General features: G+C 41.0%; 1 protein-coding gene across 1 annotated transcript; it reads left to right on the top strand.

Moving 5' to 3' along the window:
• Window positions 1-8,825: 8,825 nt before the first annotated feature.
• Window positions 8,826-114,845, top strand: galnt9 (polypeptide N-acetylgalactosaminyltransferase 9). The gene is made up of 11 exons (XM_080498914.1): window positions 8,826-9,274; window positions 26,346-26,526; window positions 42,894-43,060; window positions 53,537-53,711; window positions 66,789-66,986; window positions 74,749-74,866; window positions 97,959-98,144; window positions 99,855-99,992; window positions 101,989-102,084; window positions 113,288-113,455; window positions 114,316-114,845. Exons 1-11 carry the CDS (start codon window positions 9,034-9,036, stop codon window positions 114,460-114,462), a joined length of 1,815 nt encoding a protein of 604 aa, XP_080355040.1. The 5' UTR covers window positions 8,826-9,033; the 3' UTR covers window positions 114,463-114,845.
• Window positions 114,846-126,185: the final 11,340 nt, after the last annotated feature.

Raw genomic sequence — 126,185 nt, 5'->3', positions numbered from 1 at the left:
TTCCTGGCGAATGGCAGGAGAATGATAAAATGGCAACCCTGTTCTGACTGCACAGCATCATATTCTCAGGCGGTAGCAGAGTATAAAGCATAGTATCTTTTGTCCAGAGCAGATTGCGAATGCTTGGATCCGATGCAAGTTTTCAGGCAGTGACGTGAGCTCAACAAAGGCCAGCGTGTTGTTCTGCTCCGACTGTGAATTCTAGCCTGGCCATCTGCACGCTTTGATCCCCGCTACCGACGAGGACTTTGTTCTTTTGGAGGAAATTCTGGCAGCAGGGGTTTGTATGTGTATGAGGAGGGCATTGCGTAGCTTGGACTGTAGGTTTTGATGAAAGTATCCATCCATGCTGAACTTACATTGCTGTGCCACACAGAAGATGGTCCAATGCAATTGTGTTTTCAGTTTGTATTAAAAGAGAAAAAAGATATTATTTCAGAATATAACTACAATCATGCAATACCCTTAATGTGAGCCAAATCCGGACAAATGTGTCCCTCTCTGTATGAAACATGCAGCAATTAGACAAAGAAGTGATAAAAGTCTAAAGCCCGGATAAGCCTCCACACATAATTGATTTGTGTGTTTGCTGCAGGTATAAATGTGCACACACTTCACATGGGAGTCCATGTTTGTGTGTGCAGGTTGGTGCAGACTGATTAGCGACTGGATCAGTGATTGCTGCTGTTAGCCTGTGATTAGAGATGGCTGAGCGAGATGCTGGCTGCTGTTGCTCTTTGGCCACTGACAGAAAAGTAGCTTTACTGAAGCAGCGGCTGCCTCGGTGCCACCCTCCAGACACCAAGAGGTTTCTGTCCATGATACACTGAACTCAGCCCAGCATACTCTTGTTGTGGAAATAAAGGATCAGAAATGAAAGCTGAAATGATTCATCTTTTCATCTCGGCTTGTTATATGAGCCATTTCTTGTAAATTGGATCTTGTAAACTATGACTGGAAATATAACATTCTGGTTCAATACAGATACAGTATGTATGCTGAATAAAGTTTTCCTATTTCTAACATGGAACAGCAAAGAACACAAAATAATCATTTTTACTATGGAAAAAAAAACAACAACTGAAAAATCCCCTTTCATCTGTATATCATCAATATGGTGCTTTAATTCTACAACACGAATGACTTCATGTGTTTTAGTTCAAATATTTGCTTTTCAGTGTTTTTTAATGATAATTCAGTTTCCTTTGTGAACCCATCAGTGGGTTTTTTTTCATTATTAATTTCTATATCTCAGCATGACGTCCTCTTTTTCCACTGCCTTACCCACAGACTGAAAACATAAACTGGAGAAATCCTCACCAGCCAAGGAATATCAATCAGTGTGCAAACAAGTCAGAGGAGTCAGCAGTAATGGGTTTTGTTTGAGAAAGAGTCCACAGCTCCTGCACACAGGGATTTAAAACAATAATCTTTCTGGCATAATGACTGGGTAATATGGATAGTCCATTTATCTTTGATTAGTTTTTTTGATGCAGGGATTCGTTCCCTTGACTCTCTGTTTCATTATTCTTTCTAATTACCTGCACCGATTCGCCCATCAAGCTTCGGTACACTGGCAAGATGTAATTGCTTCTGCCATAAATCAAGAAACATTTGGGGGTGTCTCGGAAGCTCCTGCTCCATTAATACAAACATTGAGAAGCCGGGCTTATGTTCATATTTAGAAATCCAATCATTCATTTTGACATTTCGATATTTGACGTGTTTTGTCCCCAGCTGAATGTCTGTAATCGTGTTCGTCTCTGCAACATGTGCCAGCTGGTTTTTCTTCACTCGCTGAAAAAAGGAAGCACTCTCCGTTTGTGATTGACTCAGCGGTGTCGCCACAGTTGTCTCCCAAGGTCAAGGAGCACATTGTGTGTCTTAATGAGGGCCGTGCTTCCGAGAAACATTCGGCTGCAGGCCCCTCCAGAGTCGCCTCATCTCAGTCTAACAAAAACCAAAAACATGTAAAAAAAACAAAAACTTGCTGGGAGCCAAGTGCCACATATTCCAGTCCGCAGGGTTATCACCCTAACTTAGTTAAGGCATTAGGCAAATCAACAGCTCCCTCGGCAGCCCAGGAGACGTGGCTGGAGGTGGAATGTGAATGAGCTAAGTTAAGGCAGACAGAACTGGGGCTTAGCCATTAGCCTCAGGGTCAAAGTGATAATGTATGAACTTAGCTCAGGCAGGGAAGCAGACAGCACTACATTAGTGACCAACCAGTGTCTTGGAGTGTGCGCCTTTTTTATTGTCCTTTCTCTGATAGCGACAAGTCTGCATGTCAGCTGAACAGGAACAAACAGGCATTACTTGCTCTCCCACATCAGCGCTCCTGTTCCCGCCGCATCAGATTTTTCAGTCTTGTTTCCCCTGTTTGTGATGGTCGCGCTGACCTTGATGTAGCTTGCGGCGAATTACATTGTGTTTATGCCAAAAATGTTTTGCATATTAAGCACTGTGAATACAAATGGAGGACACTATTGTTTCTCTTATGGGAAAACCTTTTGGACTGGTAGTTGATGTTTTGATTAAAATGAGAAATTGATTAACCTTATTTTGCAATGTGGATTTATTTTATTCGGCTTTGTACTAATTTCAACTACCATGTGTAGTTTGCATTTAAATAGATTCAGAGCCATTTTTATCTCCAGGCTCAAATATGCTGGTCTGCTTTTGATACGTGTGTGTAATTTGGTACATTTCCAAGAAGCTGATAGACACACATCAAATGGAGCAATACCACTGTAATACCACTGGTGACCAACAGGGGCCGTGCTGTGCTGCTGACCAAGGTAACAAAGAAGACAACAGTCATTATGTTCCATTCGAGGAAAGACTGGATACAAGACTTTTTTTTTCTGCTTTCTCGACGAGTGTGCTCTCGATTCCATTAAATTAGATACAGGCTTAAATATGCTCAATGTGAAATATGCATACGGTTACAGACTGAGCCTTTTGTCTGTTCTCTAAGTTCATTATGTGTGTAAGGAAGCTTACAGAGGCTTGGCAAATAGGAGAATACCAGTATTGACCTAAGGGGGGCAGTGTTATGCAGGATAGCTCATATGTGACCAACGGAAGGAACAAAGAAGAACACAGAGTTCTGAAGACCACAGAATTAATGACCTCTTCAAGAAGAACCTATGTAAGTGTGTATTGACATAAGGACAAGGGGAGAAAAATGCGTCACATTATTGTGGGAACAGTTGAGAATCATTTTCATGAGCAAAGTTGAAAAGAACAAAAATGATATCACCCCAGATCAAATTTTAAATGCTACTAGTAACATAAATGCTTTCGTAGTACTACCACTTACATAATTAATGCAAAAAGAAAGCCTACTTAGGTTTTAAAGTGTATTATGCAATAGTTTTCAACAAAAAAAAACCAACATTGCAAAGTGGTGGAGAAACAAGCTATCAGCTCGTCACAACCCAACTTCACTGTTGTACTACTTTTTACCACAAAATGGTGCAGTGAGTAACTAACCTACTATAAAATTCAAACAGGTTAGAATGAGCACTCTGACTTGTGCAGATGCACTTGTCCTAAGAGTTTCAACACTTTGCTTCAGCAATCTCGAGTACACAACTTAGCTTGAGAACAATTATAAATGTTTTCTTTAATATACACAGCCTTAATAGTATTCTCTGATCTAATACAAAGACGGAGACTGAAGATTTGACATCTGGTTTGATAAATTCTGGATGAAAATTTAAATGAACACACACAGTAGCAAAGATTTAAAAAAAAAAAGAAGTAATTTTGATGTTTCACTCTGGTGTTAAATTGTGAACGTTGGGACGTTGGTTTCCAGATGCCCCCGTGTTGCAGCCTCTCGTCTGAAAGCATCCACTCCACTCAGATGGGTCGGCCTCTCGTGAACCGAACGGTGAAGAGCAGCTTCAACTGACGAGCGCTCCCAGTGTACTAAAACCACTGGAGCGCAGCAAACTAAATGCTCCCCAACAAAGCACTTACTGCCTTGTGTTACAGTAGAAACTTTACCCCCAAGCAAACATTTGCTGGGCTCCTACCTACTTGTTGCATTTATTGCATGTATACTATTTAGAATGTATAATACACTAACCTGCAGTAACTAACTTTTCATAACTTTAATGTTTCATAACTGCATCGTTAGATTCCCTCCTACCTCATCTCCAGATGCATGAATATTTCTCTCTCGCTTTTTTCTTTTCTTTTTTTTTTAACAGGGAAGCTGTCATAAACTAAAAGTGACAAACGGTGCACAAAGTTAGCAAAGCTGCCAGATGGGCAATACGGAGCATTTAAATACTGAAGAGTCAGATGTTTTCCCCGGCAACATCACCAAACCAGACAAGAAACAAACTTCCATTAGTAATATCAGTCAAAAAGCAACATTAAAAGTAAACTGAGGCTGAAACATATGGTGGAAAAATATACAACTTGAAAATAAGATCCACATTAGCCATTTGTTAGCTGTTGTTGTTGTTTTATTTTCTGTAATTCCATAGTGCTTTCCCTCATTGTTGGAAATGAATATGGATAAAGGCAAATTAAGAAAGTAGCATATATTTTATTTACTGTCAAAGTACTTTTTTGGGGGTTGGGGGGGGGTTGTTTTCCTATGTGAGGCCTTTCAACTTGAAAAGGCTGAAATCTGTCTAATCTGTAGACAACTCAATTATTTATGGTACCCTGAGCATCTCCTGCAATATTCATAATTAAAGTAAGCATAGAAAATGAATGGATGACTGAGTATATGGATGTGTGAATGGATTAACGGGCAAAAGAATGGATGAACAGATTGGAATATAGATGGATGAACAGGTAGACAGACGTACAGAACGGTGGACCAGGGGTTGAATGTGTGTTGAATGATGATAAAGGGCAGTCACTTGACATAGAGCATCTCTTTTTTTTAAGATGTCCTATAAATATAAACACAAAAATGAACAAACAACGCATGCGCACAATAACAGCCCCACAGAGGAAACACCCTATTGAGAGAATTACATCGACACAAGTTTCAGGTAAAAAAAAGTAAGACGGTTCAAAAGAAAACATAACAAAACCTAAAGCAATGAAAGAATGGTTAACAAATATCAAGAAAGACCATTATTCTACTCATATAGAGCTTTGTGTTGGAATTACCTTTGTCCAATTGCTTTTATATTTCTTCCAACAAAGAAAAATGGGGGCGACACACGCCTGAGTGAATAAGAGATGTATGGAATCTAAAGGTTTTTCAAATAAAATGGACCATCAAAGTAAATACATTTAAAGTTTTAGGCTGGAGCCGAAATAACAATGTTGAGTTATGTGTGGACATTTCTTATATATATATATAAGAAAATGTCCATATATATATATATATTAGAAAGTATATAAATATATATGTTTAAATATGTTAAATATGTTCTGATCATGGAGCTGCTGTGTGATTCTTTTTCTGTCTGGAAATAATGAAGACAACAGCCTTGAGTCCAACATATTTAGAGGTGTGAACCATCATTACCGTGAATTTGAGGATGACAAGTTGTTCTGTCTTCAAGAAAACATGCTTTGTGACATCTTATCTTACAGATAAATAAATGACTAATTCATCAACGCACTAATTTTCTATGGATTTGGAGTTTAATTACACATGATGTGCGCATGACCGTTACTGTGGAAGCTATTACTTCATGTTTCCTGTGAACACAGGACCAGATTAACATAGAACTGTGGGTGTTTTCTGGCTGCCTTACCGCAGCACTCGATGCACACATTTTTTATCCCGCGAGTGTCCTCCCACTGAATGTGTTGAAGTGGCTTATGCAGAAACACTGAGTGGGATGGACTAAGGTGCAGCTGGCAGTGACCCAGGTTAATATGGTTGAAAACACTTGAGTGCCAGTGTCTGCAGTCCACAGGGGCATGCAGGGTGCTGAATGCAGAAAACAGGACAGAAGTCCTCAGGGAGTCTCACTGGTGTGGGTGTTTTGGGGGGGGGGGGGGGGGGGGGGGGGGGGGGGGGGGGGGTGTGGAGTGAGCAGGGGGTGCCGTGATACTGTAGCTGCTGCTGTATAAGCATCTGTGCTGAGGGCCTGTGTGGTGGCTGGGGTGGGCTGTGACGATGATTTCCCCACAGTCCGTTTCTGCAGATCCGGAATCAAATCAGCACCTTTTGTAATGGGAATAATGTGCAGGGTGAAAAATCTAAGTGTGCGCTATCCATGAAGAAAATTATTTTAAAATGTGCTTGTCACACCGAGCGGGGGAAATGACCTGCATGGTTGCCAGAGAGTTGTACTTTGCAGTCATTAAAAACACAATCAGGTGGGAACAGGAAAAGTATCACAGCTTCACAGAAAACAGCATGATCCTTGCAGATAATTTTCCTCTTTTTACACCCATAAAAAAAACACATTTTCAAGTTCAAGGAATATGTTGAATATATCATTCACCAAAATCTCCTGGTGCTCTTTAGTAAGGCTGCATTTTTGACAGGACTGAGGAGGTTATGCACTTTTGAAAACTGGGCTCAGATACGATTAAAAATGAAAGATCCTAAATCTGCTCTGGTAAAAGCAGAACTGATTTCCATCTCTGAGAAATATACCAAGAAGGACATTCAGAGATGTTGGAGGGAATTTTTCAAAATCACTTTTGTTCAAAGACAAAGAATCTTTCTCTGGTTTCTCACAGCCACACAGTCACAATCTGATTATAGTGAAGCAGCAAATAACCTGAAGAGCATGAGATCTTCTGGTGGGCGTGAAGTGGGATCAAAGTGCTCCGGGCAGCCAGAGCCATGTCTGGGTTTGCCTAATCAGGCAAAAAGTACACAGTGAGACAGAATCTCTTTGTACATGATTTACTTGGGCCATAACTCATTTGGAATTGGAGATGAAGAGATTGCACAGGCAGGAGGTTTGACAGCATGGAGTAGAGAGGATCTTGAAAATGGCCAATGGTTTAAAACCCCAGCAAGGATCTATATATAGATGCCTACAAAATGTCAGGTATTTGTGTGGGGGTTTGTGGTTTGCAGGTTACAGATATTGATGTGGTGTACAGTGTGAGATTTTCTCTTGTTTTTTTTCAAACTCTGGTATTTTTTATGAACCCCAAGTCTAGTTTTGAGAGTCTGAGTCTTGTGTAACATAAACGTGTCTGCTTTATTAAGAACTCAGTTCTTTAAATACTGTATTTATAAAAGATCCAGATGCTGTTTTTTAGAGTCAAAGTCCTCGAAAAAGTTCTTTTTAGTCCAGGTAGACTAAAGAGACATTTTCATCACGTACAGCCCTACTCTGCACAACAACAAAAGAAAGATGGTAAAGTTTACATTTAAATGATTTTATGGCTTTTATGCTTTTATTGGTCTGGCCTATTCATATATTAAGGGTTTAGGTTTAATTTAAAGTATCCCAGTCTGTTAAGGAGCTTTGGTTCAAATCATAATTCTTCTATTGCTTGTCATTTTGAGACAATGTCGAAGAGTTACTTAAGAAAATGGAATGACTGTGTCCTGCACTCAAAATATGTATTCAAGGTTAATTGGTGTCTCTAATTTAATGTCTCTGTGTGTGTGTGTGTGTCTATCTGACTTCGTTTTCCTTGTGATGGACTGTAACAAAGTACCCAGGCAGCTGCAATTGGCCCCAACACCCTCCAACCCTGAGATCTATAGAAGGCGAATGGATGAATAAATGAATACTATCTGTCTTCCCAATGGGTTTGACTGAAAAGGGCCATGCACTTTAAAGGCTTAGAGCATGTTTATTCTATGACATGGAGCTTCAAGTCCAGTCAAGCATGTGATTAATGAAATGATCATTGTACTTGTGAAGTTGATCATGCATGCAGATGCAAATAAAAAAAAAACACTAACTCAAAAACAAAAACAAAACATGGACGATAAACTTCGAGGCTGCCTGTGGCAAAGGCATCAGAGGTGAGGTGGAAACTGTTAACCTGCGCATTACGGATCAAATCGGACAAATCTGTCACCACGTTTTCACAGTTCACCAGCCGGATACACGCGTTCGAGGCTGCGCTAACCAAGTGGAAGTATATGCGCCGCTATCACGGATGCACGCTGTTTATTTTCCTCTCCGGCTCGTGAATATTCATGGTTGTGCCTGTGAACGTCAGGACGCAGAGAGAGAGAGAGACAGAGAGAGAGAGAGAGAGAGAGAGAGAGAGAGAGAGAGAGAGAGAGAGAGAGAGAGAGAGAGAGAGAGAGAGGGAGGAGGGAGGGGAGAGACAACATGCCAGAGCCCGGCTACATCTCTCCTACCGACACCGAGCGACTGCACCGCTTCTCCGCATCTCAGGGCGAATCCAACTCATCCCACAACAGACGGCCAGCAATGGACTGACGGAACGAATATACAGAGAGAGAGGGAGAGGGAGAGAGAGAGAGAGAGAGAGAGAGAGAGAGAGAGAGAGAGAGAGAGAGCGAGAGAGAGAGAGAGAGAGAAACGCCGCCTTGTTTTTGAGCGTGCACATATTTGGTGGACTCGAGCTCCTCCGGTTTATTTTTCACCGGATCCAGCGGGCACAGCGTCTTCTTTTTAATTATTTTTGTTTCATAAGAGGAGATGTCATCGGCTCGTCCGGAGATGCGTCTTTACGAGCGGCTGTTGCAGCGCGTCCCCGGGAAGATGGACGAGACGCGTCGCGGCTGAGGAGCTGGCGGACTCACCACGTTGCGGGAGGAGGATGAACGCCTTCCCGGGCGTCGTTTCTCGCTGGTAGCGCACAAACCCTCCCTCCCTCCCTCCCTCCCTCCCTCGCCGTCCTGCGCTGCCCGGATCCCCGGAGGAGCGCACCGCGGACCACAGCAACCTTTCGCCCGCCACCTTGAAGTTGCGGCGCGCCGCCGGGAGTGAGCGCAGCCTCCTCGGAGCTGTCCGCGGTGCTGAAAGCTGCCACTCCACCGGTTGACCTTCTCTCCTGGAAACACGCGCAGGAGCGAGGCGACAACCGCGCAGGCCACCGGCACATGAACCGCTGCTGGGCTTGACTGAGTCAGCCAGACAATCCCCCTCTTTCATGGCTGTGGCACGCAAAATCAAAACTTTGCTGACCGTCAACATCCTGGTGTTCGTGGGGATTATCCTGTTCTCGGTGTACTGCAGGATTCAGGACCGATCCGAGGAGCTCATTCAGATTGGGCGCATTTCGGACCAGAGGCTGCGAGCCAGGAATGGCAAAGTTTCCAACTTGGTGGACAGGCAGTCCATTCTCCAGAGGCTGGAGAGGCTGGAGGATGTTGTCTACAACCAGCTAAACGGTGAGTGACGCCTTTAGGTGGCGGACAGACAGCCAGCCTATTACCAAAGATAGCTGTGGTTGAGTGTAGATTACTTTTTCAGATTGTTCCCAGGTGAGTTTGTCCTCGGGACCATGACTCCCGTATATTCTTCTCTCAGTCTGTAGCCTCATTCATCTTCACGCTTTAAAACCTGTTGGAGAGCAAAGGTCTGCTGCTTGGGGCAGTGCTTATTGAGAGGCTAATGAAGCAGGGTGATGCATTATGTTGCAATAGTTTCTATATGTCCCCTCTTGGCAGGCTTCACTGGACTGTATTGTCAACAGCCTATCAGGCTCTAACAGGCTCGTCCTATAATTGACTTAACTGCATCCAAACTTCTGCTTTAAGCACTGAGGTCTGTTCTTTTGTGTTTACAATCCAAGTCAGAGGAAGTCTGAGTGTCAGCAGCGGCTCCTGTCATCCAACTGGAGGCAGCAGAGCTGGTGAAACGTATCAGATTTAACAGGCAGTCTGACTTTTTGAAGGAGAGTCTAATGTAATGGCTCTATAAAGGAATGACAGACTTGTATTTCATTACATGGCCATTAGTCTGTGGGGCAGATTCGGTCTCCTCAGCACGACAGCGAGCTTTAAAATCAGGTTACATCTCACTCTGCCTCACTCGTGGATTTAATTCCCTTCAGGGAAATCCTGACTATCCACAACCACAACAAAGACAGTTGGGTAATTATATCCTCGTCATCCTTGAAAAGTAATTGGCTAAATCAGTCTATAACGTTGATAATGCTGGGAAAGATTGTATAGATTCTGAATGAATTTTCGAAAGCCAAACTTTATTAAATCCATCTGCATATTTTACCATTTAGGTTCCTGGTTATGTTACTTATCATAGTATTTGTAAATATTTCCATTTGTGTAAAAGAGAATACATTAAATTACATTTCCACTATATTACTGATTGTTAGTAATTTTACAGATCTTCCATTTTCTTTCCCCCAGCAGTATATATATATTTTTTCAGCAATTTTCTTTCTGTTCTAATGAGGAGTTTAGTCTGAACCTATACTCTTTCTCTAACTCCGAGCCATAATATTTCTTGGTGTAATGAACAGCAACACTGGGAAAACATTGGTTCACTGATGATGTTCCCTTGTGCTCCTTCACTGACTATTGTGCAGGTCACCGTTCCAATAACAAACCTTTCTCCAAATTAAAGGAGCACTTTTCTGTGTCTTCCTGTCTCCCTTGACGATATTGAGAATAAGTGTAAGCACACATAACACAAACAAGGTTTGAACATATTCAAATGCATAGAATTTATATGATATGTTGTACGAAGCAGAGACATCAAGCCTCACTGTCAGTGGTTAATGATCGGTTTCACTCAGGAATATCAGTGTATTTACTAGCTTACTGTGCTTATTTGCCAAAATGGAGCATCTATCTGTGTAAATAGTTGATTTTGTGGAGAGAAGCAATTTATTCTTGTGTTGTTGTATTTCATGCTGGTCACCAGTAGAGGTCAGAGATTTGATCATATCCCATTATGATGCAGGCTGCTGAGAGCTCTTAAACCCTGGATTCAGACAGGCTAAGTCATAGAAAGTCTCATGGGAAAGTAAACTTCTTTTTTATATATAAATGAAAATACAATGTCTTGCTCTGAGTTAAACAAAAAAAAATGGCGGAAAAGATGACAAAGCTTGACAGTCCATTTGACTGTTGTCTGCATTTAAGGACGTTTCACAGCTTCAGTGCAGCTGCGGACTGTTTCTGCATGATCTTGTTATTATGCCGGAGCGTCTGCGGCTATTTTGAGGGTCACTCCGTCAGTTCCAGTTATGCTTGGCATCTGGCATCCAGCCAGCAATCACTGCCTCTCAAAAAGTACAATGCATCCTCTCAGTAACTGCAGCCAGACCCACACAGTGGCTCGTTACAGCTGTGGGACAGAGACACACTGCCTCTGCAAAAATTCTTCACATTCACGCATGTGTTTAGAGTGCGGGGCAGCAGCTGAATTCTATCTGAAAAGCTGCTTTTCCACATACTTCAAGTCAAACGCATTTGTCAATTTACCCCGAGTGTAGGCCCGGTGACATTCACTTCTTTCATGGCTTGACATACACAGTCAAAAGAGTTATATCAGCTTTGCAAATGATTGTCAAAACTGACTCCTCTGTGCTGTGCGGTTGTGTTCAAGTAGCTGGGACACCATTTATACAGAGAGGGTAATAGCTACGGAGAGGTGAGAGAAAGGCAAGCCACAAACTCAGTGCAGGAATATGCAATAAAACAAAAACATTTCAGATCCCAGTCATGAGTACCTGCAGCAGCTCAGAAATATGTTCGATGCGTTTGATAAATTAGATTTGTTCAGTGTTAGCAGGCTGCAGAATTTATTTACTCAAATAATATAAATGATCAATATGAGCGACAATTTGAAATTTACAATTTGCAAACAATTTCTTCAAGCCGTCCAAGTTGGACACAGAAAAGAAAACAAAGACAGCATTTGAAATTGTGTAATTTTTCTTGACAGAGTCTGGAGTACAACGCAGGCTGGACACATTTGCTGGCTGTCACAATCCCGCCGCGATTTGTCTGAAGCTCTTTAATAGCATACTTAATCATACCCTCATATACCCAGGTCAACGGCCTTCTTTTCTCAATCGTGCACAGACCACAAATTGTACTCTGTGGCTATTGGGAATAACTATGGTGAGAGGAGGACTCAGTACGCCAATAACTATTACCATGTCCAGCAGCGATATGAAGTAATTGCCCATTCCCTCTGTTGTTTATTGCCTACCAATGGCACGGTACGGGAACTGCAGCGGGGGCCAATTAGATTTGAAGGACATAAACAAGTCAGGGAATTCCTCTTTTATTGTTGTCTGATGGACGGTCACCAGACTCCCAACAAGAAAACAACGGTCAAGCTCTGTTTGCAGCCCATTCTGTGCAGAAATGAGCAACTCAAGGGTTGCCAGCAACGCAAGGGTTTTCAGCAATGCCGCTCGGCCCTGCCGATGAGGCCACCAGCTTTTGGTAATCAGATGACGGAGGTTTAAGCTTGTTAACAAGCTTATGAAGCGGCATTCTGACCTTAAGTACTCTATCAGAACCTGCAAATGCATCCTTTCTAGTACTTACCTGCTTGAGTCCTGTGAGCCTGAATGATACACAAATAAGATTAGGTACCGCAACTTTGGAAGAGGCAAAAATAATCTGACTTTGCGACAGTGATGAGGGTTTTTAAGGGTCAGTGAGCTTAAATGCAGGTTCATTGGAAACATGAGTATATGATCAATTTAAGGTTTACTAACCACAAACCACTAGGAATATCATTTTTATAAAATTGACCAAAATCCCAAATATTTCACCAATTATTGGTTTTATAAATCTCAAAATGGGAAAAATGTATATACATGTACACTATTGAGGATTATAGCATAAAAAGTGGTAGTATGAATAGAGCATATTAGATTTATTGAATGTATGTGTGAGAATAGGACATACTTTCTATTGAACTAATCTAAAGTGTACACTACATAGAAAAACAATGTGTTTTTGATTTGTAGTTAAATGCATTATTCAAGTGGTGAAAGGAAAACATGAAAGGAAAACAAATTGTATGTGCATGATACTTATCTATAACACCAATCCTACATCCCTAATCCTTCCTTTTTTGACTTTTATATAATTCCAAATGTTAGTTAGTAATAATTGTGAAGAAAAATACATGAAAACTACCGATCATGCTCCTCTACCTCATAGTCAACAATGACAAAAGCGAGGTGACTACTACAATTGTCCCATATATATCAAGGGCTCAAAAGAAAGTACTAATAATTAATTGCAGAAGCCAGGTACAGTAGCATCTAAAATCCAAAACACCGGATCATTTGGCTTCTGATAGTTTTATCGGCAAACTGGATTCGACTCCTGACTTTCATTTTTTTTGGCTGAATTTTCTTCTCTCCCACTGTTCTGTCACTTGAAGCTTGAAAGCTCTAAAAATACTCCTGAAAAACATATTGCTGTCAGCGAGTGAATGTGCTACTGTTCATTTTTGGTTGCCTGACCAACTCTGGGTGCGTCACTGGTTGAGCCGGGCTGTTGTCCCACAGCTTACGGTCACACTGAGGCTCCTTGTCATCAGCCATGCATGTCACTCCCGGCCTCCTCCTGCTGTGTAGGTGCTGATGGGATGGCAGCCTCACAGGCCCAGCTGCAGCGCCAGATATGCTTCTTATCTATAACGCCCAATTATGGCAAAGAAACTAACGCTGTTTATATGCTAAGCCTGCCGGGGCAACGACTTGATGAGAAAGGAGAAATGTCACACTCACTCCCCTCCGCGTACAGACTGTACCTTAATGATACGTATCGCGACGCGCTCGCGTGTTTTCTGTAATGGCGGCGGCTTGCAGGGGCGCCACACCTCGACGTGGTGGGGACTTGTGAAATTAAATATATTCCAATAATGGTATGTAGATGAGGCGTTGGTGGATAACACAGTTTCAGAAACGGATAAGTATAAATTCAGCTCAGCCTTGAGGAATCATGATAATGAATTCAGCGACTCACCTGACAATCAGGCGGCAGCCGTGGAAAAATAATGTCAATTTCAAATGGAGCGAGGGTTCCTCTGATTTATACCGCTGGCTTAAAGTCATGCAGTGATTACATTACCAACATTTATTGGTGGGATCAAGTCACAGCGGGGGGATTTGAATTTTCAATAAATCTAACATTTTGATTGTTTCGGCAGTGTTTTTTGGATGACTCAAACAAACTCATGCACAATTGTTTCAGTGCCCATTCACAATACTTGCTAATGATTGTCAGATTTGGTAAAAGTACTCGTTGTACTCATATTAAAGGCATTTGTGTAAAAATCGTATTGTTTCATGTAAAATTTTGGATTAAAATTCATGATTTGAGGGGAATTATAAGAGTTGAGGTCCTGAAATGAGTAGAGTACAAAAAAAAGGTAAAAAAGTCCAGAGAGAAATAAAGAACAGAATTTAAATAAAATGACTAAAGGCCACCTCTGAGTGCGACCAGAGGGGAGTTTTTGCAGTGGGCATTTTGCAGAATATATATTTTCCTTGTGACACGTCACCAGACTGACACATTTCATCCCAAAAGAACAAGAGAACAGGAACTCGTTGAAAACTGACAGTTGCCACTGATCTGCACATGCAAAAAGCCTCAGAGGTGTAAGATCTGTGTGTGAATGATCGAACAGCATCTTCAAGCTCTTAGAGCGACAACATTTCCATACTACAAATCTGTTCAAATGTACACAAATACAGGCAAATAAGTTTGCTATTTACTCACCGTGGGTCGATTGAAGCACGGCACCTTTACGTGACTTGATAGTAGATGAAAACCCAACAAGCTGCAGTTGGGGACCGCGGATCATTTGAGTGCACACAGCCTGTTTTTTATGAAAACTGAGCCCAATGCATGTGTAAACAGTAACTTCTATATGCAGGGCTTAAACCACCCGTAATAACAACTCGTGAAAAAGATGCCGCGTGTAATCTGATCAACGACTGGTGACAGTTAGTCTGCAAATATTTTTGTGTCACAGAAACAGCTGTTGAGGCCTTAGATTTTATAAATATTTAACGTATTCAGCGTTAACAACATACACAACATACATGCTGATGTGTATTTGCTCGTTTCATATGCAGTATAATGAACAAGCATGAAGTTGAAGACAAATATTAGCAGGAAAAGTCAGACTGTAACTATGAATGGATCCTTTAATACATTTGTATTAAAGTTTATACTTACAAACAATTGTAAGCTCACGCGAACTGTTGTGAAAAATGAAAAATAAATGCCTAATGGAAGCTCCAGTTGAGGGTTTTCTGTCTGGGATTGGCATGTTTTCATTGTTTGTGTGTGCATGTGGGGTTTGTTCCAAGTACTCCAGTTTCCTCTCACAGTGCAGAAACCGGCGATTCAAGTTGGTGCATCTACATTATATGTGTCAAACACATTTTGTTTCAGGGGCAACATGCAGCCTGATTTGATCTTGAGTGGGCCGGACTGGGAAAATAGAGCCATAATAGCCATTAAATGTAAACTTTTATGTTTTTATTTGTTGTGGTGCAGAGTATACGTGATGCAAATGTCTACATTTTCTCCAAGCCAAATAAATATGATGGAAAATGACTAGAATCTGAACATAAAGCCAATTTTATTGAAATTATTTGGTGCAAAATACAGTTAAGTGTCCAAAAATATTTTGCTATAGCTGTTGCTTTGTGCGTGTTTTTTAAAAACTCACACTGGCAGCATAACCTTTGAGGCTAGTTTGATTGAAACAAGGTCGTCAGCTTTCATGGCAGCAGCACTGATATCTCGGGGGGCTCATTGTTGTTTCTTAAGGAATTTGTTAAAACATCTATGTTTTTGTAAGTCTTTGAGATGTTTATAATTGGCTGGATTGAAGCCTCATTAGGGCTGGTTTTGACCCACGTGTCTTATGTTTGACATCTCCGCTCAAAATAGACTGTAATTCTGCACAGTGTTGACATGTGAAGAGTTAACTGGGCTCGGCTCCAGTACCCTGCAACCCTGGCTTGGATAAAGCAGTATAAAAGATGGATGGATGATAAAAAGGAAAGGAACCTAATGGCCTGTTTGGGCTCCATATTTGGTGAACTTGCACTCACGGAGGCTCTTGGGTGCCTTAAATGTTTCAAGAGGACAACATAGTATTGTTCGGTGGGAATCTGGAGATGCGGTGCTTCTAATTTCAAAATCAAAGTTCCTCTTCCTACTGTTTTGAGGAGCAGAGCTAAGTTTACTGCAGCTTCACTCCCACATTTTTTTTTGTTTTTTGTTTTTTTGTTTTTTGTTTTTTTGTTTTTTTGGGGGAGTTGAAGGCTTTGAACCTCTCTCGAACAAATTATTTCCCCCGTCTTGACGATATTGCTGAATCGCCTTCATCTCCACAGCATCAATATTTAGAGCTCTGCAGCATCACTTTGGACACACTCTTGCTCTTAAATCATTCATTAAAATTGAGGTCGTCTTTGAATTTAAGACTCTGTCTTATAAAGGGCAAATCAGACAGACCCTGAAGGTTACTGTATTATTCATCCCTGTTATGGATTTACTGTATTATGTCAGAGAAATTTGGACAAATGGATTGTGAAGAGCAAGTGCGGAGACAGACGCGCGCCCGGACACAATGAGATTGAAATTGGTGCCTGACGTTGCAGAGGAAACATCGAGCTGACACTCTGGATATGAATGAAGTCAGAGAGGAAGAAGCAGATGTTGAACTGTAATTGGTGCGTAGTGAAACGATAAAAGTGCAACTGCACTGTGAATGAAAGTAAATGAAAGAGCAAAAGCACAGGAAGTAAGGTTTTTTTCAATTATATTTGAATGTTTAGGTCAAATGCTTTGGATATAATCGAAGGCAGGAGGAGACAATAACACCAAGAAAAACTCTTTTCCTTTACATTTACAATGGAGTCGCTGTTAACAACAGTCTCCGTCCAGGACGTTGTCCCTCAGTGCGCCAACGTTATCCAACTTCCTCCACTTTAGTCCTCCTCCTGTTTTTTCCTCCGCCGGTAGCTCCTTGCCCCAGTTTTAGCTTTCTCTTCTTTTAACGTCATCAAACCACCTCAGTCTCACTTTCCTTCATCCTAATCCCACATATGTACAGAGGGTTTGAAGCCATTGCACTATTCCCTCTCCAGAATCCTTGAGTCGTCTCTGATAAACAACACTCGGGAATACATTTTGTTCTCGCACCGTGGAGATGGTTGCTGAATCTTATCTTGATATTGATCAGCGTCGGGAGCTGCCAATCACACAGCCGGTTGATTGAACTCTTGGATCCTTGTCACACAAAGTCATGTTCCTCACAGGTGCAGTAATCTTTACAAGAGACGTAAACTGGCTTTTACATTGGTTTAACATTTATTGCTCCGGGGTAATCCAATAAACACCATTTTCCTCACATTTTCTGTGTAATTGTTTTGTTCGTTAGGACCTGTTTGGAAGCCAGAAAGCTCGGAAGGTCACATAAAATGAAAAACAATCAGATAAATGAACAATGCGTTAAAGTGATTTAATTATAAAAAGCAAATGTAACCGATGTAACCTTGTTTCACAGGTTACAGCATGTCTATAAATGTTGCAGATACAACAACTGCAAAGACTCACTGTAGCTTCAAACTGTTCCACATGGATGAACGTCATTTACTGCTTGTGGGTCAACTGTTGAAAATATATATCCAGCATTCGATTAAAGATCACATCTTGTGAGGAATTGATATGTGATGTGAGTGAATTCAGTTGGCAGTTGGGTGAGTTTCACTCCGTATTTGTACATAGACTTTAAAGATCATTGTGTGCTGTTTTTGATCTGATGTGCTGATGAGGTAGCTTCATTGGCAATGTAGGGGTGGAGGGTGTTTATCCCTCCCTGTGAATTACACTTTGTACATCACACATCTTCATCTCCGTCACCTTGAACTGTCTCTGGTGTCTGGCTGAAGGGCAAACAGTCTTCACTGCATCGTCAAAGTGTCAACGTGTCCCTCAGTTCTGCTTGACCGGCCCTCAGGACCATGGCACTCTTATTATTGGATGTATTACATCTATATTGGTCACATTTTTTTAATGTTATGGCCAGGAAATTGCCGTTTAAAAAACCCAAAAAGGTGGTCATTTTCATTTACTTTTTGGTCTAACTCAAAATGTTTGAAAAATGTGGTTATGATTACCAGACAGAGAACAGGAAAGCAACGCCACAATAGTTCACGTAAACTGTGTCAAAAACAAACAACAACAACAAAAACAATTCTTTGAGAGCAAAATTCAAGCCTACTTGAATCTCGGTCCTCAATATTAGTGGTCATTTTTCAAGTGGCGCCCTGGGAGAATTGGTTGTCCGCCTCTGCCGTAGATACCCTCCTTTTCTCGTTTGCAGTTTTTTTGGGTGTGTAGTCCACCAGCGGCTCCATACGAAGTACAAACACATCATAGTTGATGTTTCTTCCTATATAGTGGGAGTGGACAATTACGGGGTTTTCCAAGTGAATTTTGCATTTGCATGTGCATTGTGTGTTTGCAAGTGTCTTTTTCCGCATTGAGTTGGTTATAATACTACCGTTTGCTGTGTCAGCCTCCAGTCATTGCCATCCTTTATTTTTTTTGGGGTCCAAATCAAAACAGCTTACTGGCTGCTTTTATACAAAGTGCCTCACTGGATCATGTGTAAAGTCATTTTCATCTAGTCAGAGAGATTTTAATCCTCATTGTTGTCTTAGTATGACACTCTGCCCACAGACGTACACAATCCAATTCTGTCTTTCAAGATCTTGGTTTATACGAGTCTATTTTTGTTTGTTAGTCATCCATTTTAGAAAATAAATGTTAGGGTGTTAAAAGAAGCCCAGCTTTGAATCATTTATGAATATTCATGTTTTTTTTTTTTCTTTTGTTATTTGGTACTTTGGTGCAAAATGAAGAAAACATGAAAGCACAAATCAAAGCGAGGAAGAGCGATTTTTTTTCACCTGAAGATACTTGCAGAGCTTTTTTTTCCTAATTAAAAAATACATCAAAACAAGGACAATTAAAAGTAAATCCTCTCTGTAGCGTCGGTTCATTGCACTTGTGTTTACATGTAGACAAGACAAAAAAAAACAACCCACCTCGTTATGATAATATAGTCTCTCTGAAATAATTACACTTTTGTTGACAGATCAGACATACAGGTTCCATCCCATAATGAAATTCCCCATCAGTCAACCCGAGGCACTCGAAGACAGGGAGAGGCAAAAATAACGCAGTGATTAGAAAACAAAGTTGGCAGCCGTTGTCCCGCTTCCAAGACTCACACAGAGACGGAGAGACCCTCCAGACTGGAGTCCCCGGCTCCAGAGGATATCTGTATTATTGTGTGACACGGGCGCCGATGCCAGATGGCTGGTCCGTGACGTGAACCCCACCCATGCTTGTCAAAATGCCACCGCATTGGCTGGTGCAGGGCATGCTAAATCCCTCTCACGGGAGAAGCCAGTTTGCAACCATTCAGCTCCAATTACAAATCTTCAGTAGCACCCGAGGATTTGAGGCCATCCAAATATGGTGATTACCCCGCGGTTCCTGAAGGGGTGAAGCTGAGAGCTGAGCTCTTCATTGGTATGCGCTGTTTACTTACTGTCTGTGTGTCCATCTGTTGATATGGAGAACAGACGCGGCGCGATTATTCTGCGGAGGCCACGCTGGAGGCTTGGCTCGCATAGCAATTCTCTGACATTATCCCACAGTTTCTGGGAATTTTAAATAGTCAAATAGCATTGAAGGCTGACGCGTGACATCACGCTCCCATAACAACGAACTCGGCAAAGTTTATCTCCTGTGCAAAGTTACTGCTGAGTGAGAGTTCGTAATCTTTCTATGGCCCAGATTTATAGTCTTTTTTAATGTCTTTTTTTTTTCTCTGAGATTTCCTACAAAAAAAGAAAACTGACTCTAGAGGTATGATGGTATTTATCTTCCTTCATTTGTGTGGGAAGTCAATGACAAGTCTGCCAAGAATCTCAATCACACAAGCTTTGACTGGGAAGCTCGCTGAACAAATAAACGTCTTCATTCAGTTTATTGCAGTGCATTCTATGTAGAACATAAAGGTTTTGTTTACAGCGTCTCAAGACAACAATTATGCCCCTGCATCACTTTCTTAATGGCTTACAGGACCCAGATGACAAGTTTGTCCATGCCACACCCCCAATGTTAAGTGTTTTGCTTTGTTTCCCTCGTTTAGGATTTCTATTTTCTATGATTGTATTCCCAACTCATCAGAGTGTTTCCCGGCTGTTCCAAGAGTCCCTGGTGTCTCAGTGATATTGTTCTTTATCGTGTCATTTCTTCAATGTTTCTCCAAAACCTTCTGTTCAGTTTTCACACACATTTATATCCAGAACTACAATTTAGCATCACAAATGTCTTTGCAGTTGTGGGAGGAGAGGAGTGCTTTCACGACCCTATCATTGAGTCAACAGACTTTTACTCTTTGAAGCATCTATATAGTTCGATTAAACCTTGATTATATACACAAAATGATTCATTAATACGTCTGTATGGATCACATCTCTGGGAACCAAAACAGTGGTCTATTGGTGGACTTTTGGGAAATCTGTCTGTTTATTGTTTTCTCTTAAAATGCTGCCACTTCTATCCAGTCACTCGGAGCAGTATACCATGATTTAAACCTTCACAATCAGAAGTAGAAATTTTCCAAACATAATAGAAAAATGCAGCGTCTTTTCCATGTTTGACTGTTTGTTTGTGTGTCTAAGATAGATGTGACTCACAGCGACAGTATTCCCAGTTTCAGTCTTTGGCTCAAGCTTGGCCTGTGTTGAGTTTGCATGTCATCTGGGATTTACTCCAGCATCCTGAGTTAAATCAATATATAAAAGAATCAATATATTAGTTCATAAGTACATTATTTCACAGAAATGAATTTTCTGCACAAACAAACCCATTCTAGTGATGCTGAAACTGTCAAGACTGGCACAGTGCTGCTGATTGTTTCCCCAAGAGGATTTGAACTTACAAAATATCAAAAGTCAAACAGCCTCCCCGCCTCAGCCGGATCATATTCTTACAGTCCCTCAGAGATCTGAATGTGCTTTTTTCATCATGGAAGATTTCAGATTTGACACAGCACCCCATTTTCCTCCTTCCCTTTTTGAAAATGCCACTGTCACGGCATCAAAGTGGCAGCTTGTTAAAAATCAGTCATGAGTCATTTTAATGAGAGCGCAGGGTTTTTTCTAAGTCCATCACATTAAATCCTGTGCTGAATTTAGTTGTGTCAGACGAAAGAAGTGGAATGTGATCGGAGGAGACAAAGGACCCGCTCTCATTCGTCACTGAAGCACACAGGCCGACAATCTGGCCTCACTTCAGGCGATCTTTGTGAGATAAAAGGACCTGCATCGGACCAGCGCTGTTTCAACAACCCCTTCATGGTCCTGGCGGTGTTACATGCTGCTTCCATAATGATGCTATAATTAGCAATCAGTGGCTCAGTGTAACATCTGGTGGTTCAATGTCAGACTAAAGTTCACAAAAGAAATCCGCGAGACCAACCGACTCCAACTACAAGACAAACAAAAATGTTGGGAAAGCATGGTGCTGTTGTGTGTTTGTCTGTAAAAAGGTGCACCCTGTCTGAGTCAGCAGGGATTGGCTGAAGCCCTCCAACAAGCCTGTAGGGGACGAAGCTGATATTAGTAGATGGCTGGATCCCAAAACTACAGGATGAAATTAACTTTAATGAGAAGGTAATATAGTTCTGCATAGGGTGCAAATTGTAAAGACCCAGAGAAGGGATGGAAAAGGGCACTGCCTTCTCTTAGTGTGCCTTCTTACTTTTGAGCTTTCTTTGGGAAAAACAAATGATGAAAATGGAATGAGTGGAGGATGAAAATGATATTCATTCTATAAGCTCCAATTATAGAACTGATTGCAATGCAAATGTAGTGAAGATGAAACACCCGTGTAACAGATGCACTGGTTTCATGCTATATGATATGTGAGACTTCCCGAAAGCCAATGATTTGCACAGACTATCATTTGCTTCCCCATCGTCTTTGGATCCAAATAGTTTTTATCTTTTAAACTGACTGCAGCCAATCCAATTAAACGCTGATTTGATTGCATCACGCAAACGTCACATCTTATTAGATTGGCCCCATCAAAGTGAATTAAAATCAGATCGAAGGATTCGGTGTAACTCTGTTTGTGATCCAATCAGAGTCCAAAATAACAGCACGTCAGATTACTTTCCACTGCTGGAGCTATGTGTGCATCAGGATGTCACCAAGTGACATTTCACGCACATTCATTTGAGAAAAATGGAAATGACAAATCAGAACTGGTCCTTAAATTTGTCACTCAACAGGAAAAAATATTTTGCGCTTGTTTCTTCCAGATCAGACTCAGAACAGGAAGAACACATCTTCGGTCTTGCAGTATCTAAAGAAACAGAAAACAGAAAAAGAAAACAAATCCATCTTCAATACCAGTGACCTTCTGGGTAAAGCTGCACGCAGTATCATGTGCACGTGTAACAAATGGCCAGTGTCGTGCTGCAAAAGCATTATGGGATTCATCCATTTGTTGTGCATATAAACGCACACATCAATCTGAGTACTTGTGTATGTGATCTCATTCCCACTCGTCGGTTCTAATCTCTCCATAAGAAATAATTCAATCAGATTTACAAAAAAAAGTGGCCACATAATCACAGCTACTGAAACAAAAAGTCACATGAGATAACCTAAACTAGTTTACTAAAATACCTAAACAAGGTGGACAAACAGTCATTCAACTGGACAGGATTCAGGAAGTTGACGGAACAGGAAGGAAAATGTTGAGTCTTATTTCCAGACACACAATGAGAGAGTGAAGAAGACACAGCTGGGTAGGATTCATTCTGGTTGTCTTCTATACAGCTTTATCCAGAGTTTGAGCCAATCCCAGCTCACTGAGGCCCTGTTTACACAACAGCCACTGGAAACGCAACTTTTCAAAAACGCTCTGTCTCTGTGTAAATAGGGACAATTTATTTGGCACGATGCTGCTGTTCGTGTGCACCACGGCCGGAGTTAATAGTTCTTCTGCACATATGCAAGTGGGCAGACAATAACAAACATGGCGGCCTCCAGAGTGTCATGACTTTCATGTTCTCCTTGGACTTGGTAGTTTTATAGTTGAGAGTCACCCGTAGTAACAATGCATCTTAGTCAAATGTCTCTGTGCTCTCCATTGTGTAATGCTTTTAGCATATTGCTCTCTGCTTGTAAGTGTGTGTGGGTTCATTATAATAAAACAAACAACAGCACTGACTAGTGGTACTACATGAAAACCACGTTTTTAATGTTTCTGCTGTTTCCATGGAATTGGATATTGTTTATAAATGTAGCTGTGTAGATGCAAAACGTTTCTGAACACAAAAAGTATTCATTTTTGTGTGAACAAGGACTATGGGCAAAGGAGGTGAGAGTGGAAAAGGGTTTAAAAGTCTTTTTTGAAAAATTGGTCAAATTCTGGTCAGAATGGAAAAATGAAACCAAATGGATTTCACTTATAGAGCACATGTTCACTGTTTCAGCAACCCTTAAAGTACTACATACACACACACACACACACACACACACACACACACACACACACACACACACACACACACACGCACTGGAGGTAATTCGGAGTTCACTGTCTTCCCCAAGGAGACTTCAACTCCTGATCTCACTTTGGTGAGACGGGAGATCGAACAGTCAACCTTGGATGCAACCCGCTGCACCAGCCACTACAGCCGCCAGAGACAAATGAGTTTTTCTTGACGAAGTTTCAATGCTTCCTGAGCATTTGCAAAGCAACTTGGGAAAGGAAATCAATCCTGCATTTAAATCATCAGCTACATCACAAATGAGACAAATCGAGCTGAGATCTCATACAATTCTCATCAGTGTGACAGATTTATTGGCAAACTGTCATATTTTATTGCAACAATTATGCAGTTTTATATTCATTTACCAGACAAACCAGGAAGATCTCAGGAGAAACCAGTAAAAAAAAATAAAACAAAATACAGATTCTGTCTTGTTTTGCATATCTTTTCATACTTGTGGTATCACTCTGAGAGAGAGCAGTTAATTAGTTTGCCATCTTTGTGATCTCAACTTAAAGGGAAATCCACTTAAAGAAGTTGCTCCATATGAAGCGAGTCAGAGTTCTCGTGCAATACGGGGAAGAAGAAAGATCCTTCTGAAGATTAGAAACCGAGGGGTCATGCAATGTTTTGCAAGAGGCATGAAAATCACAGAAATTGAGAGAAGAGGGGAGAAATTAAAGAAGCTGTGAAGAGATTTGTGAGGGATTCAATATACAGACAAATTTGGTCAAATTAATACTATTAAAAGGGCAGGTCTGAGAGAGGCTTACTGAAAGGCTTTTGAAGCTGCTGCCACATTTTCCAATAACCCCTCAATGCCAGTGGTGCGAAACAAAAGTCAACAATAATTTTGCAGCCGGCCGAGACTTGCATGAAGACTCATGTGGATCGTAGGTTCCTTCAAGTTCTCAAAAGCTCTAAAAGGAACTAAGCAGAGATTGAAATGCACAATTTAGCATGATTTAATGTGGGAAATGTTGAAAAATTATATTAATGCAGAACATGTGCCACCGCATGCTGCACAGACGGCGTCCAGTTCTTTGTTGCAAACAGGATTAAAGTAGAAAAAAACATCCCCTCATATCAACCAAAGTGGGGTTTAGTGTTGACTGACTGTCAGCGCAGGAGCCCAGTAATAAAGTACTTTGTTATGGTACTCAAGCCGATATCTGTACTAGAACGTTAGTCTTTACTTTTAAGGCTGCTTCACTTTCGTTCCCCACATTTGTTCTCAACCTCGTTTTAACCTCCATGAGAACAATTCAAAGCAGCTGACAGTAACGATTAAATCAATAACTGACTTCCTGTTACCATTCCAAAACAAAATTATTATTTTTTTTTATTTACTTATAAAGAGGATTCATATTGTCCAACCAGGTCTTTTAACTGTTTTTATTTTTTCTTTTTCTTAATTTTAATAATTTAGTTTCTGACAACACTATGACACAAGCTGAATCGTGATTTGAATCATTGCTTGTGAATGAGCTGGTGTGTCCAGACTGACAAACACATTATTACAATAATAGTGGTTTTAATGTGTGTGTGTGTGTGTGTGTAGGAGTATGGACATATGACAATTCCCCGCCAGTAATAACACCAGACAAGGGTTCAAAAGGCATTGTGAATTTGTTAATGGTTTTAAACTGCACTAATTACTGTAAGTACATATTAGAATGCATACTTCTACTTGAGTAAAGATTATGACCACTTTTGCAACTGTGGCTCAAAATAGACACGACATCACACCAATGAACTAACTTCCTATCGAGTGAATATCCAAAGATTCAAAAGATTTATTGTATTATTCAACATTATTTCACCAGTGTCTGTTTTTCTACCTGAATAAACAATACTTTCGATACTTCTGTGTGCTTGTGACATTTTCAGTTTGCGTGGAATCAGCACAATCATTATAACCACTGATTTTGGGTTGTTTTAAAAGGAAGAATTAGCTTTCATTGTCTTTAGATTCTATTCGCTTTGTTGTATCTGCTTTATAGTGGAAATGCTGATGGGAAAATTAAATTTAATTACTCAGACTGCTGCTGAAAAACAGTAGCATCTGCACATTAAATCAAAACAAGGCAAATCATAAAAAACAGGTCTTCTGAATAAGTTCACTCATCACGATTCTAATCTTTTGCCAATTACATTTGTTGTTGTTTCTTGGTTATGTGACAGTAAATCAGGTGTATACTTTCCTTTTTAATGTCTCTTTTCCCCCCAATAAGACACCACGTTTAGCTTTTTTTCCCTCAATGTATGAGCGGAAAGTGATTAACATCTTAATAACCATTATGTGGTCATAAAATGGTGTCGCATGCAGAATGTGTTCAAAACCCAGGTATGCTTAGAACCTCAATCCCTCACTGTGTGGATTTCACACAGTTTTCCTCTCCCAGACTCCATCCCCTGCAGGCAGTTTCAGGCCTGCGTCTCTGTATGTGACTTACAGCTGTGCACTGTCATTTCTCTCTGGTCTCTATTGTGGCGTCGGCTCTTCCACCGCTGTGTCTCCCGGCCTCTGCTATGCTCTGCTCATCTCTGTGACGTCTGTGTCCGTGTGGGTGTTTTGCAGCTTTTTCATTGACTGACAGTATAATAATGCCCTGTGGATGAGACCCGTTGAGCCTCAGGGCTGCCGTACACCGGTCTTATCACACTGCCAGGGAATGTCAATCAGAAGCACCTCCGCATGGCCCCGCTTCTCACCTCTGTCTGTGTGTGTGTGTGTGTGTGTGTGTGTGTGTGTGTGTGTGTGTGTGTGTGTGTGTGTGTGTGTGTGTGTGTGTGTGTCTCCGTTTACATCTATATAATCATCTTCCCTGTGTCTCCTTCTCTCGGCAGGCTTGGCGAAGCCCATGGGGCTGGTGGAGGGACCCGGGGGCCTCGGCCAGGGGGGAGCTGCTGCCACTCTGGGAGAGGACAGCCGCGATGCCGAGGGGAAGTATGAAGAGTACGGCTACAACGCTCAGCTCAGTGACCGCATCTCCCTGGACAGGACCATCCCTGACTACAGGCCCAAAAAGTATGTCCGCATCCTGGTTCTTTTCCATTCCTGTCAGGTGCTTTCTCACTGCAGCTACAACTCTACTCCTGTTCCCCCCCCCCACTGTCATTTCTTTCTGTATTGTTGGGAAGACTTGTAACTTAAAGGTTTGCCAGTTTAATCCCTGTTGTGGTTGATGGGTTCTATTTTTTTGAAGGCACACAATGTACTGCAGCTTTTTTTTCTTTTGTCTGCTTCATCAAGCGTACTGTACACCCCCCCCCCCCCCCCCCCCCCCCCCCCCCCTTTTCCTCTCGGTGAATCCTCGGGACATGCATTGTTCCCAGACAGAAGCAGAGTTAAGTGCACAGTGTGTCAAAACTATTGACCTGGTTGGCTATATTGTGCTGTTTAAGATGGCTGGCATTTAAAAAAAAAGCTTGTGAGTGCAGCTCAGGGCAAAAGTGCATGGCACAGCGTAGCTTTTAATGTCGTTAGTTAAGCCAGAAAAATGTGAAAGTCGTTGCTCTGCTTGTCAGTGTAAGGTCTACGTATGGATTGGTCTTTTGGGATGGAAGTGGCACAGATGCGCTTTTCATTTGAATTCTAATTCAAGTTGCTGCATATCAACAGGAATTCTGACTCACATATGCGACTGGCATGTGAACTGTATGGAATGTCACATGGATCAGAAGCCGCCTCATACTGGTTCCCATATTGAGGGGAAAAAGGAATGCTAATGTCACCCTTGTAAAATTAATGGCTGCCAGTGGGTGAAATTCTTCCACATGTGGAGGTTTATGACATTAATTTTGCACTGGCTGGCGCTCGGTGTCCCATCGGCGCGTGGCGTGTAGTAAACTCGCTTCAAATTTACATTTCATGACTCACAGGGCCGTGGGCTCCGGTAGTGTGGCTGCATTTGTTCTGTGATGAAAAATAATTGGAATAAGTATACATTTCTGTCATGTGTAGCGCTTCACAGTGATTTCCATTATCATTACCAGCAGGTACAGTTTCAGGGTTATCACTGGATGATGATTGTTTGTGACACCTTTGATGTTCAATAGGGCGTCGGCGGTTCCTATAGAGGGTCACAAATTGTGCTGATGTGTAAGATATTCTAATGTGTCCACTTTCCCCCGAAACTGTTGCTCCTCTACTCTTCCTCATCAGGAAAACATCCCAAAGGGTTGTCTTCATCCAGCAGGGAGTGGAGTGATGATGAAGAGAGTGAGCCAGCGGTGTTGCTACCGTGCTTTGGCCACTGGTTGGTCTCAGCTGACCGTGAAAAGAAATACTACAATAATTATCTGGGCTCAGTTGAGGTTTATATGGCTTTACACAACATTATTAGAAGAGGAATAATCCATATCTGCACTTTATGTTTGCCCTTTTTTGCTAATAGTGACTGTGTTCTCTGTGGATTTTTTCATATACTAGTACAACTTCTCTTCACAACATAAAACCGATTTATTCAGTCATTTGCAGTACTCTAGATCACAGGAAAGATTACTGCATATCAGCGAATTTTAAACTAAATGAAACATGGAAAGCATGTTTTTTGGACTGTGGGAAAGAAACTGAAGTCGCCAGATAAATCCACAGGGAGAAAATGCATGCTCCACATAGAATGTCCCTCATGCCTGGACTTTAGCCAGAAAAAAACCTTTTTATATGTATTTGATGGCTCACGCCACTGCGTGACCCTGATTTGCAGTCGTTCCATATGATTTAAGAAATAATTTCCTGATATTCATAAATGATTAGGGACAGTCTCGCTCTGTAGATGTTTTTTTTCTTTCTTTCTATTTTTCAATGTGGCTTTCCAGCCTATATTTCTTCCCCTGTTGTTTTATATGATTACATTTTGAATTAACTCCATCTGAATCACACTGACACGGCCATGACTTGTCAAAGTGAATTAAATCCGAGGGAGTAGAGAAATGTTAAGAATTTGACGATGTCCTCACAGCAATCCTCTGAACGGACCTGACAAGTTAGCAGATGTAACAAAGACTGACGTCTGCTGACGCTTTCACTTGTCTCCGTTTGGCATGCGACTTAAATGCTATAATGGTCCCCAGAGATTCTCACTCCTCTCCTGACGTTTGGCATTTCTCATCTTTCTCATTTGTCTTATTGTCTAACCCCACTTAATCCTTCCTCCTCTCCCTCTGTTAGCACAGTCGAGGCAGTTTGGCCACAAGGTATCTCGAGGCTTCTTCCATTGGGAGTTGCACAAAAGCCAATTGCTTCAGACACGCTTAATCCAAGCATGAAAGGACACGGACAAGATGATGACGATATTTGAACTGCTTCAATGGTACAATAAAAGGAATCTGGAATAAGTCTATTTCTTCATTTTTTTTTTTTTACTGAAAGACACCCAGTGGATGCCCAGCAAGCATGCTTAATGATTCTTTTTGTACTAAATTGTATATTTAGAAACTCAACTTACAATTGTGGCACAAAGAGAGCTGCAGGAGACGGGTTGGGTGGTGGAGGGGAAATCAGGGCTGCCACTGGCATTTATATCACACAGTGTCAGAGAACAATGAGGACAGACAGAGCCACGAAGAAGAAATCTGACGGCCGAAAGAGGTTTCTGGGGGGCTTTCGCAGGGATAACAATTCATTTTATCCATGCCGCTTTGTTCCCAGCTTTTCTTCATGACCAGAAAGAAAAAGGAGAGAGAGAGAGATGAGAGTGGAAATGGGGAGGCGGAGGGAGAGTAAAATGGAGCTTGGTAATTAATAAGTCAGCTACGAGTGTTTTTGAAATGGGAGGGTTTCAGGACATTTCGTTTTTTTAATCAACTAATTCAACAAAAGGAGCACTTGATTAAAAAAAAGGAAGACAATGTTCTTTAAAATGGTTTTCTGCAGATCTGATGGGTTTTTCATGCATCCTGACTTGGCTTGTCTTCATTCACTTTGTATTTCTACAAAACATCAACTCATTCTTGATCCTATGGATCTGGACAATAATTCATAATTTTTCTATTTTTGAGATACGGAAAGGATATTTATATATTTTTCCATGTAAACTTATATCTATTCCCGCGGCATTCGCAAAATACAAGATAAATCCTCAGTCTGTGACAGCTATTCAATACGTACTATAAGATAAGGACTGAACACATTTCTGGTAAAGCTCAGTGGAAATCAATACAGGGGAAGAGGGAACTTTTTTTTTCATGTTTATGTCACTGAAACAGCACTTTGAAGAACAAGAGAAACATGAAAGCATTGCTCCTAATAATCCCAAATGTTCAGAGAAAAAAAACCCACCACACTAATATGTTTACAACCAACACAATGAGGTAACTACCGCCTTTGTTGTGATACTGAGGATGCTTTCAGTCCCATCTAGGTTTATAATTTCCACTCAGTTTCAGAGGTTTGGATGTTTTAAGACATGCAGTCTTGATAAAACCTGGCATCGTGCAAGCTGACATGACCAGACATGACATGATGAAGCAGACACAGAATGATGAGATCACATAATCAAATGTAATATGACATGGACCAACATGAAAGTACAAAGTCCAAATAATACCTGACTGGTTATGACATGACAGAAACAAGTGACACATGGCATGATGAGATATGATACAACATGATGAGATGCTATGTGACATGACAAGAGGACACGTGACAATGAAACGAACTCGCATAACATCACATGACAGGTTGTAACGACATACCGCATGACATGACCAGACGACACACACGACATGATCATATGCTATAATGACACAACAAGATGCCGCATGACATGATTATATAACACATGGCATGAACAGACATTAACTGGATGCCACATAACATGACATGACATGACATGACAAAATCCAACACATGACATTAAATTACCATATTTTGCAAGATATGTAGTTTTTCCTTGCAATTTCTCTCTTCTTCAGGGCATCACTGCCCCCATGTAGTTCCTTTCTTCATTTCAATCAAAATAGTTCAAAATACTTTCAGCACTTTATTGACATCCATCCGAGGGAAATGTCTTGCAATCCTGTTTCGATAATGTTATACAAAACACCTGAATTCTGTCCAATTTATTCTTTGGCGTTGCTATTCCTAACAGAGAGTCTGAGGTGCAGTTTAATAATTCTCACTCACAATCTGTCAGTTCTTGAGGTTTTAAGCTCTGAGTGAAACCAGAGGAGATGAATTAACACATTAAGCTGTGAAATCTGGCATGATTTGCACTTAGTGACGATATTTCGATTTGCCGTGGCAATTCAACACGAGAGTAAGCAAAATCTTTCAAATGGTGACTCCACATGACTGCGTTAACAAGTCACGCTGTCTGAACAGCAACTTAAGCATTTAACCAAACCGGAAAGAAGGAGTTTTATCTTTCCAAACAAGATCAAGATCTCACATCTGTGAATATAAATTGTGAAGACACATTTGAGCAATGATCATTCATTCATGATAATAATTAAGAGGTTTTAATAATCTGGATCCTGTTAATGTCATTATAGTCCACTACTTGACCAATCCATCCACCCCACCCTGACCTTTCTTTCAACCCCCAGGCTATTCAGGATAACAGTCCTACTGAATGTAAGCGGTTCATAGGAAGGGAATTTTTATACATAACAACATGCATTTCTACAAATTGTAAATTGCTGATGAAGATTAAAACGTGTGAACAGAAACATGATCACAACTGAAGGACAACAAAGTGTTGTTTTGAGTCAGGAATAAACAAGCTGAGCTGCAAGTGTGAAATAATTCACTGTGCCTCATGCAAACTACTCATGGAGGCAGATTTTTCTTCTTTACAAGGCCCTTTCACACAACAATGTTTCACGTGACAACACTTAATCTGTTTAAAAAAAAAAAAAAGGAGTGTGTTTACACTGCAGCAGCGGACAGAGACAACGATGTAGTTAGTCTGCCAGGCCACAGGATGGCGCTGTGGTTTGATTTTGTAATGAAACTACACAGACGTGGTGCAAAGAACAATACGCTACAAACGTGAAGAAAATGGAGAGCACTTGACATCTGCATGGACTGATGACGCATCAGATGCTATCAGAGGTGAGTCTCAACTATAAAACTACTGATATGGACAATAAAACAAGAATACAGACCGAGAGTCATACTACTACTGGGCCGCCGTGTTTGTTTACAACTGGATGAGCAGGCGGGAGGTGGAGAGATGCGCATGCGCAGTAACAGGCTCGATAGGCGATTAAAGACAATTTGCAGACTCTATTCTTCATAGGCCCTGTTCACACTACAACGTGTGCAGAGAAGAATACGCTATAAACGTGAAGAAAATTGACAGCACTCGACATCTGCATGGACTGATAACGCATCGGATGCTATCAGGGGTGATAAAACAACTGATATGGACAATAAAACTAGAATACTGACCGTGAGTCATACCACTGCGGGTTGCCATGTTTGTTTACAAGGGATGGAAGGAGAAGGGAGGGAGAGAGTTGCGCATGCGCAGTAACAGGCTAAATAGCCTCCAGCAGTCTGTGCAGTAGGGATGAGCAGCCGTGAAAGAAACTTTCCACCTTGGGAGCCGGATTAAAAACTTTGCAGATACAGTGCATCTGCACGCGGGTGCCGTTTAAACGAACCCCCCAACAGTGAAGAAAGTTTTGCGGATAGACTCGTAACTGCCGTGTAAACGCGGGGCCTAAATGGCATCCTTCTGGATTTTTAAATGCTTGTCATATGTTGTTTTTTTGTAAATCCACATGGCATTGATGCAATTTTGTTTAAAACGGCCTGACTTGCAAGTGGCACTGTACAAGCGCTTCTTTTGAAAGATTCTCTCATATGATGAAGAAAAATACAAAACGCGAGTGTGTGTGTGCTTTTGGTTTGAAGTCAGTCTTCATTCTTCAGCTGAATTTGTCTGAGCGTTTCATCCTGCCACCTGGTTAAAGCAGCCGACAGAGCAGCTCATGAGTCAACAGGCAGCCAAAAGTGGCTTCCTTTTTATAATCTGGGTGAGGCGAGACGAGGTTTGATGGCTGAATTAACCTTCAGAGTTAACATTTGAGTGTTTTTCACACTTAATTATCATAGCTTGGATAAAAAGCTGAGATGATTGTAGATGAGTCATACTTTCAGTGTGAACCATGTATTCTTTATTAATTAAGTATTGAATACATTTCTGTGTTGCTCCGTGCAAAACCATAATTGATAATGACAGTTTCCAGACTCCTGCTTATGGAGAAACTAGTTGTTTGCATTGCTCAGGTGTCAACTTGGCTTGTTCTTCCACACAGTCTACAAATCAAAGGCTTGGAAGACCGCTTCCTTAAACTGTGATCTCTTGTTCTCTCCATAGATTTTCAGTTGGATTCAAGTCATGACCATTGTAGCAGGTTTAGTTTTTTGTCTGAAACCAACTGAGAGTTTCCTCAGCTGCGGTAATTGTCCTGCTGAAACGCCCAGCTTCATTTCACCATCATCGTTCTGATGACAACAGATAATTTTTTCATCAGGAATGTCTCAATACATATTTTTCCATTCATTCTTCCTCCAATAATACCAGACTTGATAAGGCCTTATGTTGAAAACAGGTCCACACCATGACATTCAAACTTCTAAACTGCAGAGTTTAATTCTGGTCTCATTTCACCAGACTGCATTATTTAATATTATGCAGGTGTGCCCAGATGTTTTGCTGCAGAAGTGGATGAGCTGGGTCATTATTTATTGTTTTCCTAGAAACTATAGTATCGATTGATTCCAGGTCTTTTTGAAGCTCTCCTCTTGTCACCGTATCACATAACTTGAGGCAGTTTATAAAAAAAACTGTGGTCTTTTCGCTTTCTGACTGTGGCCGCAACATTTCTCAATGTAACATTTAGAAGTCCAGAAATCCTCCTGGAGTCGATACCATCAGGATGTTTTGCATCAATCAAGTTGTAAAGGTCTTGAGAGAGCTGTTTGCTCCAACCCATCGTGTTTCTTCTGTGACAACTTCAAAATGAGCCGCCTGTTTACACAAGTTCCTTTTTAAGTACTGATATATTTTAGTAACTATCTTGGCTTTCAGCCTGTTGTTTTTCAATAGTTTTTTCCCCTATCATGTCAGACATTACACATAATCTGTGGTGTGGTTTGTTTTCATGTGCAAATCGAATCAATATGGTGAAAATTCCATATGAATGACAACTTTCCAAAATGTATTTACTGAGGAAAATGATGATATCTTCAATGCTCTTATCATATGATCAAGTGGGGCTACGTGGAAGAAGGCTTCGACTTCATGACTGAAAAGTACAAAAATGTAAAAAGCAAAAGAGATGAAGGCAAAGACTTTCACAGATAATCCACAACCCTCCTGGGACGTATTTCTGTGGGAAGTCAACAAAAGGACAGCTCTTTGAGAATGAGCATCAGTTTGTTTATAGATGACAAACTAGTGTGTTTCTGTCGATAGTTTGAAATTATTTTATGATGATTAGTAATGGAGTTCTCAAACACTCCATTTTGGCAGCTTTCCTGTTGAACATTAACATTTTGGGGATTCGTTTGCGAAATATACAAAATGTTGAGTTCGATGATTAAGCTGAGAAAACAAATTTATGCTGTATGCCCTGTTATAGAGACTTTTCCACACTCGTTCTCGCAACAAATGGACTGACAACATTATGCCCTGAAAAGGAGAGCACGTTCAAAATGTGTCCTCTTACAAATATTTGAGCATCTGCATTGATTATAGGTTTTTTTTCTGCCTCCGAGATTGAACTTATGTTAAGAAAGCTGAAAGCTCGAAGCTGAGCTGGTTTATTTTCAAAGGAAACAAATACTGTTGAGAGAAGAAAAAAAAAACAGCTTTTCTGAATGTGCTGGATTATGGGGACATAATTTACATGGACGCCGCTTCATTAGCTCTTCACAGTTTTACTAATTCTGCCTTCGGGACCCCCCGCTGTGATCTTTATGCTCTGCTCGTGCGGCCTTCACTAAGGATCAGGAAACCACCGAATTGGCTGGCATTTATTTACAAGGCCGCACCGGGCAAAGTACCCCATTATCTGTGCCGCGTCGCGCTTCCAGTCAGGAGCGAGTACAACTCCCACTCATCCCCTTCTCTTCAGAGTCCCCCAAATCTCCCATGCACTTGTTTTTGTTTCCATCGTCCTTGAACGATCAAACTTGCCCAAACTCGAAACTCCTTGATCAAAAGGTTTAATAAAACAGCGTATTTGTTTGTTTTTTACATTTCTGCTCGCTCTTTTGTATTGTACCAGTGTGTCTCTTTATCAGCTCACTTGAAAAGGAAATTTTATCTCGAGGAACTTCCCGGTGAAATTGAATTTAGAAAAAAAAAAAAAAAGAGAGAGACCCATAAAGAAAAGTACATCCAACACATCATAAAGACAAGGTAAAGGGAGGGATAACATTGAAAGATTACAATGCATTTTACAGAGAAGGTAAAGTACATTTAAGTTGAGGCTGCACAAAAGAATTAGCCCCCCAAAAAAGATTGATCATTTTACTTATATCCAAACACTAACCTTTATGAGAGCCGTAATCTTCCAAGTGTTTGACTGCAGTGCGATCAAAGAGTTTCTGCCGCCGTCAGCCAACAGGTGAAAGAAGAGACATTAGGACGATGCCAAAAACTATGCTTGATAGTTATTTTGATGACGGCCAATGATTCTCTAATGGGTTTTTTTCCCCCATTAAAACAAAGCGTCTGGTCTTGTTGAATGAAAATTGTATTCTGTGAGCTTTTGTATTCATTTGTCATCAAATTTGAATCCTTTGCTTAAAGATTATAGGTGTCTATTTAGGAAACACTGTTGTCAAAATCAAAAGATTTAAATGGGACCGATACCCAATTAAATATTAGCTCATTGTTGGTGCAAGCATATGGGTTGTCAAACTCATTTCAGTTTGAAATATTTCAACTACCAATGTTGTCATTTTTTTATGTTTTAATAAGACACACGGCCTTGTAAAAATTCAGATTCATGCAAATTTTTTGTTTTAAATTCAAAACCACATTTGAAGTACAGTTGGCAATACCGCCTACCTCGGTTGCACACATTTCACAGCATTTTAGTGGATTTCCAGTATCTTCCAATCTTACAAATCAGTGTAATGCCAACCCCGGGCTATATGACTGACACATCTCACCTACATTTGAGTTATAGATTAACTTCATTATAAAAAAAGAGGAGTCGTAAGGTGAGTGTAGAGAATTGCTCAATTTCTGTCGCCTTAAGTCTCCGGCAGAGTTCAGCCTTGTGTGGCGTGAGAGATGGTTACATAGATCTGCTTCCTAATTCAGTTTCTTTAATTATGTCCTGCGGGCAAAAGGTGACTGCAGCAAAGCAGAAGTGAGGTTAAATGAAGGATTCGAGCTGTTTAATGGGCTTTTAATTGAACGGGAGTCATTGAGCTGAGAGGACTTTGATGACTACAGGGAAGCAAAGTCCGTCGCCTCGACCAGAAAACCCACACCTCCTCACACCTTTTTTTCTTTGCAAAAGCAGCTCATCTGCAGCAAAACCAATTCATGGTAATTACTGCCATTTACAAAAAACAAAATAACTGTGATCCCCTTTCAGTGTCTCCTTGCCTGTATTATTCCCTTTTCTGCCCTTCACTTCTCTAAGTCACATTCTTAGCACAGATACCTGGGGACTTAAGTGGGCTCCACATTATGGTGGACTGTGTGCTCGCCATTCACTGTCCTTGGGAGGCTTAGGCACAATAACAACTCATCGGGCTGTGGTGGGAAAAACAATAAAGGCAGACATGCTGGGGAGATTACCAATGCCCACGAAACAAACAGGAGGAATCTCAGTGTAGCTCCGTGTCACTCATAAATGGAAAAATGCATTTTGAAGGCAACAAACCTGCTTTTCACCCTTCGGTTATCCTCCTCCAAGAGGATTCTTATTCAATTACTCCTAATCTAACCTCCATCTCCGTCGTCGTTTTTCTAAGGATTTGATTTCTGTTTTGTCAAAATAGCTGTTGAAACCCAGAACTACACTGAAGCCCAGCACATGCTCCGCTTCCCCGTGGACCCTCATCTTGCGTTTGTCAGCTTGTGGGAGGGTAATAACCAGAGGGGGAGGCTGAGGAAACAGGCTTACCTCATTTCCTAAGCGTCTGATACTGCAGAATGGGATCATAAGGTCTCTGCGGTGCAGGAGCTCCTGCTGCAAATTGTTGCTCTTTTCAGTGCCGGAGTTTATCTTCTGAACGAGGGTGGGCGTTGGGCAAAGGGGGTGGTAGAGAAATGACAAGGCAAACGATTATCTCTCAGTGAGGCTCGCGAGCAGATCGCAAAGTTGCTTTGGTGTTGCCGGCGTGGTGCAGGTGATGGGAGGTTAATGCGAAATTTCACAGCAAATAAGCGGCCGGCGGGGAGAAAGTCAGACAGAGTGGCCGTGGCTGCGGGCTGCCGGAGGAGGAGAAAGGGGGAGGTGTGATAGGAATACATCTTAATCTGGCGCTCTGTTTCTGTCAAAGCCTGTTCCGGGTCAAATTATGAGAGCTGGCCAGTGAGCTCGGCCCCATTACTAACAGATGAGTCGATCGCTCATCCTGTTAGGACTTTACAAGGCTTCCCCGTGACTCCAGACAGGTACAAATTTAAGGGTGAACGATGCCCTAAATTGGCTCCAGTAACTAGGGCATTGGAACTACAATATCACTTTACGATTTCGACACTGAAATCCGCCATCACACTACATCTCAACTAGAATCTGCCGAGCCCTCGGCGAGAGGATTAGTCTGCTGATATATATTAAACACAGCCTCTCCACCAGTCGTATATGACTGAGCAGAAGTGAAATATACATTACTTTATGCTGTGCACTTGCCAAGTCATGGCTGTGTTTCCGCGAAGAAGAGCAAAAAAAAAAAAAAAAAATATCCCCCCTCAAACTCGCTGCCAGATTTGTCATTGTATTTATAGACCTGGCAAGGTTGATTGAGAGAGGCAATAGAGAAAGCTGTGAGAGGGAACAAAGGAGTTGCTGAGGGAGAGCATAAATGCACAGGGAAGGACTGCAATGATACAGTGGAGGGGTTATCAATCAAAACACTTTACGCATTTACTCTCACGAATAAAGCAGGAGAGCAGGGCTTAAAGTATAGATAGACGTACCCGGCATGCTCCATCATAAACACTCTCTGAGGTTTAGTTTTCCTTTTATTAGCTCTGCTGTCAAATGCATGTGGGCTGAGGTAATGGAAGTGATTGATAACAATGCATGGAATTAAGCTTCCCCCTGTCAAAAAAAGCAAAATGCCAGCCAGGAAGGAGCATTTGCATTCCTCCGCATGCTCTGCTGTCAAAGACTTTTATTTTAGCTCACGGACAAAAAAACCCCCCAACAAACCAAGGTGTGGAAATCTAGACCAATAAAGGCACTTTATTAGAGAGCTAAGCTAATAAAGACATCACATTTTAATGAAGTACAATTTTCCAATCTCATAAGATGTAATTTGATTACAGTTAAGGGGAATTTTCATGTAGCCAAAGGCAGTGAATGCAATCATGAATGTCTTTTGTATTTACTTTGCTATATTGGCCTAAAAAGTGATTATGGGTTTGTGTCTCACAAGAGGCCAAAAAAAAAGAAGAGAAAATTCAACTATTGTGTGTTACATTCGATTAGCTGCAGCTTGTGTATTGTTGTTATTTATTTGGGGATATTAGTTAGGGGTGAAGCCATCTTGAATGCAACATACTCAATTCACTTACTTATATCGCACATTTTCAACACGTCAGTGGCTTTAAAAGGTTTTCCAATGTCCTTTATACTCATCCACTCGCGTACCAGTGGCGATGGCTGTCGAACAACCTTGTTGAGAATCCGCATACTATTGTTTTGCTTGCCGCCCTGTTTTATTGCAGCTTATAGCAGTCAGACAAGACACGATTTAAAAAAAAACAGTGTCACGGTGTCTGTGGTTGCACAAATTTGACATTGAACCTGTCTCACTTTCCAACAGAGGAACACAGATTTAAAACCACAATCAACAATGTCATCCTTTGTTTATTTACTCTCCGAGCCAGCCAAAATCGCCCTTAGCTGACGACTTAGCTGCTTGTAAAGTTGGAGTTCACTGCAAGGACACTATGCTTTTTCCCAGTGATAAGAAAAATCCTGAATTATGAAAGTGTAAATTCTGCGAGACGAGGGGTGGAAAACAACATCTCAAACGGCAAAGGATTATGTTTCAGTGGGAGTTGATGTGATCAGTGTGTCCTCGCCGGTTTTTGGCGTATGAGACAGATGTGCAAGCAAAATATATATAATGGAGCCCCAAAGGAAAGTAGAGGTAATCCTTTCAGAAGAGCCTCCTACTCATATCTTTATTTTCATATGCAATCATTTACTATGTAACTTCACTTGCAAATAAGATGCCATCTGTTGTGACATTCTACATAATTGCCAGTTGCTCCTTCAGTGCATTGTGGAAAGGTGAGAAACTCTCATAACACATGCCTGCAGTGTGCACACATACACACACACACACACGTACGCACGCAGGCACACACACACACATGAACAACATTACTTATGAGTACAGCTTATTGACGCAATGTCTACACATCTTAGTTTCAGCCTGATTTACCCTCACTGCAACACTTTTTCTCAATCAGTATATAAAACCTAGTGGAGACCACTACTTCTCACATTTCAGAGCAGATAAAACGACTTACGCTCGAACACAAACTCACTTTCGTACAGGATTATTTGTGAGGCCCACATAGTGGCATTACGTAATCCTTAGCCTGAACCTATAACCTTAACCCCAACTTCGCGTGAGAGCCAAATCTACATCATAACCTTTAAAGATATACACAATGTGGGTTTCTGTTATGGGCGAGACCTCAGTAGCATGCAGCTTTCACATCCAATAAAAAGAGTAAAGCAAGGAGAGACACACACACACACACACACACACACACGCGGAGGCCCGTGGCTGTGGAGCACGAGGAGGGCTCCTGTGGGTACGGAGAGGTGGATGTAACTTTAGCACCATGCTGGGGTCCATCTGCTGCGTGGCCGTCCCCCCGCAGCCTGACCCCGCGGCTGCCGCTGAGTCAAGCTGACATCCCGGTTCACCGGGGTATCGGGCCGCCGGACACCAGGAGAGTTCAGATGGCTCACAGCACGAGTGGAAGAGCAGCTAATGTGTTGTCTTTGAACAAGTCCAAGGTAGCGCGGCTTTGGCATCACTACCAACACGACTCACGCTTCCGTCTGACAACAAGATCATTCATTACAACTACTGTGTTCAGGTGGAGTCAACATCAATGTCTGTCTTTGTTTGGCAAAGGCTTTCAGGGACTCAAGTGGAAGTTAAATGGAACTCAATTGTTAGTTTTCGTCGTAGATTATTTATATCGGTCTGTTTTTCTCGTAAAAAGTGAACTACTGCCTTGTAAAAATTTAATTCACTGCAATCATTACAGTGACTTCATTATTTCTACTTAATGACTCAGCCATGCGGGTCTGTAAAACCACGAGGAAGTCACGGTCGGATTTTAATAAATGTTAGTTGTTGTGTTAAGGCTCTGATCGGAGAGTCACAAGTACATGTGTGAGTGGTCATGTATTCCTTTTATTTGGGATCTGGTAGCATTTTGGGGGGGGGTCTAGGTAAAAGGTTACGATTAGGTTATTCAGACGTGACTGTTGAAGTTAGGAAGTGAAATGAATCTTTGGGAAAACACCCCACAAAGACAGGATGTGACAGAGTGTGAGTGTGTGCTGCTCCCACAGTGGTTGCATCTGCAGAGCCGCTTGAGCCTCATTCCTCCCCCTCGAGTCCACAGACAGTTGCCATAGGAATCATTAAGACTCTCGGCCCGGTCAATACCACCAATCGTGACTTTGAATTGTCTTTCCATCTTCGGCATCACCAGAGACCGGCAGTGTTTCTGTTTGCACAAGTGTACAGTTGGTTTAATTAACTGGGTCATATTGAGAGGCATCTTAAAGCTGGATTCCTATCGCAGATGTTCAAAGGAGGTTACCATGGAGTCCATGTACGAGAGGTAGGGAGGCAGATGAGAACGAACGCGAAAGACCTGAAAGTTACAATGACAGGAAGGAAGCTCAAAGACATTTTGCACATAGTTGTATCCAGTATGGAATACTGGATATAATTATGCACTGTATAAAAACAGTACAGTCAGTGCTGTCTTTATATTCCATTGTAGTAGGAAGGCATCCAGAGATTTCCAGCATGCGTGCTTGATACTGCCCTACTCTGTAAATGGAGTCATGTGTCCTCCGAGTACAGTCATATCCACAGCGGCTGAAAGTGAGACCGGTCCTGCTTTTGGCTGCCTGGAGTCTGATGCATTTACCATTCTGACAGGATATCGCCGCTCTGACTGACCATTAGCAACAGAAGACAAATTTAGCTATGACATTTATCCTCTCCGTTACCAAAGTCAGACTTTATTTCAGCTTGTACATCAATGTTACATCAATCTTTGCGCAAAGGCAATGTTGGTCTGTCCCCCCATCAGTCTGTTAGACTTTTCATGTAGTTCCCATCTTTCATATGTTCACTTCTTTTTTTTTTTTTTTTTTACTGAATATTCGTCAACTTAATGAGAGTACCATCAGTCTCAACTGGGCTTTGCTTTCAGACGTGATGGTGGGTTAATTCTGTTTCAAACTCGAAATCTTACTAGTTGGAAAAATGAAAAGATATTAAACAAAAACAGGCATCAGCACTTTCTTGCAAAAGTTATGTCAATAGCAAACAACATTGCCATCACTCAGTTAAACCAACACAATGATAACCTGTCGGTTTGAATGATGAAATCGGACTATTTTTTATTTATTTTTTTACCTTGACTGTGGTTTGATTGAGTCATTCCAGACTGGAACATTGTTTGACAAAAGTATATATCATGTAGATGTACAAAGGTAGTTATTATTTGCAAAGTACAATTTCCTGATCAGAATTATTGCAAACTTTTTATATTCTAAGTGGGATCATGACAGACCCATATCATGCATTCTATATATTTAACACAGATGACAGACATGCAGTGACGCCCCACATTGGCTGTCATCCATTTACATACACAGTGGATGTGTCGCCAACTGATAGATCTGTCTCTCTGTTCCCTCTCGGGTCATGCTTACACACATTCACAGGCGACTTTCACATAACGAGCCTGATCACATATTACACCTCCATCATTATGGGTCTGCCCAGCTTCCACATAAACCTCACGCTATCCTGTCTTCTTTGGGAGACTTTATTATTATTATTATTATTATTATTATTATTATTATTATTATTGATTATTACATAATGGTTTGAACATGTGTTACATTTTTACATATTGCACCATTATTACATAGTGCAGCACTATAAGGTGGTCAGAAATACATTAAGCTCCTCTTTTTCTGATAATGTATTTTTATTTCAGCATTACTCTCGCAACACATTCTTTTCTGAAAAAAAAAGGAAGAAAAAAATCTAATCACTTTTGGCATCAAGTCTGAAATTGAGACATTTTGCTTCTGGATATGAACGGGCATGACAGGTTCTTTCAAGCTACTTGGTCAGGAACATGTCAAACTTGTACAAAAAAAAAAGTCTCGACTCTGCTGGAATTCACTTTTTTATGAGCACATGCTTTCATTACTGCAGAGCCAGTCACTCTGCAGCGGGGAACAAGCCTGTCTGTGAGCTGGAGTTTCATCATCAAATAAAAACTAGCCCATACATGAAATAGAAGAGTGCTATTTATTTCTTTTCTGCCTTTCTTGTTTAGTGTTCTAAAGAAATGTAATTCAGGACATATATATATATATATATATATATATACACATACGTCTTTGTTTTCTGATGAGACATATGGTTGTTAGTACCATGGGGAGACGCTCAAGAACATGTCAGTGAATATTTGATCCAGTCAAGAAAAATATGTTTGATGCTGCAACAAGCGGAGGAGAATTATAGCTGATTTCCCAACGTGTCCATCTCGCACGCCTTCCTGTGTGAACAGTTTGACTTTTCAGACAGGAGTGCCTAATCACTTTAGCTCTGGCTGCGACCCATTTACCCCAGGTGTGCCCGTCTCCCAGCACTCCTGAATGGAACGGAGCCGTCATTAATATCATTCGTTCCACCTGTGCCTTTCTCGCTGTGACAAGTCAAACTGTCGGCGGTGAGAAGGGTTCACGCTTCTGCTGTCTGACTGGGGAGGAGGGTCGCACGGAGGTCTTTCAGCCAGCTCCACGACTCCTCCAGGAGTTCTTGGAAGCAAGTCGCAAAGCCTTCCGTCTTACGGCGCCGTATGACAAGTCAACTCAAGCATTATGCATACTTGGTTGGACACGGTTCAGAAAGTCTTTCAGCACTGGATAACATTCTTCCATCTCTCTCAGGTGTAAGCAGCTGACGTACACAGAGGACCTCCCTCAGATCTCCGTGGTCTTCATCTTCGTGAACGAGGCCCTGTCGGTGATCCTGCGCTCCGTCCACAGCGTGGTCAACCACACACCCGCCCACCTGCTCAAGGAGATCATCCTGGTGGACGACAACAGCGACAGTGGTGAGGCCTTTAAGACTCCGTTTTCAAGTGTAAACCGAAAACTCGTTTTGGTAGTACGTTAACACAACAACGGTACATGTGAACCACGTCTGTGGTAAATAGATGGACAATAACAGCAATGGCGGCATTCATAGTGTCATGACTCCCAGTCTATATTCTCCTGGGACTTGGTAGCTTTATAGTTGACAGTTACCGTAATAGCAATCCGACTTCACATGTGTCTATACAAATATCCATGTGCTTGCCATTGTTAATGGCTACAGCGTATTGTCTCTGCACGCACATGTGTGTGGTTTAATTACAAAAACAACCAACGGCACTAAACTCATTTCCACCATTTCGGTGGAAACGGCCATCATTTTAAAAACGTTGCCGTATGAATGTGAAACTTTTCTCAAATGAAAACACATTGGACATGGTGTTGTGTAAACTGGACCTGAAGCTGCAAGCAGGGAATCCTCAACAAAAGTCAACCTTTCATGGTGAAGTAAGTTTGAGAAAGGATTTAAACAAACCCCAAAAATGTATCAAATTCCATAAATATACACAGACAAGGGGCTAGTAGCATTCATGTGCAAGTTTAATAACACCACCTTCATGCATCTACTACCATCTCTGCTGATCTTGACTTTTGAAGTCATTTAAAAAACCCTTCACAAAATAAATGATCGCGTTAACTGTGATCTTGCATGTTCCAGTGTTGATTTGATCCCCTATCTTTCTGATTGTTTCCTTATTGCACTGTGCGTAATCATGTTCTTATCTCGAGCTGAGTCATCTCAGACATAATGATAAGACTGCAGTTTATCACTGTCTGATGCTGGATGCCTTCCTGTTCTGTGGAGACTTCACTGTCTTCATAGTGTTTTGTCTTCTCACTGAAGGTGATTTCAGGGACTGTAAACAAATAGGGTAGGTTTTTGTTCTTTCTTTTAATCCACTCCCCCGAGGGCCATCCCTCCTTTTATGTTAAAGTTTCTGTGCATAGTTTTGTCTGTGTGTTTCGTTGGTGTGTGCTTGGTTTTGTGAGTCCGAGTTGAAGAGATGGAGAACCCCCTGAAGGTCGGCACTTTAAAATAACTTAAAAAAAAGAAGGACGGCGAGGGGATGGGATTTGTCTTGTCCTTCTCTAAACTGCTGCGTACTACTGTCGCCATGGTGACGTGGGCAAACCCTTCAGTCGCGTCTACAGCGCGACGCCCACAGCAGCTGACAATGCTCGGCTCCACATCCCAAAAGCTTTCCTGCTCGGAGAGCGAGGGACAATGAACTAGATTCCAGACCACACTTGGCCCTCCTTCACTTGGCACATAGTAACAAGCCTGCCTCCCTCAGGCTGGCAGAGGAAAAGGGTGCATAAATAACATACTGAAAGAAGGCCGAGGCAGGAGTCACCGCTGGCACGTCTCCGCTCCCCACTGAGGCTCTAACTGCCGACCATTAAAAAAAAAAAAGGGCCATTAAAAGACAGCGAACAGGCAGAAATGGAAGTCGACCCCTCCACTCATTATATCGGCAGGACTCTTGCTGTGTGCTTCCCGCGATACGTTTTTTTGAAAAACAACCCTATTTTCATTTTAAAGACTGCGATATGTTCAGTATTCAATTTTAGTTTCCACCTCCCCTTTAGCCTATAAAATGTTATTGTAGCAGGGGTGTAGTGTGAAACTCCTTTTAGGCTCTGAGAGTAAACAAAACTTCTACCGATGAAAACCTCATTGAAATATTTCAGGGCTCGGAGCAAGTGCGATTATGAAGAAAAGGTGAGAAAGCTCAGGGATACATCAAAGCTCGTGTAATTAATATTTTAAGTTGGTAAGAAAGTTGAGAACAGCTGTGTGTCTGAGACCAAAGGTATTTCTTGCCTTGATGAATCCATTAGGAGTTATCTTCCAGCAATTCCCTTCAGCTCCACTCTGTTTTACCACGCTTCAGCTTCCTGTTTTCTTATTTTGGTTTGTGGTCCCAAAACCTGCACTATGAAGCAGAAGTGAAAAAACAAAAAGAAGCTGGGTGTCTCTTTTTCATCTGGCTTCTGATTCATCCAATCTACATGTTTGGGTGTTGATGTGAAGGGGCGCGGGTACATATTAAAACATTATAGAAAATATGAAGTATACAAAGAAATCATTCAGGCAAGAAACAACAGTGCTGAAATCCCCAAAGAATGCAAGAATCGTGGTTTAGAAATGTGTAAATTAGTGGGAGACAATGTAACAGCCGTAGTGAGATATGCATCAAGTATATTTGTTTATCTAACACAAGTGCACACTTTGCCTTGAAAATTCAACCTCAAACGGATTGAGAGCAAACATGAGTATGAGAACACACTTCAAAACCGTCAGCAGGCTTAACAATAATGTACACATTCACAGTTCTTCAGAGACAAAGGACTCCAGCAATTTGCAGACATACCACAGTGCTCCTACGGTGAAAGACTGTATCCTTGATAAAGGACTTCAGCAGGAAAAATCGAAGGTGTTGCAGAAAGTTCTCACTTACGTAAACATCCCTCTTTCTATACACAGGCCTTGATCCACAGGATTCTGATGAAATACACTGACCAGGAAGCTCATTGGTTCACATAACCTGCAAGATATCACAGCACAAGTTTCATGGAAATACCAGCACAGTACTAAAGACCAGAAGTTAACCATTTGGTGACCTTACAAAGCTGTTCAAACAGGAGAAACACTGTGTTAACATGGTACCCACGAAATTAAACTCTTAACAATGAGTACAAATACAAAAAAACCCAGCATTAAACAGTTCTATCAGTGTGACAGTGTTGTGTTGCCTTTAACACATCCAGAATAACAGCCATGGTGGCCGGCGACCAGCTGCAGCAGCAACATCCAGTCAGACAAAACTGACAAAACTCCAAGTGGACTAATCAGACTCATTCACACTCCTGGGAGACGAGCCTCATTCATCCAGTTGTGCGGATCAGCCCTGCCCACCAGGTACCTGCATGGACAAAAAGCAAGGGAGCCAAAGGAAGACCAATCAAGCCCTGGCACACAGTAAAGAAAATCTTATTTTCAGAAAAGAGAAAAGGATTTCAAAACAGGATAATCAGAGCCTAGTTGTAACACGTCATGTTCTTTATGTAATGTATTCAAAGAGTAGCTCAAGTTGATTGTCCCGATATTGAAATCATAAAGTTTGCAAACTATTCCCGCTAATTAAACCCTGGAGATTCATGCAAATTGTCGTAACACCACTCCAGGCATGGAAACTCATCAGAACGGTCGGATCAAAGTTGTGTAAAAGTGATAGATTTAAAGGGATGTATGAGTTGTGAACATGAGTTTGCCGACGTGGCGCCACATGAACTGCGAGGTGTTTTGCACCGTCCATTTTTTTTGGGGCGCATTGTCACTGAAAGGTCACGTTCAGGTCCTTATCACTTCTGCCGGCTGCTCTTACTGTACGTTTACCAACACTGATGAGGATTTGTGCAGATGCGTGAGCGGTTTCTTGGGAGCCGCGCTGCCATGACATAGACAATTAACATGCAAGCGAGACTGCATGACCTTTTCTGGATGACTCGGTCTGTCCTCCCTTGTTTAAACAAGGCTCAGTGAAATGAGTGAAGGTGCCGTCATACACACTCCTGGCATAATGAATCACGCACACGAAGCATGTTTGCCTTGTTGCTGCAACACGTTTTCTTCGTGAGGACAGCCGGTGACATTTATTGGTCGCTGAGAAGTTTATTCTCGGCTGCGGCTCCAGCAGGTCCCGGCTAAAATCCCCATTTCCCGTTGATGAGTTTTGGCTGTGTGTGTCAGCCAGGACGACCGCGGCTCGTTGTTGTTCATAATTTTAGCAGCAAGGAAAGACTTAATGAGCCCTACAGGATTCGATTCCAGCAAATACCACCACCAAATTGATAACTTAATGATTCATATAATGAAAACAGGAAATAAACCAAGTACCAGTTGAGTACAGCTTGTAGTAATGTTAATTCCAAGTGGATAAAAATTACTTTAAACATTGCATACATTAAGTCTGATTAAAGCTCATGACTAGATGATTTGCTCATTAGCGCTGCAGGCTATTTCTTTTTGTCCAACATGGTAGTGCACACACGGGCAGATAGTTTTAGGGTCCTGTTGCACAGCAGGGTGAACCTTTTTTTTCCCCAAAATATTTTCGAAGTGAAAACGCAAAAGCTTCCATTGTGTTTTGGGTTCGAAATAGTGGAACTGTTTGAAAACGATCGGACTCCGTCGCCATGGAGACAGCAGAAATGCTGCTATCGCGGATGCACACCATGCCGGTGGTAAATGGTTCTTCGGCACATGCGAGAGCAGATAAACAAATAACAAACATAGTGGCTTCCATGACTCTCAGTCCATATTGTAGTTTTATAGTGGGTATTGGATCATTTTATAGTTTACAGTAATAACGATCCAACTTGTTCTTCTGTCCATACCAATGTCGGTGTACTCGCCATTGCTAATGTTTATAGCATAATGTTCTCTGTGTGTGGTTTCGTTGCAAGAATGAACAGCAGCACCAACATGACAACTTTTCTGAAACAAAAACCAGAAACGATGCATTTTCACCTGAAACACGTGTAAAAGGACCGATAGTTAAACTCTCGTCGACGTTATTCATCCATGAGGTAAATCTGATTAAAACAATCTGTTAGACCTGTTTTAGCAAGTATGCAGGGAGCTCAAGTGAATTCCAGGTCGGAAGACCATCAATGCACACATAGAGGAAGTGGGCTACACACACAATAGGGAGACACCAAGCATGCGTTTGGATTGTAGGATAAATGCATCCATAGATACATGTAAAGGCCTTCTGAAATGGCCTTGAAGCCAGAAACAACCTGGAGTCCTTCCTCATAAGCTACACTTTGAACTACTGTGCTACAGCACCGCAATTGCAATCATTCAAACTCTTTCATGAAAACATTGAACAGAGGGTTCAAAGCACAAAGGAAAGCCATGAGAAGATGAGCCACAAGCCAAATAATGGCGCTGTGGTTTACCCTTTTGTCTCGGGTGGTTATTTACCTCTCAGTTATGCCAAGAGAATTAAGCTTTATGTTGAGTGGAGAACTATTAAAGCAGATGATTTGAAGAGCAGGTTCGGGGAAGAGGAATCCACATGCACCACTTTACAGGACAAACTAATTTACTGCTGTTCTGTTTGCAGTAAATGCACAAGCGGTAGCTGACCTGGCTGACGTGCTGATACACAAATTATCCCCACAAAGCAGCCAAAAAAGTTCACAGTAAAGAGCTGCTGTCGTGTGCAGAAACAGCATCTTGGTACTAATCATGAGGAGTTGTTCTATCTGGTTTGGAGTTTTAGTGTTTGATGCATGTTTTTCCACCTGTATAATATGGTCGCTGTCACAATGTTCGCTGTGAGCTGCTTTACTCGTCTGATAACTACACTTGTTTTCTGCTGATCAATGAAGACAATCAATTTCCTACTAGGTTCTGCAACTGCACCTCAGACAAGTCCATAAATCCACAGTTGGAGGAACGTGATCTGCAATTTGTGTAGCAGGAATACATCTACTATAGCAGACAAAATCACAACTGATTGAAGTGCTGCAGCTGATCTGACTTGAAACAGAAGCCGAAAAGTCAGTGAAAGGCCAGTCAGTCAGTCAGTGGTTGGATGATACCATGTGTATGTAAATTATAAGGCTATAACCACAATTAAGAACAACAGAAGGTGCGCAGTAACCCCACTGTCTCTCTTTTACAGAGTAGCATTCATAATCCCTGGTGCCAGAGGAGTCGTATATGTATTCATTGAATTCATAGTTTGATGGATAGTAATTTATCCTCTGCTATGTTGTGCTGCCAGTCCTTTAAAATGTATTCCCTGCTCTATAACTCTCCTGCCATGGATGCAATCCAACATTTTATTTGCTTGGATCAGAGGGAGTCCCATAACTTTTCTCCTTCCCAGCAAAGCCTAGTGATTATCACACTGTAGTAGCTTGTATTGTTGTATTGTATTTTCGCTGCAGGGCAGACTGAAGTCTCATTGCACGGTTCAAAACCTGCGATGAGTGCAACAGCTTTTCAACTGCAAAGGTGGTTAGTTGTTCAAAGAGGCCCGAAGCAGTGACTCCCAGCAGTGACTGATCTGAATCACAATGGAGATTAATCTAATTGCTCATGAATTAGTTTAGTATTTTATGCATTTTTATGCAACTCTTTGTGATTTTTACTACAAAGTATATGAGAGGATCTGTCTATTTATATATTTGTATCTATACTGATCGTATGCCATCGCTAAAAAGTGAGAGGTATTTCAGTTTTAAAACTTTGACGAGCTTTTTGTATAACCCAGTATCGTTTTATCTAACAACAAAAAATTGATTATTAATTAGCAAATTCATGACTGAAGAAGAGACGGTAACAACTGATTTCTAACCAGTGAATGAGAAGTTATTGCCCATTTGATGATTGAAATGCATTTTCTTTAAGGCCCTGTTTTCATGACACCATTGTCAAAGGAAAACGCATATCTTCTGTTTTTGGTGTTTGTTTACATAGCGGTACTTGAAGCAAATGAAAAAGCCACTTTTTGAAAACAGATCCCGAGGTGGACCTTTTTAAAATTGCAAAAAACATAAACACAGGGAAAAATGCACGTTTTTGAAAAAGGTTTAGGCTCCACCTCCGTGTAGACGGTGGAAGCTGTTCTTGCTCATGTGTCTGTATTAAGTAGTTCTTCTGCACAAGTAAATGAACAATAACAACAATGGCAACCTTCAGAGTATTGTGAATCTCAGTCCATATTCTCATGGTAGTTTCCTAGTTGAGAGTCACTTGTAATGACAATACAAATTTGTGGTCTGTCTATATGAATGTCCATGGACTCCCACTGTTAATGTTTATGGCGTTAAGTTCTCTGCAGGCATGTTTGTGTGTTTGATTAGAAAAACAACCAACAGTGCCAACTCGTGGTCTGGCATGCTACATTGCTTTTACTATTTCTGAAATAAAAATGCAAAAACGATCCATTTTCACCTGAAACGTTCTGGTGTAAACTCTGTCTAAATTTGGCTATCCACTCTCTCATTCTTCACCTCCTTCACATAAACATGTGACATGTAATGTTACGATAACTCAACAGGGTAAGTTTGTGTCGGAGGACATTTGTAAATGGACTTATAATTGGAAACTCGTATAGGCCCTTCCAGAAGTCCAGAAACACTCTGCACTATCAGTCACCTTTGGCTCATTCACCGCCTCGACACACAGAAGACCAGAATAGACTGCATTTTTAGCACTGAAATATACACAGACACATTCTGACATGATAAAAGCTTATCAATCCTATTAAGACGTTCTGTTGTCAGCTGGCCAGTGAATCCATACCAACCTTTGGTGCTCCATGAATGTACCAATAAAATAGAGACAGAACCATCAGACACAAGAAAATAGACATAAAGAAATTCCCCTGACCAAGTGGTTTCTTTAATTCAGTGTCAAATGTCGACTCCTGCTTTGTTCAAGGGTCAGTGCTTCTAAATTCACCCTCTCTATGTTCAGACCTTCAGCTGGAAAAAAGACTCCTGACAGTCCTTCCAGTCACTGCGTCTCCTCAATCACACCGACGGGGGATTAGTCTGCCTTTTTTTTTTTTTTTTTTTCATACTTTCACTGGCTGATTTATGTCGCCAGCCAAAGTCAGAAGCTAGGTGTGGATGCTGTTCAGAGCTGGTGTGCCACGAGCATCCTTATTAATCTCCCCCCTCAGAAAGTGGAACACTCAGCAGTAACCCAGAGGAGAAGCTCAAACAGCCATCCATCCTCCCAAAAAAACAGACAGCAATTTGCACAACTGGCTGTTTACCCAGTAAACTTTGTTTCCAGTGATGAATGCCAAGCTCGTCTGAGAGAGCGGAGGAGAGACGATCTTATAATGCAGCTCGAATAAATAAAGTCATCAGCAGGCGAATGCATTCGAGAGTAAGACTGCACTGCGGAGTTTATTGTAACCTTCAACATTGTCTCATGCAGACTTAATCAAATAAATGCTGCTTGTTTATGTGGGAATGATTCTTCCAAGTCGCCACAGGGTCAAAAAGTTAAATCTAACCTCTTTAGATGGTGCTATTTTCTAAGAAATAAAAAACAAATGAGTAAAAAAAAAAAAAAAGCCAAACCAAAACAACAGATTCCTCATTATTTTCTTTCACTGTGTATTTACGAATGTGTTACAGTCATATGACTGGATTTCTCTAAGTGAAAGTGACAGACTGGGTTAAAACCGTGCTGCACCATACACACAAGCTAAAAACTGTTCAGGTCAAGACCATTATTTATAATGAGAAGAGCAGCTATTCTCTCAGGGCACGGTAGCGAATGCATCAAGTTTTGTGACAAACTTTACATAAGTAAATATAAGTTATTTTAACAGTCATTTGCTGTAAAATGCTGGCGTGTCATTGCACACTCTCGAGAAGTGGGTCAGAGACGGCTGCTTATCCTCCGAGACTGAACAGCCCACAGTGTGATTTAGCAAGCAATGTTATTTTGGAAAATTGAGAATCAGCCGTGTCAAAAAAAAACTGGTGAACAATGTGTATAATTTAACCCACGACAACAAGCCTCTGATGAGTATTAATCTTGCACGTTGGTTCAGTTGAAAGGAAAAAAGGGACACTTGACCTTTTGTGGTCAAAATGCTTCGATCGTGCAAAAATGTAATTGATATATTACAATATTAACATTAAATGTATATGAGCTGGCCATCATTTCTTCATATCTTAAACTGTGTCCATGTCGCCTGCAAGGCAGACGAGCGAAGGAGTGTGTGTCCCACATTTGCGTCATATTGTGGGTCACACAAGATGAACTACAGTTATGATGTATGCACACTATTCAGGTCCCACTCAGCTGGACTGATCTTTCTCAGCCTCAGCCAAGCCTTCAGGTTTCAGATGACGCTCCAGCACACTGGCCTCACGACACTGGGTCAATAAGAGGTTTTAAAAGGTCTGTGAAGACGCTCTCAAATGGCTCAGCAGTTTTGAAGTCGCTGTCAACAGAGTATTTATTTGGGATGTACTGATGCCACTTTTGTAGAGGAAGAGAACAAGTACAAAACTTTACTTCTCTACTTGCCAATACCGAGTACCGATATGAGTACTTATTACAGGAGTCATATTATTCAGCTTTTCAACACTTTCACATGGTCTTTTTCACTTCAAGGGAGTCATTCTAGGTATGCAGACACATATTACTTTGGAAAATTATCAAAAATTTAATTGAGCACAATTTTAAAGTAACTCTAGGAGAAAAAAGATATTTAAAATATAAAAGGTGTCACTTCTGCACAGAGAATAAACCAAAACACCAAGACCATCACCACTCATTTCCAACCCACAGTTCCCCAAATCGATCACACCAAAGTCGCTTTGTTTACCAACAAACTGGACTTTATCACCATTAAACTGTGCGTATGTTTTGCCAATTGGCGTCATCTTCGGTAAACTGCCGCAAGGGTGTCTGGGATATGAAAGATGACGTTGCAGCAGCGCCAGCAAAAATATCAGAATTTGACCGATTCAGCCCAAAAAAGACCAGACTTTCTCAAAGAAAGAGTTTTCAAGCCACAAGAATCGTCGTACCTAATGTTGCAAAACTGACCGGTAATCGTTTTTCCAGTGCGAGTCGAGATCTCACGAGATCGAGTGTACAAACGAGATCTTGTCCGCACAGTGCCTCGGGAATCTTGGGGAGTTTCCGTGATGGTAAGACGTCAACAAACCCGGAGGTTTTCCGAGAAATATAAATGCCAGAAATACGTGTCTTTACGAGTGTAATGACGAATTTCCTTCATAAACGTATTGACAACATATTAGAGACGTACATCAACAACTAACATTGGGTGCTAAATGTCCTGTGCAGATTCTGGCAGAGGAACTTTAAATGCCATCATCATGTTTAGCATGTAGCTCAGAATAAAATCCTCCTCTATTACAAGGATCAAGTCTTTGAGAATCAGGTTGTAACTTTGTTCTTTATCTTTCCCCAAAGTTATTGTGGATCTTAAATATTTCAACAGAAAAACTCTGCATTGGTGTCCTTCAAATGACAAGAGAAAATGGCCATGTGAATCGGTAGAGAAATGACAAACATTCACATATGGATGAAGTGAAGCTGACAACATACCAGTGGAATTCAGTTTATTTCATTTCTACTGTGATGAGGTATGTCGACAGCAGAGTGAATCGAAGAGAAAATACAAGTTCCACAAATGCCATCATGTTGCTTTATGAGTTTAAAGGTGTTCAGGTTACTCAGACACTGTTCACTTTTTGCCTGGGCGGAGAATAGTAAGGACAAAAATCATTTAATTGGGTTCTGTTTTTTTTTCTTTTTCATTTAGACAGGCTTTATCGTTGAACACAGCTGTCCTGTCGATGTTCTCACGCTGTCATTTAAAGAAGGATTTCTGTTCTAATCTGTTGTCTTCCAGTCGAGCTGAAATTCAACTTGGACCAGTATGTGAACAAACGCTACCCCGGCCTGGTAAAGATTGTGAGGAACAGCAAGCGGGAGGGCCTAATCCGAGCCAGAATACACGGCTGGAACGCCGCCACGGCTCCTGTCGTCGGCTTCTTTGATGCCCACGTCGAGTTTAACACTGGCTGGTAAGAGAAAGGTCATGTTTTACAGGACAAGGTCTCAGCTGTTTCTCTGTCCTCTCTCACCTTTGCCTCGCTTCTTTGCTTCTCATTTTTTTTTCTGTACCGAGGGGCGTTGAGTGAGATTAGAATCATTTAAATATTCACTGCAGCCTGATCCAAGCGTTTTGATACGGCGCCAGGCGAAGTTCCCAGTGAGACAGCAGTCTTTTCTGCAGAATGACCCTTATTATTAGTGGGGGTTTATCGTTAATAAGCTTTCCTCTCTTGCTCTTCCTTTTAAATTGTGAGTAATGGGCTTTGGTTAGAGCTGAATAAAAAGACAACCCAATTAAAATGACACTACCTGTCTCGCACACACACACACACACACACACACACACACACACACACACACACACACACACACTTATGACAAGTGAGAGAGCCAAACACTGTGAAAGGGGATCGTGAGTGTAATTAAAGAGGGAGTTTAAATGTTGGGCATTTCAACATTATTTTACTTGTGGGCTCAGGGCTCATTTTGTGATATGAAATTACTTCTGGGGGTCTCAGTCCAATGTCTGCCTGCTGCTTAAGTTTACCAGCAAACAAGTCACTCAAACAGATGTAATTGGCACCTAATTTGAGGCTGTCACGCTGTCGGTGTTTGAAGAGGAAGTGCAGCTTTTGTTCCCTGGGATGGTGCCTGCGGGAGGCGCCGTGCGGACAAGCAGGGATGAAGGAAGAAGAGAGATGGAGGGGGATAGCAAGGAGGGGCGTTTGTGTTCTAATCATGTTCACCAGCGGCTCTGAGTGAAACTCTGCCTAGAATGCTGGAAATCTATCATATTTGATTACATTATTTGGATGAACGACAACTTTTGCCTCAGCCTCGACACTATTTCAGTCAAATGAAATAATCAGACATCATGGCCACGCCTCCACAGTCAACACTGGTCTCTCTTGTGAGAGGAAAACTGAACAATCCATGTTGAGCCTTTTATAAATCCAATGGATTCATAACACACTGTACATGTATTATGCTGAGAGAAATGGAAAGTGGAGTCGGCGCCTGGGTATCTAACAATTCAAGGTGTCGTCTTGAATACAGAGTCAATATGAATACAAATAAAATCAAAACTCAGAAGCACTGAGTTGTGCCCTCTAAATCCTACTTTAGTCATAGATCAAGGCTTGTGAGCTACAATCATAAATACAGTGTCTTGATCTGGTTTGTACTCAGCTTTCTCGTCGTTGTGACTGACGGAGTTAACACACTGAGGTTTGCAGATTTTAGCTGTTCTAATAACTGATAACCTTTTACATTTTATGCCATGTTTTAGAGAAATTCTATCATTGAAGGGAATTATTCAGTAAGTGTGGCCGCTGTTCTCGTTACAAGTCGGCGTTCATATCATATACGATAAGAACTGTTTTCCTTTGGTTCACTATGATGATACTAAAGTTTGGCAAACTCTCTACAGGTTTGACCTCGTTTAAAACTTGACTTTTATTTTAGACTTGCACCAAATTTCTGCTGCAATAGAAAGAGTTTGTCCTGCAATGGTCAGGTCAGGGACTAATCCATTCACCAACGCTCAAGTGTCCCAGGCCAATTTTAAAGACAGCTAGTCTGGCAAAGTGTAATCTCATTTTTAAAGTAGTAAATCGATGCAGTTGTCGCCAACTATTTCATGTTAGATGTTTGCTTTTATCACTAAATATGACAGAATAACCAAGCAGTAATGGAAGTGGCACCTTGAGCTCACGATAGAGTGAAAGAAGCTGTTTCCATGTCCATGGCCTGTCTGAAATCAATAGAAGTGTCCCAAGGAAAAAACCATAACGCTTTTTTGTTACTGTGCCGGCATTACAGCAACACGTAGCTTAATATGCCACGCAGTCTTTACCACACAATCTGCATAGCAATGTCAACAAACCACATCAATCCCATCTGGCTAACCATTTGCAAGATAATTTATGCTAGAGCTTCTTTCTTTAATCTGTCGATCTCTATAAAGCTTCATCTGATTCAGTGACGTGAGGTCCTGAAGAGTCCACCACTCCACCACTGTGTGACCAACCACAGCTTCTCCTCGTTCTTTGTTTGGTGGTTTAAACCATTATACTTCATGATCCTCCTGTACCACATTTTGTACTTCACAGTGAGTGGGAATTCAGTACGCTTTGGGACAAACCTTCACATGTACTGTGATGTCATTTTGGTATAACACCAAATAAATCACAAATCCTAATTTATAAACTGCATGATAAGGGCAACATTTTTTAAAATAAATTATACATGGATGAAATATCAGGGTGCACTTGGGGTAAGAACATACTGCCATGAATTTGTGAGCATGTGACTGTAACAAACTAATGATTTGATGAGCCTTGATGGGGGGGGAGGTGTTGCATGCTGTTTTGATGACTTGAATGGGAGCTACAGGCCTGGAGGCTTTGCAAGCCGGTACACCTTGCTGACAAGCAGCACTGAGGCAGGAAGTGGCATGGCTTCCTAGGTGCATTACCGATGATAATTGATGCCCCAGTGGCTCCCTCATTGGTTCCCCCATCTGTTCTGTCTCTGAAATAGGCATTACTTTCTGTGCCCCCACATAACCCTCTCACATCCATATTGGTTTCCCCAGCTCAGCTGTAATCACGCTCACCATCTTCACTCTTCCACACGCTGAGGCCGTGTCGGCATATTTCCTTTGAGTTAACTCACCTGCTGCTTTCCTATGATTTTGTTTTTCTTTGCTTTCACCTGTCTTCTTTGCTCCCCACCGCCCCCACCACCACGCCACCACACACACTCTCATCCACACATATCACCCCGATCTTCCTTTGACTACCTGCAGCCATATTTTCTTTCTTCCTTTCTGTTTTTCTGTGCTGCCTCAGATTTGCTTTTGTGTGAGGTTTTATTTACAGGAATCATTGAAAAGTAGAGCAGGATCCCTGTGATTTTTCTGCAAGTAGCTGCTGGGTACAAGGATGTAACAGGAGGAGTAGATGACAGACATCTTTAAGAAGCTTATTGTTAAGATTTCTCTATGTATCTCTTTATGTATGCATTTATTATCTACCACCTGCACATAAACACTCCTGCACCTTTTATTCAGATAAATTCACTTACGGTATCTACACTTTCTCTTTGTGGGCAAATGTCATTTATCTTAATACGATTATTCACCGCGGCACATACAGTGATAAGTGAGATGGATGGTTCCTGTAGATGTTGTGGTGAATCTCCCTCAATGACCTTGTACATGCTGCCTGAGCACACTGAGCCAGAGACAATGCTGCCAGCTCTCAGCTGCAGCGCGGTTATTCATTGGCTTGGTGTGCCCCCAGGGGTGCTGTATGTTTTGCAGCTGAAATGTATCGCCAATTCGCTTTACTGTTAAAGCAAGCATAATTGTATTAAACTGGAGAGCCGCTTTCCATTCCTGCAGACCATGTTGGTTTATGAGGAATTATGAAGCGAGCGGTTTCCACCAGAGGAGTGATGGAGCCGGATTTTCACGGCTTTGCTCTGCTTTTATATGAGGATGTGAAATTGTTGCCTGTCGTTAATGTGGTATTGCATCAGCTAAATGTTCGGTCCTTCTCCCCGAGTTCTTCATAACTATCCATCGTTGAAGACAGCTGCTGTCCATTGTGACCCAAACAGGAGCCATTTTCATCTGTAAGCCACATAAATAAACGGGACTGATGGCAGGAAATGAGAGTGCGTTTGAAACTGCCTCGCTTTAGCCATGTGGCTGCAGAGGGAGGCGCAGGAAAATTGGTATTTATTTGGATTGTGAAGCCACTGCACAGTTGCAATCTCAGGTTATTAACGATTAATGATTAGCAGTGCAGCAGCTGCTCCTTGCTGAGTGTGTGCTTGAAGATAAGATTGTTGGGAGGGTGTAATGAAACACATGCTTCAGAAAGCAACACTTTGATGAATGTTGAATGATCTGCTGTCATGTGACCTGGCGACTGTATCCAAGACAAACTGGAGGAATTAATTGAAGTTGAGGTGGAAATAAAATCATCCTGCACCTCATGTAATTATGAAATATGTAATATTTGTCACATTCATATTAGATATAAGTTTCTTGGCTCATATCAAGGCACCCCATCTCTTCATGCCTTGCAGATACTGTGGTATCATATCAAATTCAATAGTACATACATTTTGGAGATTTTGAAGGCAGAGGACATATTTTTTCAAGGAAAGTAAATCATGTTTTTCCTCTTGCTCACAGCGTCTGGCAGCAGCTTGGTGTTTATATCTGTCTGAAGATGAGAAAGAAGGCTGCAGCCATACTGAGTGCTTCAGAGAGCACAGGCCAGGCAGACCTCCAAAATCACAGAGAACACATGAATTTCAGCTGCCTTTACTTTTGTATCATGTCACCCACGTCTTCAGCGAACGCATTCAGAAGTAGTGTGGAGTCTAACTTTGCACTGTAAGAATCCTTTCCAAGTTTATGCTTCTGGAGCAAACTATCCACTTCAGAAACAAGCCCAGACATTGTAATGAATTGAAATTCTGCGTGGATACCTTGGCCTTCTTTTGAATTCTGCATCTTTTATGTGGCGCAGGAGACCGGCCAAAATCATTAATATGTGTTCTACATATACATGTCTGAGCTGCTCTGTGTAACAGCCAAGTGGAAGCACTGCAGACGGCTGCACATTTAAAGATTTAATGTGCTTAAAGATGGCTCGAGGCTCCGAAAACTTAGATTCTGCATTAAGCATACAGTGCAAACCCAAATCTGCTCTGTCAGAATTCATTTGAAGACTTTACAACTGTCTGAATAGAGTCGCATAACATTGTCAGAGTACGTTTTGTTCAAGGCACTCATGCTTTGTTCCTTGGGCTAATGGAAAGGTTGAACAAAAAGAAAAGTTTGCACTTTGTCCTCACGTCGGATTTCTTTTTTTAAACAATATATCAAGACATACAAACACAACACATGTACGAAAGCTTTTGCAATGTATGTTCAGCTGCGTCACTTGTAATTTATTGACGTCTGCTGGGATACATGCACTGCTATCTGGATTGAATTATCGTGGTGAGGTTTTTCACAAGCTGATAAGTAATCTACAGACTTAAGATAATATGACAGTGACAGAAAATCATTCATTACATGCAGTCTGTTGCAGATGTGCACCACATCCTGCATTTGGTCACATTTTTCTTGAACTGAGACTTGCTTTTTAAATTAACTTGGTTATCTTCACATCAAGGTCCAGATGTGATCATTCACACATTCACAAATCACTAATGCAACAATCACATTTAATTTTAATCGTACCACATCAAACACCACACAGTTATGAACACAGTCTAAGTGGTGCAAATAGTCAGCATGGTTTGTCAGTTATTATTTATATTTATGAGTCTTCAGCACTATGTCGCAATGTTAAAAATATGCTGTTTCCAAAGTTACTAAAGTTAATATTAGTTTATCTAAATATCATTCATCATCTATAACAGGATGTAGTACAGCAAAAGCCTTGTTTATAGCCTTTTATTAGTAGTAATTCAACACACTGACATGGACCATTTTGGATTCTTTACCTTCCGTTAATCATATTTGAACTAATAGTGAGAATTAGACAATGAAACATTTCTAACGTACATTAGTTTGTTGCAAGATAATGGAAATTCAAAAACACAAACCAATCTCAAATGATATCATGCGAAAAATGTATATGTATCAACGGTTTAGATGCATTTATGTTATATTCGGTTTATATGTGCATCTAATTATATACTCACAGTAAAACTGTTTATCCTAATGTGATGATCAGGTGACTGAAAAAGTCAAAAATATACAACATCAATGAATACAATAACCCAGACAAGGGGGAAGTACATTTTAGTAACATTCCGACAAATCTACCATCAGACTCGTACTATTAAACCTGATGTCATAGTAGTTTATCTTAACTATTCAGTAAGATTGTAAAAAGGTATTAATGGAAAAGTAGTTGTATTTCTTATGCATAGCATGATGGCTACCCCGATGAGCAGAATATTTTAACATTGTCTCAATGTAACATCGGTATAAAAATGTAATATAACAGTGTTACATTGGCAAGAAATTACAACGCGATCATGTCAGTTATGGTATTGAAGGTGGAGTTAACGTTCCATGTAGTCAGATCAACTCTTCAATTTGCTTTTCCTGTTTTGCTCTTACTCACACATACATTCTTTTAGCATCTTTTCAGAAATCTACAAGGGACCAAAATAATGTGTTCTACTGCAGGGCGAGCTGGCGCGTTCTGCTGCATTAAGTCCGATGCAGAATTAAAGGAGGTTTTATTTTAGGCACCGAGGGCCCTGCTGCTCTCGGGGCATAATTCTGGGCGTAGTTAGATCCCATTATCTGATAATTCCCTGCTTGAGAGTCATTCCAGATTTGAGATCCATTAATCTGTAAAATTTAAATAAAAAATGGAAGCTGCAGGGTTTTTACATGAGCCCTGGACAAAGGGAGGTATAGTGAGATATCATCTCAGTTGAATGGAACAGATATAAACAGAGACTGCGCGATGATATTCATCCTGACGTGTGACACGCCGTTCTGTTTGTTCAACTCTGAATGTTTGCGTTAGCAGATGTGAAGCTCCACACAGGCCGAGGCTCTTATGAAAGACAAACAGTCGGGTACAAAGAGTTAATAAATCAAAGGTGGAGTCTTCTTATGTGTGAAAATGAGATTTGGGGTGGTGGGGCGAACGGCCACGGACGTTGTTAGAATGTATTCACAATATTAGATGAGTCATCGCAGGAAGGAGGAGAAGTCCCATTGTTGTATGGAAGTGAGGATGATTCGGCCCAACGCGGGTGAACAACGCACTCAGTCTTATGCAGATGAAATGGCAGATACAGGAAGTGCAATGACTCGTCTGTCAAAGCCAGATGCGTCTTGTTTTTCCTGAGCGTGTCTTATCAGCTTTGAGGATTCTGAAGCTGCAGATGCTGCTGGCTATGGGGAGGAAGCCGGGAAAACAACAGAAAATGTTGGTATAATAGCAGCTTGCTGTGGGAGAATGGAGCATTTGAGCTCACCAAGGCAGTTTTATTAAAATGCAATGGTCATAGTTGAAGAAATGCCTTTCCTTCACTTTTTATGTGGGCTTAAAAGCAGCAACGTTTGTACCTTCTGTCCTTTTCAAATGACTCATTGAGTGAAACACTCATTTAAGAGACAGCTTTGAAGCAGCCCATTAATTTTCAGAGGCAATTCATTCTTTTCAGAATCAACTGTCGGATTTACCTTGTTGTTTTTGCTTCAAAGAGAATATGCAGTGGATACGAACTCCTCTATATATCTTCAATATGAGGCTATAGCTCAACATGAATACACCTGCTTATAGGGATTGTTTTGTGTTTCTTTGTACACGTTAATCAGCAAAATGATTTATTGTGTCGTGCTCTCTCGAGACACTTGCATAAAACTGTGAAATTAGTGCATTTTTATTGGCGGTCACAGTGTGGCTGTCTGCGTTAGTCACGGCTGGCACTCTTCCCTTTCAGTCAGATGAAGGTAGCCAGCGTCAATGTGGCGCCTTTTCAGTCCCTCTGAAATCTGTTATGACATAAGCTTAATGGAGGACACAAACAGCATGGAGGTGCGTTATAACCTTGGATTTATTAGGACATCTGGACAGGCCCATGAGCCGTATGATGGTGCAGCAGTTGGTGCTGCCGCCTCACTGTAAAGCTTCTCGGGCCACCTCTGCTTGCATGTTTTCCCTTGATTGTGTCTGGGGGGGGGGGTCCAATTCTGTCTTTACTCTAGACTTTAAATTAGCCCTTGGTGTGATTGTGTGTGTCCCTCTGAGTTATCCCTGGTGACATGTCAAGGGTGTGCCCTGTCTCCCCCTCAGTGCCTGCCAGGACAGGCTCCAGCCCCAGGTGGAGAAGATGGATGAACAGGGTGATGCCATTCAACCTTGCACTTTCCCTCAAAGTGGCCACTCGTAGCAGTGCAAAGATCAAACCTCCTGTGGTCGGGAGAAAAAAAAAAAGAAGCAAATTTTAGCCATCATGTACAAAGTCTTGACCTTGAGTGTGGGATTCCCAGACGAAAATCTTCAAGAATTGTACAAATCCACTGTGCAAGACTTTCTCCTAGCAAAGGGGAACAACAGAGGAGATTCTACCTCTTAAAGATTCAGTACCTCCATTCTACCTCTTAAAGAGGTAGAATGGAGGTACTGAATACCTCCATTCGGTAAAAGCTGAATATTCACTCTTAATTTTGGAGTGTTTCATGTCATCTCAGGCCCTGTTTACATGGTTGTGTTTCAAGTGACAACGCATCGCTTTTGTTTCAGAAAATATCCACGTTTCCATGGCAACATTTTGAAAACAATGTCCATTTACACTGAAATGACAGAAATGTTAAAAACGATGCAGTTGGTTGCTTTTGGAACATGCGCGGAGAACAATACGCCCTCGACATGTAGAATGGCGAGTACACAGACATTCGTATTGACAGAGGACCAAGTTGGATTGCTATTCCAGGTGACTCTCAACTACAGTATAAAACCACCAAGTCCAGGGACAATATAGACTGGGAGTCATGACACTCTGGAGGCAAACATTGTTACTGTCCATCTCTCAGCATATGTGCAGAAAAACTATTAACTATGGCCGTGGTGAACATACACAGGAGCAGTGTTTCACAAAACGTGCCTTTTTTTCATAGGTTCTACGTAGACAGGGAGTTTTCAAAAAGAAGCATTTTCCGTCATAGTATACACAAAGATGGAGACAGAGCAGGAACTTTTTTTTTTTTTAAAGTTGTGTTTTCAAAAAATTCCAACTTGTGAGCTTTCTTTTAAAAAAAAAACAAACAAACTGGTTTTTCCATTGACTGCGAGCTCCACTGTTGTGTACACAGACACCAAAAACAAAAATGAGCAGTTATCATTTGAAAACATTGTCACATAAACAGGGCCTCAGCGACAAGTTGGCAGAACATGTTTGAAGCGACTGCCTAATGGCGGAAATGGTTCACACGTCTTCTATACCACTTTATCTTTTAAATGCTCAGTGGCACCGTTTTTGTGTTCCATTTTTGAAAAGCTTTACATGCAGACATTTTAAATATAAGAATGGCTGCTTACCACTGCGGCTCACTGCAGGCTCCCCAATACACATGGTGGTGAAGTACTTTATTGAAGTGCCGTCAATTTCAAAAGAGCGAGCAGCTCAAACAATCTGAAATCCTCCATTGTCGTTGGTAATCTCCTCGCAAGAAAACTACTATTATTGATTTTAAACTGTGCAGAAGTAAAATATTGACTGTATATGTGCACCGCTCCATGCTTCAGAGGAGCTACATAATCCCTGTTTACATGGCGACGGAGAGTGGTGCGTTTTAATTTATTTAGATTAGTTGCTCTCTGGAAGCAGTTTTTATAGACTCCCATTGCTGTTTGTGGCAAGAGCCAGAACAAAGAGCCAAAATGCAACAGAAGCTTAAAGTTTTCACTTGAAAATGATGAAAGACAAACATTCATTCACATTTTCAGATTTGGGCAGGTCTCCAGTCACCGATTAATCTCAAATGCATGTTTGTAGTCTGGAGGAGGAAAACAGCGTATCTAGAAAATAAAACCACCCACACAGAAAGAGAAACGACCCCCCGTCCCCTCCTCAAACCAGGGGTATTTTGTCCGTGCTTGCCACTATAACACTGGCCAGCCTTGAAGAAACCAAAACGCTGATTCAGCATTGGAATAAAGACAAGAGACACTCTTGATCCCTCAGAGTAACAGACTGCAATACAGACTGTAATACTAAGCCTCTATGACTTTTTGAAGCACAGACCCGATCTCTACCAACATCTCCCCAAAACATTTGATCCTATATCTGTTTCCTCCGTACGTTCTGTCCCTTACCTTCATGTGATAAGTAGTCACTTTGCTTTCGGAAGATGAATGGGTCTCACTTTTTAAAGAGAACATGATGGGTGCGGAGGGAGAACACAACAGGAATCAGGGCAAAGACACTAAGAGAGACAGCCAGTGGGTGGGGAAATGGAAAGTTGGAGCGGGGGAGTTTTCTGGAGAGATACATTTATCATGCTATAATGACAGCCTGCTTTTTTTTTTCTTTTTAAATTTAGAAGCATCTCATGTGAGCATGTGAAGTTGCTTTGAAGATATGGTGGAGAAGATCTCTCAGCATGAGGAGATTATGAAAATGTAGCCAGAAGCACCCTGAACCATATAGATCTCCAGACCGTACACGCCTTCACCAAGGTTTAAAATATCCGGGACTTCACAGCATGTGGCTCTGATTAAAGGAAACCATCACACAAACCATGAGACTGAAGCATCACAGGTTGATTAATTAGTTAATTTTTATGAATAATTGGAAAAAAAATTTATGAATAATTGGAAGGTTTCGTCTGTGTGGATGTCATGATTGTTGATAGTTATACCCCTGTGTAAGTGTATAATTAGATATATCCGTCAATATTTCAAGGTAGCATGCTGGTGTAGTGATTAACACTGTTAAATCACAGCGCGAGCGAGTTGAGGCATTTTTCTTTGAATTCTGCATGTTGTGTGTGTGCTTGTGCAGCGCTTCACATTCCAAAATCATGCCTGCAGGTACATGAGGAGTCTTAGTTTTCTCTGTCAAGCCAATGATGTAATTTGATGTAAGAAAACCAATAGAACGAGTTTTAAAAATACTAACAATTTTAACTAAGACACACATTTTGGTGCTTGATGTTTTAGTGAAAGTACTGTACTTAATTGTAATGAAAAGCTCAATTCCTTCCCATTGAATATGCACTGTGGTTAAAGCAATAATAGATACATATTTTGTCAGAGGTATATTCAGCCAGAAGGATAGAGTCAGGGCTGTCAAAATTCCTTTTTACTGGGCCAGGCCATTGAAATAGCACAGGAATAACCTTTAAATTAAAACTGGAAAGTGTTTCTATATTGTGATACAAAGCATAACTGATAAAAATGTTTATCAGTATGTGATATTTTCACATAACCAAACAATTACTACCAAAGATCAGACCTGTTGGTGCAAAATACATTGGAACGTCAAAGGAAATTCATTTAAAAACACCATTATTTTCTTTTAAAACCATTTGCTTGGTTGTTTAGCGAGCCAGATCGGAGCGAGACTGTTTTGGCCCACGGTCATTATGTTTGACTGGCCTTGTCAAGACTGTGCAAAAGCTACAGAAGAAAATGCAAAAGCCCAAAACATTTCATCATTCCCTTAATGAAAACAAGTCATTGTCAGACTGGTCTCCTGCTGGAGTCTCTTCAGACGTATATACAGATTATGGCTCTTCATAGTGACGTGCTACAACTCCCCTGATACTTTAACTTGGATTAAAACAAGGCTGGTTGACAAATTAATGAGTGGTTGCACAGTTCTCACACATCATCAAACAAATTCTGTGATGCAGTAAAGCAGCTCTGACATAAAGCTGGGCCTTCATTGGAAAAGTTCAGATTTAACTGCAGTTGCTTTTGACGGTCTGGCCTTTATCATAGCCTGGATCATCCTTTGTAAAAGACAGATGAGCAGAATATCTCAAACGTCTCAGAATGTACTTTAATCCAGCTCAGCATCACTGCAACAACCTCATGTGGCTGTTATTTAGAAGTGACTTTTATATCAAGATATATTGGTACAGAGACCCAGAAAGCACTTGACGGAACCATGTTCGACTGACTCATGGACTCATGGAATGAATGGTACAAAATATAAACTGAGCATTAGAAAGAGGCTGGCGATAAGTTGAGGAACGAGAACAACAAGAAAGCTAATTGTGAGCAAAAACAATGCTGATGAACAATTTCACAGATCTTTCTGCACCAGCTGCTGTTACATCTGGGCATGGAAAGATTTCTCTCATAAACCAAAATACTGTGTATATTACTAATTATTGTGTCATCATATTTAAACTGCTCGCACAAGCTTAAGCAAAATAAAACCTGTTTTTTTTTCTTTGTGAAAACAGTATTAATAGCAGTTGGATGCCAGTGTGCATAATTAGGTATTATAGGGATTTAACCTAAAGTGTATTAAGTAGTTGAAGGAAGTAGTCCAAAACCTAAAAAAAACAAGAGTGTTTTAAAAGTCTTTCATTTGTCTTTGATCTCGATTGGAATGGGTAAAAGTGAAAGGTTGTTGGGTTCAGTTGTACCGGGGCTCACAGATATCCTGGAGCCTCAGTCACAGCAGGCGACTCGCCATTAAACTCTTTAGTTGTAACTAACTTATTAAGAGCCTCTTCTAGCCTTGAAATGTTCTGCAAGTACGTGTTCTCCATTTAATGTGTGCTCGACAAAGCAGCCCTGAAGCGAACGCCGGGGGACAAAGAGCGAGGCAGGCTGTCGCAGAGTGGATAGTTTTCCCCGGTGCTGACGTCGACTCTCTGCTCACCTGATGTGTTTTGCTCCATCAGGTTCTACTTCTTATCCAGCCTCTCGCAGGGGGAGAAGTGTCACATTTTGACATTTTGTTTTCATGAGCAATAGAAATCAAATATAATATTTTCTTGTTGTTTCATGGAAAATTCACTTTGCGAGACCTCTCGCGTCACGAACGGCTGGGAGGAAAGCGGATCCCGGAAACTGTGTTGAGTGTTGAATAAATGCTTATTTGACAGGCTGCATTTCCACTGGAAATCCATGTAAATGCAGGCAGAGTGACAGTTGAGATAATGTGTGCAGTTGTTCATTGCCGCTCCAGGCATTGTTTTTGGGATCTCAACTGAATATCTTTCCTTTTTTCTTTTTTTTTGCATGCCGCAAAAGAATATTTAGTTGATTCTTCAGCACATTTCACAGCTTTACATTTTCATTCAGTTACATTATCCATTGGGTCATTCTTGACCGTAATTGTTGCAATATTAATACCTCAAATCTCTCCAGGCCAGAATGAGAATATGCTCGGCTCTATTGTTTGGCCCCGGAGCAGCACTGCTCTCCTCTCACTCTTCATTCACCTAATGCAAATGTACAATGTGGCCTCTGCATACCTAATTCTGTAAGTCAGCTCTTAACTTCTGCCTCTGTTCTCATCCAAAGGGCTGAACCCATTCTGACCCGGATGAAGGAGGATCACACCCGAATCATCCTGCCCGCCATCGACAACATCAAGTACAACACGTTTGAAGTGCAGCAGTACGCGAACGCCGCCCACGGCTACAACTGGGGTCTGTGGTGTATGTACATCATCCCTCCGCAGGAGTGGCTGGACAAGGGCGATGAGACGGCGCCTATCAGGTGAGGGCCTCGGCTGGTGAACGCCGTCCATTATAGATGAGGATGTTTGATGAAATATGGATAGCCTCGGGATATGACTTATTCATGTGTGGAGCCATCTAACTCAGGTGCTCTGTAGTCAGATGCAGCACTCAAAACACACAAAGCCTGCCTGGAGAAAGCTTTGTAATTACCGTGTGGAATATCTTCATTTTGATGCAGGATCATGAGGCCGGGGTGATGTGGTGTCATTAGTGACTTGAATAGGAACAAGGAGCCTGCACAAGCTTGTGATTTATTTGTACACAATCCGAGAACTGGTTGCATGGCCCTCTCGTGAAAATCATATTGTGATTTAACAGACAACAAAAGAGCAGTATCTTATTTAAATGATCCAATTCTCTTCTGCCTGGCCAAGACACTTTATGATATCAGTAACTACAAGGTTGAAGTAGTTAAACTGAACGTTTTATCTGTGGTCGTGAGATGAAACTGTTGAAGCGTTTTACCTGATCGGTGACGGTTGTGGTGTCACTGTCTACAAAAGACCTTTGGACCGGGCGCTCTTTGTAGTGTATGTTGTTTTAAAGTGCGTTTATGGAGAGTCTTGATGACTAAGAGCTGGTGCCGTACCATCTCTGACATCTTTTCCGCATCGGCACACTACGTGGTAGTCATGGACAGTCAAAAGCCCTTAAAGTTGACTTTGAAGATTTCACATGCTGCTTCACAAGGAGAAACCGGAGCAGTGCGGCTGTTTGTTTCAACGTGACGGAGCCAAAGAAAGTGCGGGAGTCCGAGCCAACATGAGGGAGCTTAGCTTTTGGGTTTCATCTGCTCCATTATTCATGGGGTTAGAGGATTGCGGATGTTTCTGGGGGCCCGATTTGTTGCCACAGCAATTTTACAGCAACTGTATCGAATCGTGAAAATTGAGAACATACCCTTGCATACGAAGAGAACATAAATATCAATCCTCCACAGTGGGGGGAGGAGCCGGGGTCAAGATTAGTTCGTCTGCCTTTGTCTTTGTTCCGGTTCAAAGATGCATCAGTGAGACTGAAGAAGTGGAGATGAATACGTTCAAACCCTCAAGATGAAGAACAAAATATCTACATTTTCACTGTGGTGAATGAGTCACGTTGAGACATCGACTGATGAAAACATGCCGTTGGGATGTTTGAGGAAAGGCATGTTATTTTTTAAGCTGACATGTGGATTGTACTCGCAGGGCCACATCTCTGCAAGAGCATCAGCCTTCTCTGTGCAACCGTTCAAATAAAATTTTTAGATCCCTATCTGAACAATATTATAACGTTATTGGCTTGCCTACTTTTAAAATGAGCCAAATTGTTACATTGTTGGTGTCTGCACGCCATGCAGCTTCACAACTGAATCTCTTCGATGGGATATGCGGACCGAGCTAATTTGTCCCAGGTCAATTCCGTCTTTTTGTTTTGCCTGCCGATGGATTCACACACACACACACCATGTCCTTGTGCCATTGACATTTTATGAGTAAATAATCACATAATTGCTTTTAAATGTTTAAATTGGCCCGTTTTGGAAGCACGCATTAGGATCCTGCAGCAGGTATTTAGTAAACTGAAAGGAAACGCAAACAGCTCTGAGCAACAAACACAACTTCAGCTCCAGATAAGAGAAGTGGTAAAACCCTCGAGTGGAGCAAGCAGGGAGTGTGTGAGTTGTGGGCCACCTGTCTGTGTGAGCATAGCCTACATACAGTCATAAGGAACACTGTGCCATTGGAACATGCACTCACTACTTGTTGTTTCAAGATATGAGGTAGTGGTTAGTACTCGTGCCTCACAGCAAAGATATTCCCAGTTCAAGTCCAAGCTTGTGAGCATCTCTATATGGAGTTTGCATGTTCTCCATCCGGGTTTCCTTCCAAAAAAACAGGTTAATTGGTGACTCTAAAACTGCCCGTGTGTGTGTGTGTGTGTGTGTGTGTGTGTGTGTGTGTGTGTGTGTGTGTGTGTGTGTGTGTGTGTGTGTGTGTGTGTGTGTGTGTGTGTGTGTGTGTGTGTGTGTGTGTGTGTGTGTGTGTGTGTGTGTGTGTGTGTGTGTGTGTGCGCACATCAGGTGTCAAGCACATTTTACTTCAGGGACTTGATTTGGACGAACTGGTAAAAAATATTGTCATAATAACCCTTAAAGTTAGATATTAAAAGTTTATTTGTTTTTGTATTAGAGTATCGGTGATGCAAATGTTGATATTTTCACCAAACAATTACTATGGAAAAAGACTACATTGTCAACATAGAGCTATTTTTAATGAAACTTTCTGGTGCAAAATAGAGTGAAATGTCCCAAAAAAAACTTCTCCTATAGCTGTAGCATTATGTATGTTTTTACAGACTTTTGGCTGATGTTATCTTATGCGTTATCTTACATTGGTAGTGGATGTGTTGTGCTGTGTGGTAAAAAATACAGTATACAGTATATATATATGTTGTTGTTGTTTTTTTCTGAGACGAGCCATGATATAGAGGAAGATAAGAGGCCAGTTTCAGACATTGCAGAGCAGGTCCATTTTCTGTATTGACACCTCGCTGCAAATGGACAGATCGCCTGGAGGGCCGGCCAAAGTGTGTCGGCTGTGTGGATTTCTATTGGAAATCATTCTCTTGCTTGTTTCCTCAAGGTTTCAGCCCATCAACAACAGAAGCTCTGTGACCTCTCTGCGCTCCGTTTCTAAACCCTTTCCTGTTGTTTGGACGTATTCACCTACAAAGGAAGTGAAAGGGTTCAAGTTGGCACAAAACCACCACATTCTGGGAGTACTGAGGCCTGCAGCCTCTTTGGCCGGACAACAAAAACAGGTTTACTTTGGCTCCTGTCATCTACTAAGTGATTGGGATTTGTGGCCAGAAAGCGGAACCTCTAAGCCAGAATCACCGAAGAAGAAGTAGAAAACTGTGTCTTTGGACATGAGTTCTGTTTTATATTATTGACCCATTACCCTAAAGGGTAGATAATACTTTCAACTAGTGAAATGATCTGCCACGTTCAGCAAGTAAGTTTTACTTGATGAAAAATCCTGAATAAAGATTTTTAAATCTAGAATTAAGATTATGCTGTAAAATCAAATGACTTTTAAAGCATGCCAAATTATCGGTCATGTCTGAAAATAAGATTAGAAATCTTGGCAAGAATCTCTGTAATATTATCTACAAGATAATATTGAGACAAAGTTTAAATCCCATTTCACAATAGGAAATGTACATAAATGAGTACAAGTTGTACACTGCACTTCAGTACAGTTCAGCGCGACCCAGACGGACAAATAGGTTTTTGATTACATTGCCGTGTCCATGAAAAGGAATTCTTGTTTCTTGTGCTTGAGCACTCGCCAAGTAAGGTCTGAAAGTACAGAATTTCAAGCAGGTCAAAACAAGCAGCACACATCTGCATTGAACCCATTAAAGCCCAGCCACAACTGCAGTTGCCATCATTGTCATTTTACATCTATGAATGCATTTCAAATGCTGTAAATGCTCAATTTGTTAAAGCCATCTTAATGCTACCTTAGAACATGTAACTGAAAGAAAATCAAGTTCAGCCATATTCTTCATGTCAACTTCCACCTCTATGAGGTATGGATAAATAAGCATAAACAAGTAATCATGAAAGTCTCGACAAGAATCCAGACAACAAATGAGTGCTTTGTATGTTTAGTTTTTGTCCGTGTGGAGTTATTTGTCCGAATTATAGTTCCTGGTGGTCTATTGCCTCAATATTGATAACAGTGTGACACAAGAGGCTCATACTTTACCGATTTTTTTTATCGCTAAAACAATGTAGTATCTGTCATTTCAGAGATGTTGTGAGACAATTAGGATGTTAGTGTTGTCGTTCAGTCATCTCAGACTAACCTGAGCCACACACACGGAGCTCGTGGTTGTTAGCCAAGCTGCGAGCAGCCGGCACTACAATTATGTTGGAAAATGTCATCTTTGCTTTTTCGTTTCATTACGCTTATTTTCAAAATTATGTCGTTAACATGACATTTCAGAAACGCTGAAGAACAATGTACTGTAGTTTTCATGTTGAGCCACTAGTAGGTGCTGCTGTTTGTCTTTGACATGGTGGTTTAAGCATTTTGATTCTAATCCACTCTTCATTAAAGCAATGAAATGAATACTCTGGGTGTTTTCTTGTCCTGTAATTTGCATTTTACTGATAGAGGTTGATACAAATATGTGCAACTCTAGTTGCTGCTTATTCAAATAAGATTTTCTGGAAAATAAATGCAGATCATGTTTGTAAAGGACTCCGTTAACATGATTGTATGCAAATATTTTGAAAACCTATGACTTTGTTTTCATCTGAGAGAAAATAATAAAAGCATCTAAAATGATTATCTTGTCGTATCTTACATTTATGTATCAGATTCAATCTGCAGGCAGGGGCCAAAGATAAGGGGTGTTATGGCGAGATGAGCCCTGCAGGCCGGCCATCTGCACACTAAAAATAACTAAGCCTCGTGACATCAAATGAGAAATCCTCTGGAAGGTTCAGGCATCAATCTTTGATGTTTGATGGAGTCCAGAAGTTGTTTTATGACCAGTGGGGCCACACATAGTCCAAACTGCATTGCATCAAAGTCTGGTAGAGCTACTAGGTCAGAGGTGTCAAACTACATTCAGCCCAATTTGATGGTAATTGGACCAGACGGCAAAAATGCTATAATGATAACCTATGACTGCAAAGTTTCCTCTTCATTTTAATGCAACAAAAACATCTACAAGCACATCCTGACGGTGTTCACTTACAATGCAGTTGTAACAGAGTCTGAACAACATGAATCCTTCAAATCCTCCCTGCCACACTGTTTCTTTTCAGACTAATGATTTAAAGTCACAATGGTAATTTCTGCGTTATGCATGTTTTTGAAAGCTCCTTCTCATATGAATTTGATAATAGTATTTAGCCACAGTAAAGTAGCTGTAATATCAGATAGTAGTGACAGCTATTGAAAGAACTATTACATTATATACATTATTGAACACTTTGGGGAAAATTGCTTCGCTACATTTATTCTGTCCTTTCCACAGTTAACATTGACTTCACATGTGAAGTCTGTTACTGCGGCAGTTCAGCGCCCGAGGAGCTGATGTTAAAGCCCACAGTGCTAACCTAGAAGCAGTGGGATTATCACAAAACATCACAAAACCACCTGCCATCCACCGCACTTCCCTCGTCAATGTAGTAATTGTTTTCTTCTGTTTTTTTGAGCGTGAATAAACCCTCACCTGGGTTGGGTTTGATCTGTGGTTTTGAAATGATTGAGCATTTGAGTGAATGCGCAAGTGTTCATCTTTTACTCTTCACTGGCTGCTACAATGGTGTGTCAGACCCCATTTACACGACAATGCCTCAAGTGAAAACAAGTTGTTGTCGCATTTTGGGTTTGGATTGTTAATACAGTGACTGTCAACTCTAAAACTATCAAGTCCCAGGAGAGTATGGACTGGGAGTCGTGAGGCTCTGGAGGTAAACGTCGTCGCTATTATTGTCCATCTGCTCGTGCATGTGCAGAAGAGCTGTTCGGCGTTGCGCATACACGGTAGGGACATTTCAGAAAAGTTGTGTTTTCACCTATTTCCACGGATTTAGAGCATTTTCTCAAAGCTCCACCTTGGGACACAAAAAAGTTGCATTTCAGAAAGTTTTCACTTGAAAATGTCAACTAAACAGCACCTTAGAGTGTTGGACCCAGTGGGAAAAGTTTCTCTTCACTTCTTGCAAGCAAAAAGAAGACATTTCTCTTTTATTTTGCTGCACATTCAGAGGAACAGCTGGCTCTCATTATTCATTTAATTGCCTTCAGTTAATTGGCTGTAGTGAGGGAATGGCTTTTTTCACGCTTTAATATTGCTTATTTGATCACCTCGCACAGCAGATAAATGAGAGAGGCATCAAACTTTGCAGTTTTCTCTCTTCCCTCTTTCCCTCCACTTTAAAGCACTTACACATCACACACGGGCTCTAACTATTGTCTGTGTGGGGGTGTCGCTTACATCATTAAACCTAATGTGGTGTGTAAAACCATCAGAAAGAAAACAAATACAGCCGGGATGAGTTTTCTTTTCTTTTTTTTTGTGAAGTGTCACACGCATCTGATTAAGGTACTTGGACTGTACTTCTTGAAAAAGCTTGGTTGTGAAGTGGAGGTCTGCTGTGTGTTTGTGCAGAGCCGACAGGCGAGGTCGGTCACTTGTCAAGAGGGGAAAAAAAGATGATGTGAAAGGGACTCGGTGTGTCTCTCTCTCTCTCTCTCTGTCTCTCTTGCTCTCTCTCTCTGTCTAATCTACACAGTCCAGTGCAAACTGAAAGCCTTGCTGTCACCTACATATAATTTAAACAAGACTGTCTGAGGTTATGTCAGGTAATAAAAGTCTGCAAGTATGAACAAATAGAGAGCACTGTTAAGAGGTTTAACTGCGGTTATCAATCAGAATTTCACTTGCTCAAAATACAAAGACCATGTTTTTATTTTTTATGAGTGAGAACTGTTGAAAAACCTTCACTTTGAAATATAAGGACCACACAATGGGGAAACATTATTTGCTCATCCTGGATTTGAAATATAAGTCAATGGTAATGGTCAAGTCAGTATTTCATAAACCTGAAAGCACCTTCAATTTGGCTCACTGCACTCTCTTACTACTGAGTCAATGAATCACAATACAGCTCCAGGAGCACTTTGCAGCACCCCCTGCTGCTATATATGTCAAAATATACAGTGATGTTCCTGCAGGCGTCATTTCAAAACAAAGAATCAAGCTCTGCATCGGTCACTTTAGAGAAAAACATAATGCATCCTATGATCAAGTACTGAAGCAAAGCTTTTTGTTTTGTGGGGCTTTGTCATGAGCACTTTAGACCTGACAGGGGCCCAGGGGGCCGAACCAGAGCTAAACTGGAAGTATTTCTTGCTGTGAGGTTTGGAAAGAAAGTGCTTGCTTTTTAGAGAAAAGGAAAAAGAAAAGAAAGAGAAGCATGCTTGTATTGAAGTTCCTCCATATACATTTGAGTAACTATTGGGTTGCGCCAATATTTTCAGCTATTTCCATTTGTGCGCATGGCTGAGATGAGGAATGGTTACTGCTATTTTTCTTATTTCTATGGATGTTATTCTTCTCATTTGACGGAATCAAAGCTGTATTTTTAAATAAAATTATGTCAAGGTTCTTTGAAATCCAAAAGGTGATAAAAGTTTTGGAGCATAATTTAATACAGACACATCTGATGTTCTCCTTTTTGACATAAATGTTGTGTTTTGGTCTTTCACTTATTATCTTCCGTGATTTATTTGTCCTTTGAACCAGACAAGAATTGTATTCAAATGTATTCTTGAAATTGTCCTTCACTCACTTGAACTGACAGAAAGGAATACTTTAAAGCAGCTGTGATGACGAATCGTTATCACCATCTCTGGTCTTTTTCCACTCATCATCACATTGCGCACTTTAACCTGCAGCAGTGGGCACAGCCGACTGTCTCTTTTCTTCCACCAAAAGATGCATTAATTTGCAGTAAATGAGCTCTTTGTTCATGATTAATGATAGTATAATGATGGTTTCGCTTTATTACATGAAACACCAACTTTCCAGTAAAAAGCTGCACCTTATATGGACATTTTCATCAAGACGCAGCAACTTGAGCTTATCTATTAAAACCTGGTAGTGATCGATCTGTGGGTTTTTTTTTCTTCTCTGTTCTAAAACTTTAATGTTTCTGTCTGGTCATCAAGAACTCCTGCCATGATCGGCTGCTCCTTCGTGGTGGACCGGGAGTACTTCGGTGAGATCGGCCTGCTGGATCCCGGCATGGAGGTGTACGGAGGAGAGAACATCGAGCTGGGCATGCGGGTAAGGACCTCGCCTGAATCAGACCGCTGGTGAAAGGCATTCAGATGAGAAAGAGACTTTGATGAATTACTTGAAATGTTTTGGGGATTTTTTTACCCTCCCTTTTTTTTGGACGAAATTAAAAGTCCATGCGCTGAGATGAAGATGAAATTGCTTCGAGAACGGCTGCAAGAAAAGTTTTATTTTTAATTTTTTTTCTTCTCTGTAATGAGGCATTCCTTTAAAGCTCCAGGGTTTTTATGTGCGAAGGCCACACAAAAAGCCATAATTACAAATCCAATATTTGAGGGGGTAATGCTCAGATAAACTGTCCTGGTCGGAATGACTTGTGAAATCTATATTCAGACTTTAGAACAGCTTATGATGAAGTTTTCTTATGTTTCCAAGCCAGAGGGATACAGCTTAAGATACAAACCCAGGGGCGTCAACACAAGCCATGATTAAACTTTGCAAAGTTTCTTAGATGGGAGTGGAATAGGAAAAAAAAAAAAATCCCCTTAATGCAAATCTTCAGCCAACCCAAAGGCTCTCAATCCTGTATACGGAAAATGTAAATCTCTTTTGCTGCTGCTTTGAGTTGAATTTAACGCTTCATGTGAGCGAAGGGCTTGCTGAAGAATTGGTTAGCGTTTAAATTCAGAAAATGTTTCTCTCCAGCCGAGTGGAACCTTTTCTGAATCTAGACGCACTCCTTGGGCTTATTGGAATGAGAAATGCTTGAAAGATCCCACTCCTTCATTTAATGTCGTCTCCACATCCATTTCAGAATCTGGAGATGGCTTCAACGACACCTCTGAAGTGTCGGCCGCCTTTGAAAAAGCACTTGAGCGGCGGCTGGAGAATGTATTCTGGTTCACAGATTGCCACAGTGCTTTATTGAAGTCAAAGACATTTCTAGTTGTTGATGACCGTTTCAGAGGCTCACATTATTCCACCGAGTGCCCCACCCCCCTCTGGAGCACGTTTTCATTGCCATCCACAAAAACAATACCATCATTTGGTCTCTTGTGTCTTTAGCTGATGGCTCGTCTTTGCCATTATCATAGAGCGATAACCCCACCCTTTCTATTACGCGCTCACTGCCGATGGCCTTCTGCAAGGTTACAGAGTGTTTTCTCATTCAGTAGAACTGCTTATATGTACCTAACAAACCGTGCAACAGCGTTCGACGAGGATCGCGGGGGAGATCAATTCAGCTACAGCAGCTAAATAAACTTCGAACAACTCTATTGAACTGTGTGATATAGTGTAACCGTGAACTTATTCCAGGTGTCACGCACACGCTTCTCATTGACTCGGCTTTCTCTGACTGTGAATATTTACTGTCGCTTTTTGATTCATGAAGTAAAGAGAATATCCCTCTCTGTCTGCAAACACAATGCCATCAAAAATGCAATTACCTCTTCCCCTTGTTTGGCCCGTCGGTGTGGAAATGAAACACATGCCACACACAAAAAAAAAAGGGGCCATTCAGCACATGCACAAGCTTGAATAGGTCTACAGTCAACAGCCAGCTTCAACCATTTATAATGTACAGCCGCTAATGGAATACAGTCGGGCTTCTGGCGAGTGGGCTCCAATTACTCCTCTAAGAGAGCGGCGGCCCCTGCAGCTCATTGTAGTGAGCCGAGGAGTCGCCATCGGGGATCCGTTTGATTGACAAGAACACGTTCAACAATTAGCCAGGGCAGCTCACAATGGCCGAGCTTGCCCGGCATCGTCTGACTTTCGGAGAGTGATGAAAAGCACGGCACGCGGTGAAGGGTTCTGGCATATTTATCATTTACTGTGAGTTACAACCACTGCTGGCTCACTCCGGATACAAAGAACCGGCCTCTGTTGTGAGCGGAGAGGAGGCTGGGATGTGCAGGGGCTGATTATGCGGCGCATAACTCTGTGTGCGGTGTTGTTTCCGGGAGGAAGAGAATATAAAACCAAGGGAAGAAAAAAAATATAAATCAAAGATCTCACTGAAGTTTTCTGTTTGCTCAGGTGTGAAATAATTTATAGGGTTTGTGGAAATAGGAATAAAACCGCAGAGACAAAGAAAGTGGATAAAAGATACTCCCGGCATCATGAAGTAAACAAAAGATACATTTAGAGCCACATTATCATACTTTTCTCAGGAATACATTTGTATAAATTGCAAGCTTTGTAATCATTGAATAAACAAAGTGAATCGGCTGTGTGCTGTCCTATTGAAATCAGCAGCTAATGCCATTCTACACAAGATAAATTACCTTTTGCACCATCAAGCAACAAAGAAATGTTGTGTCTTCAGCTTGGTAAATGATTGTAAATGGCGTGTCTGGGTGTACTGCTTACCACGAGGCTCCGTCTGCAAACAAAGAAAAATGGTTGGGGACAGAAATGATGAATTCTGCCAGAAGTGTCAATATGAGTTTATCTTGTAATGTGTCTCCTACTCATCCCGCTCTGCTGATATAGCATCTCCAGAGGACCTGGACACTGCCTTTCATATCGGCGTTATTGTGGGAAGCGCGTGTAACATTGCGGTTAGCCCATCTGGAAATATAATATCACATCCCCTCTACCAGGGTCACTCCTGTAGCTGATGTTAATGCTCGCCCTGGCGAAGCCTAAACTCAGGTGAAACGTGTTTACATCTACTTTAATGACTAAAAACTGTTTAGATGGATTATAATATGAGAACGAGTCCTGCATGTGTTGTAAAATTGAAACAGTGGTAGTATTATACATGTAGAAAACTCATTAAATGTATCCTTATTTTCATTTAATGTTTAAATTAAAAACTATTATAGTGTATTGGCTATTATAAAAATCCAATAGAGAGTAAGCAAGATCATATTAACCCAGGAGCTTTGACAGTAACATGTTAGTAACTGATTACAATAATGAAATCATTCGTTTACCTACCGATTATGTTCCGACGGGACTATGAGTCTATGTATACCATCAGCTGTGTCTCTCCTGAGAAGCAGCACTGTTACTATTTCAACTTTGTCCTGTTTACTCGAGGAGCAGTGAGTAAAAAATCTTTAACCATTCCAGTCTGTCTGATAGGAATATGAACGACTATTTAGACGACCTTCTTCATCTAGAGCGTTTTGTTCTTGCTTCCTTTCATTGTCTTCTGATATATCTCCAGCAGAACTGCTACCGTCTCGATTATAAAGCCTCCCTTTCCAAATGGCAACTACAGTGGTGCTGTAGTGATTGTGTTTATTTCCTGGAAGTAGTTGTGGGGGAGTAAGTGCAGTAGTGTATATTTGTGGTCATATTCTGCTTCTGGGGCCTCAGAAACAAGAGGAACATATTGAGCGACCGGTGACCAAGTGTTAATAACTGGGGGATGAGGAGCCACATAAAGGTAGTGGATATTTTTTGTCAATAAGATATTCAAAGAGCTGTGTATGAAAAGGTTTTGGATGCCTGCAGGCAGCTGAGCATCACTGTTGGCACATCTGATGGTCTTCGGGTCGGTGTTGCAGTAACCTCCTCGTTCATAGAGTCTAAAAGAAATATGCCTTTGTTAATTCTATGACTTACTTGTGTTAATGTCCTCTATGTCACTTACATTAGCATTGATGCATAATTGTAGACGCGAAGACAGAGAATAACATAAAAGGAAATCCACTATTTTAACACGATGCAATGCAGTACTTCTGTCAGTAATGATCCAACTTTGGCCAAAAGTGACAAATATGCAGGATGCACTGATGTTCTGTGGAAGTAAAGCGGTTATATCCTTATTATTCACTGAAAACGAGGAGTTTTATGGCACATTAAGCATCTCATACTAATGAATATGATAATTGTTTTGATTATACATGTGTTTGATTTTTGTGGCTGGTGAACAAAAATCCACTAATTAGCTGGTTCATGAGAGTGACAGAAATTAGAAATTAATTGGAGCAGATTAAAGTATTTGGATTATTATGCTAAACAATGCTGAACACTGTCATGCACTGTGAGAAGACTAACTATCCACTAAACTGCAGCACAAAGTCTCATTCACACAGATTTGCTCCAATCTCAGGAGTTTGTTTATAGTGCAGTTTGGGGTTTTTCGCCAGTGTTGGAGCAAATGGTTTTTTATTAAGTGTACAGTATGAACTCTCTCGTCTATGATGCAGTGCTGAATGCACCTCCAAAAAAGCTTCATAAGCCAATGAAAAAAAAATAAAAATGACAAATTCAATCTTGCCCTCTGGCTTAAATTCAAGTTTAGCATGATTCAGTCTGGCACATCTTTATAAGACTTGCACAAATTTGATTCATAAATACTTTTTCCAGCCAAAACCTGATGGTATCTGCCAAAATAGGCTAATCTGACTGTAACACAATATGCCCATGAGCTCACTTTGCCACCAGGAAGCCATCCAAGCTTTTTTTTTTTTTTTTTAAATACAATGTAATCTGACTCATTTTCACAACAGTCCACTCAATTAGTCCAAGAAAGCAAAGGGTGATTTCACTGGGTGGCCTTCTTGTCTTGGTGACATTTATTAAACTTGCCAGGAACTCCTTTCAGAAGCAATGAACCAAAAAAAACACCCTTTTTTAATTTTTTTTTTTTAATTTTTATTTTTTTTTTCTCGGCGCCCCGTCTCCATAACCACCTGAACTAGGCCTAAAGGCATCTGGCCATAATCACTCGGTAGTGAGGAGAACAGAGATAATTAAAGTGGAGCAGGACCAGCAGCAGGACAGCAAGGGGACATAATTACACTTCACTTGGTTCCCTCTGCATCGCTGGGTTAGTTATTACAGTGTGCTGACAGTTTACAGGAAAACAGCAAAGTGTATTTATCATTCTGTGTCTGGGTTTTATTTTAGCCATAATATTTTTACATTCATAGGGCAGTCATTGAAATATTTCCAAATTTACTGTTTACGCCGTTGGGCGTTGTTGAGTTGCTTTCTTAATTTTGAGACGTTTTATTTATTGTCAGTTCAAATTCGAACCAATGCAGGAAGTGCAAAATTCCCCAAGTCAACATATTTCTTTCTTCACAGTTTAAATAAATCTCTGCAAATTCATCAGCTTCACGCTGGATTGTTGCAAAATCTCTCACATTTCTGTTTTCTAGTTGCATGACGAGATTTGAGTCGGGTGTCGAGAACCTGTCAGCACCTTATGACAGTTTTAATGAAATAAAGAACTACAGACTGCAGTAGACGGTAGGATAAACATTTGCCAGAAGTATTGATTGTTCTGCCGCCATGTGTACTTCTGCCTGGTGGTGCTTACTAAAACCCCTTGAATATGACTAAACTAACTAAAGTACATTGCAGAAAAACATTGCAGCCCATTACAATTCATATCTCAACAGACCCTCCAGTCATCTTCATTTTATTTATACAAACAGTATGAGACACAACAAAACTTTTTCAATCCAAATGCAGCAATGTTTCCAGTCATACACTATTTCTAGCAAACGTATCACTATGGTGGCTACCTTGTTAAATAAAAGCAGCTCTGGCTTCAGTTTGGAAAAGAACATAGTGATTGAGCTGATAATGAGGGAAGGAAGGGTGGCCTGGACTGGTCATCAGTCCATCACACTACACACACACACACACACTCACACAATTCAGCGTCACCAATTAAAATGTCTTTGGAGCGAGCCAAATTACCCAGCATGCATAAGTACCGAGAAGCCAGGATATTCTTCTGTGGCCCAATTTTATTTTTGATGCACTTTCCATTTTTTAATCCATCTGAAATATCAAATCAATGTACAGTATAAATGATAACACAAAAAAAAGCATAAAACCATTAACAAAAATACCTTAAAGTGGTAATTAATATAAAACTGTTCAATTCTTTGGAGATACAAAGCATTTAAAATAAATTTTAGACCAGGGGTGTCAAACACATTTTAGTTTAGGGGCCACATGCAGTGTGTATGTACATACATACATCCGTGTGTGTGTGTGTGTGTGTGTGTGTGTGTGTGTGTGTGTGTGTGTGTGTGTGTGTGTGTGTGTGTGTGTGTGTGTGTGTGTGTGTGTGTGTGTGTGTGTGTGTGTGTGTGTGTGTGTGTGTGTGTGTGTGTGTGTGTGTATACACTACTATACATTTACATTTAAAATTGGCATAGAGTATAGAGTCAATATTTTCACAGAATCAAACAATTGCGACAGAAAATTTGGACAATCTGAGCATGAAGACAATTTTATTGATACCTTCCTGTGTAAAATGCATTTAAATATCAAAATAAATGTTTTTGTGTTGACAAATGTTTTTTTTTTTACAAATTCAGCCACCACACGCTACAGGATGGCATTGAGGTAGCCAGTTTTTTGGGATCTCAGGGTCGTGTTGTGTCTGCTACTCTGAAGATATCGAGTGTACGAGTGTTTTCTTTGAAAGTTTTCCCAGTAACTTGCTGGTTTGCTGGGCCAGGTTTTGGAACATGGGCCTTTATGTTTAACAGCCCAGCTTCAGGCTATAATGAAGACAAAAGTCTTTTAAGCACTGCCCACTCTTCGCAGACCACCTCTTTTTCCAGGCGCTATCTTCATTTATGAAAAAGTCAACTTGATAAGCGAGTAAGTACTCCATCAGGCAATATAACTAACAGGTGCTGTTTGCTAGCAGTTGGTAGACGCAGTCAGATGTTAGTTTACTTGGCGAACATCTGCCTCACCGATACAAATAGCGAGGCCTGGACACTTTAACACAGCTGATTAACCCCATGAGCCATCTGGATGTGTAGTACAAATGAACTCAAAGAGAGCTGAAACACCCCAGATGTGTTCATTTGTTAAAGGTGAGAGGATTAGCGTCTGTGCCTGTGGTACCGTGTCTATACGCTCAGTTATAGAAGAATACTTCGTTATGGTACTGTTGTACAATTCTGTAAGAGAGTACAAAGACACTGTTGGAAAATAATGTTCAGCAAATGGGATTTGTGCGCTGGGCGGCACAGTGGTTCCCACTGTTGCCTCACAGCAAGGAGAGCTGCGTGTCTTTTTGAATTGTGAGTCTAAATTGGCCATAAGTGTGAATGTGTGTGTGTGTGGGTGGCCGCCGGTCTCTCGGTGTTAGCTCTGGGATGGATTGGCGACCTGTCAAGTGTGTACTCTGCCTGTTGAACAGTGTCAGCCGTGAAAGGCTCCAGCTCCCCGCGATAAAGCTGGCTGGAGTGACAATGAAAGATGAATGAATGGATTATTGAGCCGAAATGATATCTTCCCGGAGATTGATGAAACTTTATAAAAGCACAGAACATAAGAACGCTGTAACTTTGATAAATCGTAACTTTCCTTTTGTGTCTTGTTTTTTTTTTTTCAATGCGGTTCAATCGGTGACTTATAATGGTGATGGTGGCAGACTCATAAAAGATAGGACAGGAATTCAGAACTGCACGCATTGCTCGAATATTTTTGTCCTCTTTTTGAATGGCAAAAAATAAAAATCTGTTTATTTGGTCACATATTTGCTGTTGTCCGCTCCTCTGCAGTTCGTGTCTCCATAAACGGCGAGCACAAAACCGTTCCATTTATAAGGCCTTTGTCCCGAGTGGCCGTGTTGTTGCTGTTTGCCATCAACTTTCATGAGAAATGTAATAACGTGACGATGATAAAAGGGTCCACACTGATCCTTTAATGCAGTAAAAGTTAATGTCATCTTGCTGCTGCAATGACCTTCCACGAGACGCTTTGATAAGCCCGAAGGAAGCTTGCTTCTGATAAGGCCAGCTCGACTGGGGAAAGCGCCGGCTCTCTTTGGCCATTCATCACCACAACAAAACTTCTCCGATAAAGAAAGTTCGACTGTGCGTCCAACATACGGCAACTTTCGCGTCACACAGATTGCACCGTGTGCGTTTCTGGCGCGCAACAGCTGAGCGACTCTGGGCAGTGCCTCACTCCGCCTCCTCCTCCAGCCCGCAGCCAAAGCAGTCACCTTGAAAAGGACAGGGCCGTCGTTATGAGCCGCAGCCATCTGTGGACTCCAGCCATCCTGGCACCTTCAAAATCAACAGCATTGCCCGTGTCCATCAAACGGAAAATGACAGCGGGCGTTCACCATATGTGAAGCCTTTTCTAACAAACTGAGTCGTTTCAGAGACGAGGACAAATCTGAGGCCTCCGAGGAATGGAGGTGGATAAATGTGTGAAATTGTCGGGAGGGAAAAAAACCCCGCCTCAAACAGGACTCAATCTGGTGGCTACATATGGTGCAAGATTCATACCAATCCGTATAAAGAAAAACAATGTCGGGTTGTTCATTTTTGCTGGTGGTGTTTGTCTTCAACTTGTTTGGCTTTCAGTGTTATCTATGCTCGATCTAAAACACTTTGTGCGTCTCACTCCTGATTCATTGTCTCCCTGCAAACTACAAGTCAAACAAGGGAGCTTCCGCCTCCCATCAATAAAGCCTGCATAAAGGTAACAATAGCATTGGATATTGATTGAGCATTTGTCTCTTTCAATGCTGCATTATTTAGTGACTGAATCAATTGGTTAGGATTTAATAGACTCAGGTTTACTTACTGCATGGTTCATTATTACATGTTCCTGCTTCCATCTGTATTCAGAACTAAAGACAAGTTCGATGTAGCTGGAAAAAACACAGATTGCGTTTTGTCTCGGCAGAATTGCAGCCGCGACTGCAGGACCTGCTGCCAACATATGGCAAAGTGGGGCAGCTCTGCATATGCTGATGTTGCAATGAAATGTATCTAAGAGTTTGCATCGAATCAGCCGACATAAAACATGTTGACAATTGGCATTGCTGCTTTGTTGTGTTCCGTACATAGATAATTCACGACTTATATTGTCTTGTTGTCTCTTCGGGTCCCACAGTTGCAGGTAAATATCCATAATTTACACAATGACACACAATGTGTGCTTTGGAAAGCATCTTTTTTTTTTTTTTGACGTTGACTTACAGCATTGCCTGCAATGATGCCACGACTTCCTGAGCAGGAGCTCACCTCCGAGAGATGCCATTTTGGTGTTGAGGGCCAGAGGGATGAGTAATTAGACAGGCCTTGTCAGCTCACTTATTATCCATGTGAATCACAAACTTCATTAAAATCCTCTTTCAAGAGTGACTGCAGATTCTCCCACCTTAATTTGAACACATTTTGACAAGGTAATTAAGCTCATTTCACTTGAGTTGTGCTTTCTCACATTCTTTCACTGTTAAAGAGAATTGAATCATAAGGAGAGGCATCAAAACTCTCTCTCAGCGGACAGTATCATCACCAGGAAAGATTGTAACACTTGACAGGCAGATTGGCTCATCCCATTCATTATATGAGCATTAGTTAATCTGTTCACGTAATTGCCCCTGTTGGCTGTCTGAGACTGGCTGAAAACTTGAAATGATCTGACAAGGCCAAAGTATCTGAAGAGCAGCCGCACGCACTGATCTGTCTGCGCCAGCCGAATCAGCTGGAATATCAAAGACGAAGGGCCGCAACTGTGTGGAATTAGCGTTTGACAGGCACGGTTGAAAGGACCCCTTGAATCTGCCCATCACTCCCATCAACGGTCTCCATTTAATGGGTGCATGAGCAGGAGTGGTGGGAGACGAAGGTCTGGAATGAAGTGGCGGAGCACCGGGGGAGCGGCTCTCATCCAGCCTCTCAAACATCTTCACGTCATACATGAGGGCAGTGTGAAAACATATCTCGTGTTTTAACAACGAACCATCTGCAGGCCATCAATGCAAAAAGGAAATATAATAAAGAAGAAAAACTCAAGAAAATGTTGTCAAATACACACATTTGTTTCTCTGCTGGAATTGGACAAACAGATAAAAAAACAAAAAACAATATTCCATCATATTCTCAACTAGAAGACAGATAAAGTTCTAAAAATGTCAAACTGTGAACAGTTGAAGCAGTAGAGCTGAATACTGGTAATGTGCCTTTTACAAGTAATTTTCTAACTTTAATTCCAAGAAAAGCACTTAATACGGCAAATGGGTATTGTGAATCATTTTTAACATCTAAATTAGATTTAATTTTGAGTAATCTGTGTCCAATTAAGTTTTATGCAGTAATGAATTAATGCATTTACCCGCTATATAGAGGTGATGTCTTTTGGGATCCACAGAGAATGAAGAAGAAGAACCAGTAACACTTAGAAAATAAGCTATATCCCAATCTATAGTCAACCAAACACATATTTAAAGATTAAGGTCGTGAGAGTAACAATGTGAGTGTGATGTGTTGGATGCAGGCTGATATAATTCTTCCAATAGCTAAAGAAAGAGTGTGAATACTTTCAGTGCTGCCACCATATTTTCATGTTGATATTCTCGTCACTCACACAACAGCTTTGAAAAATGACTTGCAACCAAGCGATAGTCACAGCTTTCAGATCTTGAAATTAGTGTTGGTGTGAATAAACATTACAGAGCGAGTGACACCAGACCTTTGTAAAAAAAAAAAAAAAAAAGAACACAGAGAAAAAAAGTCAATATGTTGAATTTTTTTTTTTCAATATATGGTGTTTTTTCTGTTTAATAACAGTGTTTATAGCCGAAGGTTATCCAGCACATCACAGACTGTGTCCGCTCCACCTCGGACAATGTCCGCTTTCTGAAATTATTCAGCAAACAGAATATTAAATGAAAGGTATGAACATATTGAAGAAGACTGCTTTTCAGGTAAAAAGATTGACTTGAAGAATTTTCCAAATACAATGCATTTAATTTTAACTCGGAATGTTCCTGGTGAGTAATTCTTCTTTTGACCAAATGAACATTTTAATTAAGACGAGTTAAATAACAATAAGGAAAACACTCAAATACCGGTAACAGTGAAAATGTGGCACAAAGTATTCAGGGATTCATTTAAGTCTCACAGAGGTAAATGAAAGATCAGCTCAGATGGGGCAATATTACAGTGTCTCCATATAAATGATAGCAGTCGGCCTGAATGTGGCGAGCAATGGTAGCATTTGTCATTAAGTGCAGGTAAATATGAAAATGCTAAAGTTGAATATGTTTGAGAATCATTTCTACAGTGTAAACCTGAAAGAAGACTTCTGGATTCTTCTAATCTTCAGTTAAATTTCAAGTGTAAGGATAATAATTCATATCAGTTAGTACTTTTTTTTTAACACTACCTGTGGACTAAAATGATTTGTGCATCTCTCAGCTTATTGTTGTGATTTTCAGCTTTGCTGCTACAATAGCTTCATTGAGTGTCATTGGCAAGATGTGCTGGTAGCTCTCATAAACGCTCTGTATACTCCTGAACTGAATCATTAACATCTAAATACTGATAAGGACTTCTGCACAAAAAAAGGATACTTTAAAATCTTAGTGATGATATCTTCATCCATGACTGTGATTATTTTGCTGCTGTGAATCATGAGAAGCTCCACTCAAAGAATTACAGCTTCTGGCAAGAAAAAAAAATGAAAATAACCATGATAGCTTGCCTTATTATTCTCCATCATTGTTAGAAATGTGAGGGAAGCACAGTTGCCAGCTTCACAGTCATGAATGCTTTTTTATTTCATGTTTCTGTGTGGAACATCAGACATGCAGTCGACGCTTTTGATCGCAAATAAATGGATTTTTTTTATGGATCATATACATATTTGTAATAGTCACACAACAATGGAGCTTATATTCATTGTACATTTCTTGCATTATACCCGCGACTCTTATTTCTAATCCTCAAACAGAGAGCTAACAGCTGGGATTTTAGATAAATAGCATTTAGTAGCTGATAGGACAGCAAACCCAGCCTGGATGTGTGCTCAAGTAGAGCTGCTGGATTAAAATGTGTGCATGGGGTGAACTGGGGTAAAATTTCAGGCTGGCAATATTTGGTGGTGAGAGCTGATGACCAGCAGAGGGGCCGTTTCAGTGGATTCATATTTATTCTGCTGCAGTATTACTAATACGTGGTCTCCAGGAGTTTGGGCTGTGTATTCATGGGAGTTTATGGTAATTTCAAAACACTTGCCACTGACTAATTATACAAAGCTTGGTCTGAGCAGCTCAGTTTATTAAAGTGTTACCTTAGATTTCCATTGATTGATACAGTTTCAGGTTAATTAAAAATGTTTATATATGCCTTATTTGTCTGTTTTGCTGCCTTATGCACTCTATTTAATTTTCTGATTCAAGCACACGACATGTTATTCGAGACAGGCACAATCAATCCATAAAGGATCAGGACACATTGTGGTGCAATGAATGGTTTTGTGACCCTGCAGGTGTGTATTGGTGGCCTTGTAGCCCCCCCCCCCCCCCCCCCCCCCCCCGTCACTGCACACTGTTCCACAGGGAATGTCATCACTGTGTGGACAACGTTCAGTCCCCCCAAAGATTCGAGGGGTAAACATCAAATTTAGACAACAGTTTGAGTTATGCTCAAAGTAATCGGAGTTTAAAGGTCCCAAATTGTGCAAAATGAACTTCATAGTGGTTTTCTAACAGTAGCATGTCCCCATAGCCTCTGTATGAAGCCCCAGAAGTGAGGAAAGTCCGTCATCTCCCTCACTCGCTTGCTTGCGTCACGTTTTAGTGAATGTGTGCTCATACAGGTTAATCAGAGACTTTCCCCATCAGCGTGGGCAGACACAGCTCATTAACATTTAAAGGAACACACACAAAAACAGGCTGTTCTCAGTAGAGGTCACTAGAGGGATTTAAAGGCTGGCTAAAATTCAGGACCAAGGCACAGTTTGGGGAAACACATTTTGATTAGAAATGTGTTGGACCTTTGACAACTGTGTGGAAATGATAAAAAAAAACAACTATACTACTATAATATATAACTATAATATGTGAGCTTTAAAGTGAGTCTGTAAGGACTCACTATGGTTGTTCCAATCGTCTGAGTTAGTTGTTTCAAACGGAGACAATTGTCAACAGAGAAAATAAAAGCAAATGAAAGTGACAGATTGTGAGGTTTACGTACTAATAATGAATTCACTTGTGATCTCTTTTTCTTTACTCACTCGTTCATCCTCTTCACCCCACTGGGGATTTAAGAACATGATGATACTTGGCTACTCAACCCTGGCCTGAGTTTGCACTTTGCCCCATGATCGACCCCTCTCTTCCAGCTCTTTCATCACAGTCCTTCACTTCAATCGACTCCAGTTCCTCTCCATCGATTGAGGTTGGTTTATTGGCCATTGGGCCATCGACATGCATCACCTGCGTCTTGTTCTGGTTGATGTGCAGGTCTGTTCACTTTGACATTTTATCTTTAAGACACTAATAAAACGCATTGCAGATAGTTGCTCAAAAATGGGTGAGACACTAAAACGATATTGCCGCGAGAAAGTAAAAAGTGTGATATAGAGTTAAATCCCAGTGTTCTGCCCACAGCGCCGTAATGACACATCGTAATTATCTTTGACTCCATATGGAGAGGAGCAAACGACAGGAGAAATTAAAGCACTTTCATATGGCTCTGTGAAGAAAAAGAAATACAGGTAGACCATAGAGGCTAGAATAGTACTCCTCAAGTAGGAGAATCAGTGTTTTGTTAACTTCTATGCAATTTATATCTCCTCTGACAATTTGACTGTTTGTTATTGCACATATGAAGAAACCATCAGGTCACACATTGATTTTTTTCTGTACTGAGAGTACTAGTTCTTGTATCTCTTTGTATTTAAAGTTACAAGCTAAAGTGAAATAACATTTTATTTTTAACTTTCTGTGCATTTTGACAACTTGTTAAAAGCATGTGTGGAGTTTCATCGGGTTCATTTAAAGGGTAAATGTGATAAAAGAAGAAGGATAAACATCAAAGTGTAGCTTTGTGCACAATATTCATGTTCCTCAAAGTGCTGTATTGTCTTCCTATTTTAAAACATTTATACTTACATACATAATCCACCTTGTGTCTGTCTTGTCATCGAGCAAAGTGGAAATGAACTCTGCGCGACCTCATGCTATTCTTGCACTCGTTTGAGTAAATCTCCAGCTGCTATTTGGTGCTGGAGGATAATTTTCTGCACTGTCTGTCAAATATGTCAGCTGTCTAGGTGGATGGGGCAAGTTACAGAGGCTGGATGACCTCAGCACAGCTTTTCATCATCTCAGTCCGAGTCTTTAGATGCTCCCTGGCTCCTTCTCCTCTGCTCTACTTTCCATTTCGACCACTGGTGAGGGGAAAAAAAAAAAAGTCTAATGGGTAATATCATCTTTGAAACCTAGAAAAGGTTGTACTTTGAGGGCTTTAAAGGCAACCGTATATTTCAGCAGATGTGCTTGTGGGATTGCAAGACAGCATCACAAATCCTCCACCAGCAGCAACTGGAGAGCAGAAAAATGTATGTGTTTCACATCCATCTTGTTCTTCAGTTATTATGCTTTTCACACAGAAATACATTGTGTTCTGTGTTTTGTAATGGTATAATGTAATGTATAGTCATTTAGCAGTAAGGAATTAGTTTATCCAGTAAACTATTTCCCTAAAATCATGTTTTCTTGTGGAGGATCACCTTATCAATCTTGGACTGTGTCGTTCAAACTGCATGAAACCTGTATCCACTGTATCTGTGACACAATAAATGTTGGCCCATCTTCGGAAGCCCTGTCAGCTTCTTTTTGCAGTTTATTTCAGCTGTTTCGTTACTACTTCTGTAAATTATTATGGAGGTTTGAGTAAACCTGCCTACAACTGGGGCATATTGATTTTATTGTCGTATGACCACTGTGTTGGTATTAAATTATATACTGTGTCTACTTTTATTGGGAGAGAACGCCAGCTCTCAGCTCTTGTGCATCTTGATCTGTGTTCTACCTGTAAGTTTGTTCCGTTTAGCACATCCTGTTTGAGTCTGACTGTGTGCAACGTCACATCATGGTTTTTCTTGAACTCAATACGACAGCAAGTTTTACTGCACAATTTCACTATCACTAAATAATGACTAACAACCGCTGTGATGTATATTAATAAGCAACAATAACTGTGTGTCACATACACTGCTTTGAAAAGATAAATAAACCAATGATAGTGAATAATTGCTCTATTTAAGCTAGGAAAAAAGTTTGGTCTGGAAATGAAAGTACAGTGAGGGCGTGGTCCAGCATTTTGCCTCCTTCTGAATCGGCAAATCATTGCTTTGTTGCAGCATTGGTGTTGCTTGGATTGACGTGTCATTTCCTGTCAAATTTGTATTGGTGGTTAGTATGTGAAGCTCGTAGCTGCGTCTGTTTGCTTTTGCTCTGTCTGGATTCCTTGTTTCTGTTTCGGATCTCTCTGCGTCCTTTTGGACTATAGGCGATCAAATAAAGATGGCCTTTGGTCCAAAACCAATTTGTGTTTTGGTCCTCTGCTCATGCAGCCTGATAATATTCATGCAAGCATTGATATTCTTTTAAATACGAGGGCACTTTAATGTTAAATATCCATGTTTAACACCTTATGGGAATACATTGAGTGAATGTGGTTTAGCAATTCAATGAGCATCAATGGATACTGAAATTAAATGGTTAATTTGGTGCTGTGACTAATTGAAGACCCCCTTACCTGGACACACTAATGTCAGACCCTTATTACTGTTTTAGCTTTGTTGCTTTATTCATACGTATGAGCAGATTTGTGTCTAACAACGTGCTTAAAGTGAGGTAGTTACCTCCCCCAGCCTGCCCACATGCCCGTCTTTTAGCCTTCGCCTGCCACAATTTCCCATTTATTGAGTATACTGTGTAATGATACTGATGGAAGCCTGTTTACTGCTCTTAATAGCTTTTATGCTTTTTATGGCTTGTGTTTTCTGTTGCCTCGTAGAGCTTATCACGCAAATGGTCCAGCAACAATTAACTAACTACATGTATAGAGACAATTAAATTTAATTAGCAATTACATTACTACTACATCACAGGACTCTGTGTTAAGTGCTTTCACTTAATGATGCAGTCTGCAATTTTATAAAGGGTCACCTCCGAATGGACTTTAAAAAAAGAAATTGCAGTCCTCAGGACCGGTGTGTGAGATGTCAGAATAGGAGAGGAGATTAAAACAGTCTCATTTGGTATTCAGATTTGAGTATATTTCCATAAAATTTGAATATTTAAAAGATGCAAACTGTTACCGAGACATGTTTTCCCCCATTTAAATTTGTTTTTGCCAATACAGAGGCGCTATTCACTATTTAAACATGGATCCAAACGTATTTTTTACATTTATTTTGATGATTTTTTTGTTTATTTTGTTATTTAAATGTGTTTAAGTATTCCAGTTTTATACGAAAGGGCTAAAACAAAAAAAACACTGAGCTTTCAAAAGAACAGCTTACTATGTTTAGCATGGATGACTATTCATGAATAGATGAGTACAGCAAAAGGTTGTCATCAGCAGAGGTGCTCTCAGCAGGGTGGTAATATGTTTTTCCGGCATGAACACGAGAGTACACTCAGCCTAAATGAGTCTTTATTGTTGTGGGGGAAATATTTGCCATTTGTTCTGCTAATGCTCCGTCTATAGGTTGTTTATGAAGATGGAGGCATGAGCAGTCCTGGAATGTAACAGACAAGCTGTTTTTGTTGGCAATCTGCTTTGCACCACCTGTTTTTTCCTCCAGATCATCCGATTGGTGATTCTCTCATGCGTTGAAAAAGGTCACATCATCACTGATGATCCTCCAAAGCAGAGTTGACTCCCTGCAGATGCCTTGTACCTGGTTGTTTGCTGTTAAATCAAGGAAGGAAATGTGCTCCCGCCTCCCCCATCCCCTGGCTCCATTCTATAGTTAGCACTTAGCGGTTTGCGATTAGCTTTTCACATCATAAGACAAGTCTCTTAAGCGAGTAAAGGTTACCTTGTTGCCAGATGCTCTCTATTGCATTGGAATTGTCTCTCTGCCCGGCTGCGCTCTTCACATGTACGGGGAAATTGTGAAACCCATTTTGGAGAATGGTGCAGTTCAATGACGTGTGTATAGAACAGAAGCAAAGATGAAAACAACAAACTGTGTCCAACTATACAATAATTGTAGCATTCAGCCTGTAGGTCTGCAAAATCTGTTGTTGTACAAGCGATAACGGAGTCCATCTGAAGTGAGATTGTAACAGCTGAAGTCAATGAACTGGTGCTTTAAAATAGGATTTTAATTTTACAACGGGGCTGGTGTCATTAATGCTTTTAAAACGCACATTTTTTTAAATTTATTTAAACGTCTGTACAATACGGGGTCCCCAACACATACATGACAGTACGACAGTGCGGGCAAAAGCTGCGATATGAGTTGTACAGTTGGCACAAAGTCAGATTTAATCCAGGAGGGTATTGGATTGGGGGTTGGAGAGTGGCATGTCTGCTGTTTGAAGTTGATGTTGCCAATCTGGCACCATGCAGCAAGATGCAGATCAGTTCCTCTAATCTGAGTCCATGATGCTTTCATTGAAAAAAAAATCGAGTTAAAAGTGGGTTTATTCGTGAGTGACGGGAAGAGAGATCGCAAGATTGGCAGCAGTAATGTGGTCGCTGTACCAGATTGTTGTGGCAAGCAAAACTCTGTTTACTAGTTGATCTAATTCTACATCTTCAGCCTACAGTCATGAATCTTACGGGACTGAAACAATCTGATCGCAGACACATTAGTTTTCTCTGCACGGTAGCAGGTCTCAATCTTTGATTCCCATTAGCGGTCTGGAAACAGAAAGGGATGTCTGGGCTTCTCTGCTCTCCATAAAGCCACATTACATGCAGACTAAATGGTGAACATGGATGGATGTCACATAACAGTGTCATCAGCGTAACACTCGAATTTTGCTCAGAAATAACAGCTGTGTCCAGAAAGTCACTGCATTGCAAACACCAATGTCAAACACAAACATGTCGTGAGATAATTGTTATTGCAGCAAAATGCTTCTTTCAAGATTACAACCTCAAAGTGTAGGAGAAATGCTTTAAACAAGTAGAAGTGTGACTTCTTTCTTTTCTGACGTGTGGAATTTTTTTTTGAAATGTGTTGGTCCTTTCACAAATGTGTGTGAAATAGTTGAAACACTCAGCAAAGGCAGGTTGATTAAATGGTTCTTTCTTGGTAAGCTTTTGTGCTGGAAGCGATGTTATTAGCTTTTTCATAAAAGGATAGGAAACAACTACAATATAAACAACTGGCACTCATAAGACATTTTACTTAATCTCGGAAGCTATTTGAGTTTGTAACTTAAAACACACCATGTTGTGATATATAATTAAAAAGATATTATTTCTCTTAAGATTAGATGTCATGATGCTGCGGAATCTAAACAGAACAACTCTTTCTCTGCTCAACCATTCCCATGAAAATAAACACTGTTATTTTTGTCCAGTAGCACCACGGGCATTTTATTGTGATGCGAAGAAACTATAATGTGCTTCACCAGCCTAGTTAGCTAATAGGATTCTGACCTTCTGGAAATGGTTGACCAAATATTGATCTGCAATTTGCTTTTAGTGTGAGGCTAACTGCAATTACACATATACACATTTTCAATTATCCATGAGTGCTCCATAAGTATCCATAAGCATTTAACACAAAGAAATACATTCACCCGCACACTTTATTGATTTTTTTAAATAGGAAGTCTGGATTAAGAAACCGATGAAAGGCAGCATTATACAGAGCTTAATGTTTCTAGAAGTGATGGGTGAGATCTGCACAGTCTAAAGATTTACGTTAAATTGGTATCGCACTTAAACCCACACAACAGCACCAACCATGAAAGCTGCTGTGGGAAAAACAGCCCTTGTCATGGGCAGTAGCAACGCAGGTAAAGTCTCTCCTAAAGTACTAATGGATTTTTATTTAGGCCAGTGTCGCTGTGGATTGTCAGCTGCGAAGATGAGGGGTCAGCTAGTCAATGGAGGTACTTAAACCCGGGTCAGCACCAGTAAACAGTTTTACCACTGATCCAGGCAGAGCCACAAAGGATTTGGAGGTGAGCGCACCAGAGGACAGATGGCTCCAATTACTTTATTAACATGTATTTAAACACATTTGCATACACCCTAGAGAAACATGTAAAGTCACTGGGAAACGTTTGGCTATAATTTCTGTGAATGCTGCTCACTTGACCGTTGGCTAAAAGGCTTAAACACACAAACTGCCCACAGGAGCACAAGTTGATTCGTCTTACTCAGGGGGGCTTTATTTGACTTGTGGTGATCCTCACAAGTGGGAACAAGCTTGCATGGTGGTTAGCCCTCTGGAGTTACAGTGAAAATGTATTGCATGAGGGTTTTTGTTTTTAGTCTCATATAGCCAAAAAACGTTGAATAATTGGCGACTCTAAAACGGCCTATGTGTGAATGTTGTGTTTGCCTTGTGGACTGGGAAGCTTTCCAGAGTGTCACCTGACCATGTTGAAATATAGAGAAGGCACAAAGAGTTAGCAGGCTCGTTGCTCAATAATGAAAAATTACTTAAGAACTGACTTTTGTCTGCTGTATTTGCTTAAGAATCTATAATGATTTGTTTCTAGATGTACTGAACCATTGGATCCATCACAAGATTGAATTTCCAACGAGTAAATTGTCACCAAATTCCTCCAAATCACAGATGAATTGACCCTGCCAACAAGCATTTGTGCATCCCGATGAATTGTGTTCCTCTCTGCCATGAAGCTCCGTATTTGTAAACTATTTAAAAGACATCAGTGAGTCTCACTGCTTCCCCGGGTGCCATGTTCCTTAATCACAATGAACGTGAGCACGGCGCACAGTTTATTTTTGTGTGAATCCTACATGCACCACCTGAGCTGCCAGAAATAACACACCACGTTTATGTTGTTGTGCGCCACACGTGTATTTCAGAGTTAAAAATAGTCCCAAAAGGTGGACGTTTCACACTTGTTTGAGGAATATTTGCTGAAAGATGAAGTCCCTCAAAGGATTCGTTGACAGTGAAAATAAAGTCTTATGTTCACAATCTTACACAGTGAGTTTTTTTTTTTTTTTTTTTTTAAGCTTTACTGTGGTGGGCCATCAATTGCAAGTGAGCAAGTTGTGCTCTCTCTGTGCCAGCGACTTCGACATCGAGGCCGAACCGAACGCAGCGAGGGAAACAAAGATCAAGTCCTGGTCCGTGCGGCTCGCCATCGAATCCCCACAGATCAGCAGAGGCTCCCTCGCCTTTGCGTCTTGCCAGTTCAGCACAATTTTCACTGGGTTTTTAAGACAATCAATCAAAACAGCCTCCGCTGTTCATCCAGCTGCCAATCAAAGCCTGAACCTGATACCCACCTTGGGAGAGGGTTGACCCTGCTCCCCCTGCAGATTGAACACCGACTCTGCAGCTCGCCAAGTGGGGGTAAAAATAATATCAAATCCTGTATCGTCACTGCTCATTGATTTTTTTCCCCACTGACTTATGACTGTAGTCACTTCCTTTAGCTTCTCAGTGTATAATTTACAATCCCAAGAAACTGATTCCCAAAAGTACACTTTAAAAACAACGCAGGCAGACCTTCTTAGTGAAGAAATTAATCAGATATGTGGCTGAAGTCGAGCCGTGTCCTTGCAGCAGACTTTGATTGATGTGCAAAATGGATCAATTGAAGTTGCTTCTGAGACAATGTTGTACCTTTTTATGAGCTGTTGGCAAGCTGTAGGATGACAAAAATATATTGCATTAATCCTACCAAACAATGTTGCACATTTTAACGGCTGTAGAACGTTTGTTGGTGCTTTTTTTTTTCTTTTTCTTTGAAAGGTAAAAATACACTCAAAGTGCAATGAACTATGTTTTGCACTGAGGAAATACAGCAGTATAAATTATCATCAGTTCATCGTTTGTAACTTGCTATTAGAGTCAAAAGTATGATGATTGGCAAGTTTCCCCAATATCAGAATCCATAAACATAAACCTGGTCATTTCAGCTTTCAGACCTCTGATCCGCTCGTACTTGAGAAAATATTTCTGTGCCAGGACTTCTCTTAAAGACCATGCGGGGGGGATTGTTGTGAGGTCAGAGAGAAGTTAATGTGTAAGAACATCTGCTACGCGTTGTGGCAATTGTCATTAAGAGACTGTGGGTGGTGAAGGCGGCGGCACTTCATACGGTCGGAAGGACGTCACCATATGCTACGGCAATGTGATGTAACTCGCTGAGCTGCTCTGCTAATGTGCGTATAGAATTGTAGATACGTAGAGAGGCGATCAAAGACTGATTTTATTTTGGTGAGACTTTTGAAATTAAAGTATTTTCACGTCTTTCTGAGGAACGACGGTTTCAGAGCAGTGTGCCATGATTTTCTTACCTTGAATATGCCAGTTGATGGTCACAGTTTCTTCCAGTCTGCTATCAAACAATAGCTTCCCATGTGATTGATGCATTTAATGGTGACATTTATTTACTGCCTGGATTTATATATCACTCCCTATACTATACTCTCACGATGTCAGGATGTTTTTATGTGTCATAGACAACTCTCTGTGGTATTCGTGATCCACAGGCATATCAGTCAATTTATCACATGTTACTAACCTTCAGTGGAAATAAACGCTAAAATATACTAGCAACTCAGTATCTGTATAGTTTGAAGATGTCAGGAAAGAGTAAACACCACTGACATTTATTGCATTTTGAGTGAAGATATATATGTTATAAAGAGATAAAGTCCAATAGTGTTAATACTATTTGTGCAACATTCTACTAGAAAACCAGTCTGCGTATTTCGACGCAATTGTTCTGCAGACGCCGTCATTTTTATTTACGCGCAAAATTCTGCCACACGCGTGATGACGAGGACCATAAAAGGAGCACACATTACTCAAAGTCTCTACGTTGGCATCCAGTGAGCTTCAGAATTGATTTTAAGATCCTTTTACTGGTTTAATTGTCTTAGTCCTACCAATGTGTCTGAGTTGTTTTCGTCGCAGGAACACACTGCAGCCCTCAGATCTTTGGTTAGTGGCTATTTCATTATGCCGACATTCTGAACGGAAACCCGCAGTGAGAGTAATTTTATAACTAATTTCCTATCTATGGCTCGTTTTCGGCTTGGATTGAAATTGAAGCTTAGGTTTCTGGCTTATAATATGATTTCATATTTGTATTAATTTTGGAGAAAAAAATCAAGTTGTGATTTGATTCCAGTCTTTCCTACGTGAGAAGAATGAAACCCCAGGAATGACCCACAGCTGTACGGAAGGTCACATAAAGTCTGCAATTATGTATTTTTTGTTTGTTTGTCACAAAGTATAAAATTACATCAACTAATAAAACGCATGCAAGTTCATAAAATGAGGCCATGAATTGATGAGCGCACTGAGGGTCTCTCTAACAACACTGAAACCTGAAGGGAATCTGCAGTGTCTCCAATACTTTAAAATAAATTAACAAACCAAGTTGGCACTGGAAGCATCTCGTATTGGTACATAGCTAAGAGTGGGTGCACTGCTGACAAAAATGTATAAGCAGGAGCCAAAAACCGAGGGAAATATTCAGTGTCCATCTTGTGCAGTAACGGCAGATAATTCAACACTCTGTCTATCCAACACAAGGCATCAGTATTAGATCTGTTTGAAAGACTGGAGTAGCAAATGAAAACTTCTAATGGATGGAAAATTAATTCCAGCCAACACTTGCAACGATCCATGCATTTATTCCAGGATCATCACCACTCTCCTTCAAGCACAAGCAAAATATCTTAAACTAACGTCAGCACTCAGTTCTGTCTTTTCACAGCATTAAAGCAATTATTTTCAAGCAACAATAATCTATTTATGAGCATACTTCTATGTTTGGATTTGAAAGGGTTTAACTAAGCATCCCTTGAGGTTTACAAGCTGTTGTCGAATCACAGCATTGAAACTGGAGTCAATATCATTCTCCTGTAGTTTCCATATTTGTGACATTTTTCATTACTGCCTAGCAATTACTTCTGGGTACGACGCCATCGAGAGCAATAGGAATAATGGCTACAAATATGAAAGAAGTTACAAAATTGTATTAAACTAGAATAATCCTTTAATCCTGAAGCCTGCAGCCTGATTCGGCTGCACCCTCTTCCAAAGCAATAGGTGGGAGTTTAATTTCCACTCAGACAGTAGGCATCCTCCTGAATTCCCATTACGTTTATCTGTGTTTAAGAGGCTCAGCGAAGAAATTCCAGTGCAAAGCCACATTTGATTGAAACACTGACTCTCCTTCTCTGTTGTTCCTGTCTAGGTGTGGCAGTGTGGAGGGAGCATGGAAGTGCTGCCATGTGCCAGAGTGGCCCACATCGAGCGCACCAAGAAGCCCTACAACAACGACATAGATTACTACGCTAAGCGCAATGCCCTGCGAGCCGCTGAGGTGTGGATGGATGAGTACAAATCCCACGTCTACATGGCCTGGAACATTCCCATGAATGTAAGTTTTTTTTCCTCCAACGAAGATCCCCCCCCCTTCATTTCCAATGCTCCCGTTACCTCCGTCTCCTCCCAGCTCACTTGCTCATTCAGACAAGCAGCCTAGGCCTCCGGAGGCACGAGTCAATGGAAATTCAAAATTCAGATTTCATCCCACTTGACCTTCACACTGGCAGCAGAGCAAAGGCAGAGCCAGAAAGCAGCGGAGTCTCTCTCCAAACGCATGAGATGTGCACCGATACAAGGAGACGAGCCTCATGTCTAATCACTCAGTTTTCTTACACACCAGTATAACTTAATTGCTTTTAAGGGTCTTTGGAGATGGGCTGCAAAATAATAAACAGCTACTTTCAATAATAAAGAGTTTTATATTGAATCCTAATTGCCTCTTCAGCCGTGGAAAATTGGATGATTGTCATTGAAGGACGTCAGCGAAGCCCTCAAAACGCAGCCCAAAGCAACACGCTAATGTTATTAACAAAATAATGGTGGTAAGTGGCAGACCCACACAGATCTGATTGGCTGCCGATGCCAGGGCGTCATCTCGAAATGGGGCCCGAAAATTATTACAAGAGTAGGAAGTGGCAACTAGGGAAAGGTGGAATGTGTGTGTGTGTGTGTGTGTGTGTGTGTGTGTGTGTGTGTGTGTGTGTGTGTGTGTGTGTGTGTGTGTGTGTGCGTGTGCGCGTGCGCGTGTGCGTGTGTAGGTGGAGTAGTTGAGCGGGGACAACTTTGACAAACTAGCCAATCAGGCTCCATCCTTTCCAGTGTGTAATTACAAACGCAGTGGCATGGCATGTTATTACCCCAGCTGTCCTGTGGTGCAGAGTTATTTTGTGTACAGTGCAAAGACCTAACACTGGGATTATTCCATCTAACGCTCCCTCCTCCTTTCTCAACTCCCTCATACATCCAATCACAGATTCTTGTTATTGTCTGAGGTACCTGCTGAGAGCACAATTACTTTGGTGGGGTACTGCTTTATGATTCTCCACAGAAGCCAACTCCCCCCCAAGTCCAAATACCCCACAACATCTCTCTGAAATTGAATGCATTTGTTAGTGTCGCTTTATAGAAGCAAAAAAAAAAGTGCAGAGTTCCAGGTAGAATTCATTAGTAACAGATGTTTGAAAACAAGTTCAGCGGCTGACCAAAGGCTAAAACAAAGAGACTGGAAACCTTGTTGGGTCATAAACCATTTTCTTGTTTGCAAATGAGTGTGTGCGTATGTCTTTGCATTAATTTCAATGGAAGGACCATTGTCCTTGCTAAGAATATACAGAATGTGTTATTATTTGCATATTTATGTACACCTAAGCAGTGCACTGTATATGTACATACTGATATGGGTTTCTTGTGTGCATGCATTTGAATCAGGCCTCAAAGCCGGGCTGCATAGCCATCAAGTATGCTCCCAATCAATCCCGGACGCCACCTCTATAATGCAGACACGGCCGTGAGGGCTCATAATTAAACATGTGATTAGGATTTGCTCTGCACAGATCACGTCTAATGAAAGAACAATGAAGGTCCCAATAGACAGGTGCATCTATCCATCTTCTAACTAAATGCTCATCGTGTGCTCTCAGCACTTCAACAATCTTGTATCTACCGTTTCTCCAGCAGGTAGAACTCCTGTAAGTAAAGTGGCTACCGGCTAAGAGGTTTTTTTTGGTTTTTTTGGTCTTTATTTTGCACTGTGTGTTGACAGAACCCCGGAGTTGATTTCGGGGATGTCTCGGAGCGCTTGGCCTTGAGGAAACGGCTCCAGTGTCGGAGTTTCCGTTGGTACCTGGAACATGTCTACCCAGAGATGCGGATCTACAACAACACAATCACATATGGGGAGGTGAGAAAAACACTTGCTGAAAGGATAATTGAAAATAACGACCATGTTAATTTCACTGTATCAATTCCATTACTGATGATGTGATGGGGAAAAAATTGCTGTGGTTTCGAAAGGATGCAAACACTGAGGCAGTAAATTTGATTCCTCAGATGATAAATGCAGAAAATGAGGTGTGGTGAACATATTAATTTGAGAGTTAGGCGATTTGAGGGCAGTCTGTCTATTTGAGCAATATTTCCCTTAGAAACGCATTAGTAGTTGGTAATATATTTTTTTTTAGTTTTGCACAAACTCAAGCAAGCGTGGATCATACGCGAGTGGCTATGAGCAGAGAAACGGATAGAAATCGTCAGTGATGGGTTCATACCCTCTACATCAAACACAATTATTCTGAGAGGTAAATAAATACAATTTCTCAGCTGCCAGTTCTTGGGAAAACATACGCCGTTGCTATAGTGACGCAGCAGCACCACCACACAGGATTCGAAGCAGTTTCGTCACGACAAGTTTTAATTAAGCACTTATTAGTTTTCCATTCCAAGTTGATTGTTGTGGGCTCGGCTTCACACTTGGCACAGTGGGAGAAGGCAGGATTATGACTGAAGAATCCAACTCACTCGAGTCAGACAAGAGTTCGAGGTTTGTTTGAACATTATTATATCAATTTCGACAATTGCAAATGGAGGAAAGTCGAAAATGTTCTGCATGTCAGTAAACATCAGGAGTGATCCTGCAGATTTATTTCCTCCGCTGCCTGTTTTGGATCCAGCACGTGGCTTAAGTGGATTCCTCAAACCGGCATCCACTTTCGTGGCACCATTTCAGATGTGTTGACAAGCTGGGGAAACTGTTACCATGCATTGCCACAAAGCCGCCACAGCAGCGGCGAGCTTCATCTGTCACCCGGCATCAGCCCCGCTGCTCGGCCAAGCTGACCAGACCAGCCGAGTGGAACTCTCCCTGACAACAGCACATGATAGATATTTCCTGGAAATGAAGCCGTATGCATTCAAATCACACAGAACCAAAGCTCACGCTCAGTGCACACCATCATCTGGAGGCTGGGTGGACAGGAAGGGGAAAAGGAAAAAAAAAAGAAAAAAACCTGCGACCAGGCAGGGAGATGATTATGAGAACTTATAATGCCAAAGCCATTAGTCTCAGATGATGGCTCTGTGAAGCCTGCTGTAGTGAACAAGTCATAATACAGCAGCAGACATATGGCAGTGTAACATCCCATCAGGACTGGAATCATAGATCTTCCTGAAAGAACTGAGAAAATCCATATTAAGCTATTGGCAATTGATTTAAAAAACAAAATCCTCTTTCCAGAACACACTTGACTTATTTCAGCTGAGTATGAATCTCCATGTCCAGGATTAACAAAGACAGGAAATGCTCTCCTAAGAGATAAACCATGAATGATACCCTCACAGCTGGATGATATTCTGAAATGCTCGCTCCATCTGCTGGGCCTTCAACACTTTAGGAAAAAAGCCTAAGCCCCAATGTGTGTTGATGACCAGGATGGGCGGAGGGACAGTGGGTATTGGAGAGGTAGTTGTTAGGCAGGAAAAGAAGAGAATGAACCCAAGGAGGACATGGAGAAGGTTGTAGGAGGCAAGAGCGCTTGTTAGATGGAGGCTGATGAGTCACCTTTAGCAGCCAAAATACAACGAGAATGTGCAGCAGAAATAAACTGTAAACTCAGCAAAAATGCTTCTGACGTCCAGCAGTTGAGCATTAGCTTTTATTTTAAAGCCATGTATCAGTCCACTTGACAAATGCCAGCTGTCCAGTGGTCAATTCTGTGAATGGCAGGCAGTGAATTCATCACAACTTCCCCGCCAAAGGTCTGCCTGCTGAGTGTTGGAGGAAAGACTGGACCTAAACAGTGAAGTACTGGGAGGGGAAAATAAAGAACTGAGTTGAAGGACTTTTGGGTTTTTCTAATGTTTCAGTTCTGAGACTGCACTTTTTTTTTTTTTGTCTTCAGGTGAGAAACAGCAAGGCCAGCGGCTACTGTCTGGACCAGGGCTCCGAGGACGACGACAAAGCCATCCTCTACCCCTGTCACGGCATGTCCTCTCAGGTCAGGACAGACTAATAAACCATTTGTGGCTCCATGTTGTGTCCATCAGGCAGCCCAGGATGCATTTTGTCAACCCTGTATTGTGCAAGCAACCAAATGGTCACTGGAGCATCTTCTTTACTGTTTATTTGAAAAGAATGCTACAACATAGATTGAAAGAAAATAATGGTGCTCTTTATATTTCTCTGGGAATAGACAAAGGGGATATGGAGTCTTTGCTACTCTGCTGCTGGTACATCTGCTGGATGCATTCTTCTTAAAAGTATGAAGAAAATGTGCTTTAATAGAAAGAAAACTTCTGCAAGTAACCGTAATATTGACACCCATATTTAGTGCACTTCATTTGTGAAAAACTTTATTTTCCCAAAGGGGCAATTTGTTGTACAGCTGGCAGTAAAACATATATAAAAGGAAAACTATAAAAAACACACATCTATTTTACAATTCTTGAGAAACACTGAAAACAGAGGATGAGTGCAGTCAATCAGTATTGTCTGAGGTTTTTTTTTTTTTTTTTTGAAGGTTCTTTTATAAATCCTTGAGTTTGTTGAGTGGGTTATGTGTGATTTAGCAGCAGCTTTTCACTCTCTGGTGTGTTTGAGAGTGACCTATTCCTACACACAAAAGAAGAAGTAAGAAAAAATTAAATATAACTGTAATAAAGCATTCTCATGAATTTCAATAAATGTTAAAATTCCTCAGTTTGCTCAGAGAACAATGCACTGTTTTTTTTTACAAAATGCCTCAACACGGTACTCAAGGGCAGTTTGTTGTTGATGGTGATGACAAGGTATTTATAATTGTATCCCACCTCTACATCCTTGTTGTTTAATATTAGTGAGAGAGCGGAAGGCTTATTTCTTATATCTATATACATATCTTTTATTTTTGGCACATGTATATGGACTCTAAAACAGGGCCATGATGAATATCCTCTCTCGGTTTAAAAGCAACACTATATCTGTGTCGCTGGCAAATTTAATAATATGATGATCTACAAAATGACTTTGTGTGGGCATATAAAATATATAAAACAGCAGAGAGGACACGGCTTTGAAGGGGACTGGTAGATGAGTAAAGGACATTTTATAAAAATCTTTTCACACACTTGCTGCAACCTGTTAGTTAAATATTAAATCAGCCAGCAAACTAAGTCAGAGTCAATGTTAAAAGTGCTCACTACAATACAACCTCTGCAAAAATATGGAGCTGAATAGTTAAAAGTCAATAAAAGGTAGCTGTACAAAAGACTTTGTTTCTTATAGTTGAGTGTGTGGTTGAAGTTGAGAACGGTGCGAACTGTGAGCAAACTGGAAGGGAACTAGTTTCTCCTGCACTCCCAACAAAAGCTTCTTTTTTTAAACGACTTCACGGCGAGTGAGGCGAGTACAGGTCTGAAGTCATCAAGGGATGTTGATGTTGGAGCTTTGTTCTTTTGCACCAGAGCAGTGATCAAGTCTTTCCAAAGATGTGTTGCAGTGTGGAGGTGAAGAAACATGTTAAAAAAACAAGATATCTGCCAGTAGTCCAGCCTGTGAAACCATCAGGACTGTACATCGTTTCTCTGATCAGCCTTTGTCGCCATTCATTTGGAGGCTATGCTGCCTTGGAGCTACTTTGATGAAAACAGACAGTTTCTCACAAGTGTTTTTGACGCTAAAATCATCATTTAAAATAAAGGTTAAGGTCTGGTGAACTATTAAAAGTAATAGGACTTTTCCTGTTTTGTTATTTGGAGATATGGATGGATTTTTGGGGACCAGATTTTCACAGAAAGTGATTTATCCGTGAGTTTCCCAAAGTTTATTTAAAAGCTCAATTGTTCAAACATTTGTGATTTGGTCTCGACGTAGCTGTGGAGATATCCTTCAACTTCTCGGCAGTCAAGTTTTCAATTTGCACTTATTTTAGAGATTTACAACATGTATTCTGTGTAAAGAAATATGCCATCCTAAGCTGATGGAAATTATTTAAGCGATGGTGGAGCTTTGTTTAAGTAAATTAAGATAAAAGTCATGGTATTTGTTTCGTCAAATTTGAACCCGACATTTTGATTTGATACTGAGTTTGGATTTTTCCCAAAATGTGCATCTTATATTTGTTCGGTCACACAAGACGATTATTTAACTTCAGGTTTCAACCTGCAGCAGGCAACAGACTGTATCCTCCTTTTTGTTTGTGGACTCGGGTTTTGCTTTCACTGTCACTGAAAAGATATAGATATCTTCCCATTTCTGTTTCAAAGGGTTCTATCCTAAGCTGATCAATATTTAGAGCAGTGCTGTTTGAAATCCAATCTCCCGATGCATTTAGTTGACACGCTTTTCTTGCTTCAACACACCTGATTTCAACAAGAGCTGTCATGAAGCTCTGCGGAAGCCTGATAACACCTCAGACATTTAAATCAGGAAAACATGAAAACATGCAGTGCAGGGTTTCAAAACACTGATTTGCTGTGACCACTCTTTGCTTTCATGCGAGCACTGTGTCTCTCAGGTATTCCTGCACGCAGCTTTGCAAGGTACTTGCCGTGTTTCTCTTCCAAGAATCTGGGAAAACTTGCCGCAGTTCCCTTGTGCGTCGAGGCCGTTTCATTTCCCCGCTCCCAGATGGACTCCATGATGTTTGAGATCACATCTCTGTGGGAGCTTTGCCATCTGTCACAGGGGTTCTTGTTCTTTTTGTTGCTGAACATAGTTCTCCGTGAGTCTGCCGTATTATCCACGCTGCAAAGTGAAGTGAAGAGTCCAACAGATGCCCGCTTCCTGCAAGTTGGGTGATACGTGTATAAAGATCCGAAGAGACTAATGCTTTCATATGACATGAAGATGAAAGGACTGGTGAATTGGATTGGAGCTTTTTTTGTCTGACTTTATTTGATTAAATCTTCAGGATGTTATATTTGGACTCTATGAAATGAGATAAACATACACTATAAGCATTGGAGCTCAAAACCATATGAACATGCTCATCAACATTTGCCTCACGGGAGGAAAATCCCCAGTTTGAGTCCAGGTTGCATGTTCTCCCTGAGCTCGTGTGGCTTTTTGCCCACCGCCTAATTAGAGAAGCGGGCGGACGCTCGCTGGTTCGAACCTTTTCCATGTCAACATGTTACCACTGTAAGCATGACCTTTGACCTCCATCAGCTCCCCGGCATCAGCCCACTGCTCTTTGGATGTGTAGGTACTGTTAACTAAGAATAGGAAGGTCAAATGCAGAGCAGCACTTTCCTCACGGATTAACGATGTATTAGTCTTTAAAAGAAACAAGACAAAGCAGCTGGATTTAACATTAAGGGAGTAGTTAGTAATTATCTAAACATATTTGCATGTAGAATTACATAATTGAAGAGTGGTTAGATTAAACACTCCAACCATATTTCAAAAAGCTGTGTGTTGGTAAAGACTAATTTATTGTCTGTAATATTTGCATGTATACTTGATTTTAAAGACTAAATGACTTAATCGCTCTGTAATGTATATTGAAGTTGTGTGATGTGCATTCAGATTGAATATATTTACTGCATGTTCTATGTTGCTGTACATGAAGTATATAATTAAAATTATAATGCCTTTATATTCTTATTTTAATATATTTGCTTGTTTTCAGAACAACTAATCACACTTTGATTAAAAAAAAACAGTCATAATTGTTTTGCAGAAAATAAATATAAATGAAGATGAATACTAACAGATTAGTCAAATAATTAACATGAATCCCTTGTAATATTTCAGCACTGAACCCCAGTGCAACCACAATTGATATTAAATTGGTGAAATTGCTATTCATTGAAGGTCATTAATGAAAGGAACCAAAGCTCTCCTGTTCAGATTAAATTTCCCCCACATAAACCATGATATTAAGAGAATAACCACAGATTGATAATCAATAGAACGTCATAGATTGTTTTCCTCCCACACCTTCCTCATTTATTTTCATGCCACTGGTTTAATTATAGTAACAACTTAAAAAAAACAACAACAAAAAACTATTTCCAAAGAGCTGAAAACAAAAAGATCATATCAAACTCAATTAAATGGTTCAGACTTTCATTGCAGCTTCCAGTGGCATGGACAGATAGTATTGTATAAACAAGAAAATATAACGTGGAGCCAAAATTCAACAGTATATTTTCCAGACTGGGGCTCACCGACTCGTTTTGCTTTATTCCTTTAAAGGTAAGAGAGGACAGAATACAAGGCTCAGGGGTGTTGTTATAAAACTGAACTAAAACACACTGTGTCACATATATCATGTTGAAGCTGGTTACCATGTGAAGGAAATTCAGGAAATCTGCGGCAGTCCCGGGTGACCGCGCATGTAATTAGAAGCATATAAAGAAAGATGCAGCAAAAAGAAAACCCACAAACACGTGTGCAACCTTTACTTGAATAGAATCCAGAACAAAAGCCTCCGTGGGTGGGAGGCTGCTGTCCTGATTTTGTGCTTATTTTTCTTTGGCACAGCGAATAAAAGGCCAACTCCAGACAAAGCATACCAAGAGTATTAATGCCTTTATTTTTTTTCCCCGCCTCATATTAGCAACCTGCTTAGTTTGCTTGCCAGTGACATGTTTATAATCTGTCATTTGAAGGAGTAATACACGGAGCTCACCGGCCTCCTCTCCAGAGAGATCCGTGAGGTCCGGTGATGTAAAGCTCCTCTGACTCTTTTAATCCTGATGCCTGGGGGAAATAAACAAATGGAGATGAATTTTGTGTTGTTGTATCATCAAATTATAGTCGTGACCGACATTACAGAAAGTGCATCCAATTCAATTTTACAGGACATTGTGATTTAGGTTTATATATAAGAACCAATGCTTTTTTTGTTAATAAAAGAAATCTATAATAGAGTGGTTTCTAAACTCTCTCTCTCTCTCTCTCTCTGTCTCTCTGTCTCTCTGTCTCTCTCTCTCTCTCTCTCTCTCTCTGTCTCTCTGTCTCTCTCTCTCTCTCTCTCTGTCTCTCTCTCTGTCTCTCTGTCTCTGTCTCTCTGTCTCTCTCTCTCTCTGTCTCTCTCTCTCTCTCTCTCTCTCTCTCTCTCTCTCTCTCTCTCTCTCTCTCTCTCTCTGCTCTCTCTCTCTCTCTCTCTCTCTCTCTCTCTCTCTCTCTCTCTCTCTCTCTCAGTCATGCAGTTTTCATCTGAATGGCCTATAAATTCATTCACTCATTCATTCAGGAAACAATCCTATCTTGTTTTTGGCCCCACTATCAAACCTAAATGACAAGCCACAACTCAAATACAGAAAAATACTCAACTGTTCAAATTCTTTGAATTAGAATTTTGTGAAATTTGAATCTGTGATACTCTAATAGAATATTACTGATAAATGACAGACTGACCTGTAAAATAAGGATGTAGAAAGGGAAACGTTCCCATTTTTGCTCAATTTGTTGTATTTTAAATAATAAATAAGTAAATCCATCTAAGCTCTTCACTTTAGTAATTTTAGCCTTTTTTTTTTTAGACTAAAGCATGTCTTCATTTACAGATATGAAATCCAATGAGATGTTTTCAAAATGTAGTTCTAGATGCCGTTTCAGTTTTGATGGATTTATCTAATGACTTCACTGCACAAAACACACGGATGTTTTGATCCTCCATTGTTCTGAAAATAATGAAATACATAGTACACTGAAGGTAGAAAGAAACCTGACGAGACGCAGGAAACAACAGTCAAGGAGACACATGGCAGCGGAGTGTTAGGACTCACAGGAGAGGAGGGAGAATGACAACACAGGCATGAGTGTCGCTGTAATGTGTAAGCAACATTGAGAGAATCACAAACAAAAACATAACCAGACAGGTCACCAGTCCACATAGACTGAGGAACCAGTAAACATACACAACTATGAACAATTAACTAAAATTTTTTTCCTTGGTGGGAGGAATACCCAGAGGACATAGTAACCTGACGAGAGAGGAGATGCAGGCTACATTTACAAAAACATCTTCATTTACACCTGATCGTTTACAAAAAAAAAAGTATAATAATTTACACGCCAAACCTGTAGGGGGCAGTATAATTAGAAGCATGAAGCCATGATAGGCAATCAGAATCCTGGGGAAAGAAGACACAACGTCATGCATGAAGTGGTGTATTTCCTGTTCAGCGATAATGGCGAAAGGCCTGATTATTAAGCACCAATTTCATCGTATCAATTTTCATCACAGCAGTCAAACTGTAAACACGGGTCGCACACAAATGACGCCGATGACACTTTGATCACATATTGCAACGTTATTTTCCGTCTACCCTTCTTTGGAAGCAAACAGACGAGGAGTTTTTGCCAAATCTCCACTGTGGCATTAGTGCTAGAGACTGCACTGACTTGAAACACAGAATGATGCAAGTTTTAAAGGAAGTGGTCTTTGGGTCTATTTACATTTCAAGACATTTTCAAATGAAAACAGACAACCTTCCTTGCATTTTGGGTGTCCATTTACAAGACAACAGTGCTCAGAGGCACTAAAAATACAGCGTTTTGAGAACACTCTGTGTTCACGTAACCAAGTTCTGCTTGTGAATCACGGCTGTAGTGAAGAGTTCTTGTGCACATGCGTGAGTCGATGGACAATAACAGCAATGTTCGCCTCCAGAGTGTCATGAATCCCAGTCCATACTCTCCTGGGACTTGATCGTTTTAGAGTTGACAGTCACTGTATTAATAACCCAAACCCAACATGCAAAAATGATTTTTCACTTGAGGCATTGTTGCGTAAATGGGGTTGAGGCTCACCCGGAATAGCAATTAAATTTTTGTGTACTCGACAATGCAAGATTTAGACATAGTCTTGTAAAAACAATCTTTTTCAGACACAAAAATGCAAAAATTATGCTTTTTCACTTGAAATGTGTAAACATTATATCGCCGGATAACTTGCCTGATGCATATAACTTCTGCAACCATCGCCTTTTGCAGGTAATTTGATCAAAGTAAACCAGATGGACCGGCAACGATACTCTTCTGAGCGGCACCTCTCTGATAGGAGACTATTTATCAACCTCGATTTCCTGCTGCTCTCAGATGGCTGCGATGGTTTTACTAAAATTATATTTCCCTGAGATGATCAAATCCAAGACAACTATAAAGGCTCTTTTTATCCATTTTCTATGGCACTTTATTGAATTTAAGGTTGCAGTTTGCTCCCAGCTGACGATGGGTAAAGCCCCGGTCGCCACCCGCTGCACTTGCGTGCTATGTACTTGCACAAACGTGGGCAAAATTGGGGGATCCGTACGTGGCGAGTTCCGCCTCCATACGGATTTGGAGCACGCAGACACGCCGTAGCACTTTTCATGCATGAGGAACTTTCGCTGAGTTCACGCTACAGATTCACCCCAGTATGGGTTGACGCGCGTTCCTTCTACAGCCAATGAGCACACAATGCACTGACTCCGTGCTTCGCACATGATCAGTGAGTGGTCTGTGCGTACTCGGCACTTCCCCAGTTCTACTGTCCAATAAGCACGCAGAACTCACGTGGACCATATGGAGTAAGCACTTGCTCTGCAATTACAACGCACTGCACACTGATTTCTGCATGGACGAAATCACCGTTTCCTGCATCGGCGTCCTTCTTGCCTCTCCAGGATCTTTTTTTTCCCCCTCTCCCATATCAAGGCAAGTAATACCATGTCATACTCATGCGCTGCCACTTGAAGCTGCTCTTCCAGCATGAGAACCCTGAGTCTCTTCTGTGGAATTATCGCCAGCTGGGCCATCGGGCAGAAAAACTTGCATTCATCGCACTTGCACGCACTTGCATCATGCAAGTGAGCAAGGACACCGTACGTTAGCTGCACGTGTGAGTACGGCCTCCGTAGCATAACGTGGCAATCGCACGGATATCGTACGTTGGTGAGCATGTTGTAAGCACATACAACTCACTTACCACGTGTGCAACATGTGATGCAGCAACCGCTCACGGCCAGACATGGCGTGCGGGACATGTACTTACGCCTTGCATTGACGTACTCCCTCCCTGCTCTTGCCACTTCCTCCCCATGTTTTCAGAAAAACGTGCAGATACAACAGTATTATCCTTGTTGGGTTTCTTCACATAAAGAGTTGGGCCTGTGTGTGATGCGTACGGTGGTGGCAGGTGCCCGCTGCACTGCAATGACTTTATTTGGTGACAGAAGCTCTCATGTTCCCACGCTGTACTGTAGTGACGTGCAGAGCCAAGGCCCCAAGTCAAGCCCCTCTCGGAAACGCTTTCTATGATCTGAGGCATAACTTCCTGGTGGAGCAAGGCACAGGACGCTCAGCAAAATGCAAAGATTGCAACCTAACACAATGTACAAGTACTCCATCTCGTATTCATTTTATTGCAGCGGCACTTGTCGTTAATTGGGAATCTCGTGATTAGATTGACCTTCAAAAAGTGGCAGCGAAACTTTGAGAACAGCAAGAAGGCAATGGAGCGAGAAATGTGGCCGCACGAGGCACAGGTTAATTGACTTGGAAGAGTCATTTCCTTGCCCTAATTATTTGTTATGGTCTCATTTTAAATGTATTAGTGTATTAGAGGCTGCCAGGCTGAGCGGTAAACAGGCATTAGTGTGGATTATGTGGGGTTTGTCTTGTGCCCAGCCATAGTTTACACCTTGGTTAAATCTGCTTAGAGCATTATCACCCTGAAATTCTCACAACAATGACAAAATACCATGCATAATTCTTGATAAAATTGCCTGCAGTAATGACCTTTACGCTGTTGGCTTGTGAAAAATTGCAGCGTTCTGTGTCTCACATTTGAAATATATAAATAACTGTCATTCCTTAACCCATCAATTACATCAAGATGAATTATGAGCGACCCGACCAGCTCTGCTGGACCTTACGTCACATAAAAATACTGCGTCTTTGTTATTCTTATTTCTTCTAAAAGACTGTTTCATAATGGCAGGATTTGTGTTCTTTCTTTACAAACGCCCACACAGACCACACGGCGTGGGTTGGGTTTCTCCATCCATTGTCCACAAAAAAATAAAATCCTGAGATCAGTTGTTAGTTGATGAGATTTTGTTCTGCAAGTGACTGAGTGCATGAATTAAAATCTCTAATGGTGTGGCCACAATATCAATCAATCATCCAATTAACCAAACCTAATTACAGCGCCTTTCATGCAGGTTCGAACATTTCAAACAGCTTCACAGGTGATTAGCATGGAGATAACAGGACAAAACAAAGGAGACCAAGTAAATACAAGACAAGAAAATATTGGAAGGCAGAATAAGAGTGATTCTCAATATTAAGTCAAATAGTGGATCAAGAAAATGGAGAGAACTTACACTTATACCTGCGTATGTGCCAGTTTTCCTCTTGGCACAAAAACTAATATATATATATATATAGTATCTTAATGTTGTCACACTGATTCAGTTCTTACTCTGTGCTTATTTATAAAGCTGTGTGTGTGAGATGCAGGATAGTCAAAGCTGCTTTAATACAAAAGACCTTCCATATCTTGGCCATCTCATTTTTTCAGTGAGGAAATTTCCCATAAATAATAGATGTTATCTCCACTATATCCTGACGTAATAGATACATCTCTCCAGTCTTTCATGTGCAGGATTAAACAGTCAGGGATCAAGTTTTAGTTGGAGGGGAAATATAGTGGCGTTAATGAGCTCCACCCTGTGGGCTTCGTGCTCTGGAGTGTTCTACGGTGCATCTTTGAATCTGGGAAGCTTTAAATAAAATGTCTGGAAACATAAGATATTTTTTTTTCTCCACTTAATTACATTTGACTTTAGGTTGTAGTTTGCGAAAGAAATGCAAAATATCTGTGACAACATATTGTCAAAGTTGCATTTGAAAAGCGGTGGAGGCCAGCTGCTGACGTAGCCCCTGACTGAAGCAGCTAAAACTACAGACGGCGCAGATGTGAGAACCCCCGAGGAAATTGTTGCAGCGACGATTTCTAACAAATAGCAGATGGTCCGAGACTGCCGCTATCAGCGAAATAACCCCCGAGAGCAGATCACGTGGCGTAAAGGAGAGTCTAAAGTGGTGTGCAAATGTCGAAGGTTCACAATATAAAACACGTGTCAACATGAATTCAAAGAAACATTGTGTACAAACAACAAACTGACAGAGTGGGCATCAAACCAACAGTAAAACAAAAAGTATGATAGTGTAGATTGTACGTGTTTTACAGGAAGCGGCAGAAAGAGAAACAGCCTGGAAACAAAAAAATATTTTGATACTTTGGATATCCAAATACGTTAAGTTGAAAAATGAAGAAGCCACTGTTTCTGTGAAACAAAACAACTCAGGCCAAAACAATCAATTACCGTGCAAATGGGATTAAAGTGATCTACAAAATTCACTAGAGTATGCTAATGAGATACATTAAATCTGTAGGACCTATTCATTGTTAAATATCTTTTTTCATTCATAAAAATAATACATATACCCATAAAGGAAGACAGGTTGCTAATGTGGGCTGTGAAGAAACTATGAAGCTATGAAGAAACAGCATTAATCTAAACAGTATAGTTTTGTTTAGATTCAAAATAATTACATTGGACAAGGTTAGCACAACATTTTGATTCCTTATGTGAAAAGTATGTCAACATGTAATATCAAGATTAAATTGTGTCAATGTGTATAATAAAAATATTATATTATGTTTTATAGTAAATAATATGGGAGGAAAATGAACTAGAGTGCGCCCCCCAGTGGTGTAGTGGGCTGCACTCTTGCCTCATAGTGATGATATCCTGGGCTGAGCTTGGGAATGTTTTAGTTCTTCCTGTGCGTACGTTTTTAAGGATCCTAGTTTCTTCCCACAATGAAAAATCAAAAGACTGTGTGTGCGTGCGTGTGCGTGCGTGTGCATGCATGCGTGTGCGTGACTGTAGCTGGAAATAGTGGGAATATAAGCGAGACAATAATAAAAGCCCAGAAATCCGCCTGTGTGGTACTTAGTCAACCAATCAGGCAGGAAACTTCCAACCCTTTTTCCTCAAACCTTTGAAGTGTCTGCAGTCTGTGTTGAAGCAGAAAAGCCGAACAGCATCGCTCCAGTTCCACATTCAATCACATTTCCTCACTGAAGCACATCTCAAATCTGCTGTTTGTCACCGACGTCCTCTAAAACGCAGGGTGTGTGTTTTTCATAGCTGTTGAGTGCCTGCGCCAGCGCCGGAGCCCCGCGGCATAACGCGTCGTTTACCATTGTGTTGCAGCTCGCCCGCTACTCCACGGAGGGGCTCCTTCAGCTGGGACCCCTGGGGTCGACCACCTTCCTGCCTGACACAAAATGCCTGGTTGACGATGGCAGAGGACGCACTCCCAGTCTGAAGAAATGTGACGTGGTGTCCAGGACCTCCCAGAGGCTTTGGGACTTCACGCAGGTACCAAGAGAGGAGCTTTGAATTTTCACTACTGCCTATTGATTAAACAGAAACTTAGACAAGTCATGAAACTGACCGCCAGAAGAGCTTGATTACAGACTCAAGTGTGCGGTCGCGATGTTAATCAGTCGTTTAATCAACCAAACCTAATTAGAGCGCCTTTCATTCAGGTAAGAACAATTCAAGGCTTTTCACAGATTAACAATTAGATATGAGACTGAAAAATATTGAAGGTCAGACTGAGACTGGATTAAAAGTATGTTCAAAAAGATAAACATTTATGAAGACAATTAGATTTGATAATAAACATACATAGAAAACATGAAACCGAGATTGGCAACATATTTGTTTTTAAATTTGTAAAAAAAAGAAAATCTGAAGCTAAATAGGATATAGATGTACTTTCATTTTCTAATAAAGCTTTAACTAAAGGCCAAGTTAAAAAGCCACCTATTACTGAACTTTTGTTTCAAGGTTTCAAAGATTTAAAAAGCACTATTTGAGAAAAATTTTGCTTTTTGGTTGAGTAATAATTAAATGTGTCTGGTAAAACCGCTGCTGTGTTGCCAGTGGTTAGCATTCTTGCCTCAGAGCAATATTTCCCCCTCAGGAATACTTTTGAACTACCCTCAGTAATTCATTTTTCATACTTGTGGATTTCATTGCAGTTTGATGAAATGTTCATTTTTGTTGTAGTTCATATTTTGATGGTCAAAGCAGAGCTGCACCGCCGTGTAGCTGTTTGCTCTGACCTCTCCTAATGTTTTCAATCCAAGTTGGTTTTCTGGGAGTGTCTTATGAGAAAATGGGAGTTATTCCCAGAGTAATTTCTTCCTCTTTTTTGTGTGGTCTCACTGCAGAACGGCCCAATCATCAGCAGGGACACGGGTCGATGCTTAGAGGTAGAAATGTCCAAAGACGCCAACTTTGGTCTCCGCCTGGTGGTGCAGAGATGCTCCGGTCAGAAGTGGATGATACGAAACTGGATCAAGCATCCGAGGCACTGAAGCCGGACGAAGGAGCTCTGAGGCACTTTGGGCTGTGCTTCGAATCGCAGTCGGATCTCAAACTGTGGACGGTTCAAAGAGGCGGCGCCGCTGGCGTGCGGGTATTTCACACTGCGGACTGCACAGCGCACCGAGCTCCCCTCGGGCCGCCGAGCTTTCCAACGCCGAGTCTTAAAAGCAGAAAACGATCCAGTCATGTGTTCACAGCGGACCTCACAGCGAACTGCCCCGTTTGAAGTGGCCCACAATCCTGATATTCAGCTTCATGTATAGAACAAGTAACCTGAGCGCAGCTTCCCACACCCCCGAAGCTGGTTCACCTTCACAGAAATGATTTTGTTTCTACTGTAAAGCTACCAGACCTTTGGAGAAGAGGCAGAGTGTGGGCGAGCTTGTGGGTTTTTTTGTTTTTTTTGGGGGGGGGTGGGGGGGGTTTCCTGAGTGCATCTGAGCAAATAAAAAGACGTAATTGCCACCAATTGCCACATTACAGTGATTATTTTAAGCTGTGGTTTGGAAAAAAATTGCATTGGACTTGATGTGCAGCCCAGGAAAGACGTGTGAGAGGCTTCGGGGGGGGGGGGGGGGGCATCGACGAGGCTGGGAAGCATTTCACCTGCGCTCACACAAACACACTGCAGTTCTTTGTTTGTTTGGACGGTATTGCTCACTGCCAACAGGAGCAATCATGTGCCTTTTTTTCTTTGTTTTATTTTTTATTTTTTCTCTTCATCTGACCAGGGAATGTCCCAATGTCCGAAAAGCATGTACAAAGTTATTTGAAAGGTAATAATATATAAAACAATGTATAAAACAGTCTAATGAGTAATATATTGTAAAAAAAAAAAAGTGGAAAATTGATATCCGTCCTCTGATAACAATTAGGATAATAAAACCGTTTTTATGACGCGCTGCTTCTGTGTCTTTTTCTTGAAGAGTGTTTATCAGCTCAGCAAGTTTGAAGCCAACATTTGTTCCCACATTGTGGCTGCCTGAATGTTACATAAACACACACACACACACACACACACACACACACACACACACACACATTTTCTTTTGTGCTATTGTAAGGCCAGTTGTGAACAAGCGCAGTAACATTGCTCGTCTTTTGTTGTGCCTTCTCTTACCGCCACCTCGAGCCTCCATCAGGTTTCTGGCTGAGTACACTGTAATTGTTCCAACTCGCCCGCCCACTGCATGGCACGGCTTCACAAAGCACAGAAAGCTCTCAGAAAGAAACTTCTCACTTCGTATTTTTTGTGTTTTGTTGTGTTTCTTTCTTTCCAAGTGAGGCCGACAACGTGACAGATTTAGACGGCGTCTCTTGACAAGCCCTACATGTATGAATGGAACTATTATTATGTCACGTTTATAAGTTAATGACCGTCGGAAAATCTATGTTAACATGATAATTATGGTGGCCGGAAGGGCCAACAGCACAACACAACAACAAAAAGCCACAACACAACAAAAAACACAACTTATGTTTCTTTAAACTCTCCATTATCAATATAGTCTGTTGTGACATGTTGCAGTTGTGACATGTGCAGTTGTAGTGTACTGTTGGCCCTGCTGGGCCACCGCACTGCAGTGATAATAGATACTGATCATGATTGTAAATACACAGTTTGACCAAATGTATACATTTAATCACTATTGGAACCTAATACTGTTTCTAAGTGGAATTTTGTGAATTGATATACATTAATTGATGCTATTCTCCTAAAGAAATGTCTTACAATAATTATTATGCAGCTTTGCACTTTCACCAAAAGACTTTTATGGAAATACCACATATTGCCATTCTTATCCTCTTATCCTTGTTTCTATCTTTGAATAACACTCTTAGAGAATGACTTTGTGTGTGTGTGTGTGTGTGTGTGTGTGTGTGTGTGTGTGTGTGTGTGTGTGTGTGTGTGTTTCAATAAGTGCTCTTTAGATCAAGGGCGTCAAACACATTTTAGTTGAGGAGCCACATTCAGCTGTATTTCATCTCAAGTGGTCCGAATATAAAATAGTGCTATGATAACTTTAAAATTCAAACTTTTACGTTTTTGTTTCATGTGACACAGAGTGTACGTGATGAAGAAAAAAAAAAAAATCACTTCTGAAAATGACTAGATTCTCAATATAAAGACGATGTTAATAAACACTTCTGGTTGCAAAACACAGTAAAAAGGAACAAAAGACTTCCCCTACAGCTGTTGTGTAATGCAATTACAATTAGCTTGATGGTTTGTCATCCCAGGTTTGAGCCTCTGACAGACCAGTTTTGACCCAAGGACCTGATATTTAACACTCCTGCTTTAAAGGGTTAACCATATTTCAGCTTTATTGTGTTTCTATTATTAGGTGAAGATTACCACACAAGAGACGGGGAGCACTTTTATTACTTTGCCTTTCTCTTCTTTCAGCTGAGGCTGTAATTGGACGTAGTTAACAAATGTCACATACAGTGACACACATTTTGTACATATGAAAAGCATTTCAGTAAAATGTAGTCCAGCTCAAAAGCCTCTCTGACACGCTCAAACAAAGCTAATAGCTGCTGCATTGGATCAAATCACATTCTGTAAATGCTATAAAGTGGTCAGTGATCGTATATTCAGGTGCTGCTCAATGAATTAGAATATCATTGAGAAGTTGGTTTATTTCAGCGATTCGGGAAACTTGATATATCATATAGATTCATTCCACACAAGGGTCATGTATTTCAGCAATTCGTCTTTTTAAATTGAATCATGGAGATAAATCAACTTTTCAATGATTTTTGTTTTTTTTTTAATTCATTGAGATGCGCTTGTAAATGTCAAACATTTTCCAGGGACATGAGCTGCAAACCTTTTAATTTTATCTAACACTTTTTTTAAATTAGTCCAGAAAAAGAATCACACACAGCATTTCCAATGAAGTACATTGTTGATATCTTCAGGTTGTCCTTGATTTTGATGCCTTATTTTCCAATGACGTTCATTTCAAATTTAATGTCCCTTAAATTGAAAGCAGTTCCGTGTTTCTAACCGGTTTAGTGGAAGTTTGTTTGTTTACCTCTTCTTCTCAGGTCAGCAATGAAAACTGATCACCACTGTACAATAGAGTACTTAGGCTTAATACCCCGAAATATTTGTACGTGCTGTATACTTGTGTCTAAGCCACTTTTCACTCGATGTATAGGAAAATGTTGGCTGCAGTATTTTAAATTCATTTTTCATGTGGGCTGAAGAAGTAATGTTGGAGTGTACCTTCCTATATGTCATACAAATGGTATTTTCTTTGTATCATACACAGGAAAGCAGTATCTGAGCTGTAAAAGGCCAAATATTTCCCCCTAAACTCAACACATTTGTCTCATTCACAGGAAGCTCCCTCGTGTATCAAATCTATTCATCCAGTCTTATCCAGCCCAGATGTACTGGACATTTCAGGCTCGAGTGGAAAGTGAAAAGTCACTTTTAGTGGGGTGAGCCATGATATCCAACCTGCATGTTCCAAAGGACCATTTTAATTTGGTTTCCAGCTGGTTTACTCTGAGAGATTGCCTGCACTTGCCACCACGTCATGCTTCTCTGCCCCTAATCATTTCATATAAGCAATGCATCATCCGTGTGTCCTCTAAACGAAGACCGCTCCAGCCCTCCCAAAGTAATATCTTATTCTGGTCACCGACAAGGTTTACAAACACGCTGCCAGTGCAATGTCTCATGGCCCTCATGTCGGGGCAAAGCCTGAACCAAGAAATTATTATTCTAGCAAAACAGTTGGCCCCGGTTTAACACCTGCAAAGTAATGTTACCACACCTGAGAGAGTAAATGGATTCGGTGGGTTACAGCTTTGTGCCACAGGCGCTCACGATCGCAGTTGATTTAGGTTGAACTCCAAAGAACTGAGGTGAAAACAGGAGAAACTGAGAGACACAGTGTCGCTTGTTTCCTCGATGGACTTTCACTTTTGTGTTCCACAAATGTGTGCATGGCCGAATGTTCTCATAAGAAAAGAATTATGATAATATTCATTTAGTGTTGAAAGTTCATGGGGTAGTGATACTACACCATTATAGCGAGATTGAATATACCATAAACCGTGTCACTGTCCTCATTCATCCAAGCCTCAGCTCTTTATTACCAAGAAAATTGAATCTTAAAATACTTTTTAGGCGCACCCTTGGCAATTTGTTCCGTTTGTTTTTAACCTAAAACGAGGAGAAGGGTTCATGAGATGGCTATATTGTAATTGGTGCTCCGTAAATAAATCTTAAATCGAACTTTCAACACGAGGGCTGTGAAGCAACATTTGGGGTTAAGCGCAGTGTCTGTTACTGAAATCCAGTCATATCGTGTTGCAGTCGTCAGCTCAGCCTGCGAGGGTGTTTGCATATTAGTGCCGCATGCCTGCGCATCAGACAATAGCTCCTGAGTTGGCTGCAGCAGGTGAAGTAGAAGGTTAGCCTGCATTAAAGGTTTCGTTTTCCCTCGAACCGAATGGCAGGGTGACGATGAGTGACGGGCTGGCGGCGGATGGGAGGCTTTGGGTGAGGTGTTTGTGACAGGGGACTGGAGGCAGGGAGCAGCGGTGGGGGTTGGAGGGGGTTGGATAGACAAGGACATCGCATCTGTCTCCTGAGCCGGGAACCCTCGTTCTTTCTCATTGTCATGCTGACAATACCTTTTTTCTTTTTTGTTTTTTTTTAATAGCTGGGCTGCAGCCAAGAGGGATAGGTGACTTCATTATTCAGTCAGCTGCAGGCTGGGGGGTGGGGTGGAAAGGGGCGGGAGGCCGGGGGGGGGGGGGGGGGGGGGGGTACACACACATTCTATAGCATCTGATAGAAGTGTTGCAAAAGGCAACATTTTCCATTGTGGGACCAAACCGATGCTAATAACTCGGACTGCCACAAATGGGTCCTGTTTGCACATATATTCATAAGTCTCGGGGAGTGAGGAGAGCAGTCACTTTATTTATCAGCAGAGAAACTGACAGCAATTACTGCCGTGTTTTTGAAGTGGAGCGATCTGGACATATAGCCAGCTCAATAAATAAGAAAGTGCAGAAGTTTTAATGAGCAAAGTTTGAGGGCAAACATATAAACCTGTGTCTAATCGTCTCCAAGGTTTAGTGCTGTGGTAAAACCTTATCCATCTGTCCAATGCAGATCTTATCTTTGGAAATGCAGACACACCTTCGGTTATCGAATCATTATATTTTTCAGAACATTAGTGAAAAAAAAAAGTTTTAATTACCTTTGGAATTTTCTACTGAATCCATCACTGGGAATGAATTCAAAAAACTGTATTTCGTTAGATCGTTGGTGTAACAGCCAGACTTTATGGTTACTGTCAGTAGGACATACTTGTAGATTAATGTGATAAAAGATAAGAGATAAAATGTTAATTTTGCTGTACAGTATTTCACCTCTGTATTACTTCCTGTCGGAGCCAGCCCATGTTCACCTTTTTCTGGGCAGACAGAAAAAACAGAAAGCCCCTGTCATATTAAACTCCTTATATTAAAGGCTGCATAACAGTCACTCAGGTAGACTGTAAAAATAGAGAAAGCTGGGAAACATATAAGAGAATAAAAATCTTACATACATATGAGGCAGTCTCTACATCAATGTTGTCAACATGTGTTGTAAAGTCATGGACTACTGTAATACCAGAAGTTGTGGGAGTAACACTGACTGATTAGTACAATCATGCTGGTTGGGATTGCAGGGATAGATCCTCAGCGGAATAAAATCTAGTTTCCTTGCGAGATTCCCCAATGTAATAATTTCTAATAACTTCATATTGGGATATTTTCAATGTAATAAAGCCAATAACATAATAACAATAATGTAATGAAATATCAAAAGACTGTTTTAACTCATTTGAGCATGTTGTGTAGTATGTATCTTTAATAATGAGTGTCACTCCAGAAAACCTACAATAAAATGCATTTTTTTCTAAAGAAATGAAGTTGATTTATCAAAGTATCATATGCAGTTATTACATTAAAGAGTTGTTTTTTTTTTAATCCTTGAAAATGTAATACCTAATGAGACAAAAAGCATGTTTACCATAACAGCTACGATATCCTATCTCATTATTGGCATTGGTATTTTCAAAATGCCCAGAATTATTGCATGATTGGCAGCTATTACATTATTGGCAATTATTACATTATTGGTTGTCACATGTACTTTCTATTAACAAAGCTCATTTTATTATTATACTTTGGATAAACTGACAGCTGAAATTGACTTTTGATTCTTCTGACCTATACAGTGCTGAGAACTCAGCTCATATATCACAGCAAATTCATTAATCTCTATAATCCAGGTTTGGTGCCGATCCCTGCTAAAAATGGATGAAAAGAAGGTACGCCATGAAAGATCACCTGTCCAGAGAGACAAACAGTCACTCACATTCACACGTAATGGCAATTTAAAGTCACCGAGCCACCTATCATGCAGGTTTTTGGACTTTGTGAAGAAAATTAGAGCACCTGGGGAAAATCCACTCATGCAGAAGAAGAACATGCAAACTACTAGCACTTCAAGCACAGAAAGCTATGTGCACCTCACTATAACACAAACGGAGGGAGACAACTCATCGTCATACAAGGATTACTTCCATAACAAACCAATTTAAAATGATCTTCATTATTTTGTTTTTGAAGGAACAAGTAACTGTAACCAATTATTTTTGAAGTACATGCACAATACTGTTATAAGCAGGATCACATCTATTCTGCAGAATTAGATTTCATAGAAGGCAAAGCTGTTACTGGTGAGGGGAAGTCAGATAACATCCATTTTCTTTGCGCATTCAGTCCTGAACCATAAAACAATTAGCTGAGCCCGGCGGCGCCTCCCATTCTCTGTCCTCAGGGATCCCCTCTGTGCATGTTTCTGTGCGCTAACACACATTCAAATGAACGCCTCATTATCAGATTCCTGCACACTTTGACGACGGCCCATTCACTTGAATCGGGTGTGCTGAAGCGGGGAATCATGTAAAACTGTGTTTCTCCAACGCAGTCCTGAAGAAGCTCTGCTTGTTTTAAAAGCCTTCCTGCTCCAACACACCAGGTACGACGCCTTGTTGACGCCTGACAGTGATCAATTCATCCGAATGTGTTGGCAAGACGAAGCATCTAAAACATGCAGTGGGTCCCCCATGGTGAGGTCTGAAAAAATAAAAATGTTCGAACAAGACAATGGGAATATGGGAGGCTGGATCCATTCAAGATCCAACAACTAAACAACTGACAGCTCAAGAAGGTGGAAGCAACACACTGAATCTCACAAACAAGCCAGGGAAATCAGTATGCCAAGAATTAATCACAGCATCTTAGTCTGCCTTCATTATTTGGGTACAAATGAAACAAGCGAGATCAGGGAGTTTCAGATGTGTCTGTAAACAGAGGCCTCATGCCCATTCAATTTTAAGTGAATGTAATTTTCTTAGTGAATCTTTTTTTTTAAAATTCATAATCAAACTTTAAAAGCGTGTGTTTGAGTTGATGTAAATGTCTTGCTGGAACACAGCGCCATCAGAAATGATGAAGACATTAACAATATCTGAATTTAGATAAACTCCATCACAATATTAATACACAATTTTTGGGGATTAATTGTTTTTTAATGATAAAAGTAAAGCTGAAGATTTTATTTGCTACCTGCTCAAGTCTGCTTTTGTTTTCTATTTTTGGGTAAAACCTTGGAAAAAGTGGAGTCATTCAATGTGTAATACACTGCTCAAAAAAATAAAGGGAACACTAAAATAACACATCCTCGATCTCAATTAATGAAATATTGTAGTTGAAGGTCTTCATTTACTATATAGTAGAGTGCATTGAGAACAAAACAACATAAAAATTATCAATTTAAATCAAATGTATTATCTCATGGAGGCTCTGGATTTGGAATCATACTCAAAATAAAAGTGGAGAATCACATTGTAGGCTGATCCAACGTCAGTGAAAATTCTAAAGACAAGGGAAAATGAGGGTCCGTAGTGGGCGTGGCCTCCACCTGCCTGTATGACCTCTATACAACGCCTGGCATGATTCTGATGAGGGGGAGGTTGTCCTGAGGGACGGCCTCCCAGACTGGGGTCAAAGCATCAGGAACTCCTGGACAGTCTGTGGTTGGTGGATGGAACCAGACATGATGTCCAGCTGTCCTCCATTGGACTGAGGTCTGGGGGACGGGTGGGCCAGTCCAGAGCATCAATACCTTCATCATGAAGAACTGTTGACACACTTCAGCCACACGAGGCCTGGATTTGTCCTGCTTCAGAAGGAACCCAGTTTCCACTGCACCAGCGTCTGGTCTCACACTCGGTCTGAGGAGCTCATCCCGGTACCTGATGGCAGTCAGGATTCATCTGGCTAGAGCATGGAGGCTGTGGGCCGTCCAAAGAAATGCCTCCCCACACTATTACTGACCCAGCACCAAACCGCTAATGCTGGAGGATGTTACTGCAGCAGAACGTTCTCCACTGTGCTGGAGGATGTTACAGCAGCAGAACGTTCTCCACTGTGCTGGAGGATGTTACAGCAGCAGAACGTTCTCCACTGTGCTGGAGGATGTTACAGCAGCAGAATGTTCTCCACTGCGCTGGAGGATGTTACAGCAGCAGAACGTTCTCCACTGTGCTGGAGGATGTTACAGCAGCAGAACGTTCTCCACTGTGCTGGAGGATGTTACAGCAGCAGAATGTTCTCCACTGCGCTGGAGGATGTTACAGCAGCAGAACGTTCTCCACTGTGCTGGAGGATGTTACAGCAGCAGAACGTTCTCCACTGTGCTGGAGGATGTTACTGCAGCAGAATGTTCTCCACTGTGCTGGAGGATGTTACAGCAGCAGAACGTTCTCCACTGTGCTGGAGGATGTTACAGCAGCAGAACGTTCTCCACGGCGTCTCCAGACTCTGTCACATTTGTCACATGAGCTCAGTGTGAACCTGCTCAGAAGCGGCCAGAACTGGAGAGCAACTCGAGCCAAACCAGCGCCGCAGGATATCTGTAACAGCAAGAGGCTGAAGACATGGGAGACTGACCATGAGGCCTGGTATACATGACAATGCTGGAAGTAAAATCATTTTTGTTTCAGAAATGTTACAAAGCAACATTTTGAAAACAATGTGCATTTACATGGAAGCAGCAGAAACCTTGAAAACCATGTAGTTCATGTTGGGCCACTAGTGGGTGCTGTTTGTTTTTGTGCAATGGCGAGTACATGTATATTATTGTGGATTGTTATCAAGGTGATGGTCAGTTATAAAACTATCAAGTCCCAGAAGAATATGAATTGGGAGTCATGACAATCTGTTGATCTACTCACGCATGTACAAAATAACAACAGTAGTGGTGTGAATGTTATGTAGCAGCCTTTCAGAAAAATTGCATCCCCCCCCCCCCCAGTTACAAGCAGACCCAGGCGAAGTGTTTCCAATAACCTCCAACAAAAGACTTCTGTACTCACTTTAATATGTTGTTGTGTAAACGAAGCCAAAGACAGTTCGTAAGCAGAAAACATTGTGTAAAATGTGTGAACACATTCATATATGTGCATTTTTATCATAGCTGTTCAATTCCATGTTTTTAACATCTTTATATTGGAAAACAATATTCACCTGTGCGTATAAAAAATGTTACCTTATGGTCAGGGTTGTTTTGTGTTCGGATCAATATGGTATTTTCTCTGATCAATCTTGACCTGCCCAAGCAGGCGTTTATATCAACGTAATCTTTTCCTCCATCTTAACTGTAACTACTGGTGTTTCAAGCCTCTTTGGAATTACGATATTGATCCCTTTCTCTCCCGTTATGAATTTTAATTTCTTAATACCTGCAGTACCACGAGACATCTCATCCTGGCACATGGTTTCTCAAATCTTCAAGACTGGCAGGCTGGCGGTACTTCTGTACTCTCATGTTTATGTTAAGTTCAGATAATTGCCTTCCAGCTCCAGGTTGGCACTTGAGAGTGAAGCTGTATTTTGTTTGTCTTAATTTCACACGGAAAGCTAATAATTCCCCAAATCATTCCTCTAGCAGTCAGGCGTGCATAAACAGATTTATTAGCAATACCTGCATCTATCGTGGAATAAAGACCAGAGCACAAAATTAAAAAAGAGATAGTGCTCACTGTTTTTTGGGGGGGAAACTGCACTACTACTGTTAATATGAATTCAGCAATGATATAATCAGTAAATGCTTATGCCAAAAGTAAAAAAAATTAAAATTGATCAAAATTCTTCTAAATATGGAGGCTACAAATATAATAAGAGATTTTTTTTTTGTTGGTTTTTTATGTGTGACTGTGCAAATACACGATAATATTTGCATTTGATGAATTATTCAGATACACCTGCAAAACAGCAAATGGCACGAGTACCGTCCAAAAAAAAAAGTTGTGCTTTGGGCACTTCAACAGTCGTATCAGCTGTCAAGCAGTCGAAAGTTTCTGAAGATTTTGCTGGCACGACTTGGATCAAAGATAAGTAACGAGACACTCATTATTGACAGCCAAGAGCCAGATCAAACACCTCGCCGAGCAGTTGATCGCTTTGTCTCCATGCGTCTCTCTTTAGGTGCAAGGTGCAATTTCCTAATCAACAATAATTGCTTTAGTCTGTCAATACGGCAAAGGGGCAATGGAGATTTCAGACAGTTATGCTGTCCAAGCTGACGGGATGAGAGAGTGAAGAGAGGGGCTACGTGCTGGAACAGCTTGTGGATCTTATAATGAGATCTCCAGAGATGAGCAGCACAGTAGCTCCAAGACACAATTAGGCCCAGCATTGCTCTGCCTCCAAGATGGAACTGTGCAGGCCTCAGCGAGGTACACATGAAGGTTTGTCGACGTTGCGCACACACTTGGACATCACGTTCAAACGTTGCAATATATAGCGTGCTCTTTAGTGTCTTCACACACACTCTGAAAGTGTAAGTAGAATGTGTTGGTCATAATGTAGAACACTTTGAGTTTCTCAGTGACTCGGATCACGTAATTCCTCCAGACGAAGCTTCAGCCCTGGCTTCAACAATGTCTCTCATCTATTTCAGGTAGTCCTGCGTTCTATAAAAATAAAAAAAATAAAAAAGCATCTGAAGAGGAAACTGCTGTAAACCAGTAACATCTGAAGATGTATTAAAGTCTTGACAATTAAATAGAGGACCAAAGTCAATCTATTCTGCAGGACATGATTTTGGATTAAAAAGTTGTCTGCACCAAAGAAATCCATGTTGTTGCATTGACTGGGCATTAATAGGATCATAAAACCAGTGAAAGTTGCACGCTGGCAACATGCCGCACTAAATAATCTATGAACTTTACAAGGCCAAAAGAAGATATATATCAACATTAATAAACCTTCTCCTGCACAGACCCCAGGTTTGGAAACCTGAGCTGTGGGGAGTTTTAGTACTCCACAAGTTCCAAAGTCCAAAACATCTGACCAAACAAATAATGAAGTATTGATCGGCAACTCTTTCCTGATCCTAAAATCAACACAAAAATACTCACAGCTTCTCATATCTACAACTCAGACAGGCCTACCATAATCCTGGTTAGGATATTTGCTGGACATAAAGCAGAAATACAACCCGCAATGCTTAAAACAGCGTCCCTTCTCCTTTTATGGGTCCTCCCATCTGGGAGGTGGCTTCTGCATTCTCCCTCTGGTACTTTCTGTGCCGGGGTGTGGCTCTCTGGGGTGGTTAGCTGGA

This window comes from Blennius ocellaris (genome assembly GCF_963422515.1).
Source record: "Blennius ocellaris genome assembly, chromosome: 7".
Taxonomy (NCBI): Eukaryota; Metazoa; Chordata; class Actinopteri; order Blenniiformes; family Blenniidae; genus Blennius; species Blennius ocellaris.
The sequence above is the reverse complement of the archived record's forward strand: the minus strand, read 5'-3'. Positions and strand labels throughout refer to the sequence as shown.

Coding starts and splice junctions, on each gene's coding strand:
- galnt9 (XM_080498914.1), top strand. CDS start 9,034: ATGGCTGTGGCACGCAAAATCAAAACTTTGCTGACCGTCAACATCCTG. Junction 26,527..42,893: donor CCTGACTACAGGCCCAAAAA/GTATGTCCGCAT, acceptor CATCTCTCTCAG/GTGTAAGCAGCTGACGTACA. Junction 74,867..97,958: donor ACATCGAGCTGGGCATGCGG/GTAAGGACCTCG, acceptor GTTCCTGTCTAG/GTGTGGCAGTGTGGAGGGAG.